Genomic DNA, 137,684 nt, shown 5'->3' with positions numbered 1-137,684 from the left:
CCTGACGTACAAAGTGACATCGCATTGGCCAGCCAAGATTCCATTAATGATTTCCTATCATCACTAAGGCTGCTATTATGGATAAGCGTTGCAAAAAATAGCATACGCTATTCTGCGGGTCATTATAGCAACGACCCCGTATTATGAATGAAGCGTAGTAATAATTTTGTTCGGAATAGCAGCATGCTATTTCTTGCGCGAGCTATTTGGAAGCTCCGCCTCTTCCCGTATGAAAAACTTTCTGAACAGTTTGCGCAACCAATGAGGGAGAAGATATTTTATATATTTTTCTGTATTTTATGGAATATTGACTTGCAATCACAAATAATTGCTTCATTTGCATTTAAATATTATATTAAACCGTGGATTTATATAATATGCTTTGAAAATCTCGTTTAGGAAATCAGCTGATTGTTGTTGTTTTGATAATATCACAATGGCTTCAGACAGGTGGGTTAGGTCATAATTTTACTGTTATAATGATGATTTATCGGGCATAAATATTGAATCATTTACCTATATCCGATCGGTCCTTTACCGTGAGATATATGCTATGCGAAATAATCATTGAAAGCTAAATATGTTTGATTTTCTTCGTAAATGTGTTAGGCTTCGAAGTCTGTTTGTTGCATATCAGAATTAATATGTATCAACTTTTATTGTATTGCTCGTGACGATATCGTTTTACTGTATGAACTAGAAGCTTTCGTTTCTAATGTTATCTATATATTATATGACTCCCTAATTTCAGTGTTCATTCTCTGTTTAGGAAATGAAGTAGGTGGCAACGTCACAGCTGTGCTTTCATGTATTATGATGGAATAGTATCGATATTTCAGCTGCATATTTGGAAAAAGCAGAGGGAGGTGATGGTGAATTTGAGGATGGATGGAACAGCTGTGAAAAAGTGAATCTAGCAATAGTGAATCGTGTGGAAAGTGCTGTTGTGTCAGTTATCATTGTTTTCGTATCAGCTGATTTTATTATGTGCTCACTGAAATTTTTGATAGACCCTGAACTGTGCCGATAAACTGAAACTTAATTGTGTGAATAACTTACTTGTCTATAGAGGAAACAATTTGTATTCAATTCCACATGATATATATTGCATTAATGATGTAGTGCATGGATATTCCATTAAACGTTTGTGGTGAATCATATTTGTTCGGAAACTTTATTGGTGTTCGGAGAAATCCTTTGTTTTCAAGCAAGTAATTCAAGTCGACTGCCCGTGTTTATAATTTAGTAAATTTTTAGTTTTAATTGTAGAAGGCAGCGAATAGTGGGGAAAACAATTTCGACTCGTTGCATGTATTTGTATATACTGTCCAATTGAGGAAATGAACGGCTGATCAAAGTATATGGTATTATTATGGTAATATATGGTTTTCATTGAAAGCTATAACTATTAATATATTTGGCGAGTTAGTGTGTTAACACAAGCTTGAAATTTTTCAAGAATCGACCTGATAGCCTACATTGAGGATATTTTTAGTAGCAAGTCAAGTGATGAAATAAAATTATGAATTGTAAATATGAATAAAACACGTAAAATTTGGGCTAATGGTAGTAATTCTTTGCATTAATTGTTATTGTTTTCGTACTGTCGATGAAGCAAGCTTGTGCTTCATATATTAAGCTCGAATGTTAATTCCTAACCAAATCACTTAACTAGTTAAATATTCATCACTTATGCTACTATTATTTAATTAAAATAAAGCTGATATCATTTTATTTTTGGCTATTATTCCATTTTTCAATGCTTGATTAGGTTACTTTAACCTCAGAAAAACAATTCGACATCGCAATGCGCACGTTTTCTGGTTGCAATACCGAATTGCTCGGCATCGAAGACCGCGTAATATTATAGCAAGCCTACCGGTTGCAATTCGCCGTTCATAATAGTAAATAGCAACGGGCCTATGCTATTCTGAGAATTACGTCTTCCGGTGTAATAAAAACACGAATTGCAACCGTTCGTAATACCAAATAGCATAGGCGTTGCAATACGCTATATTATAGCAACATCGGTTGCAATAATGAAGAATAGCATGATGCTATTCCATCCATAATAGCAGCCTAAAAATGGATAAAATCTCAAGGGAAAAGTTGGAGAGGGAAACACGGGAGCAAACGCTCAATGCGACGTGGCAGGCGGAAAGGTGGAATAGGTTGACGGCCTCTTTCTTTGGCCGTATTTGCAATTTAAGGCCCACAGCATCTAGGGAGAAAGTGGCAGACGATATTTTGTTTCCTTCCTTCAGAGGAAACAAGGCTACAAATTGGGGAAATGCTAACGAAAAATCTGCCATCAGGGAATATGAGTCTTCAATCAAATATAAAGTTTTACCCGCAGGTCTCTTTGTTGATGACAAATTACCTTTTTTGGCTGCTAGTCCTGATGGGGTAGTATCTGATGGCGAAGGCTTGGTTGAAATCAAGTTCCCCTATAATTGTAAGTATATTACTCCTGAGGAAGGAGTTAAAAATAAAAGAGTTACCTTCATGGAAGTGAAAGAAGGAAGATAAAAGTTACGCAGGAGAAACAGATATTTTTATCAAGTGCAGGGACAGCAGAGGCGGATACAGATGAGGGGCGCAGGGGGCGCGCGCCCCCCCTTTGCGAGACCGCTCATATTAGTCGAACATTGTAGAATCACAGTTGGAACTTTTTTGTATCGTAATATATTGACTTATATACGCGTATAATGAGTTTAAATAAAACTTCGCACGTGGATTTATTAATTTCTTATTACGATAAAAGTAATGGTAGCTCAAGAAATCTTTTGCGCCCCCCCCTTGAGTATTTTCTGTATCCGCCACTGAGGGACAGCTGGAAATATGCGATAAAAATATATTGCGATTTTATTGTGTGGTCTCCTCATGGGATTTTAATTGATAGAATTCAAAGGGAAAAGCAGTTTTGGGCCACAGCAATGGTGGATAAATTAAAAGAGTTTTACTTGAAATTTATGTTGCCCAAAATATGCCAGAATACACCTGGTTACAATAAGTAATTGTACCGGAGTTGATGATTTTTTCTTAATTTTAATCAACACTTTCCCTCAACTATTTACCCTTCATTTCTCTTTGCACACCGGCCTCCTGGAGACTAAATATGGAAATATTTTATCCTTGTATATCGCGGTGCGGCCAACAGCAGCCTTCTGCCCCGGCCACTGGTTTTTCCTGGATTATCGCATATATATATATATATATATATATATATTATTACATGGCTGAGTAAGACGCATTTTTCTTTTCTCGGCCAATTTTATAAATTAATTAATATTGTAACAAATTTAAGTGCGACTTCCATTAGTGCTTACAATATGCTATACATCGAAATAACTAATAGATTTCAGCCGCGCGAACCACATTGTTTATCGAGTCACGCGCGCGTCAAAAGTTTCCGGCTTTAGCCTTAGAGATGGGATTCTTACAGGGTAATGAGATCGCAATACATGAAGTTACTAACTCCACCTATGAATAGGTACCTTCACCAATTGTGAACCGAGTCGAAATTTTTCTGTGCTGTGACGGGACATTAATTTTCTCCGGGCATTTTCAAACGAGTAAGATAAAAAAAATGAGGATATCATGGCTCCTCAGCTTCAGTGCCGATTACAGCGCAACAGACTTCAAAGTTAAGAAAAATTAATTTTGCACGATCCCAGGGGAGTTGAGATTTAATAACTGTGTATGAATTTTTATAAATGTAATCATAAACACGTATATGTATCATATGAAATAGACCACTTGTAAAAATTATCGAATTTTAAGACATACTTTCACCTTTCACACTTGGAGTTGAAGCTTTTGAAGTAGAGGTAATTTAGGATTCCTCGGAGCTGTACTAAAAATTATGCTGTCGCTGCAATCATAGGAAAAAATTATAATTGAAGTGCGCAATAATACGGAGTATTGAAGTAATATAAACGTGGATTTTGTGAAGGATTGCAACAACAAACGGTAGAGAGAAAATTGAAACTGCAATTAACGAAAGTGATACACGATTTCTCGCGTTCTCGTTTCGATCAATTATATTGTGCAATATTGGTTACCGGCGTGGAATAAATCTCGTCATGCGGTCTATTTTATAATTATATTATAAATTGTAAACAGCATTCTTATTTTCGATGCATTCACAGAAGTACAGGATGAATAGAAATGGGAGACCGTGAAGAAAGCGAGAGGAATTCAATGCGGGAATTATCCAGAGCAAAAGAGACCGACCGAAGCACAGTGGGCGGAAATCGGAAAAAGCCGGACAAAATTACAAAATGACTTTTCTTTGAGTTATAAAATTGAAACTTAGCAATTATGCTCAAAATTGATTGAAATTTATGGATATGTACTTCATTTGACATAGATCCCACCCGTTACTGAGATACAGAGGCTCAAACGTGAACAAATTTCCATGAAAGCTTCCGTCTTCAATTTTCTCTGAAAATCTTCCAAAGTAAGTAGATGGTGAAGTTATGTGTGGATTCTTGCGGAATAAAAAACCACATAATCTGTTGGCAAAGGGTTTTTTCTTTAATTTTCCGTAATCTTGAAGAATATCATCGATAAATTGTTACCGTGCAGTTACAAAATGGCGGACACTGTTTTTCGACAAAGTTTTACATTTAGGTAGAGTTTCAAATGGGTTTCCGGCAAAGTCACGCGGACTAACTTATATGAGAGAATTTTTTGAAGATTTCTTGATGTGCTCATGCAGTTATATTTTAAATGAGTTTGCGTCGGCGGAAATTACATCGATTTTTCGATCGCGCGGTAGGGTTCGTCTCCGCGCGTCGGTAGTTGGATTAGCCGCGACGCGGTGAGGTTATTGAAGCTTTATGGGTTTAAACGCTCAGCATTCACCTTTTTTATGTTTTGCTTCAAGACACCGATTCTCAAATGGTCTATGGTGAAGACAGTGGAGGTTTTTCATGCGATGTACTTGCACGTTTCATCGAAGTTCATTTCGTTATCTTTGGATACGATCGAAGACCATGCTTCTATTATAAGCGTTCAAATCTCGAAAAAGTGAGTTGTTTTCCTGGGACTCATACAAAATGACCTACCAGAAAGATACCAGCTGAGACTCTTATACTTTCTTTACTCTCCGATCCCTGACCCCCAGGGTTCTACTGCGAAAACGGTCGTTTTATGACACCGCGGAGCGGAGCCTTTGACCGTCTTAACGAGGTATTTCCTCGGCAACTTCCAGGTTTTTAAAATGTGTATCATACCCTCAGTTCTACTTTGACTGTGGTGAAGGAAAGTTAAGTTCTCTTAAGAGCGCAGAATTTGTGAAAGTGATTTGAATTGGTTTGTGGATCGTAGAAATTTCAAACTTCCAGGTGCCTGTAAGTACGTTTTTGAATCAATCCCTGAACATCTTTTTCAAAATAGTTATTGTAATTTATATTACTAATTTTAACAGAAAATTTATTATCATTCCTTTCTTAACAAATATAAATTTAAATTATCAAATGCCACTTATTAAATTCCAATCGATACGATATATCCAATATGCATTCAAAAAATCGTATGTGGCAGTGCAGCGTAGACAAACCAACAAAATATTTATCAATATCAGGTGTACCTACGATTATTTACATCTCCTAAGTTATGCATACCCCACGGTCTTGCTCCGCAGATTTAGCACCTCAAGATTCAGCTGTCCGTCGGTGTGTTGGAAACTAAACACAATCGTTTTTCTTGATTTCGATATGACTATACTTTCCTCTAGGATAATAAATTATATTGGCATTAAGATTAATAAAAAATTAGGCAAAAAAAGGTAAGCAATATAATTATTACCTTTCCGTTGATCATTGTCAGAGGTAAACATAACTTGATCGTGTAAATTCCAGATTTGAAATCATTAAGGTCATCCACCTGCCTTTCAATATCATGTCTTTCTGATGTTGTAACTTCTTTTGTCTCTTTTTTCACTTAAAGCGAATGGGATGACAAAATCGTGTCGACGACGGCCATGGATTTTTCCAGATAGTGTCACCTAAAATTGTAGCGCCTAGATGTGAGAAGTGCCTCCGACGCAAGTTAAATTCTTTATCAAAAGTTTATAGATAAATGTAATTAACCAAGAGAAAGTTGAAATAAAACTTCAGCCGTTACCTATAGCGCCGTTAATCAAACTAAGAGGTACAAGGGAACTCATGACTAGGAATGCGTCTGAAGCATCCACTTGTTGCAACATTTCCTTATATTGAGAGTGGCCCGAACTTCCATTAAAACCGTACTTAGATACTAATATGCATTTCACTACATATTTTAATTCTGAGTGGTGGAAGTGGTGACTAAGCAGGCTATTATTCCCGATATAGTGTGGTTCAGTAGTGTTTGAAGGTTTACTTCGCACTTGGTCTCAGTTATTTTAATTCCTTCGTTATAAGCTGCCTTTTTTGCTAGCGCTATTCTGTCATTGCTGGGATACAATTCGTGTCCATGGCTCAGAGCTGTCCTATGGAAAGTGGACCTTTTCACTCGTCCTCCACTTTGAAAGAACACTCTTAGCCCGAGTAGGGGTCGTAGTTGTTATTTATGAAATTGGCTGAGCTGCTGCAGTATCTCCCTTCTCTCTCAAACTCGCAGATGCCGCGAGAGCAAGCTCAGCAGTAGTAGCAGTAGTTCTAAAGTTTGAATTTTTCTTCTAAGTGATCTAACATATGTCGTGCGAAATGTTTTTTTGGCCGCCCGGGAGTGCCTGGCAAGTAAAATATGGATTTTGTAGCATAAAGCTGAAGGGGGAATTTTATATAATCAATCAATTTGAGAGGAATAGATTTTTACAAAAAGACAATACCAACCGGCTGTCGTTGAAGTATCGGCAAAGTAATGCATAAGAAATTCTGGAAAGGCTATGGATTCAAGGAGTCAATTTTTGTATCGAAACGAAAATCGTTCATTGTTTCGAGAACTCTCTGTCCATTTCTTAAAGTATGGCCATAAGATGAGTATTTAAAGGAAGGAAGTATAGTGAGGAAATCATTGAGAAATTTCAGAGCATCAGGGTCTTGTCTTAAATTCAGCCCCCGCGATAAATAATGCAGAATATTTTATTTCTGAGTGAATGATTTTTTCCCCAATTTAAATATTATTTTATAGATATCAAGTTGTGTAATAACGTGAGGAGGCATTTTCATATAAATGGCGGAAGGAGCCTAAGTACAATCGAAAAATAAACAATTAATTTGTAGAACCCATGGTTATCCAATGTCCTAATGAGTACACGGGGAAGAACGTGTGGTAAATATGTAACAGGCACTAGTAATCTATAAGTCAAAGTAGAACTGAGGGTATGATACACAATTTAAAAACCTAGAAGTTCCCGTGGAAATATCCCGTTAAGACGGTCAAAAGCTTCGCTCCAAGGTGTCATAAAACGACCGTTTTCGAAGTAGAATCCTGGGGGTCAGGGATCGGAGAGTGAAGAAAGTATAAGTATCTCAGCTGGTATCTTTCTGGTAGGTCTTTTAGTATGAGTCCCAGGAAAACAACTCACTTTTTCGAGATTTGAACGCTTATAATAGAAGCATGGTCTTCGATCGTATCCAAGGAAAACGAAATGAACTTCAATGAAACGTGCACTTACCTCGGCTGAAAAACCTCCAACGTCTTCACCATGGACCATTTGAGAATCGGTGTAAAACTTTGTCGAAAAACAGTGTCCGCCATTTTGTAACTGCACGGTAACAATTTATCGATGATATTCTTCAAGATTACGGAAAATTAAAGAAAAAACCCTTTGCCAACAGATTATGTGGTTTTTTATTCCGCAATAATCCACACATAACTTCACCATCTACTTACTTTGGAAGATTTTCAGAGAAAATTGAAGACGGAAGTTTTCATGGAAATTTGTTCACGTTTGAGCCTCTGTATCTCAGTAACGGGTGGGATCTATGTCAAATGAAGTACATATTCATATATTTAAATCATTTTTGAGTATAATAGCAAAGTTTCAAGTTTATAACAAAAAAAAAGCCATTTTGTAATTTTGTCCGGCTTTTTCCGATTTCCGCCCACTGTGCGAAGGGCTGATCAACTAACGTAACACAAAAAACACAAAACGAGTTTTTTGGGCCTCAAGAGTTTCTCTTCAACACAAACAACTCCTTGAGGTCTGCCAAAGTTATTCGAGATCCAGACCGCCAACGGACTGAAAAAAAAGGGACTGAGATCTCCTTCTGACACCGCAGAAGGAGATCTCAGTCCCTCTCCCCTACCATGAATTTTTCTTCGCTCTTGAGTCCCCCTTCCACCCAGTAAACTTCCCCTCCAATTCAAACTGCAGCGGTCGCTTTCGGAACTAAATGCCTGCGACCGTTTTCGTGGAGTTCTCCAGAAGTATCCTTTCCCCTTAATGACTGTATCTGCTTAAAGTTAAATTTTTAGTGTTAAAATAATGTAAAATGTATTTTCAGGCACGTCATTTTTCAAAAAATTTCCCGGACCCCTTTAACTGGGAAGGGGTCGCCACCCCAGGGCTTCCCATACCCCCCAAAGCAAATTGCTAGTTACGCCACTGATTCAGGGTGCACTAAAGATATGCCCCCATTTCAACGTTCCTTTCTTCAACAGGGCTTTGCGTTTAGTGAACTCAATTCGGCTTTGCACACTCCTGATAAGCTCTAGTGTGTTCACGGCGTGTTTTGTGAGTAATTAGCTCTTTCTGGTGAGCAGTGGAATTCTATAGAAAGCTGAAATTTCTCTTTCTAGAGTTGTCATCCTATCTTTGCACTCGAAATAACACTGCTGAAATACCTAAAAGACATCATGATGAAAACAAATTTTTCTCCTGACTATGCCTGCTGCAATCAAAATTAAATATTATCTTGTCGCCGAATGATGAAAACGAAGGCAGTAAAATGTAATGTCACGGCTGAGCCGTGATCCCTGGCCTCCGCGGTAAGGAGTAATGACCCTAACCACTACACCAACTGACGTAACTGTATCTTTACGTGATATCCAGATGGGTCCGTTGCAAAAATACGAGGAATTGAGCGATGCAAAACATGTAAGGGCCAAATAATAGTCGAAAAATGTAAGTATTTCGCATAATACGAAACAACGGCTGGATTAAAAAGGGAAGTGGTTTTCACTAATGCAAAACGCCTCATTTAAAAAAATAAAGTATCAAATTTCGCTAAAATAAAAAATTTCGCTGATGTTTGGCATTTTATTATTAGTAGGGTAGTTTCCTTCATCAAAGAAAACGAAAGGCATTGATTGTGATTCGTTACCCACCATTAGTGTATTCGTAATACACAAATTATTTGGTTTTTGAAATACCGGTTTAGAGAAATGGCAAGGGTCAAATTTTATCCTCATTTGAAAAAGGCCAGATTGGCGCCCATGCGATTCCACTCTGCATGACGTCACAGGGACCTAGTTTCTACACGAGAGGATAGGAGTTATACATCGTCTGAGGTTACCAATGCTTGCATGAGGCACAGAGCTCAGGGAAACATGTCTTAATAATCACCTATTAAAACTGGCTAAGTTCGGAAAGTTTTCTTCGTTTGATAAGGTGTTAATAAACCTTTTTTAAGCCAAGCGCTACCATCCAGCAAGGTACTCAGCTATCCGCTAGCATCCTGCGACGTATCAGCGCTAAGCCTCGCCTCAAGGTCACCTCACCGGGCGGGAGGGGGAACCAGAAATACGACGTACGGGTCGCGTTTTCGCGCGCTTGAAATTTTTCACTTTTCATTTAATCGCGAAAAATAGATGTTGTCATTTAAAAATCTAAAAGCGTGAAATACGTACTCCAGGAGTAATAATCTTTCGATTAAAAAAAAAATAATAGTAAACCACCCTATTATGGGTCAATGAGCCTTCCCCCGCTCGATTCAGACTTTTCAATCTCATTGCTCCATCGATGGCCTAAAGAAATTAGTAACAAGAAAACTAAATAAAATAAGTATTTTTAAATAATAGGTTACGATATTCTTTTGAGTCATAATTACAACGATCATAACTTCCCTTATCATTGGATCACCTCAAGTAATGCGATAGTTGTCTGTTTTTAGATTATTCCCACACAGGGGCGGTCTGGGGGGGATAGGGGGCCCTCAGCGGAGGCTTATGTACCCCCTCCCCTCCCCCCCCCCCCCACCCGAGGGTTCTCCCCCGGAAAATTTTAGGCACTACATGCCCGGAAATAGATTTTGACGCTTTTCTGGTTATTAAAAACTAGATAAATGTTAGTAAAATATAGAAATTTCGTAATAAAAAATACAATGAAAAGTGATAATTTCACAGCTTATAATATTTAATTATGTATTTCATATTGAATATTCTATTGTATATATAGCGAATTTTCTCCTTAAAACTGCAGTGAAATGTAAAAAAAAATCTTATATAGCCTTTTCGAATGACCCTTTAAAAAAACGTTAGGTTTTCTTTTATCTTCAGACACTTTTCTTTAATTATTTGTTTATAAAATATTTAATGTGTTGTTAATGAAGCAGCTAATAAAAAAGCAGAATTTTATAATAAGAAATAACCTTTGGCTCAAGTAATCTGAGCCTTTTTTTATTGCACCACTCATACACGCTTCACATGGATGCGAGTGAGTGTTATGGGGCCCCTCGGCCATTGCCGACCAGCCGACCTGGGGCCGTATTCTGTAACTCCAAACCGATCGGTGCGGCACCGATTCGTCGGGTGCGACGTCACACCGACTCCCGGTAAGAAGTCGTGCGATTCTGTACGAACCCGATTGGTGCGGCACCGACGTGAGGGCGAGAGATCGTCGGTAGCCTTGCCGACAGCAAAAAGGTGTCGGTACGGCCACCGACAAGTGGGTTTCATCCAAGGTGCCTATTATACGCACCTTGGGTTTCATCAACATTGGGTGCGCATTGTACGTTCTATTTTGTTTTTATCTCATCACCGAGTAAATAATGAGGTTTGCTGCAATGTTATCTTTTTCTGCCCCTTCGAATAGGCCACTATAATTCACTGTGTCATCATCTATATTGATTACCTTGACATAAATATAAGATATTGGTTAATAAACATGAGGTTTGCCACTATGTAATGACTTTCTCTCATTTATGTTACCACTTTCACTCGCTTGTAATAGGATTTCTTTCACTCTATCATCATTTATTTGCTCCTTTGACATAAAAAAGATATTTTTGATTAAATATGAGTTTTGCCGCAATGTTATCACTTTATCTCACTTTGAATAGGCAACTATTTTTCACTCGATCATCATTTGGCGTTTCTCTCGCCATATCATATCTTTTTATTTAAATATGAAGTTTGCAGTAACGGTATTAGTTTCTTTCATTTGTAATAGGCAACTATATTTCATTTTATCGTCAGCCATTGATTCCCTTGACGATAAAAGAAGATATTTGTTAATAAGTATGAGGTTTGCCGCTATATTATCATTTTCTCTAACTTGGAATGCGCTCTACTTATACATATGTATTTCACCCAATCACAATTTCTTTACTTCCTCGTCATTACACTTCTTTTAATTACACCCAGCTCCATATTTTTATAACAATGTCCTAACTTGTTCCTCTAATATAACATTTACATTTGCTTTTGAATCCTACGTTCACGTTCCATGGTATGTGATTTTCGTCTGCTACGGTGACAATGGCATAACCTTCCGTTGATAAAATTTAGACGGAACTTACTTAATGACAACTATATTACCAAATCATGAATAAATAGCAATATACGGAACCAATATTTAAAAGAAACTACGATCTCAAGGATAGTTTCAATAGGGTTGTTCAAGCCTATCAGAACGGTCTAAAAAAAACGAATGTATATCACTTCTGATGTAATTTCATTTTGATTGGGATGAATGACAGATGCGTTGAAAAAGTAATGATGGAATTATTAGCAATCAAAATTCGAACAATTTTAAACGCCGCCAAAAACGGTCGGCCATCTTGAAATAGAGGTGATGACGAAACAAGCCTGTACGGCTGGCCTGTACCCTCGATGCTAAGCTGAGCACTCTGCATGCCGACTGGACATTTGCCAAGGTTATTCCTTATTTTGAAATGGCCTATGTTGTGCATGAAGCTTCCGGATAGATCAAGGCGACATAAAATCCATTCTTCAAGTTAGGCAGGCAACGTATGTAGTGTAATTGTTGACAGGAATTGAAAGTTTTGTATAGCTGCATTTGCAAGGAAACTACCTACGTGCAGTGAAGTTTCATTTTGCCGCTAGTGCAAGTGAACAAAATTTGTGCCCTTAATGTACCCCTGAGTGAATTGATTGCATATAGACGATGAAGTAAAGAGTGAAGCGACGAGTGAAGTGAGTTGTGAATGTAACATCTTCGACGAAATTATTTATTCCTTCCATGCTGGTTCAATCAACCCTATACATTTCGATGTAAGGTATCTAACTATTGCGAAGGATATGTTTCATATTTGAGCTAGTTGTACTTAGAGGATACATCGAACGTATATTAATTTTCATTCGTTTGTTCGCCTCTAAGTTCTGTTTGATTTTAATACCTGTTGCCAATTCATTTGGAGCATTCGTCAGTGTTTACATTTCACGAATTTCGTTGCGCTGTTGTTTGTTTTGGTCATATTTTGGTTACGGTAATAGTGAAAGTGAAATTCGAAGTTTTTTGATGTTACAATAAGTGGTTTAGCTAATTTAATAATTTGTTTCAGCCTATTCATTTCATTGTCTTCGTAATGTCAATGTAAAATAACGTAAACTGATTCTAAGTCGTTAGTGATGAGTGGTAAGTGAGGTGTGGAGAATCCTTACGAACTTCAAGGAGTGCAAATTCTTTTGTGTGTGCAGAGTGATTGGAAAACCGATTGTCATGTTTTATTAGTGTTACATAATAGTGTTTTATATTTATTGTGAGCCAAGTTTTTTATTGAATCAGTTGATTTGGAATATACTGATTATACGTATCAAAAAGACAGCTCTTGAAATGTGTGCGTTGTAGTGCTATTTGTGATATGATGAGCAATAAATATGTACAAGTAAGGGTAATTTTGCTTATTATTACTCTTATTAAAGGATAAATTTGTATTTTCTTTAAACACTGATCTGGCGGCAGACGCTGGAGATCTTTAAAAAAAGTGGAATAACCCTGCTGAGCCACTTCAAACACTGCAGTAGGGCATCTACAGGCTTGTGACGTCACACATCAATTCAAGATGGAAGTAGGGCTTTTTGGCGTAACGTAAAATTTGTCACTGTTTAAAGCCTTCTCTAAACATGTACAATGAAGAAAATAGCGTAATATAATTGTCATTGCTCCTTCTGAAGCACGATCTTTCAATTTCTTAAATAAAAAAAATACGGTGAACAACCCTATTATTCATTCCAGCAACAACAATCTCCATCACATATACAAACTATTTGTGATGTTATTATATTGTTTCCTTCGATTCTGTAGGTACAGCATTACTACCACACATCATATAAGCATTGTTAACAACTTATCTAATATCGATTATCTTAATCTAGCAATAAGTCGTAATTTCCGCAAAAAAATTATTGAGAATGACGACAACAAACTGTGCCAATGAGTCTTCACTTGTTTTTACCCTTCTTTCATTGGTGGATACACGTTAGATGACTTCTAATGCCCCGTTTACACCACGATAGTCGCGACGTTGATCGCGACTACTGCACGTTTACACGTCTAAAAGTTACCATCGTAACTCAGTGCTGCCCTCGTTGTGGAATTGTGTCAGATAACAACTGACGACGACACTGCGTGAGAAAATTGAAATCCTGGAAATTAAGAAGCAAAAGAATATTAATGTTTTCATGTGCTAAAACTGAAGCTAGACCGAACTGTCGGTAAAACGTTAAACAATGTAGGTTTCATAATGGGAATCTGTCCAAAGTTTAGCAATATTCATGCGGTTAAGACAGTAGATATGTCTCCTTGCTACGTTCCAAATTGTAATATTTTGCTAACTGGTCACTTTATTATAATATCGACTCAATCCGGATTTAACGTGTCCAAAATAATTTTTTCAAATTAAATAATTACGATTTATTAATCTCTTTGTCTAATTACAACACTTCATATATTTTTTCCCTAGTTAATTTGAAAATTCTTGCACGACCAAGGATCCTCCAACAAAGGCATATTCCTCTACAAAATTATCAATTAATATTTAGATTGTTCCTATCTCCTTTATTAGTAACTTTTAATGGATCCCGTCATAGCTATATAAATCCCCACCTGCTTGTTTTTAATTACCATAGAGCAAATTATGCCTTCAACTCCCAGCTATGATGAGATAAAACTAAAACTAGTCATAACAGTCCGTGAAGCCTTTAAGAAACTAGATTCTTCGAGAGAATATGTCAAAACATTCGAGAATATTCACGCATTAAAGACAGTACATATTGCTGTTATAATTTAACTAGAAAAGGCTTTGATTTCGGCTTGATTCGGCACAAGTATTGATATCTCCACGTCCTCATCTAAATGTTATGGTTATTTCTGGCGAATTTTATTGTGAAATCCTTTATACAATGATTTAATTGGTTAACATTTTGTGCATATTTGTTATTTTCCATCATCTGTGAAGTATAATGAAAGGATACATGGGTATGGGTTAACCTGTAAATAAAGAAATGCATAAAACTGGTATAGTATAGAATATCCGATATCATTTGGTAAATAGAACATCAGAAAAAACTTTCCCATCACGTCCTTCCATTACCTGCTCAATAATGCCTTCATTCGTTGCCATATATCTTTGATATATTAGAGTTATTTATGAAATATCAATTACTGTATCAAGATTGCAACGGCGCGAAAGAATCGTATATGCATCGATCTTCATTTCGATCTCTTTTTTCTTGGCACACTAGCGCTAACCATCGTAAGTTCGGCAGTGTTAGGTACTAAGGCCTACGATGGTAACTCTGCGCGTCTACACGACGTTTTGAGGTTACGATCGTACGGATCAACGTCCCGACGATCGTTGTGTAAACGGGGCATTCACTGGCAGTACTGCTACTGCTGCTGCAAAACGGAACGGAAAACAGTACTGCCGTGATAATTTCGCGGGAAATGATGAATCGTGCAAATGCCACTTTCAAAGTAAATTCAATATATAAGTTGTAAGCATGAAACTTCGAAATTTATGTATTGCAGCCTTAAAGAAATATTTTTAAATATCCATTGCAATCGAGGAGAGTCACGTAAGACCTTTAAAATTAAAAGTACTTCAATCTCAGGTTGAAAAATGCCTTCAGCCGATGTCCCACGGTCAAATTTGCGTCAAAATATTTTGATCAAAATTTGATGCAACTGACGCGCACCCTGTCCCACGGTCAAAATTTTGTCCAACTGGCTTTTGGTCCTATCGTTTGTACAAATCACCGATTTGTACAAATGGATAGGACAGGTTCTAAATTTTCATCCAATTGGATGAAACCAACCAATCACAGGGCCTTTGACAAAAAAGCATCGCCAAGCGCTGACACACAGGCCAAATACGTTAAACTTATTTATCGTCTGCATGAGTATTTTAATTAATAATTATGTATATTATGGACACAAAAATAAACTTTGTTGTATTCCACACAGTATGCATTAAAAACCCAACCGGTTTCCACCTTTTCAGGTCGTTATCTTAATCGTAAACCTCTAGATAAGGACCTGAAAAAATCGAAACCGGTTGAGTTTTTTCATTAGTATTGTATGGAATACTAAAAGGTTTAGTTTTAAATTTATAATATCACCATACCACGAAGTGAATTCACAAAACATTATTTCAAATATATATATATATATATATATATATATATATATATATATATATATATATATATATATATATATATATATATATATATATATATACGTTCGTGATCGTCTATTTCGTCGCCTGGTGTGGCCCTAAAGGTAAATATGAGCAAAAATTTGTCTTAGTGATAGGCGATGGAAGCTCTCAACTAGGAAATCCGTAATAATCAGTTGATCTTAAATAGAAAGGAAGCGATCTTTAGAATCGCAATACCAGGAGGGATGTTTTGGAAATAATAAAAGATTTACTTAACCCACACAGCACATCGTTGCCAGAGGACGTCCGCTGCGCGTCCGTCGCGTCCTCTCAGTGTCCGCGGATTTTCAGGACAGCCAGAGGACATCCGCCGGCTGTCCTGGCCATCCGTCCGCACACTGTCCTATCTTGGATGTCCAGCGGACGTCCAGCTAGTGTCCCATTATGCAGGGTTTCGGAGTTTTGGTTTCCTCTTAAAACACTCACCTCCTCAAGGAGGAACTCCGAGAGAAAGTCTCGAGATCCTCCTCCGAGTAGGGAGTATAGGAGAAGGGAGAAAGAAAAAAAACTCTCTCTCGTTTCTGAAGCCAGAATACTTCCTCCCGATCGAGGAAGAGGAAATTTTTCGTGGAGGAAGAGTTATTTTGAGGATTATTTTAGGTAACCAAGTGTAATCCTCTTGTTGGAGTGTGGACTCTGGGAGGAAATTATAAACTATTTAACGAAAAAAAAAATTTGACATTTTTACCGCTTCTATAGTTTAAGAACAACAAATGTACGCTATTTTTAAGTTTTACATTGTTTATAACAATTAATTAAGTTTAAACAAAGTTAGCAACAATTTAAGTAACATTTACGAGCGTTAAAAATTTCTACATGCCTTACGGGTTAAACAACAACAATTGAACGAACTTATGACTCTCTACATTATTTATAACAATTTTTAAAGTTTTAACAAATTTAGCAACAATTTTAGCAATTTTCAAAAAATTAAAAATTTCCGCATGTTGTACGGTTGAGAAGCGTTGGATGAACAATAAACCCGTACTCTTTCATGATTATAAAAATTACTTAAATTTAGCAACTTTTACAAAAATTAACAACAGGAATAATGGAATTTATCGATTTTTACTGAAATTTTATATTATGTACCAATGTCCTGCCGACGTCGCGTAGCCGTCTCGGGGACATTCCATTCCTGCAGGTTAAATGAACTCTTTCAACTTATTGATTAATTAATATTTACTCTCTGGGGATTAAAAAATCTCAGAGGCGATTGATTGGAAAGTATTTTAATGAAACATAACGCTTTAAATTCATTTTAATTTTTAATGGTAAGAATTCTCCTAAAATTATCACGGCATCGATGGCCTCATTCCCAGATTAGACATTGTAATTGTCCAATTTAAGGATAGGCAATAGAAGGTAAGTACTGCCGTACCTTTACTTTATATTGAAATTCTAGATTTTTTGGTGGCGAACGAATTTTGAATCTACCGCTACTCCGCGATACAGATTCTCCCATGGTTCTCCACATTCCTCCGTTCCTCCTTTCCAACAGAGGAACCGGAATGGAACACCGGAGACAGCATGGTGGTTTGGCGGTTACAAAGATGCAGCTACTTGTATTCCAAGTAAGTTTGATGTGACATCCAAATAATTTTTTCTTGGCGTTCACTGTCGGCAGTATAGTGTTTCCGCATGCTCCTTATATTTCTTATAACTCAGCCTGTAACATCTCGAGGAAAAATATGGCTCTGCTTGGAACAACATGACCGTCTCGGTAAAACCGTTACTTGGCAACTAAAGGTAGCGTCTTTTTCCGTTGTTCATGGTGAAATTTTCGCTTTTGTTCCTTGTTTACATGATATAATTTAAAGTGGAAGTTCTTGTACTATAGTCTCTGTACGCGAGAACGTATAGGAAATAATGTAAGTGCTAGCGTATAAAATAGAACCTGTTGTTTTGATAACGTAGGCTACGGCTGAATTTGTTGTCCGAACGGTCCGTTTGGTTCCGTTCCTAAATCAAATCAAGTAGGGTTCTTGGCAATAAATATAACTAGGAATTGACCCACATCTCGTGATATTAAAATATATATATATATATAACTAGGAATTGTACTTACGTGTAACCGGGGGATTTTGCAACACGCATATATGATTAATAGGTTTCACGTAAATTATTAATTCTTTGAAATCGGAGTACACCGTGTGATTTCTTTTGATATGTATATTCACGCACGCATCGAAAAAGAACATTAATGTTATGATAGGATGTTAGAGCGTAGGTTTCCGCGGCGATGGTTTGATCTCTGCATTTCTCCAGGGTTTTCTTCCGCGTCAGATTGTTGGTTGACAACAGTTTCGCTGGCTATCCTGCCAGCGTCTTCAGGTCGAAGGGTTATGATAGGATATGGCGATTAAGGTTATGATAGGATAACCACCAATGTTTAGCCTTTTTACAAAAAGTTTTTATACTCTTTATCTGTTTGATGGAACTAGGTTAATAATTAAAGATTTTAGGTCCTAAATAAATAAATGATCTATTATGTCAGTAAAGATAAGGCTTAGGGATTAAAAAATTACAATGCCGACGTAACTTTTATAGCGTTTAATATATTTTTTCTGCCCAACTTTGCTAACCTACTAAATTATAAACTAATTTAACTACAAACTAAGTAACTGTGCTATTAGTCATCCATGCATTTAATTTAGTGGAAACTATAGGACGACTGTAAGAAACTTGGGATGAATCTAAACAAGGTCTAATTATAAGTGATATATTGTGTAAACAAACCTTACGGCTATGTTACATGGTTCATTTATTTGCTCAAACTGCTGCATGAAATCTTATACCCAGAAAATAGAACTTGTGCATCTTTTCGTACAGCCATCGGTACACATTTTGGTGTAGAGTATCGTGAACCTGATATATTTACCTGGAGGCATTTACTGACTATAGCTTTCATGTAGTGGAGTTGAATAAAAATACCTTATCTGTATTTTATTTAGTTCCTATTTCTATTTATAAGTTTGTATGTCTCTCTTCTTATAATTGTCTGTATACTTATTTGTCTTCATTCTTTACAGATGTTGCTCTGAACCAGGACGATACAGCCACCAATTCTAGTGTGGAAGTTACAGTGAAGAGTTGGCTGGAACATGCTAAAGCAAGGCATGAGAGAGAGGTGTAAGTATTCGTTTGATTATTATATAGGTTTGGGCAAGGAGGAATAATTTTGGTCTGGATACTTTTTTCGCAAGTTGCTCCTGTTAAGGGAGCTCATATAAAGTAAATTTAAATAATTATTGAACATCTTGTAATACAAGGTTCACCCTTCCATGCTAAAGGTAGAGAAAATAGTATTGTTATGTATTATTTTCAGATGCAGATTCCACTACCAAGTAATTCAAACATTTGAAAACAATTTTTGTTCTGCATATGGGAGGTATAATTACCAAAAACATGGTTGAAAAGGATCTCATGCTCTATAAAAGTTCGATGTATAACACCTATAGAACTTAAGAATGGGATAACTTATTCAACAGGGATGGTAGTTGCACAGTACTACAGAAGCTACTATTTTCTAGTAGCTCTAGCTAACTAAGATGTTTTGAAGTAGGTGTTGTTGTAGGAGCTATAGAAATTTCAGTAGCTCACAGCAGGCTTTAGCTGCTATTCACCTGTTATGTCTCTGTCGAAATGTGAATATTGCCAGTGAGCTAGGTTTTCACTTTTGCCTCGATACCAGACTACATTAGAAGATCTATTTTAATTATTAAGATTGGAAGAATTCGGAGATCTAAATCATGGAATGGCCTTAACTACAGCAAGTTTTTGCTAGTTTTTCAAAGTTTCTATTTTTTTAAGTTGCATCTCGGCCAATGCAGCTAAGTGGTTTGTGTGCCAAATCAGTGTGGCTGTTTTCACACTAATCCCAAGAGATCTAGTCCACTTAAACTTCCTCCTTTAAATTTTCTAGTTTCCTTTACTCTTATATCATATTCAGCTCCTCTGCATTAGTCTTCCTTAGCTCCAGCTTATGTAACACAATTCACTCTAGTGTAGTCATAATCTTCAAGCAGAGACCAATTGTTCAGAAATATTATCCTCCATTTGAATGCTTTTTCCAATATCTTTTTCGAGACCTCTACTTAGCTGTCTGGCAAGGATGGATCAAAGAATTTTTTTCTAGATGGTGCACCAGGGTCTAACAGGCAAACAGTCTTCTCATATTTGGGATTAAAATCTAGTTCAACAATTGTTCTATGAAAAATGTTCTTAATCATAATGTATACATTACTAACATATTAATATTTTTACTCAAAATCTTTTCTTATTTAAGAACAAGAAAAAGTTAAAGAAAAGTTTGTAAAATGTATTCAGCCTGTAATGGACAGGTTTCCTAATTTTGAAACCTTAAGAATGTTAAACACGTGACTAATAAGACTGTAGCGTCCTGTCTTATGTAATCTGCTTATTACGTACAAGATACAATTTCTTGCTACAATGAAATGTTTATATACTTCATTATTACAGGAGCAGTGCAGGAGAGCATGACCGCTGAAAAAGATGTGGAGGTTGCATCCAAAACTGGCTAAGGCACGCCAAGGAGCGGTTGCAGGGGAAGAAGAAAATTTAATAATATGTATGTAGTTTCTTGCATTGTATTATTTTAAGAAGCCAAATAAATATTGTGCATGGAATTGATGCCTTATTTATTTAAATTCTTGTCTGGACCTATTATTTATTTGTATCGAACAAAATGCAATCCTAACCTAAACGTGTCCTCAAGGTGTCCAGAGCGGACAATTTCAGGTCGTCCATTGGCCACCTTTTTTACTGACATGCGGACTTGCAGCGGACATCATTTTGTATGAATTCGGCTGTCCGTAGGATGTCCATAGGCCACTTGGCGGACAATCACCGGATGTCCGAAAGGTGTCCGTGTGCTGTGTGGGAAGGTATCGAGGCCGAATTTTACGCTTTATGGAAGGCATACAAAGCGAGCGAGCAGCTGGAGAAATGACTAATATGAACTGACGATTGTACCTGTGAAACACTACAGCTGCCCGTTTCTATTACTATGATTATAGGATAAGGACCTTATTTTAGAAACTGCTAGATTAGGAGAGAAAAATGTGATTTAAATGCACTCTTACAGCACTATTCATAACATCTCCTCAACCACAATGTCCATCATTTATTAATAACATTTTCCTCGCGGGAATAAACTGCCTCACGTTTGTATCCTGGCGTTTTATTCTGCCCTCAACCTTGCTGATAAGGGACATGAAAATATCCTGACTTGTCGTCAATTATTATCGATAATAAACGGGAACATCGGCGACCAACTCCTTCTCCAACATGTTTAGCATGCTTATTCCTACGCTTTCATACCCCTTTTCCAGCCAAGGCCAAGTTCAGCATTCCTTCTGTTTTCTTTTTTTCGCATCTTTAATGTTCAAGAGGCCTGTTCAAACAATTTCGCCTGCTTAAAAAGAAAGAATCCTCCACCTCCACAAGTTTCCTAGTTGTTTACATAAATATCGTCTTTCGTTTGTTTTTGATCAAAATGAGATGCATCGTGGGACACCCCCAGTCCAGTTGTATCAAAATATTTGCATCAAAATTTTTGGACAAAAATTTTGATCAAAATATTTTGACGCAAATTTGACCGTGGGACATCGGCTTTCCATTGTAAAGTTTTCAGTGCTTAAACATTATCAAGAACAATTTACAAGAAACCGATGCAGGATTTAATTAGCTGTCCCTCAATATTCATGATTGAAGACAATTTAAAGGAAATATACGCTTTACTACACATTATATTTCGTACTTCATGCACTGACGCAAAATAAGCGAGTATGCTGAAACTCAAGCAGACGAAAACATGGGTACAGTTGTAGGGTAGAAGAATGCCAAGGGAGACGAATTCCCAACATACAGTTAAAATTGCGTGTGCCACTACCTAGAATATGCTTACACATTAAACGGTATGGCATAGAACAAGAAAGTTGCATCGCATTGATGATAGAAATCAAGAAAGTTTATGCATACATTTCTGTAACACATGATACACATACATGCGTGGAAAACGTAATTTTAATTATAGTTTCTTACGTTGAGGTTTTCAGGGATTACTTCTTATCTACAACTGGAGTTAACGAGACATTATTCAATACACCATCGGTTAATCACACAAAATTAGCAAACCAAATATTTCATTTAGGTATACAGAAATTCATTCGCGCACAACACTGGCCATATTCACATCCAATATATTTTTATGAGTGGAATTTATTTTTCTCAGTTTACTTAAATATATTCTGAATTATGTCCGTTGTATTTCATTTACTTGCGTACTATACTACGTATAGCGTACTATTTTTATTGTATGTGTTTTACAAGGCGATTGTTGTGTTCCAAAAACAGGTGAACATCGGCTTCCGCCTGCTTACTGCCGCTGCTCCTGCCCACGGCAAGAGGCTTTTCTCGAGAGTATAGCACTTTCATTCTCGGGCAATTTTTTAGGAATTGTCAGCTAGATGTCACGATTTACTGTCGTTTTAACACTTTTTCACAAAAATCATATTCAATTTGGCTTTAAAGATTACTAGGAGTAATTTAAGACCTGAATTATCTTCGTCAGAAGTAAGACAACATCGTTATATTTCTATTTTCCAGAGTAAATAGAATGTATCCGGAAACGATGGAATACATTTTACTTTGACTGGACCAATAATTCAAAGAGAAGACGGCAAAGGAGCCTGATTTACCATCAGCCCCCAAAAAATCATCTTTATCGGTTGCTGAACACTTCACGAACCCTACTTTTAAAAAGCAGATATTCGAGCTTTTCAGTCACTCGAAGTAGATATTATACATGCATAAAACATTTTATTACCCTTTCCACTTATTCGTTAGTGGCAGTGAAGAGATAACTCAGGCATTTATTATAACTTGCATCTTCTCGCGCGCGCAATGACTATACGAAAACACACCACCAAGTTAAAATTTTACCGCCAATCGTCTGCTTACTGCCGCTACTGCTGCTCCCGGCTTGCAGTAGCCGCAGTAGAGTCCACCGTAGGGAACGTCATCAAACGACTGACGTCATCCGTTACTGCACCGTACTGCCAGTTGATTTCGGAACGGTTTGGCAGCACTGGCAGTACTGCCAGTGAATTTCGGAACGCGCCCAACTTCGGATATATTCGGATTTTCCCTGTTTGGGAAGGAGGGGGAACCGTACCGACGACCATACTGAATCGCTGAATTTGCCGTCGTCGGTATGGAAACCGTCGTCGCTACGGAATGTTGTGCTGTCGGTGGGCTGGGAAGGGAAACCGACCGGTGCGGTACCGACGAAATATAGAATACGGCCCCTGGGCAGACCCGTGGCGGATACAGATGAGGGGCGCCTCCCCCCCCCCCTCCTTGCGGAGACACTCGTATTGCTAAAAATTGCAGATTTATATCGTAAGATGTGTCTTGTATACGTGTATAACCACGTTGAATTAAAACTTTTGGGCTATGTCGCCGCGTCAGATTTTGGGTGGCCCCAACGTTTCCCGACCGATGCTGGTCGCTTTCTCAAGGGAATCTGAAGAGGTGGGATTTAAAATTGGTATATATAGGTATACGTGTCAGGTGGTGGGGGGAGGGGAGTGAGAGGTTGGAGGAGTAGGTTGTCGATTATTTTTGCCGATTACGGGTTGCCAAGTACGGCTGATTTTAAGGCCAGTGTCTCTGTTAAAGTTGTTTTTCTCCTCTTTAGATATTTCTATTGCTTCTCTTACGAGTCTCTGTTTAAAGCCTTTCACTCTTGCAACAATTTTTGCTTCCTTAAGGTCGATTGTGTGGCCCAGCGCTGCGTGTTCGGCTACTGCGGACTTCGTTGACTGCCCCAGTCGAATTGCTCTCTCGTGCTCCTCTAGACGTGTTTTAACCGATCTGCCTGTTTCGCCGATGTAGTTCTTCCCACAGGTCTGGCAAGGAATTCGGTATACCCCTTCGACTTGTAGTGGAGTTCTATCCTTGACGGTTTTCAATAGATGCTTTATCTGTACGTGAGGCGAGAATATTGTCCTTATCTGGAATTTGCGTAGGATATTTCCTATTCTGTCAGTCGTCCCCTTAATGTATGGCAGGAAGGCTTTCTTCTGGTCGCTGAGGTTATTAACAGAGGAGTTCGCTGCTTCTGCGGTGTTGATTTTGATCTCGTTGTTCTTTCTGACGAATTTTAAAGCGCGGGAAAAACTCCCTCACCCCCCAAGCCACTCGTAGCCACCGAGAGACAAGGCCTGAGCAACCAGCCGTGACGTCACGACGAGAAGGGTTAGATTATTGCCACTCGTCGTTCGCTTGAACGATCGCAACTGGAGTGAACGTAATTCTTTCTAATTAGAAAGTAGAATTCCTTCGCATTTACTTTGCTACGTTAAAATATTTACCACAAATATTTCAGGTTTAAATTATTCAGCTCTTAACGTCCTTATATATTTACGATTGCAAACTAAACCACCGAAAGTAAGCAAACGCAATGCTCGAACTTCTTCTTCAATAACACATTTTTGCTGCGGGGAATCCTTTGAAAAGCAACAGCTCATTAGTTTTCTCCAAATATATGATAAATTATTCCACGAGACGTTAATTAATACGTTTTAAAATCTGATCGGAATGAAGTAGCTGGCAAAGGCTTTAACCAAAATTCTCAGTATATCACTCCGGTAGCTTTAGACATCTCACTTACTTGACGTGCTCCTCTCCGAAATTGATTATCTGGATACCATGGACCTGTTTAAAAATAAAAGTCATAGGGGAGTGGAGGTGATGCATAAATAAGGATGTCAACAGTTGCGTATTAACATGTTTATTATTATCATCAAAACTCGAGTGTAATTGTACACATCACAGAGGATATTCTCAAATGCGGCTGCACACATTTCCCTGGTACTTTTAATTTTAAGCAGAAGTTGAGAGATAGAGAGAGAGAGAAGAATTGCACTAAATATCTACATATCTGTGGAATAGTCAGGCTTGTTAACAGATTTCAAGGACAGGTGTTCGCCAATAAAGTAATAACAGGGATCACTGTCTGCCATGACAGATTTTCAGTAATCAGAGGCAATGACTAAGGAGTCACTGCTATATCTACCACAAGAGGCAGATCAAAACATTTGGGAGAAATTCTCACCTCAGATTCCAACATTATAAACATTCTTGCGTAAGCTAAACTTCCCTAGTTTTAAAATTGGAACTTTTTCAAAATTAACACTAACATTGCGTGCCTAGTTTACCACAACAGAGAGCTAAATTCAAGGTATGGGGTTGAGGATAATGTGTTCGGAACAAGTATGCAGTCATGCTTATGAACCACTGTCCAAACATTTCACAAATCAAGAAACTGAACTTTTCTCCAAGATTCACTAAGCTTGAAATAATATTCTGTCGGTCGTATGTCTCCTTCACCCTAATGCTTTCCTCCACCGCCTCTTCCAATGCAGAAAATTCCTTCACCTTTCTTCGTTTGCCTGGGCTCTCCCGTATGCTTGCCTGAGAAGACAGGTAGATGGGGTAATAGGGAAGTTAGGATGTCACAGCGTCTCAGTCGTGACCATTTCAATGGTGCGGAAAGTAATCTCGCTGTCCTCTCATCATACTTCCCTAATTCACGAATTATGCGATGAGGAGCAAAATTCTCTTCACACACACCTGTAAAAGTAATGCAATTCACTATTTAGGTCTCAGTACAACAATCAAATTAAATATTTTACATATTTACGCTCATATAAAAAGTAATCCCTTACTTCCCATTACATGATATTTTGTATGACTATTAATTTATTTTAAAGCATTTTCAATTCTTTAGACTACTCTATCTTTCTATTCTACCCCTCATGCCTTTAATTTTTAACCTTGAGAAATCTGAGGCGTGTATAGGGACACCAATGACTACAATATTTATTACGGAGGCTTCCGCGGTGAGTTATTTGGTGATTGGTTTTCGGGTTCATTCAGCATTGACTCATATTTTGCAGACGACAGTTTCGGGCGCGTTCCAGCTCCCGTCTTCGGGTACAAATGATAATCAATGATAATGTCCAATCATTTGGAACCGAAGACGGGAGCTGGTACACGCCCGAAACTGCCGTCCTCAAAATATGAGACCACGCGGAATGAACCCGAAAAACAATCACCGACAACAAGATTTGTTTAACTATGAATAATCGAGAATTATGGCTTACAGGAATTAATAAGAATTGATTCACCAAATAGGAGTCATGAATAAATAAAATTTGACGAATTGCCCAAATTTTTAACTAGAAAGCAATAACTTTTCTATCGCTGCGATCAATACAATAAGCCTTCCAATGAAAAAAGCTATTAATAAATGCTACTTTTACCGGTTGGATTTTTTATACCACGGCCGTGCTTCTTTTATTTATTATTAATTAAGTAAGTACTTGAATATTTGGCCAGCAAGACTAAATTTACACTCTTTGACTCCACCAAACAATAAAATTAAAATAATTTACACACTTCCAAGTACAGGAAATCTTGGACTGCTGTCAATTAAATTAAAAGAAATTCTAATTTTTTTAAGTAGTAAGTGGATGGCGCTATTCAACTCCTCATCTCTTTAATTATAACCCACAAGATTAATTGTAAATATTTATATTAAATCATGAAAATATTTCATTCACATCAAACGGTGACATAAAAACAAAGATCTTTTATGCACTTGAGTAATTTCACTGTGCTACCTTTACTTATTACCATATTAAGAACCTTTCAGTAATAGCTTAAAGCAATATCAATCTGAATTAAATGATATACTTCGATCCACCGAATGGGATTCATGACTAAATTAAACATGCCGAATTACCTATTTAAAAATGAATAACTTTTCCACCACTGCAATCATTACCAAAAGACTTCCAATAACTAAGGCAGGAACGTTTAATAAATGTTTAATCACTCAGGAGACTTTAAAAGTATCCATCGATTCATGCCCTTCAAATTTAAACTCGGCAATTTCATCGAAATAATAAGTAGGCATCTTTAACAAAACCAAAAATTATTTTGAACACACTTTCATCAATACCTCTATAATTATACGATACGTACCTTATTTTTCTTTGCTGGCTCAAGTTCTTCTCTCATAATGGCACGAATGGATTTTTCTCAAATTCCTGGACGCTCGGGAAATTGAAAACAGACACCTTGGGCCCCGTTTTGTAATTTCCTCGGCAGTCAGAAACACTGCGGTAGTTAGACTAATTGCACAACCTTTTACACTTTAGTAGAACTTCAGTAACATCCACTGCTACCGTAGAACGAACCACTGCTAAAAACCTCTTTAATTTCTTCAAATTATAGTTTTATTTTCACGTCTCACTCATTGAAGCGACTTCTGTTTACCACTTCGACAATGCCACTATCCTTCCATCAACAACTCCCTAACAACATTTGTAACCCCACTTGTCCTGACGTCACCGACCTTCTCTGCTCGCTTGCGTAGGCCTTGTCTCTCGGTGGCTACGAGCACCTCTGTGGAGAGAATTTTGCTCCTCATGGCATAATTCGTGAATTAGGGAAGTATGATGAGAGGACAGCGAGATTACTTTCCGCACCATTGAAATGGTCACGACTGAGACGCTGTGACATCCTAACTTCCCTATTACCCCATCTACCTGTCTTCTCAGGCAAGCATACGGGAGAGCCCAGGCAAACGAAGAAAGGTGAAGGAATTTTCTGCATTGGAAGAGGCGGTGGAGGAAAGCATTAGGGTGAAGGAGACATACGACCGACAGAATATTATTTCAAGCTTAGTGAATCTTGGAGAAAAGTTCAGTTTCTTGATTTGTGAAATGTTTGGACAGTGGTTCATAAGCATGACTGCATACTTGTTCCGAACACATTATCCTCAACCCCATACCTTGAATTTAGCTCTCTGTTGTGGTAAACTAGGCACGCAATGTTAGTGTTAATTTTGAAAAAGTTCCAATTTTAAAACTAGGGAAGTTTAGCTTACGCAAGAATGTTTATAATGTTGGAATCTGAGGTGAGAATTTCTCCCAAATGTTTTGATCTGCCTCTTGTGGTAGATATAGCAGTGACTCCTTAGTCATTGCCTCTGATTACTGAAAATCTGTCATGGCAGACAGTGATCCCTGTTATTACTTTATTGGCGAACACCTGTCCTTGAAATCTGTTAACAAGCCTGACTATTCCACAGATATGTAGATATTTAGTGCAATTCTTCTCTCTCTCTCTATCTCTCAACTTCTGCTTAAAATTAAAAGTACCAGGGAAATGTGTGCAGCCGCATTTGAGAATATCCTCTGTGATGTGTACAATTACACTCGAGTTTTGATGATCATAATAAACATGTTAATACGCAACTGTTGACATCCTTATTTATGAATCACCTCCACTCCCCTATGACTTTTATTTTTAAACAGGTCCATGGTATCCGGATAATCAATTTCGGAGAGGAGCTCGTCAAGTAAGTGAGATGTCTAAAGCTACCGGAGTGATATACTGAGAATTTTGGTTAAAGCCTTTGCCAGCTACTTCATTCCGATCAGATTTTAAAACGTATTAATTAACGTCTCGTGGAATAATTTATCATATATTTGGAGAAAACTAATGAGCTGCTGCTTTTCAAAGGATTCCCCGCAGCAAAAATGTGTTATTGAAGAAGAAGTTTGAGCATTGCGTTTGCTTACTTTCGGTGGTTTAGTTTGCAATCTTAAATATATAAGGACGTTAAGAGCTGAATAAAGTAAACCTGAAATATTTGTGGTAACGTAGCAAAGTAAATGCGAAGGAATTCTACTATCTAATTAGAAAGAATTGCGTTCACTCCAGTTGCGATCGTTCAAGCGAACGACGAGTGGCAATAATCTAACCCTTCTCGTCGTGACGTCACGGCTGGTTGCTCAGGCCTTGTCTCTCGGTGGCTACGCTACGAGCCACTGCCGACGAAGCCTCGATGACGTCAAAGGTGCCTAAACATCACGCGAAGCTATTGTTGTGATTGTTTGTAATAGTTGCCAGCAGTTGTGAGAGCTTCGTTTGTTAGACGTGTTGATTATTTTCTATTTAAAGATAAATATCCGACGATAGAGGCTCGAAAGCCCTCATATTTTGCATTATTTATAATATTAATATCTGAGTAAGGGCATAAAATATAAAACTGGAGCAGTTAAACCAAAAATTTTACAATACCTAAATAACATCGTTGTAGGAGTCTGAGCCACGGCCGTTGGAAGGGGGATACGTTAATTGTAAGTTGATGTTATCGACGGCATATCATTCATTTAAGTATGTAATTAGAACGATTTTGATGTTTACTAATGTCCGCTATGCTTTTATATACAATAACCTCATCCGTTTATTCGTAGGTACCGGGGAATTCTTCGTTTAGGACTGTCTTTGCTTCTATTATGGGGTGAGTTACAGTCAATGCAACTTTTGCTCGCTGATTGGAGACATCTAGGAACATTTTTGTGCCAAAATAGTGTTATTTTCAACGTGACATCTCCCGTTAAGCTACTGCTAATAATCACAGTGCCAGTGGTTGGAATTGCACAAAGTTTGACAAGGTTGAAAAATATCGGCCAAGAGTTATCAGTGTTCCATCGTGATTGAATTGTGAAAAGTGCTATTACGCTATCGATAAATGTCTAACAGTAGTGTAAAAATTGTCAGTGGCGTGTTAACCTCCGTTGCTCACCGTAGATATGACATTTCACGATCAAGCTATTGAAATAAAAACTGTGTGAAGTTTGTTATTCTATTATTTCAACGAATATTTCCATCATAACGAGCGATTTGCCGCCGACGTATAGAAATAATTTGTCTTAACAAATTCTATGAGGGTCGTGGCATCAATTTTTGGTGTCCTAAAAAAAAAGCTGGTGTCCTAACACCCCATGCCACACGCCTTTTAGGCGGCATGCGGGGTATTATGTAGATGGATTTCAGGTGTACTATTCGAACGAGTGGCAACGTTATCATCAATTTTTCTGATAACTAAAACATACGAAGTGAAACGCTTGTACTTCATCATCCCGATGTCGCATTATTAATATCCCAAGTAATAATCGTGGCACAATAGCAATAGGAAAACTTGCCCAAGAATAACAGAACAAAATAAAGTGACGATGAGCGGCTAAATACTCCCTCAAAACAAATTTTACATCATGCGCTCAGCGTATTTCCCAACTCCCTACGGTTGTTTAGGCACCTATAACGTCACGCCTGGCCTCGGCAACGCTCGGGTGTCTTCGCGCAGTGGTCGGCTCAGAGAAATTTTTCTCGATTTTAAATGCAATTTTTTTATTTCTTTTGATGTTGAATGGAGAAACTGAAGGTATTTTTGCGAGCTAATATATCCATTTTACTCATTCAAAATAGTTTTTAGAGCAATCTACGACCCATGCAAGTTCCTCATTCATGAATTACCATAACATTTCTTTGAAAAATGAAGTACTTTTCGATTATGAAAAGTATTAAAATTGGTTTAAAACCCTCTACTTTGTACCCTGTTTCTGAAAAAATTTTAGCCCTGGTTTTGGATCCCTTCCGAACAAAATTCCTTGCTACCCCACACCCACTGGGTTGAGGAGAATGTTTCCTTCGCAGCCTGGGTTCCATTAGCCACAGTAACACGGTTATTAAGATTTTTTTCCAGGCTCGGATTACTATTGATGCTTAAAAGCCCTTGGTTGGCACGACGAAAAAGTTCTGGGCGTGATCGAGGTGTCATCTTCTATGCTGTCAGGGGATTGGGGCGATATGCAACGGTGGATCCAGGATTTTTTCCGGGGGGGCACAAGGGTCTGGCATGTTAATGGCAGTGGCGGATACAGAAAAAACTCAAGGGGGGGCGCAACATATCTTGAGTTGTCTTAACTTTTACGTTAATGGGTGCGGTCCAATGAATGCTACTTTCGCTACCAGACGCTACAGACGGAAGTGCTCCGGAGCTCCGGTCCATAGGCGCTACGTTCGCTACGAGAATTTCTTTTCGGACCGGTCAGGAGCGAAGTCAAGATGGCGGAAATGAACGAGGGCGAGCAAACTGGGATTATGAAATCGAATATATGGTTTTAATAGCGATTTGAGGTGATTATGGCAATTGAATATTAATAAATATATAAGAATATCATTTAAATGAATTATATTTTCCAATATCGAGGTTCCACTAAGTAAAGCAAGAAACTTTGGACCGTATTTCTCACAGCTACCCTCGCCTACCCCTTCTAAATGAAACTCATTACCCTAGAAAAGGAAAAAGTAGGTAATCTACCGTTTTCTCAGTTGAAACATGTCAACTTATTATGGCTAAGACTATTAAAAACACCCAGACGGCACAGAACCCTCCGTATCTAATTCGTATGTACATAGTACCCATTGACTAAGGGGATACTGTGCCGCTCCGTCGCTTTTCGTCAATGGATAATTTCCATTCGCGGCCTGTCGACGAAGCGCGTACGCAGCATGTGAATGTCCGCTACTAAGCACATACGATTGGATACGAAGCGCGCAGGAACACGGCACTCAGGCTAATCTCAATCGATTAGGTCGAAATTAGATATATCGTAACTCGCACGATCGAAAAATGTATCGAACGCAACACAATCGATAGCTACCGACCGTAGCGAGAACCTTGATACGAATCATTATGAATTGTAAGTTCTCAATAGGTAAATAACACCATATCATGAATTCTAATTACCATGAAAGACTCACGACCGACAAAGTTTTTGTCGGTTGTGAGTTTTTCATGGTAATTAGAATTCATGATATAGTATTATTTACCCATTGAGAACTTACAAAACTTATTCGGCCACTTAAATAATTGCGAAAAATGAGATTCTCAAGGCTAATTCACGCATCCCCAGTATCCAGCATTCTTAAGTGGCTCGTACTTACTTGGAAACCTTGAGATGTTAATAAGAGTAAATTCTTATTAATTTTGACACTAAATAAGACATCACATAGCCCACGAGCATTAAAAAGCTTACCCTAAAGCCTGACGAAATAAAATTATTAAATAAAAATTGCCGATGAAACAGGATTGCTGACACATCTGCTATTAGTATGATCGAATTCATCAAAATGCAAGCAAAAATTAACGTATAGTTCAGTCTCAGCTACTAAAACTTACCCATATCAGGCGCTAAAGTATTTGAAAAATTATTTGGGATGAGTAAAAGTCCCTAGGTCACTGCAGTAAATGTATCAACCTATTAAAAATATGAAAGTCCTGCCAAATCACCAGCATAAACACTTGTAAAATAAAACATGGCATCTCTTAGATCACACCTCCGATTTTATACTTACTTTGCATGAAGTCACCACCACAAGAAATTTTAAAGAGGCAGGAAAGAAAAAACCCACAGAAATACAATACATATATTATGTATTTTCTATTGTCAACCACAATAATATTTCCAATTTTCTCTTCTATCCCACATCTAATTTAGCGAAACAATTACTCTTATTCTCTTTCGAATAAAAAATTATTTAAAAGAGGATCGACTGGCCGATACATAAAAACTATCTTCAATACTTTCTCCGATGAACGTCCACTATCACAGCATCAACTTGCACAAATCAAATCCACATCCACAAATATGTCACTTCTGCCACAATGTCTGTCTTCTTGGCGACAGGTAACAGTGAAGCAATGGTACCTTCCTCCAATCTCGGCACCTTCAATTCAGCAAGAATTTTCTCCTCGTCTTCTCGTCCAAGGCCACAGATTACTTTCTGATATCACAATGGTGCGATGTGAAGCTCACACACCTAAAATTAATAAATAATAAAATACCATGTAACTTATTAGGTCAAATCATTTCCAATTTTTGGTATTTCTGCATGAGAAATCAAATTACTAGGCTCGTAAATATAGTAAATATTTGTATGCCTGATATTTTTATTGTTTTACACTATAGCATAAGATAATTTGAAATGATGAAAGCCGACGTGTAATACACCATAGGGCAAGCTAAGAAGCAATATTCGATCCTATAAACTTGGCAGCTTATTCCTAGTTTCTCCTTTTAACCACACGTTCACCGAATGAATTAATACAAAAAAGACAACTAAAATGCAAGAATTTTCAAAAGAATTGCTGCTACAATATTTTCAATCACCATTTTTAGTACTGAATAGTACTATAGTACTGAATAGTTCGGGATGTTGATGCATCAACATCCCGAAGCCACTTCTAACTTAAAATTACATCCAAATAATTACAGCGAGAAAGAGTGCATACCTCACAGCTTTTGTAGGGGTGAAATGTTTTCTTCTTATCGCCCAAATGCACTTCTTCTTCAACTCAGGATCTTTTGGAAAGCTAAAACCTTGAACCATGTCCCGGAGTTTCCATTACGTCATCCCGACAATAAACACACGAAAGGCATTTTTAACAAAAATATCTCACAAACACGTTTCTGAAGCCCAGTGAATGAAATTAAAGAACAAGGGAAACTTCACTATTACCAGACACTCTATTTTTCACAAACTTAACCACAAAAATCCCTGAAATGTGGTAAGACGTTACGTAAACGACGCGATCTCCAACGGCTTGTGCTAGCCGGTGCTAGCTTGTGAAGACATGTGATCTTTCTAGGAGGATATGGCACGATGGCACCAGATGGCACCACCCGCGAAAGAAAATAGTCCCAGACCGAATACAGTTTTATCGATGAGATACAATTTTATCGATGCATATGAATTTGCCAGTCCTCTTGCATCTTTTTTCGTCATTATAGGAAATAAAGAAACAAAACCTTTTTAGTAACTTCCTAAGCGCGATTTTTGTATCTTGATGGTCCACCCTCGTATTCAGGTACGAAAACTTCCTGTGCCGTCTGGGCATTAATCCATTTCATGTAAATCCTATTTTTCTTCAGATTTAAAGTTATGGCATGAGTTGATTTGTCGTTATGTGTTCTTACAATCCTTTCTTATATTACATGCCCCTTTTAATAATTTTATGTTGCCTTTTGTATGTTAAGGCTGCTTCCAGAGACATTAGAGTTCATTTTGGGGGAGATACGAGAATGTTTGCGGATAGATAGTTCTTGCTATATATTTATTTAAATCACGATTAAATTTACATCTATTTACTAAGTGCGTCTACTCCGTTACTTCGTAGTCACTTTTATAGGAGAAAAGCGTCCACATTCAGCGTCCAACATCTGCAACGTGAGTAAACTCTCCATTGCCTAAGTGCATTCCCTTCGAATTTCCGCCAAAAATTGACTCGCTCCTCCGCTGACCCAAGTTTTCAGGGGAGCGTCTGGAGCTGGTCTGGAGCGATGCGGGAAACGGGTGAACGGGTGTATGACGTTTGCCGTGACGTCACAGCCTAACCTGTAGCGCTCCGTAGCGAATAACGGACCGCTTGGTGGCGCTCCGAAGCATTGGTAGCGTTCAACGGACCGCACCCAATAAGAGATGATCAAGTCACAGGCAAAGTATATGAAAATTTAATTTAAAGTGATTATAAAACGTAAAAGACAATGCCATCTTATGATATAAAAAAGTTACAATTGTGGTTTTGCAATGTTCGGCAATACAGCCGGACCCGCAAGGGGGGGGGGGGGGGGGCGCGCCCCATGCGCCCCCCATCTGTATCCGCTACTGGTTAATGGTCTTCTCATATTTGAGATTAAAAACAATATACAACAATTTCTACGCTAAATATTATCTTTATCTAAACATCTTATTTAATAATATAAAATTAAATTATTGAGGCTCCATAATACATAAAACAAAACGAATGTAATGATAACCTTTTTAAAATCTTATCTATGTTTTAATCTCGTCTATGTTGGGAGAGGGGTGGACGTACCCCATATGTCCCTCCCCCCCTAAATACACCTATGGCGATAGAAGTACTAGCTTGTGCATTTGATGTGAATGCGTCCCAAAAGTCGCCAATAACCAGGAGAGCCGACTTATAAAAAGTATTGGGGGGCCCATACCGGAGGTCTTGACCCGGGAAATTTTATAAATAGTGAGTTTTAAAGTTTTTTTAAGCGTTTTAGAAGAGGTATATGATTAACATGAGAACCCTGAAAATTAGACTCGACACTCCGGGGAAAATCGATAAGCCTAACTCATTTTTTCCTCTTTTTCCTGGCACATTCTTTCCATTTTTCCCTCCCCATAAATTTTTTAAAAGAGGGCTCGGGCTCTCTTAGGCCCCATGGAGTCGGCGCCACTGCCAATAACTGATTCCCCTTCGGATTTCTCATCTGCTTTTACGTAGTGGACGACGCCGGAAAAGATCGGAGTGTTCAATTTAGTTGAAGAACGTCTCGCATGCGTTAAATGTATGGATAATATGGGGTGCTTTCCAATCACGTATCTGCGCTGATCTGTTTGAAACTGTTTAGCTCAGAGCGTGTTCCAATCGCACCTGTGACGTCATCTGCGCTAAACAGATGGGAACACATCCTGCACCGTTGTTCGTCTGCGCTAGCAGACAAAACTAATGATGGCGGGAAAATATATTGCTGACGGAAAATGAATTCCACCATCTCAAAGATAAGTATGATGATCATTTGAGAATAATAAACTATAATTTGATCTGTATATGTCTTACATAAGTTTAATTAAGCTCGTAATTTGGGAAATATAATATTATCTTCGTCAAACGTAATGATTGATATAACATGAGCAAAGGACGATAGCAAGAGGAGGCTAGTCGATTTTCTAGAGAAATTGTCCTTATCAAAAAAATTAGAAATGGAGAATGTAAGCTATTAAACTAAAATGTTATATTGCTTAGATTCTAAGCAGATTTATTTCATTAGCTTACATGGGTAGCGGACGTATTACCTATATACCAAATTTCCTTTAACGTTCATGTGGCGTTAATTCTATTCCATTAATTGTAATTCAGTACCGCAAAATAACTATAGAATCGGCAGATTTATAATGCAGTGTTAACATTTTTTACGGCTTTACCTGCGTGATATGGATTATTAATTATTATTGTATGTGTATCTCAATCCAGAAATGCGAAATGAAGTATAACTGGTATAACTGCCGGCACAGTAGCGGTTCGGGAGAGGTAATTATTAAGTAGCGATAGTTCCATTATTTTATTTCAATTAATACTTACTAGTGCTTATATAAATACAAAATGATATAGACGAACATTTATCATCCTTCTTGATTGATCATGTGGCGAAGGTCAGTTCAAAAGCTACAGGTCATTTGAACATTCAACTTTTGCCGCCGATCGGTCCACCATTTGTAAACACATCAGCGCAGATGCGTTCCAATCGTCTGTTTCTTTGTGCGCTAATGTGTTTCAATCTGTTGCGATGTGAGCTAATCTGCGCAAGGTGATTGGAAAGCACCCATGATTAATTGGTTCAGCTACTTGTATTTCTGGTATTTCCTTTTGAAATGTGGGGACGTATAGTCACATGCCTAGTAGCGCTTCGAGTGGCGACTTTTTAATACTAAATATAATGCGCGCCAAGCGACATCAATTCCAGCGGCGATGATGGGAATCATGTAACGTCATTTTCGTGGTTCAAATTTAAATTTTCCTGCCGGTAGCTTGTGTAATGATATGATGGATATGATTCACGTTGTTGAGAGTTTTTTTCTTCTTACCGTCTGTTTTCGGGAGTTGACTTCATGTGCTATCGGTGAAACATGTATTTCACCAATTCATTTCTAAACAGCATTCTAATTATTGGCTTCACTCGATGCGCAAAAGAGTTGTTTATCGTTGAGTACGTTTCGTGTATGAGTGGCCTTAGCATTCTTGTAGTGATGTGCATTCACCTTTTTTAAATTAATTTAATGGATCACTAATGACTTTTTTCAGGAAATTTCAATGCCGTGTTCCGGATTGGATGATGAAGAGAAAATTCAGGCACAGAAGACACCAGCTCAACTCGTCAATGATGAAGACTTGAATACTTCCATTCATTCTACCGTTTTGTCTCAAGATGAATCATTTCTACAAGAGGTAAATGTTGAATTCGTAGAGAAGGAGTATTGGACGGGAAAGACAAAGAAGGCTAAGTTGGAGTGTGATGTATCTTTGCGTGGCTGCTCATCCCCGGAATTGTTTGAAGATGATGACTTGAAGGATTTCCATTGCAGTAATTCGTTTGTAGTCGATGGAGAAGTGTATTGTGAGGGTCAGTCGAAAAAGAATACTTTCAAACCGCAGGATAACACAGATTGGCCTGCAAATGACAAAACGCCGGTGACGGACGAGAACATAAATAAGGGAGAAATGAAAACTCCGAGTTTGTCTGCGAGTCATAAGCTCAAGGATCTCAATCAGCCACCATTGTCTATGAAAGATAAAATTAAATTAGCGCTCCTCAATAATGCTCGTAAAGGATGCAAAAATGTGGAAGCTGATAACGAACTGAATATCGCCCAGAATCATTTCAGTGTTCCTACGAGTTCTAATGAAGAAGCTGTATATTTTGAAGTTGGCCCCTTTTATGGGCTTCCATCTAAAGTTGAAGAGCTCATTCAAAAATCGAAGGGTATCAAGGAACTCTATTGTAAGTACTTGCGTTGATTATATTTAATGCATGTTTCTGTCCAGCAGTTTGCACAGCTGCACGGACTATGTAAAGGAAAGCTCGTAATTGCATGCTATATCCTATTTTTTTTTCTGTGAATAGCTTGGCAAGAGGAGTGCTTAAGCTTGACTGCGGTGAGGGAGAGGAAAAATCTAGTCTACTCACTCCCTACTAGCGGAGGAAAAACTCTTGTTTCCGAAATCTTAATGCTCCGTGAACTGCTCCTTAGAAGAAAGAATGTAATCTTTGTTCTTCCGTATGTCTCCATAGTTCAGGAAAAGGTATGTCGTCTTGGCCTAGTACGAATTCGTTGATCCAAACCATGAGTTTTTATTGCATTTTAATACTTATTATTTGGCTTGTGTCTCCGTGGTGACAATTACCCGTTTCATTTCGATATTTCAGGTGCGGTCTTTGGCTCCGTTTGGAGTGGATTTGGGATTCCTGGTGGAGGAATATGCTGCTGGCAAAGGAACATATCCACCTCGTAAAAGGCGGCGTAAACAGGTGCTCTTCATTGCTACTATTGAAAAGGCCCATGGTCTACTTAACAGTTTGATAGAAGAAGGGCGGCTTTCGGAATTAGGTCTAGTGGTAGTGGACGAATTGCATCTGGTTGGTGAAGCAGGGGGACGCGGAGCTGTACTCGAATCATTTTTGACGAAAATATTATTTTCCAAAGGTACCAATCAGAAACTCCTTCCACTTGTGGATGTGTGTGTTTTTTGTTGCACGTTTTGAGTGGCATTCCATGTTTAGACATTCTAGCAAACATCTAGGGAATCCTAATCATTGTGATAAGTTGCCTCCCCCAAATCCAAGGGGAAAAGTATTTGGGAGGTGATGCCCTCTCTTTGTTGTGGGTTGTAGGATAAAGAGGTGTGCTACTTACAAGGAAAGAGTGTGCTAATTATATTTAGTTATTCTCCACTTGATTACATCAACTTCTATTTTTTGTGAAGCTTTTGCATACACCTTTACCTGGAAGTCGTCTTCTTTTTCCATAAATTGAAATCATTCGAGAGTATTTCACATTTGCCATACATTATTTCTCAAACGCTTAACCCTTAGGTTTATGGTGATAAAATCAACTCAATTACATTGAATGCATAATGTAAGTACTTATAATGCATCAACATTGATTAGCAATCCTAACATTGGTTAGTTGCAGCTCTCTGCTCTATTATTAAGAGTATTTTTAATTCTTGAGAGTATTTACAAATGAGACTGCTGTTGGCTTCCTAGTATAAGTGTATATTTATTTTGTTAGAATTTATCATTCCTTTCAGTGTTGAATGAGAGTTTCCCCACATCTGATGATTTTTATGTTCACTTACTTAGAGAACTCAGAATTTATATCTTCTAGAAAAACTCGAGGAATTCTGCAATTGTCTTCGAAAAACTGGTTTTTGGTGCTTGTAACATCATGCGAGGAGTTGCCCTAAGCATTTAATTTATGCAATGCACCCAAAGCAAAGCAAAAATAAGTAATTTTTATGAAATTTTTTCTTAATATTCCCAAAATTCTTAAGCCCTTAAATGTAAGGTCCTAACCCATTAACTTTCCATGGAAAGACTGTTGTTATGGTAGTTACTTACTTGATATTCTTCACTTACATACAGCTCATATTGGAAAATAGTTGGCGGATCTGTTTGTGGCCAGGACGTCAGTTCTAAGTCTCTATAGTTTTTTTCCCGGGTATTTCGTGTTGTTGAATACGCTCTCATGTTCAGAATAATTAAGGTAGGCATTATTTGGAGGAGGATGAAGGAGTGCCTGCCATCGAATTATTGTATTATATGGAAAGGTCAGGATAATGTGATAATACTTTCTCTATATATTTTACACTAGCCAAGCATGAGAGCTTGAGTTCTAATAGAATACATAGACAGGTAATTGAGACTCATCTAATTGGGATGATTTGCATGCAAGCAGAAGTTTCTATCACCTCAACACGTTACACAGAACAATGAATTAATTTGACTACTAAAATAATGAAATAAAAAATTAAAATTATGTATTCCTGCAGTTATTAATTTCTACCATTGAGAAATGTGTAGCTAAAAATTGTGATGTTAAGTACTGGATAAGACACCTGGAAAACAGATTTCTCCATGTTTATTTTTAATTCAACTCAGTAGACACCCTCTTTTGGTAATTCAACCATTTAATATAGTGAACTTCCCTCAGTACTTAAAGTGCTGAAATGTGATTTATTGTTTTGTGGCTCCATCAACACATAGTTTGTTCCTTTGCTTTGTTACAGCATTCTTTCCTGTTCTCACCATCAGGCCCAACTGCATACCTGATAATCCATTTTAACTCCAATTTTGATTTACGTATCATTCTGTATTACAGAAATCTACTGCAGTTCATTTAGTGCTCCTATTTTTGTAAAATGTTTTTGTGGAATTCCTTTGGTTTCAGAAAGTATTCATGTTGTTGGAATGAGTGCTACAATTGGAAATCTCAATGAAATTGCAGCCTTTCTGAAAGCTGAAATATTTTGCAATGATTTTCGGCCCGTAGAATTGAAGGAATATGTTAAATATGAAGATGCCCTGTGGGCTGTTAATAGACGTGCTAAGTGCCCTGAAGAAGAGTTCCAGTTAGTGCGTAAAGTTCAGTACAATGTGAGTTCTCCATTTTCATTTTCTGCGTGTGTGGATGTGTCCAATAGGTAGTCCTGTAGCATGCTCAAATTAATGTTTTGCAATGAAATAATCTTTCCTTGTAGTACACTCCTCAAATGCTGGCATCAGATCCAGACCAGCTCAGTGGACTTGTGGCAGAGGTTATTCCAAGTAATTCCTGTCTTATTTTTTGTCCTACAAAGAAGAATTGTGAAAATGTTGCTGTGCTTGTATGCAGATTCTTGCCGGGGTAAAAATATTCTCTTATTCTAAACTTAAGGTTAATTAAGCAGTAATAGGTATTGCAGTGGTTAACACCAATTATTCTTACTATCTGCTCCTACAAGTAATGTGATCTGTTTTTGGCAGTGTTTCTGTTTTATCTAGAGTTAAATGTTCAATTAATATTACCTTATTATTATTTAGTTTCACCTTCTTTTTAGTTTTCTCTGGAATCTTTACTGGATGAAATATTGAAATTAGAGGTTTTGTTGCCAATATGTCAAGCTATGACATCGAATTCTCAATTCACTGGTTAAAATTCCATCACATGTACTTAAGAATACAGCTAATATTTCAGTACTTCATATTTAGCTCATATGCCACATGTAAAAATGCTTGATATTACAGACAATTTGATAATGGTGACCTATGAAAATTGTCATCACTGTCATAGCCTTTGTCTTGTCCGTCTATAATTTTCACCCAGCTGATCCCTTGCTCTCTGAGTTGAAAGATGTTTTTCATTTGTGCATTGATTCATAAAGAAACATTGAAATCAGTAGTAGATGCAAGGCAGGGGCTAAGTAAGGGTTACCTCCCAGCAGTAGTGGGGGTCTGAACGAAATTATCATTCTATCTAGAGTAAATTGGATACCCAATTGGGGGCTATAGTCCCGCAGCCCCTTTCTGGATTTTCCACTGGATTGTAAAAGATCAAAAGTATGTAAAACAGACCCTAAGTTTAGAGCTATTTTTGTATTTCAATTTGTTAAAGTAGGTAAATATATCAGAAATATATCTAAATACTTTAGTACAATGCGGCAACCTCCAAAAATTTTGATTTCATCTAGTGCATGTTTCAACCCAATGGGGGGCTACAGCCCATAGATTCGCCACAGATTGAAATAAGATATTTTCTGATGTCTATCTCAGTTCATTAATGTAAATTAGGACATTATCATTGTCTCATTAGCGAATGAAATTTTAAGTAATGGCAGTTTACTCTATCTTCCAATCATCAGCAAGTCATTCATTTATTATGTTTTACATCTTTTAGTTCTATGGATTCCGCATTTGTATGATTAAGGCTACTCTTGGGGTCAAGAAGTATGATAAGGTGATGAATATAGAATTAAGAAATGTCTAACATTAAATGTTTTTACTGGATGACATCGTGCATTGTTATTCTGTCATTGCTCGTCTTCTATTTGAGTCTTTTTCTCTGCTGGAAATTATTGATGATGGTAAAATTTAAAAAAAATATATTTCGATATTGGTTCTAAATCTTGTCATCTATCATTGTAAATCTAGATGTCGCTGTGATAATATTTAATCATTGTGAGATAGATTTTTTTTCTTATAACACTTTCAGGAATCTACTGAATCATAAAGTTGCTGAGAAGCTAAGTCTTTACAAAGCATTGGTGAATGAGGGAAATGGATCAATCTGCCCTGTTCTCAAAAAGATTCTTCCATTTGGATTGGCATACCATCACTCGGGACTCACAGGAGATGAGCGGCGTTTAATTGAAGAAGCATACAGGGTAGGCACTCTCTGTTGCATTTGCTGCACTTCAACCCTGGCTGCTGGTGTTAACCTTCCCGCGAAACGAGTGAGTACATCAACAGCTCAAGAATCACTGAGTACTATGAAAAATTTAGGGACACATTGCATTTCAAACTAATTTCTCCTCCAAAAAAGTAATGTGTGCTTTCAGACATGCATTTAACAATATGTGTGTAGTACAGAAATGATCAAAATGATATTGTCTCTCTACATATAAAGTTAATTTGTGTTGGTTCTGGCATTCCCAATCAGAATGGTGTTATATATTTTTTTCTAGGTCATCCTTCGGTCACCATACATTGGAAATCAATTGATTAATTTGAGTCGCTACAAGCAAATGATTGGTCGTGCTGGGCGGGCAGGATTTGATAGCCATGGAGAAAGTATCCTTATTTGCCAATCCAACGACAGGGAGAAGGTAATCAACATTAGAGTGAACCTGTTTAACATGTAATATTCTGTTGCTCATGTAGATTTCCTCAGATTCATATTGTTCGCTAAAGTGTTAATGGAAAATTTTCAGTCTCTGATGAATGGAATATGGAGAGAACTCACATGCAATGACCTCCAGAGACATGAAATGTATCACTTAGGTATTCAATTGAAGAATATTCTATAGTTTTCATGAAAAGTATTTAAAGGCCTATTCTGGAGTGCCCTGAGAATTAGCAATCTCTCAGGATGATATTTTCCTCTAATCACCTAGTAGTATTGATGATGTGTACTAAAAGTATTTTGGTCTTCAAGAAATACTGTGAGAAAGATTAATGATAACTACACTGTAATAAGACTTTTCCCATGAAGAAATCATTTGACTGGAATGACAGTTAAACCCTTATCCTGTGGTGGCACTAAAAGCATACATATCTGGTCAATCTCTTTAGAAATTCACTCTCGCTTTTTGACGGCTTGGTCATGTAACTGGTAGAAATCCGGAACCAAATACTGAGAGATCCAATTTTGTCTTCAGTAATGCCTTCTTTTGGCATTTATATCTTTGTACCCAGGCTCTTGTGTTCTAAGTTGAGCATTAATGCAGTGCTTCTCTTGTTTAAGGGTTACCTAGAAAGGTTTATTCCTCCAACACGTTTAGTTACCATGAACCTATCTGCTCTGATGCAATGTGGTGTGGTGGTGAATTTTAACAGCCAGTTATGTTATCTCCCTCAGCTATTCGCTTATAAGAATGTTCACTAGATTTTGTTACCTTAAACATGCCGAAAATGGAATAACTGAGAGAGCTGCATTCAAATCTCTGTCAAGTCAAATGATTTTTCTTACAAATATTTTCCTAATGCATGTATAGTAGAGGACAGCAAAACTCACTTTTTTATGTCTTGGAAATCCCTTAGAAATCATGGAGAACCCGTCCAACCATGCTTGGCCGTGTAGCAAAAGTGGAATGAATATTTCTAGACTCTTTAATGAATTTGGATGAATGGATTAATTAAATAGTTTTGAATTTTTCAACATTTTGAATATATTTTGAACTACCCCATGAGGGTTCCTTATTTTACTTTCCATGAAAAAACATTCCTAGATGTAGATGTAATTTTATTCTTTGTCATAGTTATAAATATGAAGTGATTTTCTACGAATCATGAATCCTTTCAAGGTATGATATTCATGCCTGAAATTTTACCCAAGTTTCTATTGGTCCTCTCACAGAACCAGCATGAAGGTGCATTCTGTGTTCAGGAAAACATGGTACATATGTTTGTATTTATTCGGAAACCATTATAGGGATCCAAATTCAGGGAAGTTTTACAGTAAATAACATTTAATAATATAAAAGAAAAAATATTAAAAGCTCATGATGCTTCATAAAACTTAGTAAAATAATAAACAACAGATAAAATGGGAATTCTTCTGAAAGTGTTGCTTTCCATTGGTGATTTATCCAAAATGTTCTCCTGGGATCTTTCCATCCCCTCATCATTTGGGTGACAGTTAAACGCACAGGGTTTGCAATTGCTGAAAATATAGGTACAAGCTTTCATTTTATTTTTGCTCATTTTTTAAAAATTTCTTGAATAGTTAGGTATTTCAGTTATCATTTAACAACTTGACATCTACTTAAAATGAAACTCACCTTGTTTAAACGGTCCACTTGTTGTGATTTGATAATGTAGAACTTTGATCTTGGCAGTCGGGGCAACTGACATGGACGAATTTTGTGATTGGTTGCTGCTTTGGTTTTTGAACTCTGCAAGAAGTTCCACATGGGGCAATAGAGCTGAATCAAGGCAACTCTTGAAAGCTACACTTCTCTCAACTGAGGGATCAAATTTTGATGCCTCTTGCTTCAGCTTCTCTGCCTGCTACAAAAAGTTTTTGGCTTGAGTGGTACTTGGCATGGGGTTTGCAGGCTTCAAGTCTTCTGCATCATTGTCCTCGTTTTCTCTAGCATATTCATGTGGTCCTTCAGACCCAAGTTCTTCTTCTTGGTATCCCAAAAATTCTTCAAAGGCACTTTCAACCAGCTCCTCAAAACCCTCTCCTCCAATTAACCTGGCAATGTCAATAATTTCTCTTACATCTTCCTTATTATCAGGAAACACTAAATGGTTGTGAATAATATCAGGCCAAAGGTTTTTCCAGCAATGATTCACCGTTTCACTTTTAACTTCATCCCATGATTCCTTCATAAAATCAATGGCTTTTAAAATATTAAATCTTTTCCTGCAGTCTCTGACTGAAAGGAATGGATATGCCTCCCTTAGAGAAAGAATGTTGGCTAAACTTTTGCAGGTATAGTACAACTGAAATCCAGCGATGACACCCTGATCCAAGGGCTGGATAAGGGAACTGTTCTGTGGCAAAAACTCCACCTTAACTTCACTGTGGCCCTCTGTAATCGATTTAGCGTGGCAAGGTGCATTATCCACCAGGAGGATCACTGTAAATGGCAAATTTTTATCCTCCAAGTACTTCTCCGCATCAGGAACAAAGGTATTTTCAAACCAGTCCTCAAAGAGTTCTGTGGTGACATGGCCTTTGCTGTTGCTGCTCCAAAGCAAAGGCAGTGATGCATTCGTTTGGCCTTTCAGTGCCCTCGGATTTTCTGCTTTGTACACCAGCATTGGTTTGCTTTTAAAGTCTTCAGTAGGATTGATGCAGAAAACAAGAGAGACCCAGTCGCTAGCTGTTTTGAACTCTGGTTCAGGCAGTTGGTCTTTGGTGAGCCACGCTTGCTGTGGTATTTTCCAAGAGAGACTAGTTTTCTTAGCATTAAATACTTGCTCAGGACAAAAATCATGCCTCTCAACTAGTTCCTGTAGGAGATTTGGAAACTCAGAACCTTTTTCATCATCAGTCGATGCAAATTCTCCAGCAATCTGCATCATATGGAGCTGAAATCGTTTTTTAAATTTGTCGAGCCACCCTCGGCTGTCTTTGAAAGACCTCCCTTCCTGCTCTTTGTGTCCATCTTGTGCTTTCAAACCCTTGTAAATTTCAAATGCCTTACGTCTGATAATGGGTCCATCCTGATGAACATGTTGCACCTGATCTTCTATCCAAATGTCCGATTGTTTTACCATTTTCTCAACCCATGAATCACGTCTGCTGACGTACAAGGAGATAGGGAACGCACCCAATAATACTCAACATATCACTAATTTTTGCTTCATATGCTCTCATCTCACTTTGATCTATTTATTTCTTACTTGAGAGAGAAAAGTGAACCTATCAGTTTCAGTGAATTCCTACTGTCTCTTCACACTGCACAGTATAATGCCTGCAAAAACAAGTTTTGCTCTTTCATTTGTTAATGAAATGGTTTATTAAATGGGAAACATTTTTCTAGTTGTTACTTCTTTTCAATAAAGTGAATAATAATTGTAATAATTTTGTTTTCAGGTAAAAGAAGTGCTAAAATCAAAAATGGATGAAGCCAACAGTGGACTGTGTGAATCAGATGGCAAAGCGGCTGAAAACCTTGTGCTCAGTGCCATTGGCTTAGGTTTAGCCAACACTAGGATTGGCTTGCAGAATCTCTTCAATCACTCTTTATTGAATGTCCAAGCAAAAAGGCTTGGAACCGAAGCAAACACTGTCGTGGACAAGGCTATTGCCAGACTTTTGAAGATAAAAATGCTTTCTCCTGTTAGTCAAAGTCCAGCATCAAATGCTAGATCTAAAACCGTGGTGATTGGAAGGGACACTAAATTGACCGTGAGCAAGCTGGGAAAGGCCGCAATCAAAGGCAAGTACTGAAGTTTTACCTTACCTCGCCATTATTATCCCTTGGTCTCGTAGGGAGTGGGCTACCTGCATGCTAGTTTCTTCTTCTGTAGCAACATTTGTTGTGGACAGGTTTTTATAGATTTTCATTTGATGAACTGCAATTTGGTGTGGTCAATGGAATAGGGAAATGGCACTTTTTCCACAAATATATTGATTAGTGTACGATGCATTTTGACTGTTAGATCATTTTCAAGTGCACTATGAATTTTTTAAAATTTGGAGCTGTATGCTTACAGTTCTGATGAGTGGGGGTGGGAAGGGTAAGGTAGAGGGAAAGGGGAGGGAGATGTGTCGTTGGGTGGTGCAACTATGGAATGGGATAGCAAGGAGTGGGGAGTGGCCCATGAATTTTTGTTTGTTCATTTAGGAAGTGCGTACTTCTGGCCATTTAATTTTGAGTACAGATTTTTAATTCCATTAACACATTTAATGCGGGCCCGATTTTCATGAACGTCGTCAGAATCGGCCAATAAAATAAGAAAGAAAAGTAGAGAGTGGTTTTCATGCCACAACTTCCGTTCAAACAGTGCTAATTACAAGTGGCGCACACGTGCCGAAAGAGGGAAGCTTGCTGAAGGCCATGCACACAATCGGAAGACTTGGAAGTGGATATTAGTCACGTACATACGGAGGAGGAGAAAGGGCTCCCGTCTGACCGGCAGAGCACGCCAACTGACTTGCTCCGTACCTCGGCTTGGATGGGGCCATGTCAATTGACGTGCTCCACGCTGAATGTGTTAAAACAACTTTTAAGTAATGTAACATATAGGTAAAGTTAAGTTGATATAATCTCTATAGTCACATGCTCAACTTTGTGGAAGTTCATTTCAATGAATAAAAACAAACAAACTTTGTATTAATCCACCATTTTATTTACGTGGTACGACTAGTTTCAATGCAGCGGCGTCATCCTCAGGTACAAAGGTTATAAGCAATCAAACATCCTTATATATCATGTGGTATCTGTGGGTGAGGAAGAAGGTAGGTAGGTACAGCCACCCCTTCCACCTACCTTCTTCCTCCCCCACAGATACCACATGATATATAAGGATGTTTGATTGCTTGTAACCTTTGTACCTGAGGATGACGCCGCTGCAGCGAAACTAGTCCTACCGCATAAATAAATTGGTGGATTGATACAAAGTTTGTTCGTTTTCATTCGTTTTAAGTTGATATCATTTGCTGTTGGTTGGTAGTAATTACCATTTTTTTAAGATTTTAAATTGTCAGCACTCAAGCATCAATTTTAAGTTAGAGAGTGATGAAAGTGGAAAACTGATTTTTTTTTAATTGTAGGATATCCTTGAATGATGGAAATTGCAAATTCGGAGTGTACAGGAAAAAGTGCTTTGATGATACATTACTTCCAATGGACTCAGTATGATAATCAATGATGCACAAACTTGTATCATTTCACTCCTTAATTCATAGTCTGGTGTCCCTGCCCCTGTAACCGAACGAATGGGGAACTCTTAAAAGAACTTGAGTATAATCAAGCACTAGTTCTAGCTAATGGCTACAGTGACAGACTATTAAATAAAAAACAACACGATGTCGCTATGAAAAATGTGTGTGCTCCTATACTGCCCCCACTCTAAACCAAAACTTGCCAAGCCTAGTCAAAATTTCTTTTATACCTTGATCTGTAGTCACCAGCCAATTAGCTGTCTTCTAGGTGTTAGGTGGGAAAGGGAATATGGGAATGGATTGGGGCTCATTTATGGGCTCTGTGTTGGGTTCAATGGGTAAATCATAGTTCCAAAGATTCGTTGAAAGTTCGGTATTAGTTTTTTGAAAGGAATTTTTTTAATTATTTAATGTGGACGTCAGGGTTATAAGAACTTGTTTTTACAATCTAGCGACTTTGGAAAAATGCTACGCCTAACGAAAGATGCCCCCCCTTTAAAAATCAGGCTTAGGTAAACTATAATGCAAGGATTGCGAAAAAGTGTACATCAGACGGACAGGCCAGAGCTTTGCCATCTGGATGAAGGAGCTCAGGAAATGTGGCAAAACATCTCATTGGAGAATCGAATGGTAGGAGAGAGAGGTTTGACCTGGAGATTGTGCATGTGGAGAGGAAAGGCCAAAGACACGACACAGTGGAAAAATTGGATAGTGTGCAAGGAGGAGGAATTTCCTCAATGAAAAAGCAAACGCTCTTGGGCAAATGCCCACTCCTTGCCATGCCATTCCACTAGTGCTCTAACCAACGACACATCTCCTTCCCCTTCCTCTTCCCTCCATCTCTCACCCAAACAGTATACATGCATCTCCAGATTTTAACTATTTCATGGTGCACTTGAAAATGACCTAAGAGTCAAAACGCATTGCACATTAATCAATAAATTTGTGGAAAAAGAGCATCTCTCTTTTTCATTAACTGAGGATGTCATTTCACTATACTCCTTCCCTGCCTTAGTACTTTTAACTGTATGTGGACTTTCATGGAAAGCGATCGATGTGGTTGTAATTATCTGCTGAATCCATAGTTGGTGAAACTTTATATCAGCACTTTTTTATTTATTTATTTTCTTAACCCCGAAAACAACACTAATTGGCCTTTACATCGGTGGGATAGAATACATATAATAGCGATAGATGATAACTGACATCCATGCTCTGGATAGGAGTAATCTACCTAGGCGAGACTCGAACCCACGACCTTCAGCTTGGCAGGCGAGGACTCTAACCTGCCACCACTGAGGCCGGCAGTCCTTTTTAACACGTTGCGTAAGGATGGCGAGAATTCTCATCATTTTCTACCCAAACGTTCCGGTAGGATGACGAAGATTCTCGTCATTTAGGCGCGTCAACCTAAACAATTTTAAAGCGTACAATACGTATTCGTTAGTACCTTTTCAGTTGTTGTTCGTTATTCATAATGAATTGATGCATCATAACGTTTGATGGGGTAAAGTTATATTCTAAACATTAGCTTTTTAACCATGTTTAAACCAAAGGCATTACGCCCTAATAGGCACATATTTCCAATCTCAACACCTCCACCCAGAATCGGCGTTCCTAGGAATTTAAATACCCCGCTACGCAACGTGTTAAGCCGGCTTTAAGTGGAAAACTTGATAGATTTTGTACATTTTTAGTTGTATTCATATGGATGCTAATATGTTATTTTAAAGAGGGTATATGAACATTGCTATGGTAAAATAGTATTTAGGAATGAAAAAACTGCTTTTTATTAGATAAAATCAAATTGCAGTCAAATAACGCTTCTGTCATGGAGAATGGCCTTCCTCATTATTTTTATTTTTACTTAAAATAAGTAAAATAAAAAATAAATAAAATTGCTGTCAAATAATGCTTCTGTCATGGAGAATGGCCTTCCTCATAATGTTAATTAATCGTTTTAGGGAAAGTCTGCCATTAATTAATGTCCTAAAATTATCTTTTATACATTAGGTTCCATTGATATAGGCCTTGCAGATGAGCTGTATAAAGATTTAAGGCAAGCTCAGAGTGGATTGGTTCTCCTCAGTGACCTACATCTCCTCTACGTCGTGACTCCTTATGACATAGCCTCTTCAATCAAGCCAATACCTAACATCTACTACAATGTTGTGAGTGTACATTTTTCATTAGATATTTTACCTAATTGTAACAACATCAATGATGATTAGTCATCTGTGGTTGTTGTTACTAAGTTTGGAATTTTACTGCTTTGCTTTTGCCTTGGAAGTGAACCTCTGTGTAACCACTCCATCATGTGGTGGCATTTTCAGCCACTATTATTTATATTTTATTGAATTCTGATTGCTAATATAATATGTACCTACTGCAAGATGGAACATATTGTAGATTTTTGAAAATCTAATTTCTATGAAATATTTTTTAAATCTAAATTTATGTACATAACGTTATATGCATTTGGAAAACAAAAGATGGAACTCCTGATGAAATGATGGATGGAATTTTTGTGAGTGTTGATATTATTTGGTGTTTTTGTTCCCTCATCCTACAGTCTATTTGTTTTTTGGAGCATATAAAAAACTGCTTACATATTTGTAATGTAACTCAGTGTCAATTTAAGGATGACCTTATGATGACCTATTTGTTAAGTGCATTTTTGTTATATCCGTTGACTTGTAATGGACAGGGCAATACAATGAAAGAGTGAAAAATGAATCGCTTTCACAAAGTCACGCATCAAAACATCAACAAAAAAAAAAGTTTTATTTTTTTAAATCATAATGTTGTTCCGTCACAACTCATCTGAAACAGTTGAATATATTTGGAAGGTGTTGTTTTACTGATACTGCATCCTACAGGTTTTTAAAAATTTGTATGGTTGCAATTATTCTCGCCAAAAATCTTAAATTACCTGTTAATGAATGCATATTCATTGCCTTTTGATGCTTTTATTCTTTATGAAGGTGATCATGAATTGGTCTGGATTGTTTGGCGATCTTGGAAAGTGACAATTGAAATTAGAAATTCTTGGTTGGTGAAATGGGTTACTTAATATCCACTCTTCAAAATTCACCACTTGGGTCAGCATACCATGTAACTCTCAGAAAGTAAAGTGAAGAACAAGAAGTCGAATTGCATAAAAATTGTGTATTTTTTATTTATAAAACTTTTCAAGATAGCTGAAGAATTTCGGGTTGCATATTCAGTCTAATCATGAAAATTTAGCCAGTGGAAATGGGCAATGAGAGGGAACTTACTTAGAGAGGGTGGGATATTTGGCTACTTTGTGGTGTGCGTTAGATACTAGTTTGGATTGACTTTTTCACTTGCTACTCCCATGGATAGATAACTATACATATAGTGGTCCACCGTGCGCCTCTCATCAAATATTTTTCATATTATTAGAGGTACAGAATTTTATGAATAGGTTCACGTCAATTCTTCTCCATGAAGATGATTGCCTAGATACATAATTGAGATAATACATATGTAATTGGATATGGGAATACATAATTGAGAAACTGGTGTTGGAGATATTTTTTCCAAATTCAGTTGGCTTTTGCTTATAATTTATGATTCTGGCACAGGTCCCTTAGTTGTAACTTAGCAAAAAAAACTTGATTATCATGAACTATGTACGTATGTAAAATAACTATGCTTATCAAGACGTTCACTGCATTGTGACCCACAGGTGGATCACACCTGACTTCCTCCCTGTGCAATGGCAAAGTTTTTCTTTATTTTGTAGCTGCCTCCATATAGCGAAATGAGAAGTTAAAGACAAAACTTGGTGTGCCTATATGTACTATACATGGTAACCTATGTGGTGAGACTGGAAATTAAGTGTGACCCACGGCTGGATGATGCTGCCCAGGAAGAAACTCACTCAACACAAGGGTGTGAGTGATCCACCAGTGGATGAAGTTTACCATTAGACTCAAGTATTGACCCACCAGTAGATCTCAGTCTGAAACAAGGAAGGGAGGTTCAGCTGTACCGATTGTGTGTTAGGTGGGCAACTTTAGCTTTGGGTTTGGAGTAGATCCTGAATTGGAAAAATCATTATTCTCATGAGTGGTCGTCAGGATTGTATTTCATGTTTGTAAAACAGTTTTTCTTGATTCAACTGCATGCTGTGACTCACTGGCTTAGTTTTTTGGAGATGGGTGCCAAGGTTTTGAGTTGTTTTGTGAATAGTGTTTAGGTTAGTTGTGATGATTTTTCATAATCCATGTCTCACCTTTTCTATTTATGTGTGTGTTTACTGAATTGAGATTTGTGTACTCTTTCTTGTAGTACATGAAACTTAATCCAGAGGACCTTCAAACAGCATATGTCTTGGGCATAAGTGAGGCTTGCATGATAGGATTGATGACTGGAAAAAATACTAAGGTAAGCTTCATACAAGAAGTGTAAAGAATGTGTTAGGGTTATTTTTTGTTGGATATGTATTTTTTTGTTATCTAAGCTCAGTATGATTTGTTTAAAGGTTATCATAAGTTCCCTTAGGGCCTCCATGCACTGGCAACTTTATAGATACCTCCACTACACAATTGCCCACCAAATCAAATTCGCTCATCTAGGAGCCATACACGAATGCACTCAGGTGGTAGTAGCTGGAGTATAAAAGCTCTCCTCCAATTCTCCCAGCTTCGGAGGTGAGCGTTTGTGCTCTGACTATTGCCAGCTGAATGTATGCATATCGCTGGGCTCCTAGATGACCGGATTTGATTTGGTGAGTGATTGTTGAGGGCTTGTGCAGTGGAGGTATCTATATCGAGTCCAGTAAAATGAGAAGCCACATGAATAATTAACCTATTAAAGGATATGGAGGAAAAGTAAAGTAAATGTATGATAGAGCTACAGCATTACATAGGTAGTTTTATTGTTGATAATAAATTTTTATTATTACTATGAATGAAGTCTATACATTAGTCATGTGATTCTAAAGTGAAGGACTTTTTTATTTTACACAAATATAATTTTATTGGTAGAAAAGGGCAAAAAGTTTAATTTTAACAAGATATCTAACATCCACAAAGTGAAATCACCAACCTTTAATTTTGTCTCGAAATTTTTTAGGAAGCATGAAATTGTGTGGACTATTGCTTATATGTGTGCACTTCATTATAGATTTGGTAAATATGGTTCAAATTGTCACTGGGAGGAGGAATGAGTTGGAAACACCATAATCACTCATTCTATATCCCTCTGTCATGGAGAATGTGAATTTGCAAGGCCTTTTAGGTACTGAGTAGTATGCATAATATATTATTGAAATTCATGACATTACATATTCTTCTGCTCTTTCTTTCCATTTTCATGTATTGTATTACATACATATATTTTGGTCTTACACTCTTGGTCTCGAGAAGTTCCCATTCATTTCTCTCATTATCTTTCCTTTCCCTATTCCATTCTATTATCACTTATAACTTCTTATCATTTGTAAGTTTATTAAATTTTCATTAGGCACAGGACCTTAATGCACCACCTTTTCTTTGGCTTTTCAGCTTTCCTCACACTTAAGTTCTTCAAACTCTTGTAACATGAGTTTAAGGCATAAAATAATTTGGGAGAGTATGACCTACAATGAAAAATACTGATTGAATGGTAATCATCAATCAGTCTAACCTATTGGCCAATAGTCAATCATGTCGGTGGGACACGCTGCCTGAAATTTCACTTGCATATTTGTATAAAAGAAATCAATTTTCATATCATTGTCTGATTTGAATGTTCATGTGCGAGAGAATTTAGTAGAGCATTTTGAATCTGCTCATAATGACTTGTACTTAGCCTCTGTTATTGAGGCCAGTTGCATTCGGGACAAATGAGAATCCTCGCCTGCTTGGATGGTGAAAGAAAAGATGATATTTCTCTCATCTTCCTTTTAAGTTTGACCTCATTAATATGCCATCAGATTGCAGATCAGATTTTTTTGCATAGCAATGGTGGTGGCACAGTTTACGTTAGGATGCTTTTTCCTCGTCATGTATACATTTACCCTTTGATGTATGCAGGTTTTAAGCATTTCACGGACACATTACATTTACGTTCAAATATTGTGTTACTGAATTGCAGAAGAGGGTTTATAGTCAGTTCATGAGAATGATGGTGTTCCACTTTTGTATTCCAATATTTTGTGTTTACCTAATTATGTCGGAATGTTAATGGTCAAAGAAAAGGTCTCCAACAGCCATGAAATTTGGCACCACTTGTCAAACGAAAACCAGAAAACCCTCCTGTGGTAGTTTACGGGAATGTCTCCTCTTCCCCAGGGACTACCAAGGCCCCATAGTAACCAATCGAATGGAAACCTTTGCAAGTCTGTTGGGGCCTCGCTGAGGTAACCTGGGTTAAAACTTGTTGTCCATCGCAGAGCTAGTGGGACCCTACTAATGACATCAAGTTATAACCACAGTCACAAGCACTCAAACCTTGCTCAAAGCTCACTCACAATGGGGCACAAATTTCCAGAGTTACTCAGAGAGAGCGTGGTCAGTAATTACACAAACACACAATACAAGTGAACATCGGTGAGCATCAGATACATGCATTTCAATTGCAAGCTCAATGGATATAATTCACTTGCAGCACGAGGTTTTTAGTGAATTTAATGTCTTGAATGGGAACAGTCATCAGGTTGAAAACATATTTTGTAAGTTGAAAATTTACTATGTCACTGATTTCATTTCAGGGAGTGTCCAAGGCAGTTCTTAATCGGTTTTATGTAACATTGATGCTTAGAGATCTTTGGAACCAGATGTCAGTATGGGAAGTGTCCAGAAAATTTGACACCAACAGGGGAATTGTGCAATCCTTGATGAATAGAGCTGCTTCTTTTTCATCCAATGTATTACATTTCTGTCAAGTAAGGATTGTTTTATTAGATTGATGCACATATGCTTATTTGTCACTGATATCAAATAATCACATAATTTTTGGTGTGTTTCCTGTTTCAGGAATTTGAAGAGTTTTGGGCTTTCCGTGACATGCTTGTAAATTTCTCCAAGCGTCTTTCACATTGTTGTCATGCTGAACTGCTTCCTTTGATGGATTTGCCGGCTGTTAAAAGAGTAATTTACTTTCTAATACCTTAATATTGAAGGAAATAAAGTGAAATTATTTTATCTCAGTGTAAAGGTTCTAATACACTAGAAAATATGTCTAGCTGAAGTATTCATGGTGAAGCAAAAACACAGTACTATTCCACAAAATTTATTTAAGCTGTCTACTAGTTTCAACATTTACACCGTCATTATCAAGACTGTGTTTTTGCTTCACCATGAATATTTCATCGTTCCACCAAGTAGCGCCCAAATCAGTTGATTTTATTCTATCTGAAGTATTTTTGATTAAAGGTTGTGAATGGTTAATTCTATAATAGCTGCTTTGGCATTGCATGTTTTTTATTCCAGATACACCATTTAATGTTTTTAAATGCACTAAGGTGACTTCAAATAATTATATATGTATTATTATGTTTGCTCATGATTGGTAATGAGTGTGTTAAATGTCATGTAGTAAAGGGAAGTTACTCCCTCCTCTTATATCCAAGGATCTTACCAAAGCTTTGCCAAAATACCAATTTTTTTCAACACAAGTGCTGGCCACCTGAGGGTTAAATCGATTGATGTAGTTGAAATATTACTATTCCTCCTCACAATTTTTACATGATGGCTATTCCTTGAGAATTAACTGGTGGCGATTCCCAAGTATGTTAACTAGTATGTAGTTGATTAACTAATAATTTTAAACTTGTAATTGAAAATTCTATGGGCTGTAAAACAGTTAAGTATTTTCCAATGGCAAAGCATCCTGTCATCTCTGGATTTTCCAATGACTAAATTAAAATGAAAAATATTTATAAGACTTCCAAGAAAGAAAAGGTCAAAAAATGATATAAAGTTAGGTTTAATTGTTTGTTGCTGAAGAAATAACGTAAAAACGTCGAGAACAAACCATAGATTTGCTCGTTTTGAAGTATTTCTGTTGATAGCAATTCCTCCCTCAGGGCTCACCCTTGCCTATACCCTCGGAAAGGAGATGGTTATGACGTTGAGGTAGGCTAGTCATCTCACTGGCAAACAAATTCCTGCTCATTTGGCTTCTCTTGGTCATGCTCATCAGGATGGGGGAGCAAAGCTTGAGGGTAACCTACTCTTCCCACTTACAGCAGACTCCAGATTATCCGGATGCGGTTTATCCGGGTTGCGGAATATCTGTGCATGATTTTCACTCTCGCTCAATTTTTTCCGTGATCTTTGTAAAACAAAAAGTTGGACGCAAAATCATCGGAATTACTGCATTAATGCTGGGATACACTGGGCTTATTATTGCCGTTAGAATCCCCTTTGTAAAACGGAAGTGATAGCGAGCTAGCTGCGTTCATGGGAGCACCATGTTTCTGTTTTCCAAGCTTCGCAGTGCACAACGATGCTCTGTGATCATGAATATACTGTATTTCTCCGAATATAGTCCCCCCCCCCTAATTTTGAGGTTTCAGTTTCAGGAAAAGTTAAAATAATGTGTTTGAATATTGTCCCCCCCTTTACTTTTAATTTGGACATTTTTGGAAAAAAGTGGGGGACTATATTCAGACATATACGGTATGTCCCGCAGCAGTTGCAACCCGGGCAACTTGCTCTAGACGCGACTGCGTGGTGTGGTGCCTGACAGTTTAGTTTCCCGACGTCGAGCAGTGGTTTTGAAGCATTCGTGCGAACCACTTTTCTGTGTCTGTGATCACACAGCCACAGATGTGTGGTTTTCGAGACCAGGCCTTACATGGAGCATTAATATGTAATACGAGTACAACCATGTTATTGCCTCTATAAAGATCGCGAACTGGCGAAGAAAGCTCTCATTGAGTCCGGGAAGCACTCTAAAATAACGGAATAACTGCATAAATAATATTATATATTTTGTTTTAGGTAAATTATGAACATTGCAAGACATTTAAGTGCAAGTTTGGGTTGTCCTTGTTTTTCGATTATTCGTGCCGTCCCTCCCCATCATTAGCCCCGATAATCGGGAGTGTACTGTATATCCATAATTGTGTTGTCGATATCTTGTATTGTTGTAAATAGCAGTCATGATCATAGAGATGTATCAGTGTTTCTATGGGATTTCAACTATTCATTTTTATGGTAACTTTTTTAGGGTAATATCTTGCTCTTTAATTGATTTTGTGGTTCCAGTAATGTCAGACTGTTACTATAGTAAGCAATGAGGCATAGAGCTGAATCAACAAGAAAAGCAATCATTGCAATGAGAATTATGCAGATTGAAAATGATGCAATGATAGCCATTCATGGCATATAATGACCATTGTATATGTATCATCAGTGTAGGAAAGGTATTTATGGTGAATGACAAATGATCAAAAAATTTACTTGACTTGCATCAAATAACATTAGGAATTCTTGGATGCCCATGCGTAGACGCAGCCCATACAATGCATCCACAGCGAATTCATGGTTTTCCCAGACACAACAAAAGATGAAGGTTTTACGGTATATTCATAAGTAGTAAAATATTTTCAGACTACTTGATAGTTGTGATTGAATGAAATAACTCCTGTTTATGGTTGATATTTTTGGTACCAGAAATACTGTCCACATGAAATTTTAGTGGTTAGTGTTTCTACTGTACCTACAGTACCAAATAAGCTTTATTTCCTACATAAAATCTGAAATCTTGATTTAATGTCTCTATGAAGCTTACATGCTTTTCCAATACTTGTATTGGCTGAGCAAAGTGGACTCTTACTACTTGGTACATGAGCAGAGCACATCCTTTCCCTTGAGGACAGTGTTTAAGAATGTACCTAAATTAATTTTCATCACTGAATTTTTGTGAGTTGCCTTTGATGAGTGATTTGCTGACAGTGTTGAAATACACTTCCTATGAAATAATTTCCTTGATAATCAAATTTGGATATTTCTGTTGCATCTTGAGTTTCCATTTGTTGGATTCAGATAGAGTGTATTTGTCCTATGGAGGTTTTAAATTCTGCGTTATGTAAAACTTAGTACAAATGCTTTTTGGATTAGTCTGTCTTGCTTCATTCTTATTATAACAGGGGAGCCTTCTGATATCAGCAGTAACTGGAAAGCTAGATAGTATAGCTGCAGTGGCATTAATATTAAATTATATGGATTACCTTTTCCAGTGAAATTGATCAGAAATATCTTGGGTATATCAAAAAATACCTGGTTTTTTAATACTTTTATTAAAAATCAATGGTAACTTATCTCACAGATTTAATTATGTACATACTTGACTTACCAAGGATTTGGTGCCTATCCGGGTGCCAACACATTGCTTGGTCTACACATTATATTTATGAGCAAAGTAAAAATCCATCTAACATTTTGACATAGATATAAAAAAGTCTTAATCTTAATTAAGCCTAATATGCTTACGTAGTTTTTATCTTTGTTTCATTAATGACAGCAATATTGTGAATCGTAAGGAATAAAGTGACACTTTTTAAACCTCATGTTCTGCTGTAATTCTTATTTGTCTCTCCCATAAAGAGAGTCCTATCTAAAGCCAGTACCACTCAATTACAAAGTACATAAATATGCATGTTTTACTTGGGGAAAGCTTATTTTTAAATATAAAATCCAAGTTTTATCTTTACAATTTAAGATTTTCTTTTTTCATGCGTGTGTGCCTTGCTAACCCCTGATACCACCACCTAGGATGCAATTTAAAACCTGATTTTTCACATTACTTACGAGATATAATTATGAGAAATGAATATGGTGTATGATTATCTTTGGGTTCATACCATATCTTGCTCTGAGCAACATCTTGTTAAAGCTGTTGTTGGTCACTCCTTTTAGGGGAGGCTTAGATTACCTTGTGGATCACGTGTAATTTTGGACCTTGATTTCCTGTGAAATAGCTTCAGGAATCAAGCATTTCTATTGGTGTGCACATTTCCATGAGGTTTTTCCCAGTGCCACTAGATTATTTTAATGGTAGTCGTCTTTGCCATCACTGCTAATGTGTCACTGCTACATTAGCAGTGATGGCAAATTTTATATTTATTATTACATTTCTAGAATTGTCATGGTGATATGAAAAATATGACATATTTAATGCATATTTTCACCTGATCAGATTTGTATAATATGACAAAATTATTAGATTGCATCGAAAAAACTTTTGTTTGTATGGATTTTGTGAGATTTATTCTTATTAGTTTTTTGAATTGATTTGTTGATGGCTATTTTATTGCCTTTTAATGATATAAAATTATTCCATACCATCTCATTTTTTCACTTGTATTTATGTAGCTATTGCTTCGGTATGTTCAGTAGATATGTATGTATTTTTCATTCAAGGATGTTTCTATGGTTTCTTACTTTTTCTAGGGAAGAGCTAGACAGTTGTACAATGCTGGATTCAAGACTCTTCAAGATGTGGCTAACAGTACTCCTCAACAGCTGGTAGAATCAATTGACCATCTGCCAGTTAAAGTTGCTCGACAAATCATTGCTGCTGCCAAGGTTTGCTATTTATCTTATTTTGAATTTTATGAATTGCATTTCAGCAAGATGGAAGCTTAATAATGTTTACAGAGCATATCATATTAATTGGGGAAGCAGGCAATACACATGCCTCGAACATGTTTACATATTTCAAATCAGAGGAATCATCAACGGGCTTTTCGGTATAACTTTTCCATTCCACGAAAAGGCATAAATTGTCATACATTATTATAATCATGTAATTGGTATCATGAGTCACAGCACCTTGTTTGCAAGCACTTGATAGATTCCTGAGAAACTATCTATAAATTCCAGATGAGAAAAAGTAATGAAGACCTTAAGATGTCTATCACAGCTGCAAGTAACATTTTTATCTCATAGTGTAAGCATAGGAAAGGAGCAGAAATGGGAAGATTACTTTTTGACTAAGTATCAGAAGTAAATTTCTAAATAGTTCCTGTCTCTAGAATTTCTAAAAATGTATACTAGTTCCATTTCTATTGCACATTGAAGATCATTTGTCTCGAAAGATTGATGCAAAAATGTATTTCAGCATTTTAATGACTTGGGTAAACAAATGAAAATGTAGTCCTTAAAATGGACCACGAAAGAGGAAAATGTGTTTGGGACCCAGCAAACACTTCTTTCTTTGGGTAGACTGTACTCTTCAGCTATGCCAAAGGACTTGCCCAAAGTATTCTCCTTTGAACTAACCAAGTTGAAATAGCCCATAAATCGCCCATATTACCTCTAAAACCATATACAGTAAAACCTCTATGTAGTGAACCTCTTTACATCGTAAACCTCCATACTTCGTACCAACCCGCCAGTCCCGTCAGATTTATATGTAAACTCGCTGCGCTGCGCGCGCTCGTTAAGGGGCTCCGCCCCTTAAAACCCCGGTTCCGGCTTCGCCGTCTACATTTGTGGTCGTTCGAAGACTTTTGTAGTTCGAATAATCTCAACTCGGCTAGGGGCCGGCTTCGCCGGCCAGGGGGTAGGGAGGTTCCCCACTCATTCCTCGGAACGGCTTCGCCGTTCCTCGTTGAAGGGCGGCTTCGCCGCCCGGGGGTTTAGTGTGCCAGAGGGCGAGGGCATTTCGGAACTGTTTCACCGTCATTCGTTTAAGGGGCGGCTTCGCCGCCCAGAGGTGGGGGGAGTCCACAGCGGTTGCGCCGCTTGAACATCGGGGCGGCTTCGCTGCCCGGGGGTTACTGAAGCTCCCCCTCGCCTATGCCAGTTCCTCGTTGTGGGGCGGCTTCGCCGCCTTGGGGTTGAGGAGCCCCCCGCGGCTGCTCCGCCTAGTCCTCATAAATGGTCTTCCCCACCGAGAGGGGTGCCCAGGGGGATTCGGGGATTTTAATGTGTTACGCATGCGGTCACCAAAAGTCCACAGTGATCATGTAGCGATGATTGTAAAAGGTAGTGCAATGCGGATTAATAGTGGCGACAAGTACCCATAAAAGAAGACTTAATGGCAAGTTTTTCTTTTTTTTTCGGGGGGTTCCTACGGAATACCGGGGGTTTTATACTTGTGTTAAACCAGTGGACACAAATCGTTCTCATAAATTCCGTGCCGATAAGTCCTAGGGGACCGGAAGAGTGGTCTGACGATTCTTTTACCTGGAGAGGCTATTTATTAGAAATTTTTTGTGAGGTTTCACGGGGTTATCGGGGGTTTTAATAAGTGGTAGGGGCACCGGTTAAATTGTGTCGAAAACTATTCGGAGAGGCAAGTTTAAATTTGTTTTATTTTTTTTCGGCGATGTTCCAGGAGGTAATCGGGGGTTTTCTGGTATTTTTTTCCCGCATGGTTTACGGTGGCTCGCCCTCACCAAATATTCCGGATCTAGAGCTCAGAGGGGACGGGTAGTGCGGCGTAATGTTTGCGAGAAGTTCCCAAATAGGAGACTAAATGACACATTTGGGGGGGATTTCACGGGGATACCGGGGGTTTAAATTTGTGTACTCCTGGCGGTCACCATCCATTCACATAAATTTCGGGGGGATGAGTCGTTGGGGGCGGTGGAATAGTCACGAAAAGTACCGAAAAAGTAGACTTATTTGAAAATTATTTTTTTTGGGGGGGGGGGTGTATGTGGGTTTACCGGGGGTTTATAGGTTTTTACTGCCAGCGGTCATCAATCGTCCACATTAATTCCATAGCGATGAGTGGTAAGTATTGGAAAAGCGGCGGAATTGTGACGAAAAGAACCCGAAAAGGCTACTTATATGCAAATTTTAATTTTTTAGGGGGTTTCGGGGGGTTAAAAGATGACGGTACTATATGGTCACATTCATTTACTGTCATGTCTAAAAGAATTGTGCCCTATGACATCCATATTTCGAAAGTAATACAATTAAAAGCAAACCAGTCCCTGAAAAAAGTGAGCAGTGCCCGCCATTTTTATTTTTTCGCGGTTTAAACCATTGAATCATTTATAAAATGTTTATGTTTTTTGAAAGGCAATGCATAGCTGTATGTAACTACAAAGTTTGAAATTAATCGGTTGGGTTTAAATTGACAAAACCTTGTGTTAATCTTTTGGAAATCGTAATTTTCGATGATTTTCGGAATACTTTAATTTTTTTCTGAGTAACCAAGGACGACGAAAGAAAATTGTTTCCTAGATTTCATAGAAGATGTTATAAGCATATATAATAATCATTTTCGTTATCCTACACCTTAAATTAAGTCGAGGGGAGGGGAAGGTATGAAATTTGTTTCGAAAAATCAATTTTTGGAACCCATTTTGGCTGCCATTTTCTCAAATAGAAACTAATAAATGTATTTAATTACGTGCCCACGTTCATCAGCTTTCAAAAGATGCATTAACGACCCGTGTGGCATGCACAGTTCGCGCGCAGTAAAATTAAAACCGAAAGAGGGTTCCCGGAAAGAGCGCGATTTCGGCCATTTTGTCGTCCTAGCGACGACACGTGGCGGAAACTTCCGGTTTTCGGATTTTTCCTCCGGATCATTTCCCGCACGCGTGCCAAATTTCAGCTCTCCAGCACTTCTAGAAGTGGTCGGGAATTTGTATCCATGAGTGAGTCAGTCACCACAAGGGCTGTATATAGATAGGATTTATAGGCGAACCTCTATATAGTGAACCTCTTTATCTCGTAAAACCTCCATATATCGTACCAACAAGACACCCCGAGACGGCCTAACTACCTCCGCAAATCGTACCGAGACAACTAGAGACCATTAATGCAGCCGCGATTACCTACATGGAATGACATTTTCAGCGATAAATGTTTCACGCTTATTTTTTTCTTATACACCTTTAATAATGTTCACGTTAACCATTAGTTAGGGCATCCAACTATCCTAATAATTTTAAGTGATGGTAAATGAAGACAGAACACATCATTTTCTCTCGAATCACGGTCAAAATCGCGCGATAGCACTCACTTTCTTTTACTGATGGCATTATTTTCTCGTAAGTGCCTACAGACTATGTTCAATTAATAAAAGAGGCGATCAGCGCAGCCTTTAATGACTTGCTGACGGAAATATTTCAACTAACTTCACTCCCATCCATGGAGACAGAATTACTCGACCGCATTGCTACTTCCGCTTCTAAAATTAAAATATTTCAAGAATTTTCCGCGACTTGAAATAAATCAAATAGAGTTTCGCAATTATTTTATTCCCATATTTCCCGGTGTAGTACTTTCTTACTACTGCCTTGGTAATTTTTTCGATGCTATCGTGAACAATCGTAGTTTAAAATTTATTGCGCTTAGCGACAGTCTTATGTCTTGCCTGCGTATTTATGCCATGAAATCTGACTTCCATCGGGAGTCCGGGACGTCAATTTCTAGCAATACTGAGCAAACATCAATCCATGCGCGGCAGTTTTAGGTGAAGGAGGCAGCTAATTAGCTGATACGCGGTAGGGCAATGAAATTTTTACCGTCGCCTCCGCATTCGGAAGTAGTTCGCCCAGCATTCTCACCGGGAAATCATGTCCTTTATAGACCTAGCGTTTCTGTGTGCCCTCAACAGAGTTTTTCTTCGGAACGCTACGTGCATTGTATTTTGGAGAGAGGGAATTCAACAAAATTTTCAAAATTACGCTCAATTTTTTGTCTATTTTTTGCTGTAGTCACGTGTTTATTTTTTTAATAATCTTTAACAAGTCACATGTTATAAGAATGATAAATCAATTCTAAAAGATATAATAAGGAGTATTTTCTAGAGATGTGCGAATAGTATCCGCGAATACTCGAATACCTCGAATAATAGAAAGTATTCGATATTCGAGATCTCGAATAGTTATGCCAAAGGTACCGTCTCGAATACCTCGAATACTTTGAATTTCGCGTCATACACTGTCGCTCGCACGTCGTTGGTAGTTGACTCGGAAAAATGAGAACTCTAGTCGTCTAGTGCATGCAGCGCCGTTTTAGGCAAGCTGACGAAATACATCAAATTCACGGGTTCGAACGGTGAAAAGAGTTCGACGTGGGGAACCGAAATTGATCGGATGAAAAAAATCCGAAAATCCCAGGTGTCCCCTATCAGGAGAACCTCAGTTCCGTGGGATAGCAACATTGGCGCATTTCCCACGATCCGCTATCCCCATCCATTCAGCGTTCGCCCCACCCCTTCAGACGATTTCCTCTTCCCCGAAAACAAAAAAAAGGTCCCGGCTCGTGCAGGGATCGTATTACGAAGACCTCAGCTTTGAAAAAAATATCAAGTTACCGGAAAATAATAGAATCGTGTTTCACCCTTCCCTCTTTCTCCCCACTGACCATTTTCCCGCATCCATCTTTTGATAAAATGAGAGGAGGTGTTTGCCGTGTGTCCTTTGTGGCTAATAATGACAGGCACTTATTTTGAATCATCCCCAGGAGATGAAACTACCATAGGGAGGAACTCAGTGCCGTGGGATAGTGACATTGGCGCATTTCCCACGATCTGCTATCCCCCTCCATTCAGCATTCGCCTCACCCACTCTTGACGATTTCCTCTTCTCCGAAATCAAACAAAAGATTGTATTACAAAAACCTTAGCTTCAAAAAATATCAAGTTACGCGAGAAAAATAAAAACGTGTCTCGCACCCACCCCCTTTTCTCACCCACTGACCTTTTTCTACCTACCTGCTTCGAATTTCCCCCGTTCTCGAGGTCAACTGCTGCATGAGTCATCTACTAGCCCGAAAGGTGTCTAACAATGACTTTCGGCAATTGTTATTACACCTTTATTGGATTGAAATATTAGTAATGTGCGCGTAATTTAAAAAAGAATAAGAACAAACACGACATATTTCTGACTTTATTTAAGCATTTTGCGCAGGAAAATAAATACCGGGAAGAAGAAGAAATACGACGGAGGCGTTATGCTCAAATAGGGTGGTTTCCTATTATTTTTTATTGCCTAAATCGAAATATTAATACTCCTGAAGTACGTATTTAAGCTTTTAGAGTTTTATAAGACGATATCTATTTTTCGCGATTAAATTAAAAGTGAAAATTTTCAAGCGCGCGAAAACGCGACGGGTAAGTATGAATGCCGGGAAAAACTCCGCGTGACGTCGTTCTGGTTCCCGCTGCCGCAAATGAGGTGACCTTGGGGCGAGGCTCTGAGCGCTATTACGACGCAGGATGCTAGCAGGTAGCCGAGTACCATGCTAGCTGGTAGCGCTTGGCTTAAATAAGGATTATTAATACCTTATCAAACAGACTGTGTGATTATTAAGACATGTTTCCCTGAGCTCTGTGCCTCATGCATGCATTGGTAACCTCAGACGATGTAAAACTCCGATCCTCTCGTGTAGAAACTAGGTCCCTGTGATGTCTCGTGGAGTGGCATCGCATAGGCGCCAATCTGGCCTTTTTCAAATGAGGTAAAATTGAACATTGCCATTAGTCTAAACCGGTATTTCTAGAACGAAATAATTTGTATATTATGAATACACTAATGGTGGGTAACGAATCACAATCAATACCTTTCGTTTTCTTTAATGAAGGAAACTACCCTATTGTTTACATAAAATTAAAATATTCCATTAATCAGCTAAATTCCTGTTTGAATCCTTTAAAGGCAATCACAATTACTCGCCAAAATCTTGGGTTTCCTGCTGCATAGGCGACCTAGTCAAACATTTTCACATTCATCGTTTAGTATTCGAGGTATTCGAAATTCGAGGTATTCGAATATTCGAGCAATGATTTAATATTCGAATTCGATATTCGAATTCGAGAAATCTACTATTCGACCCATCCCTAGTATTTTCAATTATTTGCCATAAAATATGAAAATTACTTAATCAATCCATCATCATAATCTGATGATGGATTCGAGAAATAAAAGAAGGCGACTGCTTGACATTACCACATAATGAGCAATTTTCCTAGCCATCAACGAGGACAGGCAGAAGGCAGTGACCTTTGGAATACCATCATTCACCCTCACATCTATTTTAAACAATCGAGGAAAAACAGAAGAAACTGGCTAGGCTGCACAAATAAAAAAACTCAGTTAAATACGAGGATGAAGAAATTATGTTTAGAAATATAAAACTATTGTTCTTTCCTCCGAACACTATTAGTAAATTACAACCCTTAGACCAGGGAATTATTTCTTAGGTCAAACGGCATTAACGAAAACAGCTAGTGATTTATTTACAGTGAAAATGACATTTAAAAGTGCTCGTGGAATTGAAAACATTATTTCGAAAAAGTTTGAAAAAAATTTTAAGCAAACCCATTAACTAATTTATTTTCTAAAAAGGCCTCTTGAACAATTTACTTTTACCTTTGTGTAATCATTAAATTGTAAATACAGTAAAACCTCTTTATATTGTAACGGTGGGGACCAAAATTTGGGCATTTTGATGTATGGAGGTTCACTATAGAGAGGTTTAAGTGATAGGCACCATTTTTTCATATCATTCAGAAAGGAAAGGCACTACTGTCACTAAAACCATTATATGTATGTGTTTAAACAAACATGCATGGATTAGTGAACATATATTTATTACCTATATACATAATAATTACAGAAAGCGTGTGCTATCACATGATTTTTACTACGATTTGAGAGAAAATTATGAGATCTCTCTTAATTCAACAGTCATTTAAAATGATTAGGATAGTTAGATAGCTTTGTTCTTATTTACTGTTAGGTATGCTCTCATATGGAACAAAATGGCCACAACTAATGATTAACGTGAAAATTACAGCATATTAAAGGTATATAAGAAAAAAATAATAAGGGTGAAACATTTATCACTGAAAATGCCATTCCATGTACATAATCGCGGCTGCATTAACCCCTCAAGCGCGGCAGGCATTTAATTAAATCCCATCTCAGCGGCCGGATGAGATTTAAAAATCTTCACCTTTTTGGTATACTATCATTCAATAATTTATATCATTAATAATATACGATCAGTATCGTTGAAAATTTTTGCAAACTTGCGTATTATAATGCGCTACAACATAATTATTTTTCGAGCGATTGGAAAAAATATTTATTGCTTTATGTATCTCTTTTTATGAACTAATGAATAAATTTTCAATTTTGAAAGATTTTTATTTGGTTTCGAATAAGCTACGAGATCTCTAACATTCCATGCATTTAAAAAATACAATTACATGATGTAATTTAGTTATTTGGGGTTGAAAATTTCATAACAGATTGGATACTTTCGATAGGATTACCTGTTTCGCCTACTTGAAAATTTACCACTCCGCCCACTTCTCTGACTTTGTTCCATTATTACTGTATCATTTCATATAGGTAATCACATGCTATTGTTTCAAACGTCAATATCCAAATATTCAAATGATAAACCTTAGAAAATCCGCTCTGATATGATTTGAAGCAATCCAAACATAAACCCACTGCACGCAAACTCTTCATTTCCCATGTTACGCACAAACTGCACACCTCCTTTGAGACTCTGATTTCTTCCCAGCTGCAGGAATTGTCTGTAGGAAGTCAATTTTTGTGAGTCTTGGTACTAAATTGTGTAATGAGTCACGGCCAAGTCCAAACAGTTCGTATGACGTTGGATATTTCAAAAATATTATCTCGCCCAATGGCACGCGAAATGATAAGTCAAATTTTTATACATGTTTTTCCTGTGAACAACATATGAATTTAGGACTGCCTCATTCAATAGTCTCCTAAATAACTTCATACATCACTTGTAATGGCGTTTTCTTTCCATTACGTACGCATGCAATAACAGGTCCTTGAAATTCACCCCTCCAATGATTTTACTATAGCCTAACACACAAACAGACTTCCGAGTCTCTTTTTTGCCTTTCAATACTATTCCCATTTCGTAGGATCCCCAATTATAAAAAAATACCACGCACAGGAAGTACACCCGATGAGAATTTCAGCTCACTGCCTGAACGAACACCACACAGCATGAATGACTCTGGTGGACTGGGTGGACTGAAGCTCGTGGTTTAGAAGCTCCCTCAAGAGACGAGAAAATATCTCGAAGGGGCCCTGGTATACGCTGACTGATTAGATGGAATCTTATCTTCGTTCATTACTGTCCAGAAAAAAAAATAAAAAAATAAATGCAGAGCGAAGCACATGGCCCCATCGCTTAGGATGCTTAGGACTAACGAGGCGGACCAAACACACTTGGGGCTCGAGGTGACGACAAACAAGGAGAAGACGGAGAGATGGCATTGAGCTTAGAAGATACCGTATCACAAGCTAAAGTAGCTGACCCTTCTAGATGTCTCTCAAGCAGAATAGGCGGAAGTTTTCATGATAGAACAGCTGAAATAAGGCGATGAGTTTTTGGACCGAAGTCGTCAAGGCGCTGGTTTAAAACGGAATTTTATCGAAGCATTTTTAAAAAATCTTGAAGGCATAAAACCGCTATGAATATTTTATTGGAAAGGAAAAAAATTTCTTCAAAAGATAGAGTAATTAGTTTTAATTTAACATACAATATCTGGCGGAGAAAAAATATTATAAACAGTAGGTCAGGAAGCGTACTGGGTACGCATGACGGAGGCATACGAAATTTAAAGGGTGCGTACTGGGTACACATGACGGCGTTGAGGGGTCAATGGTGTCTAGTTGTCTCGGTTTGATTTTGAAGAGGTAGTTAGGCCGTCTCGGGGGTATCTCCTTGGTATGATAAGTGGAGGTTTTACGATATAAAGAGGTTCACTACAAAGAGGTTTGCCTATAAATTTACATGTAAATCTGACGGGACCATAGGGATGGTATGATGTATGGAGGTTTATGATGTAAAGAGGTTCACTACATAGAGGTTTTACTGTATATGTTCACTTATGCATACCTATATATTTAAATATATTAATATAATGGCTTAAAAGACAGTAGCACCTTTCATTTCCCAAGGATATGAAAAAATGGTGCCTACCACTATAACCTCTCTTTAGTGAACCTCCATACATCAAATTGCCTAAATTTTGGTCCCCTCCATTACGATGTAAAGAGGTTTTACTGTACTAACGAGGAAGCAGTTGTGCTGCTTGTGAAACCCAAGTTCACTAAGTACCAGTACATAAGAATTAGGCTTGAATATAATATTAAGAGTGGATCTAGCTACATTTTTCTGTGCATTGAGGTGTTGACAGTGTTATCAGTGGACAACTATCTTTCAAAGGTAGATATGAGGGCTAAATAAAGATATACTGAATCATAAGTGCAAGATCTCAAGGCTCCATAAATAAGCAGAAAGTGAAATTTTATAATGTTTTCCCTGATATATTGTCTATTGGTAGAGAATCATCGCTTATGGTATTAAATGAGCACAAGGATAGCTGTGTGTGGAATGAATTTAAACATTATGAAACATCTGAGAAGTCTCCCAGTGATTTTATCTATGTTTCGTATTTTTCTCTGTGCCCCCACCTCTCTACTGTAACGGTTCAAACCGCAAGAGCCGCCCGCTCGCCTCCCGTTCGATATCTCCTTGTACATGTGATTGTTAACTCTCCACTCCCCCAAAATAGAAAATTGCCCCAACGGAGACTTACCGTTTCCGGGCTTAAAATCAAGTTCCCCAATTGTTCGTGCCTGCACGCACACTCACTTACAACAGTATTTAAGGAAATTGTGGCAATAGCAAAACAAATAACTTCAATGACATCCCTTTTACAATTGATTTTTAATAACTGAACTACCATAGGTTCCAAAATTTACACTGACACTAAAGTATTCCCCAAACACACACAATAAATCCCCGTTCCAAAATCCATCGGCGTCACCTCCAACATGAAATATGCACCTTCGGCTTCTCCTTCAAAATTACAATAGCACTTTCTCAATGATTATGAAAAAATGATGTTTCCAACAACAAAATATACCCACGCTCTTCGGCGAATGAGCAACGTAAAAAATAGTGACATCAAACTTACACAAAAAAAACTTTCCGTGCAAAGCAAGTATAAATTGGGCGTTAGTCTGTTCAAGTGGCCACCCGTCTTGAAGTCGGGCTCAATGATCCGCCAAGTGACACTAACATTCAGATATTATGCTCAAACTTCACCACGTGCCGCACTTAAGTCTTGCAGGGCCGTGACTAAGACCAGCTAACAGTAAATTCACTAGGGCCTTATTGTGGGGAGCACACTTGGGACTTTCAAAGGGGGGAACAATCTGGACACAAAAGGATCTATTCGGGCTTTGGTAATTTCCAAGCTTACTTCCTTTATCCGATGTTCTCGCCACCCCTGACGAGCTGTCCTCGTATCTGCCTCCTCCACGTGCCGTAACTTGGCTGCTGCTGCTTGTCACTGAACACCACTATTTGACTTATCTCGTGTCAGACCGTAGGAGAGAGAGAGAGCTATACTTCTCGTCTCTCCCTTTTATCACCTCAGTACTACCCACAATCACCTCTGGTGCACCACAACGCCCTCTTTTTCCCCGGCCGAAAGGCGGGTTTTCAAACGCATTCCGGGAGAGAACCACTGCGTCGCCTCTCCCGGAAATTCACTCTCACACAATTTCACTCAACTTCACGTACATAAAGAAAATATTCTACAATAAACAAAAATAATAAACCCTTTACATAAATCTAGTATAGAACTCCGTGAAAAAAATGCTAAAATTGTGAGTGTGCACGCAGACGTAACCCCCCCAGCCGCGATGTTTTAAAATGATGCGTCGGGCCGGCTCCGGTCCTTACCGCTACACTACCTAACATAGTTAGAAGGGAACAAAAGGACAATGCTATTGCAATCTCCGAGGCAGTCATCTATAAATGTCTGCCACTAGTACATCAAGTCTACAAGTCTCCTAAGTTCTAACTTATGGCATAGCTAAGGACATTTAGGCACTAAAAATTTTAAAATAGGCACATGAAATAGCCACTTAAAAATATTTCTTCTTAGACAATTCTGTTGTTTTTCTCAAGTTGTTTAGAGACTAGTCAAACAGAATGTGACATACATAAATGCCGTGGGTAATTAAGTACCCACCGTGGAGCTAAATGAACCTATAATCACAAGATTAGCAGGCTAAGGCCTAACCTCATCACTGCTGTTGTCAGCTATAAGTATTGTGCTGCTTAAAGCTGAACAAATATGTTTCCCCCATAGAATGTGTTCAACCTCACCAATGTATCCCCATCCAAGGTATCTCTGCATGACTCCTTAATTCTTGAGCACTTGATTTCTCATATTACTTGGTACATACATGAATAGGTAACCCTCCAAAGTTCGTATTTCCTCTGCAGCCGTTACAATGAGTTATTCTATTGCTCCAGCGATGGCATGATACATATATGGAAGTCATCCCAAGTTGCACCTGACAGTGGCACAGCGAGGGGGGGGGGGAGGTTTGGGGGATAAAACCCCCTCTCAGAGCTCAGAGAAATTTTTAAATTTAATCCATTTTACTTAATTGGATCACTATTACTTATAGCAAGGTGTTAGGATTAATCAAATACCCCTCAGAAAGCCATAAAACTCGCCATTTTGAACCATTATTCTTAAATTTTTCTGGAGGCCCCCCGCTTCTCCTGCTTACCCTGGCGGGTATGCAATACCCCCACACGCCGAAGTATCACTTGCGCCTAAAACCCCCCCGAGCCTTAATTCTTAGCGGCACCTGATAAATTTGTGATCTGCATCAACATGGAGATTCAGCTATGTATATGAGAATACAGTTTGCTTCTTCTCAATCCAGATATTTCATTGCATGTAGAAAACCTACTTGTGCACGATAATGGCTTAGTTATCTTATAACCAGAATTGGTACATAATATAGAAGAAGAGCGAAATTAATTGCAAAATTGTACCTTTTAGTGAGTGAAAGATGGAACTGATGGATCAGAGGGGCACATCATCATTTCATATTTCAAGTATTTTATTAATTTTACCTGCAGAGTAGGTATACAGTGTCATGTACATACATATGTATTCTTTTATTGGAAAGCATTGGAATGGTTTTGATTTATTAAGCTGATAGTGGTTTTTTGGAGTGCTGAATTCAAGGGGATGCACTCAAAATTTAATGCCACAATATCACAAAAAATGCCATAACTTTTTAGCTTTTCATTTATCAATCAAAATCTACCACATTTTAAGATATGGATTATCAATAGAACAGGAAAAAACATATAATAGCCTACAAATGTTGTCCTTGTTCTCCATCACTATTTGAAAATTGGCATGTTTCGTCGGTGGCCACAAAAATTGATAATTTGAGGAGTAAGTTAACAAGCCTGCTATGGATATGTTTTTTCAGTTTTGTTGATTGATTCCAATGCATTTTGCACTGCTAACCGAGAAAATGGTCAATTTCTTCATCACAACTCAATACGACATGCAGCCATTTTCACTTTTGGAGCTCACATTTTCAGGAAAGTAGTCATACTTCCTCAAACTCGTATGTGCTGTTGGAATGATTTGCTTTTTCAGAAAAGTTTTCATCCCTCAAGGAATGATCCCTCAAGGAATGATGGAAAAAGGAGCAGTGATTCAGAAAATGATGGTTTGAGCAATCAATTCCTTGGCCCCTGAAAAGTCAAGGTCCAAGATTGCTCGATCGGAGAATTTCGTCATTAAACCTTAAAAATCACTCAATCTTAATTGTAGAACTACAATAGGGTGGTTTCCTATAATTTTTCATTGCCTAAATCGAAATATTATTACTCCTGGAGTACGCATTTCACGCTTTTAGATTTTTTAAGGACGATATCTATTTTTCGCAATTAAATGAAAAGTGAAAATTTTATATTGCGCAAAAATGCGACAGCTAAGTAGGAATGATGGGAAAACTCCGTGTGATGTCATTCTGGTTCCCACTGCAGCAAGTGAGGTGACCTTGGGGCGAAGCTTTGAGCGCTGATACGACGCAGGTTGCTAGCAGGTAGCCGAGTATGTACCATGCTGGCTGGTAGCACTTGGCTTAAATAAGGATTATTAATACCTTATGAAACTAAGGAAACTTTCCGACCTTAGGCAGTTTTAATAGGTGATTATTAAGACATGTTTCCCTGAGCTCTGTGCCTCATGCATGCATTGGTAATCTCAGACAATGTAAAACTCCTATGTACTCGTATAGAAACTAGGTCACTGTGACATCACGCGGAGTGGAATCGCATGGGCGCCAATCTGGACTTTTTCAAATGCAGTTAAAATTGGCCATTGCCATTCGTCTAAACCTGTATTTCTAAAACCAAATAATTTGTATATTATGAATATACTAATGGTGGGTAATGAATCGCAATCAATGCCTTTCGTTTTCTTTGATGAAGGAAACTACCCTATTGACAGTTTGTGAGAAAAATCGATATGTTGATCATGTTTCAAGGGCAGTCACTTGTAGACTCTGTCCATGCATTAATCTTCACACGTATACATAATTGAAGTGCAATTATTGTTCCGTGTGTCATGATGACACATTGACCTTAAGTCTGTGATTGGAAGACTGGTAACCCTGGTGGAAAATCAGACACTTCTCCACTTCCCTGCCACCCTGCTCTATCCATTTTCCCACTTGCAACCTTAGGCTGGCTCTAATTTTGCTTAATATAGGTGATGTCATGAGAAATAGCACTTTCATTGCTGCGTTTGTATTCACATTGCCTGTGAGGTTTGTTAAATTTTTAAGTAACGTGCCGGCAGTGATCAATATTTCTGCCTAAATTGGCTTATCAACAGACCGTGAATTTTACGACATTTAGACCGTAAAAAACTGGAAAAAACTGTGACTTTTATAATTTCGTTAGCTTGGGAAACGAGAGAAGATTGAAAAAAAAACCTTTCCTCGCCACTGCCCACCTCTGCAATAAAATTCTCAATGGAAGCTTCGCCAGCTAATGATGGGCTGGAGTTGCAAACAACTTCCTTCCTGCTCTGCTCTTTGCATTCCCAATAAGCCATGAAAACTTAAGTGATGGAGTATGGTCTGATGATCATAAGTTTTTCTTCTTCAAGTGTACTTTTGAACCTCTTTTACACACCTTACAGTAATGCCTTAGCTTAAGGCCTGCTAAAGCTCAGGCCAGTGACATTAGCTTTCTCTTTAAGCTCTCGCTGTAGGCACCTGACAGTTGACGGTAAATACCCAAGGTTCATTCTCTTGTACTCCTGCGGGATGTTTAGGGTCACCGTAACTGGTTTAACCACCAGTAATGAGGTTATCTCAATGTTTAGGTATGAGTCCTCAAAACACCACAAACTGGAAAAAAAATGGAGCTTGTATTGATTCAAAAAGGATTATAACACATTTTTACTCATGTATTTCTTTTTACCATCGGTATTTTTATGTTTTAAAGTATATCAAATCTGATTCTAAGAGGGATAAAGTCATTTAACATGACTATTTCCTCACCCCAATGTATTCATTCAAAAATTTTACCTTGGAGCGAGTAAAGTTTTTGTCCATTATGAGCTAGTAATTATTACAACGAAATTAAACTCTTTCACCGCCAGGAGTAAATTACAAATAAAAATTGAACTTTGTTAAAAGTAATTGTTACAAGTGCAAATTACCGCTAAAGTAATCGTAAATCAGATTGCTTTTACTTGAGTATTTTACTGTGTATTAAATATTTCTGAGTACTTAACCACTCTGAAAATATTAATGACCTGTCTAAAATCATAAGGAATTATTGTGCTGAAAAAATTGGGATTCATTCTTAAGGAGTGTCTATGACATGCCTTGCCTTTAACAGTGTGATATCCAAAGGTCTATCTATCTTACTGCAAATTTTCAAAGCAATACTAAAAGATGTAGCATGTTAGCATTAAACTTCATTGTTAACTGGAAATTTCTACCAAGCAAAATTGTAGCTGATGTGCCATGTAAGTCTGTAACAAGTGTTGAAAAAGTAAAAAAAACTATTCTTTAAGTTAGGGTTTGAAGCAGGGATACCCTCAAGCTTTTGGTTTGTGCCACCTCTTGCATCTTGGAAGTATGTTGCAAGAACAGGTGGCTGAAGTGGTTATTGTAGACAGTAAAGGCATGAAGGCATGGGATATCTTTGTGGTGAAAGTCAAACCTATGCAAACTTACATGGTATCTGGTGCTAACTTGTAGCTGGCTAGCGTATCATAAAAATAAAGGAAGTCTTCTGTTGTGATTGGTGCAACTTTAGAGAAAATTACATTACAGAGTACCTTGTAGCTATTTTGTCTGCAAGATGGTTACAGAAGCTTTCCTGATGTTGTGTGCAACGAAAATTTTATCTTTTCTTTTGATTGAAGGAGAATTTTATCGTTTTAATATTTTATATTTCAGTTAATTTTGCTTGAAAAAGTGGAAACTTTGAGAGAAGAGGCAGAAGATGTTATGGATGGGCTGCAATCAGTGTAATATGTTAGGTACAAATTATCACCAATAGGTAAGATGGCATAAAAGGCTGTGATTGTTTTGTTTTTTTCATTTGGAAATTCTTGAAAATACTGTCACATTCTGAGCTGATACAATCGAAAAATCAACTCCTATTACCATTGTGAAAAATTAATGTGAAGCAATTGTATTGCATTTTGACTTATTATTGTGTACTGCTGTGATTAAAATGATATCATGTAATGTAAATCGAGTATGACTTGTAATGGATTTAGTGACATCATTATAAGGATAAGTTATTCCCTGACATTGTGTTATATTTAGTCGGAAATGACCTCAGTCATGATTTTGATTTGATATTTATTATATATTACGAGTGTTGTAATTATCAAGTGTAGGTGGGAGAAAGCTGAAGTTGGCAAACAAATCACAGTAAAATATTTGGCCCTAATATAGTTACTTCAATTCTTTTACATGTATGTATATTTAATTTATTAAATATGTCTGTGTACCTCAAAAGATTATGACAGTTTTTTTGTAAATCTACTTATACCAACACATTTTGAAGTTTGTTGAATGAATGAAATGAATAAAATTTTGTGTTACTTTTATGAGATAACATGTTGTAGTTCACCATTATGTTGATGTAGATCTTAAATTGAATGGTTGATTTAGGTATGGTTTATTTACATGGCTTGTATTTGGAGAGATCAGATTTATAAATCATGTAATGTTGTGTACATATTATGTTATTTGACTGTGCTAGTCATTGGTAATTATTGATCAGCAAGTTGCTGCTATGTATGCCAATTTTAAGGTATAAATTATTTTCATAACAACCCCGATACAGATTATTTACCTATTTAATAGACCTTGGTGTACTTAAATTCATTACTATCTTTATTCTGACTAATAAGATCCGGAATTATTTGTCAGTTCAACAGATTTCGAATGTTTCTTACCCGAGATAAAATGAAGTTTGAATTATTTCCTTAACACCGACATTTTGAGAGACTAATGAAAAATATGCTTAAATTTGTCTTAAAGTTGACGAAATTCAAGGTCATCGTGATACCGGGAAGCCCGACTTATTTACAAAACTTAGCATCCTATTACAAAGTTTGTCCTTGGATTAAAGCCAAGGGCTAGCACGCAGCTTGACGTCGAGGAACCCATCTAAAGGATCTAATAATTTATACGGCACACCGTTAGCCTGTATCGCTTATCAGGAACATCGCGCACTATCTAGACTAGGCTTAAATCAAATTTAAGTAAGTTACGCCTGACGGTGTTTTCTACGTTAAATTCTCAAGGGTAACTAGAATTCACAAGTCTTCTGTGTAATTGTTTCAAAATGTGACAAATGTTAATACCGACAACTTTGACGGGAATAGCTGTGAAAATCTGTACATGTATTTGGTACTTCAAATTAACTCTCGAATTCTGATTTTGCTATATAGAAGTACTTTACAGTGTGTACGAGCAGATTAAGGCGCAGAAGCGCGGCTTAAGAGAAATTAAGTGCGTCTGGAGTGCGTAATTTGTTTGCTTAGCCAGCCCAGCCGCTCGTGAGGTGGAGTAGGTGGCGCTGGAACGTAACAGCCAGATCGAAAGAGTGATAATTAAACGAGAAAACAGTATTCAATCATTCACTTTTGTGTATAGGTAATCTTTCTCAGAGTTCTTGAATCTCTAATCTTGAACAAAAATCTCAAAATTATGCGAATTATCCGCGCAAGGCTTACTATTAGCAGTACTTATTCATCTTTCTCTATGGTGCCCGTGTTGTCGTGTGTAGATTGTTTAATAACTTTCGATCCTAATTAACGTTAATAAATGTAAAGATATCATAAGATAATAATGTGTTAGGATGGTTTGTTTGTGAGCATCACGGATTAGCGTCACCTGATAAATTTTATCTCTTTGGAGTTGCGACAATGAAGTGAACGAACTGTTGTTCTGTGATATTTTTGTCAGTTGATGTTAACCAATGTAACTTATGACTTTCCAGATATAGTGTGCGATGCTCATCACCTGTAAATGCCTCAACGTATCAATCTGTATCAATGGATCAAACATATCAGAAATAGATGTCGCACAGTTGGGTCTGTCTTCAACAGAATTAAATGATGCTTTCTTCAAAGAGGTATTGAGAATCATTTGTTTTGATTTCCTCATCTCTTGGTCTGTTCATATCGGGAGTGCTTGATACTACTATCGTATTTTCAAGGATGTCGGCAAAGTTGAAGTGGACCGAATATCCAAGGAACAAGCCTCCTTGATTCATCTTAGAAATGCAGGGACCTGGATTATTCACCAATGTCTAAATTGCTCCATGAATACCCATGCTATTCATAGAGAGAAAGGTGCTAGTTACGTCATTGTGAACAAAAGATTGATGGTAAATATTGTTTACCTCGATTTTGATTTGTGGTGTTGTTTTGTGTTTGGATTGATAATAGCCATCCATGACTTTCGTTGCAGTCGGATGCAAAGGAAATCATAGCAGCTAAAAACAGTGATAAATATTCAACCGTCTTCAGGATAGTTGTTGATGGTTCAGAGGAACCGGTTCCTGCTTCCATTCAATCGCCAAGTAAATTTTCAGGTAAGTCTGAACGACAAGGAAGTCATAGGTGTTATTTTCGCGGTGAATCAGTCATTGATTTAGTGTAGTTATCACCTATTAACATCTGGCGTGTACCGTCTATTGATATATGATGAAGTTTTTGTGCATTCATGTGTAATTGAAGCCATCCTCGGGGAGGTGAAGGAAGCAGTACAAATTTAAATAAAATTAAAATAACTTATGTGAGAGAGTAAAAAAATATTTTATTCGTCTCCATGTTAAAGTTGTGTTGAAAATTTAATGAATTGGAACTGGGTGGAAATCCCTTGATTCTAAGTCAATTGTGTCTGAATTAATTTTTAAAAAGTGTCGCAGAAATTTCATAGTTCAGTGTATTTCAATTTTTAGAAGTCAATTTAGTGTCAGCAAAATCAACTTCATGTCACTGTTTATGGCTGAAGCCGCTCCTTGGCAATAAATTCATCAAGTTTCAACTTTATATTAAATGTAAATATTTTGCATGGATCTATGTGTTGATGACTGCACAATCATCATTCAATAGCATTAATCTAAATGCCATGTTTTCATCACTGATTGCTTGGTTGTTTGTCAAACAGAAGGGAAATAAGAGTAATTGTGACATTCATCCCCTTTCCTGTAAGCCTCGGGGAAAGATATTCCCCTCGTTCCTCATCCGTAGAAATCAGGTAATGGGGTGAATTTTTTGACAGTTCATATGGCTTTAGGGTGACAGTGTGGTCAAGCAGGCGTTATAAAGTAGTTGCTGAGGAGGGGGACTGTCAATAGAAATCACTAATGAGAAGGGGTTAGACTGGAAATATGTTTGGTACAGGTGGAAAATTGAAGTTTCCCTTATCTTCCACTTAATATGTCATGTCTACTGTTGCTTCATGAGAACTGAACTTTGACTTCCAAGTGGCTGCATCAAAACTCAACTACTCAAAGTATTTGTCTATGCACTCATTTCTTTGCAAATCCTTAACATCACATTTTTTTATTCATGCTAGTAAATACCAGTAGGGAGGATAGCAAATGATGAATTTAGCAAAAATTCTCAAGTGACACTAAAAATTGAATTTTTTGCTGTAAAATATAACGTTGAATAATTCACAGGCTCCCATGCATGTTAGACTGTCCATCTTTGCCAATACAGCTCACAGCTCATTCTTTGCATGACCAGTAAAGATGGGCAACCTAATCCATTTGGAAGACCAAGTATTAAAGTAAATTAAAATGGAAGAATACAATTTACATGCTTGTGTTATACTGAATGTGTCGTGACAGGTCGACAACTGCTACCAAAATGTCGTGATGGGATGACTTCTACCTACTTAGTGCTTAGGGGATAAGGTTGCCGAAGGGAGAGCGAATCAAATACTCTTTGGGAGTTACTATACTCAGCTTTTATTGGTGTTTGCTCTTCAGTCCTTACACTTGCCGTGAGGGGGGGGGGGATTTGTGACTGGCGCGCATGGAGGTTGGAGTCTGGGGTATCAAACTTGCGTGGCGGCGAGTTGGGAGAGGCAGTGCTGATGGTCGGGGTCCTGGTCTTACCCGGTTCAAGTTCCACTTTAGTCGTTGTTTGAGGTCTACCGTAGCTCCCGCATCAAGGCCCCAAAGGAGAATCGCAGAAGTCCCCGAACGACGAACTTGTTCCATGGGGCAGAAATTGTCCCAGCGAGTGGGACAATTTCTGCCCCATGTGTCTAGTTCCTGGGGGTGCAGGTGGCAGGAAGGGGGTAGAAGAGGGGGGGGTGTAGAGAGTACCCCAGTGCATGGTCTGAATTCTCAGAAATGCTCCTTGGACCCACGCATCCCAGGGTGGGAAAAGTAGCGTCACGCCTCCTTTCCCGCCACGCAGAGTATCTTCCGATCACCACATATATATACCATTTCTATGGTCCTTTTCTATTTTGTACATTCATCATTCAATATCACCATTCTGGTATGCTACTTTTTCCTGATTTATTATAATTATCTTAATTTCCCTGAGATCTTGTACATTAAATAATGTCCCAGATATAAGGCATGTCAAGTCATACAATATATACACATAGATACCAACATAACAAACAGTATATTACCCTATACACATACATATTTACATTAAAGTGTTAAAGAGCATCATCTAGATATTCCTCAACTGAATATGTAATACATTTTTCTTAATAATAGTTTTTGCAACTTATTTTTAAACAAAATGTCATCATAGCATACTTATTTGTCAAACAGAATTATAAAAATGCAGGAGCCATATATAGAGCGAGGGTAGTGGAGGAGGAGGGGAGTAGAGTGTTTTGAGAAGAGTAGAAGGTTGGGAAAGATGGTTGAGGAATCATTGGGGGGGGCAGGGGGGTAGATGAGAAGAAAGAGAAGGCTAGTGGTAATGACATCAGAAAGGTGGGTTTGTGGAAAAGAATCTGTGTTTCAAAACAGTCATGATAAAGGGGAATATTCAATTTTGAAATAACTAGATTCTTATCTTTGAGTATTACATTGTTAAACGACATGAAAACATTTAATTTCCTCCTTTTTCATAGCTGCTTATAAATTTGGATTCTTTTTTTTCTAGTCCATCCCTCTGATTTTGTTACCACTGACCATTGGTCCTCTCCCTATTCCCTTCCCCCTTCCTGCAATTACTCAACAATGCTTCCCAGCTTTCACTCATCCCAAAACCTGTCCTCATTATTCCTTGGTGTACGAATGATTCGTACATTTTTATTACATATTGTGTGTTTGCTCTTGATAATGACGCCATATACGTTGAAACTGGTTGGCTATATTAAAAGTCTTATGGAATGGTAAGAAGTGTTTTAATAATTTTTCTTACATTGCCATTCCTCTAACAAGGAGACATCACCAAAGTGATGTTCGGGATCTGCATGCAGATGATATTTTCTGAAACTACATAGATATGGTAAAAAAAGGGTCTCAGCTTTCTTCCACATTGGCCCGGATTAGAGAGATATTCGCGTGGTAAGGCACAATTCGGAGTTTCGTTTAAAATCCATAAATTGATATAAAATTAGAAAAATCACGAAGTAACTAAATAAAACGAATGTGGATAAAATGTAACTTTGATTTAAAAAATTAGAAGAGAGAAAAAATACTGCCGACACTCGGACTTGAACTCGGGACACCGACTCCAGGTTAGAGGACTGACGCCCTAAATCACACCGCCACGACCGTAGATACGAGGCAACGATTACTCAATGGATGTGATGCTGTGCGAAATCCTTACAAGCTAATATCTCTCGAACCTGGGCCTATGTGGAAGAAAGCCGTGACACTTTTTCTACCTTAACTATATATGTAGTTTAACAAAATAACATCCGCATCCAGATCCCAAACATCATTTTGGTGATGTCTCCTTGTAAGTTATTTGTGAATCCTTCACATAGATTACTTGTAATTACTTTCTTTTTGTAGAATGATTGCCAACCTTCTATGCAACATGAAGGGTGCATCCTTGCACAAAACTAGTCTTACAGGATTAATTGAAGTGATGACAGTGCACACTTTGTTAGGGCATTCAGGATTGGGAAAATGGTACCAGATGTAATTGGTAGGGACGTAGTACTCAAACTCAACATGGTGGATGGAAGAAGATTGGCCAGTCAAAAAATACTTGACTGTAATAGCTGGCCGTTAAATACCAGCAAAAGCTCTGCTCTTTAGTAGTCAAGGATGCATTCTCCCAGGCTGGTTTAAACTGTTACATATTCAGGGAAGTGGGCCTACACAGTGAAATTCCTGGAAATTACTCACCTGAAACTTCACACAATTGCAGAACCTTCTACTAACAATTTTCTAAGAGAAAGAAGTTTAGTTGGAGGATAAAATAGTTGGAGAGGTCTTAGCATTTCATGAGGGGTGAAGGAATAGTGTTCCTTAGAAGAAAGAAACTCTATATAAGTTTCCAATCGTGTATATTTTCTTCATGCTTCTAGTTATGGTCATACTTCCAAGTGCATGGTGTATTCTGCGTTCTTTAGTTTAGAAAAATTCAGTCGGCAATGCTACATATTCTGTTTGCATTTCAACAATATCAACTATGTGGCCAGGAAATTGCAGAAAGCCCTCTGTTGTGCTGTCACCATCTTGAAACTTACATGGCATGGCAACGCACTGAAGCAAGTGCTAGCAGCTGAAGTAGTCATTTACGAAACACTGCCATTGATGAATGTGATTGGAAACTTGTGAACATGGTTTTTTTAATATTACGTCCTCCACACCCTGTACGTGTACCATTATTTTAACACATTGCGTAGCGGGGTATTTAAATTCCTAGGAACGCCGATTCTGGGTGGAGGTGTTGAGATTGGAAATATGTGCATATTAGGGTGTAATGCCTTTGGTTTAAACATGGTTAAAAAGCTAATGGTTAGAATATTACTTCACCCAATCAAACTGTATGATGCATCAATTCATTATGAATAACGAACAACAACTGAAAACGTACTAACGAATACGTGTTGTACACATTAAAATTGTTTAGGTTGACACGCCTAAATGACGAGAATCTTTGTCATCCGTCCGGAACGTTCGGGAAAAAAATGATGAGAATTCTCGCCATCTGTAAGCAACGTGTTCAGAAACAATTAGCTTTGAACTAGTTTAAAGTGTACCGGGACTAGCTGCGGTGATAACTTTTACGGGAGTCACCCGCAATGCACATTCGTGCGAAAGATCCACAGAGAAAAAATCATTCGCCTTGACCGGGATTCGAACCCAGATCCCCCGATTTCCGGTCGAGTGCTTTAGCCAGTTAAGCTACCGAGGCGTCATTCTTCCCTGTGGATATTTTCGGATATCCGCAGGGAAGAATCCGTCCGGTAGTGTCCCAAAATATCCACAGGGAAGAATGACGCCTCGGCAGCTTAACTGGCTAAAGCACTCGATCGGAAATCGGGGGATCCGGGTTCGAATCCCGGTCAAGGCGAATGATTCTTTCTCTGTGGATTTTTCGCACGAATTAGCTTTGAAATTGAGTCCATTATTTCGAATCAGACGCATCCAATAGTGAAACATTAATGAACACTTTTCCGCAAAATTAAAAAAAAAAAAACTTTGTACGTGAAAATCATATTATTGAATAAATTTCTTTTCTTGTTTTCTCTAACCACTGATAATTGCTCATTTTAAATTATATTCATTTATGTAAAAGTTGCTGCCATTGTCAAACCTGTTTGTACTGTGCATATTCTTATGTATTTGCTTGACCTGTGTCTACTATTGTAGGAAGCAGAGGAACTCAGCACACAGCATTGCAACAGCAGTTGGCTGAAGCAATACAACGGGAAACCTTGTTGACTGAGGAACGAGTGCGTGTTTACAGTGAGCAGGAGTATGCTGCTCTGGAAAGGTTTCGGGAGCAGGCTAATCATGAGCACCGAATTCTTTCTAGGTATAGTTGGCTGTTTTATCTGTACAATTTCATTGAGTTCGTATATTCCATAAATTTTCAGGTGCATGCCACAAGGCTTTGATTTTGTCTATTGCATGTGTTCAATGTGTTTGTTGATATACTTTCCATTCTACCTGTGATTGGGAGAAATGTTTTATAATGCCTTTTAAGACCTTATTCTTTTGCTCCGTAGCCAATTGCCCCGCTGGTGATCCATTGACGATGAGCCAATCATTGGCAGAATTCATTCAATAGAATTCTAGTGATAACTGATGCACTTGTTAATCTCTTAACTGTAGAAAGTCGTTTTCAAATGTTGAATCTAGTTTTTTTTTATTGTTTTCTATTTAAAATCTTAAGTGTTGATTGGGTTCAGATTTGCATGACATGTGAAGTGAATTGGACTTACTATGTTTTATGGCATGGGGAAATGTTTGTGTGGAAGTTTTACTTTGCTGTCTGAGATGCATGTCAGTTTGTGGAAAATCTTGGGATTAAAAAAAATTGTTTCTATTCTAAAAATTGTATTAATGTATTTTTTTACATTTTTAATATCTTTGAAATAACATTTGTGATGTCTGAGGCATTTTTGTAATGTTTATCATTACATATTTTTTGGTCCAATAAAATCAATGTTCACAGTAAGTATTTTGTCTTTTAACTACCCTTGGCAGTGCTGTATATTTTCTGTGAAATTGCCATTCGTTTTCTTTTCTAATATGCCTCTATGAAAATCTATTAGAACTTCTTACACTAACATCTTGTGGGTTTATTAAGCATATCCCTTCAGTCTATTGTGATTATGTATTTATTATTAAATTATCATATTACCTGATATTCTTATAAATATCAAGTCGACTCTCCTTTTTGCATACTGAATAACTGTAAGTTAATGAGTATTTTTTGTGTTCATGAGTATTTTCTTTGCATGCGATATTGGTGTGGGGAAATATTTATTTTTTTGCAATAAATATGTAGTGTGTGTCTAGGCTTATTCTATCTGATTTCCTATGGAAATAGCTCTTGTTATCTCCTGGATGTGTTGTTCAAAAGGTAATCACTTTAAAGTCAAGTTGCTCTTACCATGTTCATGATGTAAAAAAGAAACCTTTCGATAACCTTTGCTAGAGTGATGCATTATCGGTAAAGAGAGCAACTGCTTGTCTTGTCTGTCCTCTGCTTTCATTTGCCTATTGCAATCAAATATTAAATTAGGCTTGGCAACTGATTCCTTTGTTTTGACAAAAGACTTGGCAGTGTCTGATTTTTAGATCTTTGTGGTGAGTTGAGAGAACATGGACTTCCTTCTTGTCCCTCCATTTGAATGCAGCTATCCCATGACCGAGCAAAATCTTGGCATCACTATTCTTCAAAGCCATTCTTTGAAAATCCGTAGGCATCGGATACTTCGGATTCAGACAAACTGTTTCTACAGCATTCTCCTGTTTTATATTTGGTTTTTTGTACGAGTGCTGGTGATGTGTACCAGAGTGTGCCAAAGTTTATCCCAAGCAGAATTACGCTTTCATTAGCTATAGCTAGAGGTCCATGAATTTCGCAAAACGTGAAATCGCGAAATAAAACGAAATAACGCGAAATCGGTAAATAAAAACAAAATTTCGCGTTTTTTGCAATTTTCAGTGAGTTAGCGAAAATATCACATCTAATGAGTCATAAAAGCCTAAGCCTTCACTGTTTAACACTGCCAACGTTCATTTGCTCTATCTCATTACGATTCCAAGGTCAATTGGCTCGTTTAGTCTCGCGCATAATGCATCCGCGTATTATCGCTCACCGTAGTGATTTCTCCGCCAGAATTTGCCGATAAATTTATCACAGCCTCTCTCTTCGATTCCCACGCATCAATCCTTAAATATTCAGAATGAGGTGCTTTCTCACCTGAAGAATTAGATATTATGAATTAAAAATGAGCGGAAAGAAATTTAATGCGGCCGCGGAAGAGCGAAAATACAAGCTCACGCACCCGGCACACATCAATGCCGAGCAGTAATTCCAGTGACTCGCCGTGATGCTTTAAACAGCGTTATTGGATAACTTGTAGCAGGAAAACCATGAGTGTGGGTCTAATGTGTTAATTTCGTTGACTTAAACACGGCCGCTGGCTAGGACCGGGCCGCCGTTCACGGCACGGCCCACAGCGTGGCAGAGAGTCGTCTCGTCTGAAAGTGGCCTCAATGTAGCACTGCCTGTATTTCACGCCGTAGACAGCGCACCGCCGGCCCGGATTAAAATGGGCGCCGGCAGTGACCACGGCGGCCGTCAACGGCGCCGTGCGGTCAACTGCGCGATTCGATTCGTTTGAAGACATCCATAGACACGTATGGTTATTTGGAAGCACGAAGCGCTAGCAGCGGGGAAGGAAGGAACAGAAAGGATAGGAGGAGAGGGGGTTCTCCTTATTAGCAGACGGATCGTCAGATAATCGGCTCTCCACTGAGCTAAAATGCAAAAAAAAAATCATTTCGACATTGGCCAAATGTAATATCTAATTCTTCAGGTGAGGAAGCGCCTCATTCTAGATGTTTCAGGATCGATAAATGGGAAAGAATTTTTCAAGTTTCTAAAGGGGACCCGCAAAACAGCACCTATCACTTGAACACACAGTCACTCAGTCAAAGAAAGCAAAGGAGGAGCTTGTTGTTGCTACTACAGAAGCATTTTTAAAGGCTTTATTTAGTGCAGAAAACTTGACAATCCAAAAATTCTGGAATGGCTCTCGAAGTATACACATACGAGGTAGTGGGAATTTGCCATTTGCCAATGGTATTCACCAAGACTACATACCGTATAAGCGTGTGTAAGAGGCGCACCCCTATTTTGAGCATCGGAGCTATGAAGAAAAAAATTTTGCTGCATTTCTTTTTACACTATCACGCGGTGTTGCAGACGTACGCCTGGAATTTCGACAGTTATCGAACTTTCCTCTTTCAATTAATATTGAAAAAGGAAATTTTGATAACTGCGGCGGTAATAGCGGCATAAGAGGGAGTAGAAAGAGTTCCGATCCTTTCTTCGCATACGCCGTTGCTCTACGATGCTTGTCCTATTCACGAAGAATTTTGTTTAAATGCTCTCGCAGGAGTATTGCAATAGAATTGCAGCCGTGGAAAATTTTAAGGCAAAACACGACAGGCACATAGCAAGAACCTTCCCAAGAGCTTGGACAACAATCGGGGCAATCTCAGCGCTGTAGGATAATAACCACGTCGTAGATTTAACGGAACCACACTCGACCCTCCATCAGCCAATGCCTCTGCCGTTTTTTTTCCTTTCCGAGACCCCAAAGGAAAATAGGAAAACATCAAGTTACAGGGGAACAATGGAAACGTGTTTCATCCCTACCCCGTCTCACCAACTGACCTTGATCGATCTCCCAGTTTATGGAGGCCAAATGCTAGGTGAGTCATCTCCTGACCCCGAAGATATCTCGATAGCTTTCAATAATTGTATGACACTCACGAGGTTCAAAAAAAGAAAGAGATCTAACGCGACGCATATCTGACAGAATTTAAGTTTTTTCAGCTCTAATTATTTGACACAAAGATGTATAGTTACAACAAGGCTACTAAGTTTCAAAATAGTCCAAACAGGACAATTTCGGAAGAAACAAGCGTAGCATAAGCGCATTCAAACAAGACGAGACGGACCGGAAACTTTAGGCAACGCAAACTGCGTATATCACATTGCTGCGCCTTCGCCCCTTCGCTTTGAAGGCAACTACGACGTCACATGCAAGATCGGATGTGTTCTTCCCGTTCTCCTTCGCTCATAGCCTCGTAGCTTGAAATACGGAGGGGAGGGAGCGTGCTCCTTCCCCTCTGTTTTTCGTTGCTTGCTTCGAAGATGGAGGGATCGCGCTCCTTCCCCTGGACCTCTCCTTCCGCGCTTCACTTATAAGCATTTCTGATTTCTTCCATCCACAATTTAGTCCAACAATGAACACTCTCGTTCGAATTTGTTAAAGCGCAGGTTTTGATACCAATATAATTTTCAGTTGCAATAATCCTAATATTAGCATCTGAAGATGATTTTTGGAAAATCAGGTCCTCAGCGTAATGGAAATTACTCGGCAAGACAGATATTGACTATTGACCAGGAATATCATTCAAAAATACGCGTTTCTCTACGTTTGATAACCGATTACTATATGCAGTATAAATGCCGCGGGATGCCCACTGGTGGCAGTAAATTTAGCGCGCCCTCCGGAGCGAAAAACCCCCGCGCGATCTTTTCCATGTTCACATAAGGGGTACCGACGTGACGGCGCGATGCTTACAAGAAAAGCAAACAGGAGCATTTTAAAAATACGTCGCTAAGGGAGAAACTCCCCTGCCTGCCGCTTATTTTTGACCTAGGATTACAGATGACTGACTCACACTGAAAACCAAGGCCACTCAGTTCCCCTTAGACTTGCGACCGGTGAAGGGGAGGGGGAAGATAAGAAGTTTGTGTAAGAGGCGCACCCTCATTTTCGGCTGCAATTTCTGGGGAAAAAGGTGCGCCTCATACACGCGCTTATACGGTATTTGAACCATTCGTATACCTTGAACCAGTATAAGTTGAACCATTTCTTTCATTTAGTTTTTTCATAAATTTTGTACAATCGAAATTGTGTTAAATGTTGTGTAAAATGCTTAATAAAAGTATAAGTACAGTAAAACTTTGATTTTACACAGTTGGAGGGACCGAAATATGGGCACTGTGTAAAATCAAAGTGTGTAAAATCAAGATTCGGTATTGAGGAGAAGTATACTTTTGAGGATAACACATGCACTTTATTATAATGTCACAAGGACATATAATTTTAAAAAGCTCTTATTTATGGAGAAACATTAATTACAATTTCTTTTTTTGTGAAATCACTCATTTAGGGTGAAAATAATCTTGGATTTTGCTTTGTTGCAAACCCTTCTCAAATATTTTATTCACTAATGCCTCTAATGCATTAATATTTTCAATATGACCTTCACTAATTTCTGAATGTGCATAGCAAAAATTATGCAAATGTCTGAAGGCTTCTTTAATATCACTACGGGAAGGATGAACAGGCACTGCATCACTGTCGTCCATTACATCACTCTCTTCTTCAAGCTCCATTGCTGGGGTGTAGTTCAGTTCTGCACTCACTGTTTCTTCATTTGTTGCCAAGTCTTCATCTATCTCATTGTAGGCAATTGATGAAACACTTGAGTTGATTGGGCAAACTTGGTTGAACTGTTCAAGTTCGTTAGCAAGTAGATCCTGCAATGAAGGAGGGGTAGATATTGTCTCCTCAGCCACATTATCTTCTACATCCCCGTAACCTGCTGATCTCCAGCAGTTTTTAATAGTTTCCTTTGAAACATTGTTCCATGCTCGAGCTATGCTTCTGACAGCATGCAGTAGAGTCCAAGGAGCAGCCTCTGATATATTTGCGCCGTTATCTAAATGAAATGATGTGAAAAAGTGCATGATCTACATATTTAAAAGAAAATAATGTGCCATAGTATTTTATTATCTTACCTATGTTGCGTATAAAATGTTGGAGAAGGTAGCTGCGATACATAATTTTAAAGTTTTGTATGATTCCCTTGTCCAAAGGCTGTGTCTTGCTTGTGGTGTTTGGTTCCAGAAATAACAATTTAACATTCTTTAGCTCAAGGCCATCCACTTTATGAACAGGAGCATTGTCAATAATTAAAAGAACATTTCTATTCTCTCCGGCACACTTCCGCTCAAGATACAGAACTTGTTGCCTAAAAAGCTCCACAGACATCCATGCATGCTTATTTGCATGATATTTTACAGGCAGAGAAAATTTTCCAATATTTTTAAAGCATCTCGGCTTAAGAGCTTTACCAATGACAACAGGTTTCAATTTGTCGCTACCATCCTGGTTTGTGGTGAGAACCACTGTCAGGCGCTCCTTGCTTCTTTGGGCTCCGTGACATTTCTTTCCTTTGTGATGCATAGTTCTGTCAGGAAGAGCTTTCCAGAATAGGCCTGTTTCATCCATATTGTATCTATCTCTTGGTGCAAACGATTCGATGATTGAGTCATTAATTTGATGCCACTTGCTAACCAAGTTATCATCTACTTTTCCTTCTTCTCCACATTCACGCTGGTAGCTAATGTTGTACCTCTTTTTAAAATTGTCCAACCATCCCGTAGAGCACTTGAAATCTTGATGCCCTAGTGTGAGGGCCAAATTTCTTGCCTTCTCTTTCAAAATAGCACCATCAACTGGGAGTTTATTTTGCCGACAATCACTAAAAAATGAAAACAATGTATCTTCAAGTTCAGCATACTTTCCAGAGGACACATATGATGACTTTGTATGGCAAGATGCAGAAAATAACTTCTCCTTTGATGCCAAAATTGTTTTCAACGTTGACAATGAAATCCCATTCAACTTGGCAATTTCTGTTTTGGAAAGGGACTTATTGCGTTCCATGTCATTTATTATTTTAATTTTCTTCTCAATGGAAAGAGTTTTTCGTGTTCTTTTTACTTTAGAAGGCTCCATACTTATGCCTTAGTTTTGCCAAGAATAAATATTGTCCTTAACCAAATTTCCTCCTCCTTTTGCCAATCAATCAAGAAAATGCGCCAGCAACACAGGAATATGAACCTGAGGACAGCCAACCGCTTCGATTATAATTACTAATATGGGTTTTCAGGCATAAAAATCGAGGCACAAATAAAAAAAATGCAAGACAATTGCAATACCAAACTGTTCAGGCACAAAACTCAAGTTTTCTCCTATGCTTGCATTCGATTTGCGACAATAATCAGTGATCGATGACTCGCGTTGCGGCTGCGTCTTCGATCTGTAATAGTCGTCTATCGGTAGAGCTGAGCTATGAGGAAAGTAAAACAAAGAAAGCGCAAAAAGTGCTACCATTGTTATGTGGGCCTTTCGTGATTATATTTTCATCTCCGGCGATCGTCAAATTAATCAAAAGTAGTTACGCATGGAAGGCGAATGCCGTATCTTTGTGGTTTCGAAATCCTGTTACGACTTATTTAAACCAAGAGCGATATTCGCGTATGTAAAGGAGGCTGAAAAAGTACTGAGCGGCCGCATGGGGTTAGTCATAATTAAAGTCGCGATGTTTTCAGTTTCACGTTCCTACTGCAGGACGTAATTTCAAACATTCCTGTGTTCATTTTTGCAACTCATTGACATGAATAAAGAACATTACTACAGTCAGGATTTTTCAACCCTGAGCATATACACGGTTTATGGCCGAATCATTCCCTAGGCACTCCCGGCGAAGGACGAAAGTTGAGCAGCATTGCCCCGGAAGCTTCTTACATCATTACCATCTAGCGGAGACGATATAAACTATTGCGTGGCCCCGAGGCTTCGATGACCTTGGAGCCCCGGCGCAATCATAGGCGATACGGGCGATACCTTCGCTGAGCATATGAAGTAATTACGTGGGAATATGATTTGGAGGAACATGGTTTATAAAAGGATAGCAGCGTCGCTGTTGTCAGGCTATCTTTGTTCGACGTACATTGTAATGCATTACCTACATTTTGATTCAGTCGAATGCACCCGACTGTAGGTATGCATAATTCCTTGAGAAACTTGACGATGCATAGATGAAAGTAAGATCAGAATTATCTTCAATACTGAGGTTGTTCTGCGCGAAGTCTAAAGACAACTGCGTAAAATCAAAATTAGCGGGTTCCTTGGGACTGAGATTATGCTGCGCAAATTCGAAAAACTGCGTAAAATCAAGAAAAGATGTAAAATCGAAGTTTCATCATTGCAATTCCCTATGCTTTCCGGCCGGACTTGAGTGTCGCTGCGTAAAAACAAGACTCGATGTAAAATCAAAGTGCGTAAAATCGAAGTTTTACTGTATTCATGAAATGTGTACCATAAAATAATAAAATGCCTATAAATGTGGGAAAATTGTAGCATTATAATAACACCGCCAAGATTTTCTATAACACCAAAATCACATGGTTTTAAAACAAATTTTATCAAAAAATAAAACCACTTTCATGAACCTCTAGCTATAGCACTATCGCTCCACTAGATGGAACTTCACTTGGTGACAATATCATGAGTAATTTTCACAAATTTTATAAAACTTTATACCAAATTTAACTCTTTCACGTGGATTATACTGTCTAAAACTAAGTTCTCCTCAAAACTTAATTAGGCTCTCATCTACAGCAAGATCTTGTGAAGGTCAATGTGTATACTGAAATTTTTGGTCATATTTTGAATGGTTGGAGAAATCTTTCTTAGCCTGTCCTTTTCATCAAGAGTTGCATTGTTAGTGAAATGTAAAATTTTAGATGGCAATAGAAAGCATCAGTAAGCCATTACTTTACCAAAGAAAGGAGTTGGTGTCCGCTTGTAGGCTTCAATATTTTTTAATTTTATTTTTTTTCGCCTGAGCCATCAAAACACACAAGGCAAAATATGCTTCTATCTCTTCAGCTGTGGCTGGAAACCATTCGTTTGTCAAACTACTTTTGCAGTTTGTCGCTGCATTCAATAACGTTTCAGCAAATCAGTTGGTCTCGTCTCAGTAATTGCCCGAATCTCTGAGGGCGGAGCTTCGACAGCTCCCGCCTCTAGGCTTCGACCTAGGAATGGCTCTAGGTACAACAGAGCCTCGTGAGTGGATTGTGCGACCCCCTTTCAAAGAATCTTTTTTCACTATGACAATTTCGTGTAATTTCACAGTTCTTATTTTGGGAATGTAGCATTACGTTGGGGTTTTGTGTTGGTAAGTGCTGTCCTTTATCACCTCCATTTTTTATGTCTGCAAGTTCTCCATATGTCGTTTGTTAATATGAAATAATGTCTATGGCAGATGATCATTGGAGAGTGCCTAGATATATGTGCATATGTAGTACCAGGGCATTAAGCCACCCACCAAATTAGAGTATAGGACAAACATGAATGTGGGAAGGAATGAAAGATTTTATCCTAAAGACTGTGGTAACAATGAAGAACGTACATTTAGGGATGAATCGAGTCTAGGAAAAAATTTTAACCTCCCATGCCTAAACCGTATTCTTAAAAATCTATGTAAAGCCAATTTTAAGAGGTTAATCTTTCTTACGGAACTGTGTAATGGAAGAACATAGTTTTGAGTAACTTGGTCACAAAGATGGCACTTTTCTGCTTTCCACATTTGTTAAAGAAGGCAACTGTGAATGTAACAAATGGTATGTATTGTTGTGGACATAATGAAATGCATCAATACAGGCAGCTTGCATGTAAAAGCCTGAGTTAGGAATATAAGGCATGGTCTCAGGCGTTACTTTGTGGAATTGCTTCATTATATAATAAAATAAAATTACTGTGAATGAATGTGTAATGAAAATTGTGGAAAGTAATTAAGTGCGTGAGCTGAATTGAAAAATAGAAAAAGGAAAATAACTTAGTGTGAGAGTTAAAATATCTCTTGAAGAATTGTTAATAAATTCTCATTTTCAGATCCTACCAGTTTTTCTTTCCCTTCTATGTACCAAATATATTATGAATTACGATCTTGGGTCTAAGTGAAAGATCTCATTATGTTTGAATTAAAAGGTACGTAGTACTTTTATCCATGGATTTTCAAATGTATGTTTTATCACAAGTATGTGTATCGTAGGAGTATAATTTGAAATATCACTATGAGCAGTGCCCATTTTGTTAAAGTGAGCAGTATTAATGTTAACCTTCAAAATTATTTTATACTTGTCCTAGAATCAAGTGGGAAATATATAACATCTCTTTAGTTCATGAATAAATGTTGACTCATTCTTTTTTATGCAATACATACATACTCAAACAACATGCATATTAAATGTGATCATGTACATAAACTTAGTAATATTCGGACAGGAGGAGGAATTTTTTGAATTCTTCACCAGTTTGAAATGCGGTGAGACTTTATTAACCTAATTTTCATGTTTTGATTATTTGGTTTGATTCTCTTGAGCGCAGTGAAAGCATTAATCCTAGAAAAATAGCCCTTTTAAAGTCTTCTAGGAGAAATGCAAGTGGATGTTGTTGATTCCACCAGATCTATTCGACGTAGATTTTTTGTTCCCAACTTAACAGAAATAGGATAATGTTTTGGCAAATCTCATAATCCTTATCACTTCACTGTGGCCTAATACTCCTTTCAAGGTGGCCGTAGTTGATGGGTGTATGGCAAAAATCAGTAATAGTCTTGTTGGCACTCACAACATTAAGCATTTAGGAAAATTAGAGAAACAATAAAAATCGGGAAATAATCCAGAAGCTTAGCAAAATGGTGAAGATAGTTGAATGCACAGAGCGTCGCAGAGTTTGAGCGGCAAGGTAGGCGTTGCAATTTGTTTTCATTTGGAAAATCAGTGGTGAGAAATTTGACTGACATTAGAAGAAGTCGGCCACTGAGGAGGCTGCGGAAATACTTGCAATAAATGATCAGACTGTGGCAATGATGGCTAGCTTAGTATAAGGTTCATGTTTTAATTAATTGTTTGATTTTTTCATGAATAGTATCATTTATGTAAGAATAAGAGAGTAGTGAGATAATTGTATGGTGAAAATGATTATTAATCTGGGCCAAAGGGGCATGTTCTATAAGGGTTCCCACTCAACCATGGAAACCTTAAAACCATGAATGAGCCGTGAATTCCGTCTACCGTGAAAAAACTTGGAAATTGGTGTGAAATTCGTCGTAAAACCTCTCAAACTTGATTGCAGATAGACGATTGACGGATCAAAAGAAAAATCGATTTGTCGATCATATTTCAAGGTCTGTCACTCGCAGACACTGCCCTTGCATTTATCTGCACACGCATATATTCGAAGCGCAATCATTGGTCCGTGTGTCATGACGAGACACAGACCTCAAGGCTGTGATTGAAAGACCTTTAACCAAAGTGATCATTAACCCTGGCGAGAAATCAGACACCTCTTCACTTCCCTGTCACCCTCCATTTTCCCACTCACAACCTTCAGCCGGCCCTAAATTTTGCTAACGATAGGCGACGTCATAAGAGATGGCATTTTCATTGTTGCGTTAGCATTATCAGTGTTTAATGCGTTTGCTATGCTTTTAGTCAACGTGCCTGTGATTGTTATGGGATCAATATTTCCTCCTAAAATGGCTCATCAACAGACCGTGAATTTGACGCAATTTAGAGCGTGAAAACCGTGAATTTTATAATTTAGTTAGAGTGGGAGCCCTGTCTTTTCTGGAATAAAATTTTCTGGTTTCCGGATAATTCTCATCTCTTAATCTCCAGATGGTGGAAGAGGCAGACTTCACCTATGGTTTTAGCACAAATGAGCTTCTCTTCAGATGTCTGTGAAGGTAGAAAACTTCATCTTAATTTGTGCAAGTAGGGTACAATTTTGTTCTTTAAGTTCTCTACGGTGGCTTTTAAATAGCCTTCAAAATTAAATTTCCTTCTGAGTCTTAATCAGATCCAGGATCTTCTAGACTCTGTTCATTTTATCTTTGTGGGTGAGTTGTTGTGGCTGAAGGGAGTGGGGGTGAGGAGAAAGAAAGTTTCCAGGGTTCCCACTCAACCGAGGAAACCTTAAAACCGTGAATAAGCCGTGAATTTCGTCTACCGTGGAAAAACCTGGAAACAGCCGTGAATTTCATCATAAAATCTTAAAAATCTCTCAAACATATAGAAGAAGAACTACAATGGACAGATCAAAAGAAAAAATGATATTTCAATCATGTTTCAAGGCCGAGCCACATACAGACACTGTCCACCCATTTATCTCCACACGTATATTCGAAGTGCAATTATTGGTGCCTTGTGCCATGGCGACACATTGATCTTGAGCCTGTGATTGGAAGACCGGCATACAAAGAATTCATTAACCCTGACGAAAAATCAGACACTTCTTTACTTCCCTACCTCACTGCTCCCTCCATTTTTACCACTCACAGCCTTAACCTTCACCTAAATTTTGATTTCGATAGGTGACGTCATGAGAAATAGCACTTTGATTGCTACATTTGAATTCACGGCACGTGTTGCAGTTGATAAATTTTTAGTTAACGTGTGGGGGGTTATTGTTACGTCATCAACATTTCTGCCTAAAATGGCTTATCTACAGACGGTGAATTTGATGACATTTAGACCGTGAAAACCTGGAAAAAACCGTGAATTTTATAGTTTAGTTAGAATGGGAACCCTGGTTTCTCGTCACATGACTTTCCCTTTGACAATCAGCAGAGAGCAGGCGTGCCCTAATGCTCTGGAAATTCACTCAATCTCAGACTTCTGTCGCATTAACATCGTGAATCTGCCCGTGGAGCAGTGTTGTCAAACCTTATGCATTCTCCTAATATGTCTTCAAGCATATCTTTCACCAACAGTGCTGCATTCAGCATAGTAGCTGACAATTTCATGGGTTTCTGTGAGGGGATTATCCTCTATACCTTCCGAATGAGTAGGTATATTATCTCTGCGCCAGGGCCAAAATACCTGTGGCCATCCATGACTCACATGTTTTCAGTGACAAAATAGGGCGGCTATGTACATTTGGCAATATTGTGTTCGCTCCTCTCTCTCTCTCTCTCTCTCTCTCTCTCGGTACTACCCCTCAGCGAAGCCTTCCGAGAGCATCAGGGCTCTCATGAAAACTCACCTGCAATTATAAAGTGAACAGGTTATAATAATAATTGTCTATCCAAATTTTAGAACTATTGGAGCCTTGCAGCTGTGGTTGGAACTATTTCATGCTCAGGACCATTTTCCAATTCATCAATTCAATCATGTTCTAGTTTTAACACTATGGGAATATAATTTTCATGCATGAATAAATAATTGGCTCGAAGTAAATACTACAACGGTTGTCAATTGGCCTTCTCCAACTTATTATATTAACGTATTTGGATTTCTCTTTGAGGGAGGAAAACACACACTCTATTTGAGATGAATTTTGGAGTACTATTTCCATTTATGGTCATAGTTTGTTTTTCCCTCTATATTATTATCATCTCCATTTTTCAGTATTATTAACTATTTCAGTGATTTTATTAATCATTCAACATCTCTAATCATCTTTAATTCAAGTTTTACTCTGATAAAAAATTAGATTGGTTCTCCTGTCCATTGTCCTGTATTTAATTGTTCATTTTTACTCGGTGATCCTCCATGATTTTTGGGAAAAAAAGAGGTTTTTGGTGATGGTTGCTGCTGCTTCAAATCAAATGCTCCTTCATGAGCTACAGGAGAGAGAAGTATCACCTAGTGAAACATGATCCACGAATCTCTCGACCATTTCCTGGAAGATAGAGGGTCGATTGATGCTTCGTCCCATGTGAGTTTCTCTTTAATGATTGGATTTTCATGTTCGCACGATGGTGGTGGTGTTGTTGAATGTGGCCGTTGTAAGGTAAATGAAAATGTGCTGTGATTATATGTCATGATAACTAACGCATGGTGAAATGTCTTGAAGTGAGCTCCATCCAATGAGGAATTGATGTGATCATTGCAGGTTGTTGTACAAATCTGAGGACATGAGTGGGGATTCGAGTGCTAAGGTGATTAGTGCGAGTGGCTTCCCCCCCAAGCCCCTCATCCTGTCTCCGAACAAGCCTCCCGTGAACCCAGCCGCTCGCCTTCCCCCCTTGCCAGTGGCCAACGCCGCTGCCGTGGCCCAAAATCCTCCGTCGCCCGGCTCCAATCCTCAGCGGACTGGCGTTGGCTTAGTGTCTCCCAAGAGGACACCTCTTAGTGCTGTGAACGTGGGCCCCCAGAAGGTCCAAGGGGGTGGAGAGACCCCTGGCATTGGCAGCCGGCTTAACGCTCAGCTGCAGCAAGTGCAGAAGCTGGGCCCCAAGGTGGCGGGAGGGGTGGGCGGAGCTCCGAGGTCAGTGGCGAGGCGGTTGCCATTGTCGGCAGCCTCCAATCGGCGGAGCACACCCTCCGATTCGTACGACTCGGAAGGACTCTTTGATCTCGAGGGAATGGACGAGAATCCTGGGGAGGCATTCCAGTCTGGAGAGGAGAGTGACACTGATGGTAAGTATTTCCTTTGCATTTATCAGTGGCTGCAGTGGATCAGGGTAGAATCAAAAACTAGCTTTGTTATATTTCTCACAGTATTTATTAAATACTCTACCAGTTTCAACCTTGTTTAGGCCATTATCAAGAGGTAACAGAATGCTAAAAACGTGACGTGAAAAGGTCCAAAGCAGTAGAGTTTTTAAAAAATACTGTGAGGAATATAACAAAGTTTGTTTTTGATTCTATCATGCCACCATTCTATGCAGTGAACTTGTGAACCATTGATTTATGTGGAGCAGTTGTTGGTACTCTTGGTAGCCTCATGTTGTCATGTCTCAGGGTCTGCAAGCTGTTGTTAAATCTGATGATTATCTCCGAGGAAATGTTGAGATTTATCTTGAATAGTCCACTGTCATGTAAATGTTCAAAGTGAATAACTTTAATGTGAAATATCATATTCTTAACTCAAAGCAGTAAGGGTTATTCCATGTGAAGTGGTCTAGGGTGTTTGAGACATCCATCTTAGGTTTTGATGAATTCCACCTCAAAGTGAGGAATAATTCAAATGAAAATGGAAGGACTCGTACGGTAAACTCTCGCTAGGTATTACAAAGTTATTGAGACCAAAAATTCGGAGGTTTGCAGTGACCATCTTAGTAAGAGCTTTTCTTTCAGGAATCATCGCAAAATAAACATATCTTGCCAATTCCTGGTCTCTTCAGTCTCCCATGCATATATTGGCATTGCGGAATAGCTTCAGAGTATGATTTACTCAATTGAATCATGTACATATACAGTTAGTTTTTAACATACAAAGAAGATGCATTATGAGAGCTTGTTCGTAAGTTAAATAAACCTAAGAAAGGCATCGAAAAAATGTAGTTATCCTGCAGGATACAGCTCTGCATTACAATTTTGAATTAACTCACGCTTGTGACAAACTGATCTAGCTGTACGTGCGATGCAGCCGGAGCCAAAGAAAATGTGCCATCCATGGGAAGGAAGAATGGGTGAAACACTGGACAATTACAGACTTCACAACAGATTTAATTCACAATGTTCAGACTGTGTCAAAAGAGTGAGTTCCTCTATGCCACACTGCGTCATGTTGGGCAACTCCAAAGGTGCCATATTTGAAATTTGGGGCATGCTTTAATTTTTCGAATGTTTATACCTCTGAAAGTTCATAAATCAAATGTTCGTGAGAAGAGTACATACTGATCGTAATTTACAAGCAGCTATTAGTGGGTCACCATGATTCCTCAGGAATAAAGCGTATTATATGATGTTGCGTGCATACTGAAGTATATATCTCCTTCTGAAAAAAGAACCATAATTGACGCTCTTTGGCACTGTGCAAGAGTACGAATTTGGAAATAACCTTTCTTTTACTATCGATTGGATTAGCCTTTTTGTCAGGGCCAATGATTTCCTTCATAAAAATGAGAACTTCGTAATGACATTGTTCGTAGTAACGATAGTCTACTGTATGTTTTTTGGTGAAATGTGACATAACCACACTTAAGATAGGGGTGTGGATACTCAAATTTACCTAATTTTCTGACTCTTGACTCTGGGTCCTCGAGGTGAATTGCATGTTTTCATGAGTTTTTTTTTTAAGGAATTATCAGTGATAGAATTTTAAGTTTTGGAATATACATATGTGGTGTTCGAATTACGATTAATTTTATTACATATTCCACAAGATAAAGTAATGTGTATGAGTTATATTGCTATAATTACAATAATATAGATTTTAGGTTTTACACTATCCATATTCATCTCTGGAGTATTTTTAAGCATTTATGGGTGTACAAATTTTTACGTAAAATTGTCCAATAGGTAGTGCCTTTCTGCCACTGTTGCCCATACATAAGATGTTAATGATGGGAGTTAGGCTCATCCATTATGTTTATTTCTGCAATGTCATGATTCATAATCATGTAAGATTTTTTGAGTAGAATAGCCCAGGCAAAGAGAGCATTCCACCAAAAAAGATGTATGTATTTGCAGTGATACATTTAAGCTCAGAAATAAGGAAACAATTTGTAATAACATACGTTTGGAGTGTGCTTCTCTGTAGAAGTGAGGAACGGGCAGTGATAGCAGTTGATGAATCAAGGAAGGAGGCTTTCAGTCAGTATGATGCTTCAGAAGAATAATGAGGATCAAATACATTGAGTGAGTAAGTACATAATTAGAAGTGTAGACGACAAGAGAAGTCTAGTGAAATCGATAACAAGAAGAAATCACCTAATAGGGTAGTTTCCTTCATCAAAGAAAACAAAAGGCATTGATTGTGATTTGTTACCCACCATTAGTGTATTCATAATATGCAAATTATTTGATTTTATAAATACCAGTTCAGACGAATGCCAATGGCCAATTTTAACTGCATTTGAAAAAGGCCAGATTGGCGCCCATGCGATGCCACTCCACGTGACGTCACAGGGACCTAGTTTCTATACGAGTAGATAGAAGTTTTACATCATCTGAGATTACCAATGCATGCATGTGGCGCAAAGCTTAGGGAAAAATTTCTTAATGATCACCTATTAAAACTGCCTAACGTCGGAAAGTTTCCTTCATTTGATAGGGTATTAATAATCCTTATTTAAGCCAAGCGCTACCAGCCAGCATGGTACTCGGCTACCTGCTAGCATTTCTTATCAATATATTTCTTCCAGCACTCCAAGTTACAGAATTGCAGCCTGATTCAAATGTCACCCTGGCTTGTGCTTTAGAAATGGTGATGGAACATATTTTTACCCATGGCTTAAATCTTCAGTTTTATCTTAATGCCCAAATTGAGCTCTAATTACGTGTGAAGTTTAGTAAACGTTTCAATTGCATGCTTGTGATATGTAATTTCATTGCACCTTTGGTCTGGCTCCTGTACTTCTACCTGTCTGCCTTCTATGGGTGACTCGGCTACAGATTATTTGCATTTGTTTGGTTATTCCTGCTCTATTGGTTATTAGAAATTTTGAGTCTTTTCGCTTTGAAAAAGTTTTAGCCCAAAATTAAGGATTTTAATACTGTACTTATTATTTTTTTAGAACACTGATGTCCTGTAAGGAATTATTGTATGTTGTGGTACTCATTTAATTTCGTTTACAACATTTTTTGTGAATAATTCCATTTTATGCTTGTCAAGTAATTTTTTACCATTTCAGGCATTCCATTATTTTTTATTTTTACATGCTTAGTAAAATGCTCCTCTGAATGGAAGCATTATTTCTGCCTTATAAATTTTCATTATGAGAATTTTATTTTGCTAATACAAATTATATTAGTTTTTGTCTGATTCCTTGATAAACATTTCAGGTCTGATTTCAATGGGGGTGTGTAGCTTCACAGTGAAAAATCGGGAAAATTTAACTCCTGCCTCCAGGGAGCCCAAAATGGACCGTAGGAAAAGTTAGTTACCTAATGAAATATTGAGTATGTGCCTGATATCCAGAGACTTAAATATGCTGAATGCTTAAATATGATCCTTGCATAAAATATTTTTATGTCCACTGACTAGTCAATAAAAGGCTACGAATACTTAATATTTCACCTCAATATTTCTTGGGCTTCTTTTGAAATGCCATGTGATGTTCCTTGATATTTCAGTTTTTAGTCCTTATTGGGAAACTCTGTAAGTGCTGTTTTTTTTATATCATCAGTTGTTTGAAAAATGATTCACCCTTACGCTTTACAAAGCACTTGGAAATAATTAACTGTGATCAAGTACATGGGATGAAAAGTATAAACTTTTTTCTCATAAATCAGACAAGCAACTTCTTTTTTTTATCTGTCATAAAGAGGCTTTACTTTCTTATTCTCTTATTACTTACAATAATTCCTTACCTCTTGGGTATTGTTATGACTTTCTTTTCAACCTGATATAGCCTATCAATGTGTAGGAATATGTCTGATGCTCAGTATAATAATCTTCTCTGTAAGTTTCTGGGAATTCATCTCATTCTTAGTCTTTTAAGCAAAGCCTATAGAGAAAATATTGGTCACTACAGAGTATCGCATGATGCTTTATGTATTTCCTTGGTCATTTTATTTTAAATGATTTTTTTCCTCTAGCCCACACTTTCATTGTGCTAGTTTTATTTGCACAAGTGTGTCCACCTCAACACAATACTAATTTGTAGAGAATCACCTGTACGTCCTCTTCACTGAAAGTGAAAAACATTGATGAAATTATAAAAATCGATTAAGCAGTCCATTTCCCCGTTTCCATAATAACATATTTACCAGAGGGCTTCTATCTGCAAAATATGTATGAGGGAAAACATAGAAATGGCTACTACAAAAACTCATCTGACTAGCTGTGAGTGCACTAGTTTTAATATAGTAGTGTTAGCAACAGGCCTGTCGCTAGCTGATATGGTGCCCTGGGCAAACTGGGATCGTAAATAATTGAAAACTTGTCTTTCAATTGAAAAAATCAACTTCTCACTTCTGGGGGATATTACCATTTATGCAGGATGAAATTTATCGCTAAGAAAAAACTTTTGCCGACCGCGTAAGACACGAGCCGATGTTGTGTGTGTCTGGATTTTGCAACATGAAGGAGACTTGAAGCTCTTTCATTTTGTTGAAGAGAGCTGAGAGCGCCACGCAGCGAATAACGTTGTTAGTCAAAATTTTTTAAATGATTTTATTCGGCGAGCACGGTGCGTCCCCAACTTGCTGCGCCCAGGGCAAAATGCCCTGCTTGCCCCGCCCTCGCGATGGGCCTGGCTAGCAAGTTACTTGAGGGACTTATGTATATGCTGTTGGAATGCAAATTCCTATTTTCTATGTTTTCACCCATCATCATAGCTAGTTGTAATTTGGTTTGGGAATTGAGATTGAAAGTCTTCAAATGCAAGGTTTCTGTCTTCAGGTGATTGAGGTCCCCAAAATTTTGATTTTTGAAATCTGAATAAATTTTCTTTTAAATAATCTTGCCTGTAATAAAATTAATTCCATTTGCATGATCATTTAATTAACAAAAAATCATCCCAGAGAAACCGGTTATGAAGTTACTGTCCATTTTTAAGCACTTTAATGCACTAAATAAACTATTGTTTGAGTTGATTTGTGTACCTGAATGTCAATCTTAGTGGCGCAGCGAGGGGGGGGGGCTTTGGGGGATAAACCCCCCCAGAGCTCAGAGAAATTTTTAATTTTGATCCATTTTATTTAATTGGTATTACTAATAGAATTGTGTAAGGATTTATAAAATATCCCTCAGAAAGCCATAAAATTCACCATTTTGAACCATTTATCTTAAATTTCCGCAATTTATTTATCTCGCACCTACTGCTTATCTGAGTGGGTATTCCATACCCCCACACACCACGGTATTAGATGCACCTAAGCCTCCCCGAGCCTTAATTCCTAGCTGTGCTCCTAGTCAATTTTGCCTATGATACAATCTATTTCATTTAGTTGATCAACTAATTAGGAAAATATCATCCTCAAGACACCAGTTCTAAGCTCCCCATCCTTTTTTGGCACTTATATACGCTAAATAATGAATTGCTTAAGGAGGAGTTTTTGTAGCTCCTGTTCTGGTTATGGTCTCAATAGCAGGTGGAACCAAGGCTGAAGAACCTATCCTACCCATCCCTACTTAACACGTTGCGTACAGATGACGAAGATTCTCGTCATTTAGGTGCGTGAACCTAAACAATTTTAAAGCGTACAATACGTATTCATTAGTACGTTTTCAGATGTTGTTCGTTATTCACAATGAATTGATGCATCATAATGTTTGATTGGGTAAAGTTATATTATAAACATTAGCTTTTTAACCATGTTTAAACCAAAGGCATTACACCCTAATAGGCACATATTTCCAATCTCAACACCTCCACCTAGAATCGGTGTTCCTAGGAATTTATATACCCCGGTACACAACGTGTTAAGATATTGTCAAACAAGTTGATATGACACCTCTGAATTTTTAACTACAATGATAAAATAAACCTCAAATTTTATTTGCATTAGTTCCCCATTTTGTGTGTTTCATCATTGTTGAAAAACTGTGTCTTCAGTTTCAGATTCTGGCAGTCACGATGAAGGTATTCACATCCCTAGGCAACGGGTGGTACCTCAGGTCGCCAAGTCCGTCCCAATGAACGTTCCCATGTATGTGCCCAACAATAGAGGTGGGGACGAGAGTGAAGAGGACAGGGTAAGTCCCCTTAATTATAGCACATAAATTGCTAATGATTGATTTCATTGAAGTTCCACTATTCCCCTTGCTCTTTTCATTAAAAGTGAGTGAAAAAGAAGTAAAATTTGCCAGCTTCTGTTTTGATTTTTTGTCCTTGAATTTTTTTTTAGCTTATGTTATCAATCCCCAGAAAGTTGCTTGTTACATTGCAAACTCATTACTGCTGAAGTTCGTCAGAAGTACCTCATTTGTCATTTAAGTGCCGCAAATGTTGGAGAAAAAAAATAGAGCATTCAGTGCTAGATTCAGTGCGTCGACCATTGCATGTTACATGTGGAGTGAACTAGGATATACCATCAACTGATGAGGCTAAGATAATTGCAGAAGAAAGCAGATATTTTCCAGGATGGTTAGAGTAGCCATAGAAATCATCAAAACAGCTATGTTATTCAATGGAGAAGACTAATATCCAATGCACAAGACTTGGAAGAGTATTTTCTTGAAGAAAAACATGGCAATCTCTCATTAGAAGAGAAATAATTCTTTCAATGAAGAATGTTAAGTGCACCATACAAGAAGTCCCAAAGAAACTAATCAACATTTTTACATGGGACATTTGCAGGATAGCTGGTAAAAATGTTGCTCATTGCTTGCAACTTATGTAGTTGTATCCTGAATAATGTATTCATCGTCATCATCGACACAACACTTGCAAACCTGCAGGCAAACATCCGTCAATTTTTCACTAAAAAACCTATTCCCGTTTATTTTATTCCTAAATCTTACTTGCTCTTACTCTAATTACTCCCATGGCCATTTATACCCTAGATGGTATGTAGTCCTCACCAAAATCTATCATCAGCACTTAAAATCCTCTTCCCAGACTAGAATAACACACAAACTCCCACTCCGTTTCCTTAGCAAACCCTCACCAACTCAATTGTTGACCCTTCCTGTGTTTGTCAGTCTCTAGCAGTTTTCTTCTGCATCTAGTGCTATATTACACGAGTGATGTAGATGGTTTTACGATATTGATCACAATGGAAAACAGTAAAAGAAGAAGAAAAGTGTTAAGCTTTAATATGTAATTGGAAATTTTCAAGACACAGATGATGTCGAATGTCACAAAAAAGCACAAGTTTTCACTCGGTAGTAAGCCAAGTGGAATAAAAAATTGAGAGAAAATTGAAAAATCTATTTCTGGTGTGACTTTTGGAGCCTCTCCAAAAAATCCGCCTCGATAGACATGGGGATATTGACGATCCTATGTTTAAGTCACCCCTAATTAAAGAAATTCCCAATGTCTAAAATCCTGCTTCCTATTGCCTTACATCAGCTTTTTGTTTCTTTCCCTGAAATCCAAGGCAGTGTTGACTTTTCCTTTGACAGCGCTCTTCCTTCTCTCTGTGCTACATACCGTATATGTCTGAATATAGTCCCCCCTTTTTTTTCCAAAAATGCCCAAGGTAAAAGTAAAGGGGGGGGGACAATGTTCAAAGGCATTTTTTTTTAACTTTTCCCGAAACTGAAGCCTCTAAATTAGGGGGTGGACTATATTCGGAGAAATACGGTAAGTGATCCATCTCCTGTTTCACTCCCATAACCTAGTGTAAGCTAGTGCCTTCTTCCCCTCCTTCACTTCTGGAAATTGCCAAAATAAATAAAGTTTAGTGACATGCAGGGTTCCCACTCAACCGTGAAAACCTTAAAACCGTGAATTTTGTCTACCGTGAAAAAACCTGGAAATAGCCGTGAATTTCGTCATAAAACCTTAGAAATCTCTCAAACTTGATTGTAGATCTACGATAGACAGATTAAAAGAAAAATTTATGTATCGATCATGTTTGAAGGCCGAGTCAAGTGTAGATACTGTCCACGCATTAACCTGCACGCGTGTATTCGAAGCGCAACTATTAATTGGTCCGTGTGCCATGACAGCACATTGACCTTAAGCCTGCGATTGGAAGACATTAACCCAGGCTGGAAATTCAGGCACTTCTTCACTTCCCTGCAACCCTGCTCTCTCCATTTTCCCACTCACACCCATTAGCCGGACCTGAATTTTGCTAGCTATAGGTGACGTCATGAGAGATATAAGACTTTCATTGCTGCGTTTGCATTCAAGGCATCTGTTGCGTTTGTTACATTTTTAGTTAACGTGTGGCCGATGATTGTTACGTGATCAATATTTCTGCCTAAAATGCCTTATCTACAAACCGTGAATTTGATGACATTTAGGCCGTGAAAACCTGGAAAAAACAGTGAATTTTATAATGTAGTTAAGAGTGGGAACCCTGATATGGCTTTGTGGTGGCTAGTGTCAATGATGATGATTCAAATGTGATGTGTGGTTTATATAACAGTTGTGCACGATTACTTGAGCAGAAATCTATCCTCAGTACCTGAATTCCTCTTCTCAGACTATAAGAACATTCAAACTCCCACCCCTGTCATGCACTTAGCTATGCTTTTGTGCACCATGGATGGCTTTACATACTTATTTTCTCTACTTTTAAAATTTTTGAGAGAATGTCATTATCTTAAGCTGGAGGATAGTGGATCGTATTGTCCACTACCCCATAAATACGTAATATCGTGGCTGGGAAGTTCACGTTTCATTAGTCTCCTGCACTTCAATATTGGCTTAACAATTACTTTTTTCCACAGGAATTTTTGCAAGAAGCTGAACTCTTTTGTTCTAAGAAATATGGTATTTGTATAATAATTCAATTTAAAAGTCTAACCAGCCATAAATTTTAATTGTATTAAAACATCCTCCTATCTACATGTGCGCATTTCTTTTAAAAACCACTGCCTTTGTTCACGGGACTCAAGTTTGTTAAGAGTAGACGTCGAGTTTTTTCTTGAATTTGACTCAATTTGAATTTAAAGTTTCGTACGCTTACCTAGTGGTATTGATCACTATGGAATGGTGTCTTATTTTCTGGTGATTAATCCTTCTCTTGGTATCTTCCTCTAGCCTGTCCAGGATCCAATGGATATTGCAGCATCCATTAAAGCACTTGCCAAGAGCCTCCACGGTGATGCCAATGTGTTTGGAGATCTACCTAGGCCACGCTTCAGCACCCAACTTTGACCTAATTTTGTTGGTCGTGTTTTTGAAGACCCTGGCTTAATGCCTATGTCTTACCAATCATGAATAGATACACTGATATGATCTGACCAGAAGCTTGGTGTGCCAATTTGAATGCATTAATGTAGGACTTTTGACAACATTTCTAAGTACGACCAAAGTGTTTGTTATGATAATGGTGTTAAATGATTATCCCAAATGAGAATTCATTAATGATTTGAATCAACTTGTGTATGGATTTGTATCAAGTGGCATTCAAATGCAGAAAAAAAATGATTGTTTCTGCCTTCCCCCTATTTGTATCCTTAGATTACCTGACTAAGAAGGAATCTTTTAGGATAGATGAGACCATTTGCTACTTGCTTTTATTTTGTCCTTGCTCTTGGCTTTGTGAGCTATTGTACACTGCCTAAATAAAGGATGCATTGAAAAAGTTACTCTTTAGATTATCTATTTAATTAGCCTAAGTGTATTAGCAATGCATGTTTGCATGAGCTCATTTGTGCTGTGACTTGAATTTCCTTGAATGCTCAAAACGTATTGTCCGAGCTCATCATTCAATGATTTACATCCCATTCGATTGGTTTTATTAGTGGTTTATTGGAAGTAACGTATTGTCTAGAGAGCATAGCTGTTCACGTGGTCATGTTTTTCGAGAGGCAGAGCATGTTATTCACATGTTCACTGTAAATGGTGTAGTATAAATTGTAAGTGGAGAAGATTATTGCAGATGCAACCATGTGACACTTTCCACATCTTAAGTGTCGTCAACTGGATTCAGTGATCTTTTGGTAATTGTTACCATTTTAATTGTTAAGCTAGGAGTATTTTTATAATTTATAAATAATATTTTAAAACTAATTTACTGTCCACAATTTTTAATTTAATTCTGCATCTCTGCAATATTTGACACACCGGTGTCATCATTAGTATAAAATTTGACCTAATAATAATCGGGCTCGCTACGTGGACCCCGACTCTTGACGAAATGACATCAAGTGATTAATGTGTGGAGTTGTTAAGGAATTGAACCCCCCTCCCCCTCGTGTGTTCTAGAAACTTACCACTCCTGCGCCATTCTTCTCTGAAAAGCACACACACACCGGCTGTCAAAAGTGCAGTCATTCCACACCATTAGCACAGTACAGGCATGATGGAATATTCCATAGACCAAAAAAAAAGGTGAATAACACGGACCTGGTCGGATAGAATAATGGCTAGGGATCATACAAAGAGGATGTATAGATTGGGAATTAAATTGCCCAGAACAATAGCCACCCATCAAACAAAGAGTGTGCACACAATGAGAATTCAATCGCCCAGAACAATAGCCACGCATCAAAAAAACATTGAGAATTTAATCGGCTAGAAAAATATGTTGGGATATAACAATATAGTTTTATCAATGTTCCCTTTTCCTGTTTCAAATTCATTTTTTATGTGGCTTAGTAAACATATAGCATGAAAAATAAATTCTCGGTACAGTGAGGGGGGTCGCCTGGGTCAGCAACAAAGAAATTCTCAAAATAAGGGAAATAACCAAATAACAAAAGCTTGCTGGTCCGCAGCTTAGAGGATGCTGTTGTAAGGGTAGATTTGTGATATTCTTGATGTCACCAAAACTCTCAAGGAGAGTTTGGTTGGTTGGAGGTAAGTGGAATTTGATGATGGGGGCAGGACAATTGTGACAACCCAGCTGAATGAGTTTGAGGAGGGGATAGGAGAACTGAATGGGAAGGCTTAAGCCCCCTATTATTGCTGGGCCTAGCCATGGATGGAGTTATCGAACAAGTTCAGTGACATTTTGGTCATAATGAATAAAGAATGAGTCACTTTTTTGGCCTCTCATAGCACACTGTTGGTCATAGCTACTTCGGTGCCTAATTAACAACGTGACCGACGCAACACACATTGCAGAATGCACATGAAAACTCGTAAGGAAAGCATTCAAGAATCAAAGCGAGAGGAAAGCAATTTGGTACTATGTGTGAAATTGTTTAAAAATCTGAGGCAGGGAACGTGTTGTTTGGAAAATGGACAAAAATTCCATCAAGGATAAAGAATTTGCTTTGACAGATATTTGAACCTTGATCCGTTCCATCTGGGAAGTTTGACCACTCGGAATATTTTTCCCCAGAGAGGTTTTGCAGACTTTGGAGGATAAGGAGGTTGGTAAATTCACCCCCTGAGTAGTGATACTCATAAGAAATGCCTAAATGTAACACTAAAAAAATTCTCTAATGTAATTTTTGGTACATCAAATTGGTGGTTTATTTTACTCCCATAATGGTAATTATTAGCTGAGTATTTCATCTTGATTTTTATTCTAACGTTTAGTTGATGTACAGTTATTAATTTGATCTATTACATACCGATATTTATTTGGCTCATGACACTTTTTCGCTGAGAGGCAAAAGCTGGTATATTGGCCCACAGCACTTTTTAAGAAGGTTAAGTGGCGGAGCATCTGTTGCAAATTTTGGGAAATAAAGATCGAATCATAGTCACGGTGAGTTGATTATTCCTCATTCATTTTCCACATATGGATCCATAAAAGTGTGTTTGAATATTTTCATATAAAATTATTACATAAAAACCATGGATACCCTGACCTTCGAACTGACTGTAAAAAGATTATGAGGATTATCTTGATAACAGTATAAAAGAATGCACATATTGTATAAGTAGGTACGTAGTATCACAAACTTTAGTGAGAGAAAAGCGGATTTGGTTGATAGTCGAAACAAAAATCGCTTAATTGACACTATCATAAATTTCAGTTACTTAGAATCACAGATTCATGAGGTAATTAACTCTCCTCAAGGGAATTTCCCATGGTCATTCACTAAAAGCATGTCTTTCAATTACCATTTGATCCATATCAAATACGAATCGGCTGCTTATTTCTCACCAACATGGTGATCATCAGTATCGGATCAAGTAGTTATACATATATTTCCACAGCAATTTTCTTGGCCATTACTTCGACCCGTGACTACAGTATGGGCCAGTGCTTATTTGATGTTCACCTCTCTATATCACATTTATGTACAAAACTTCACTCTTCGAAATGGATTAATTCGTCAGCCATTTATTTATTCTTATTTAAATTAAATAAAGTACCTATTATACACAATTAATAATACAAATTTATGATACAGCACCGTTTTACCAACCTTCCAGTGAGCGATGGCGTTTAAATATTTTTTACTGTTGGCGCCCATGAAAGTGACGATAGATATCTATATGCACGAGCTCCTAACGATTCCTTCCCGTTTTACGTTTAATTTATTGGTATTGCAATGGAACGCGGAAAGGTTTCTACGCAGGAGCGACTCAGGTACGTAAATTTTATAACTACAAAGAATAGTCGCAAAATTATCATCCTTTTGGCTCATGTAACTTTTTTTTCTCTGGCTGAATTACGTTGTTACGGTTTTGCCAGTGTGTCTTTGGACCATCGAAGAAAAATAATTACTATTCCGTTGTGTTTGGGCGCAGATTTTCATCTCTAAACGGGGGAATAATTTACAAATCTTTTATGCACGGTCAGTTGCCTTCGGCCTTTTTTATCTTTTCATCGATCGTTGTTTTCGACGACAGTCGCTATCCCAGGGCGATGATGTTGCCAAGTTTATGAGTATGAACTCTGATTGGTTCATGAAGTGGCGGTAGTTTTTCAAACACTTCAATTACATGGACTGACTTCTTATAGAATTTTTTGAAGGAAAATTTATCTAAATTGGAACAATTTATGCAGAAATTAATTCATACATAACGGAGAAGATTTTTAAATTAAATTGATTATTGGATATTGATATTGAATTCTGGAAGGAAAGAGCCGCAGAAATTGACTGATTAAGGCCTCAGAATGAACGTATTCAATGTGAGTGATGCGAAAATGTTTAATAGCTAGAAGTATGCATTTTTTCTGATGAAATACCTTGTGTACAAATAATTTTTAAGATCAATAAAATTTATGTTATTGGCATTTGCTTTGGATTGTGGTAATAAGGCAAATATATAAGCCACGGTAGCATGTATAATTATTAATAGAGCAGATGTAATGTCAAGATGATGAGGTGTCCAACTTACATGTGTACACCTGCCGAAAGCAGAGTTTCTCAAGGACCTTTTAAGATGAGTTAGGTTATTTTTTAAAAGCCTCGTAATAACTCTGCTGTGTGGATTCATTCAACTTAAAATTGAGGGTGCTGCCATATGTAAACCACCACATGACATATTTCGCCATGCACGGTTTATAGTCAGTGCCGCATCCAGAATAGGGACAAAGGGGGCCTGGAGGGTAATTTCCCAGCAGTAGTGTGGGTCTGAACAAAATTACTATTTTTAGTGTAAATTGGATACCCAAGGGACAGACCATATATAGTCCACCCTAGCCCCTCTTTGGATCCACCACTTTTATAGTCATCATATTGTAATTATCATTATCCGTCATCCATTTTGCAACCTGAAGATTGGGTTCTTTCCTTTGCGAACTGAAGAGCAGGTTCACAAGTCTAAGCAAAAATATTTGGCCCTATTCTCTTAACCTTTAATTGCCTAGGATATCGGTACAGGCAAGGGAAAAAAGTTTTGGTGTGACTGTGCGTGCATACTATGTTCAGAGTTGGAATTGAATCCAGTGATGAAGTGGGAGCACTTTCGACCTCTGCCCAGTGAGAAATGGGTGGTAGCATCTATGTGGAATCCACGTTGACTTGTGGATATATGGTGGTGGTGGTGGATATTGAGTGACTGGACCAGTGGCGCAGCAAGGGAGGGGTTTTGGGGGATAACCCCCCCAGAGCTCAGAGAAATTTTTAAGTTTAGTCCATTTTACTTATTTGGATCAGTATTACTTATAGAATAGTGTTAGAATTTATCAAATATCCCTCATAAAGCCGTAAAACTTACCATTTTGAACCATTATTCTTCAAATTTCTCTAGAGGAGGGTCACCGCGACTCCTGCTTACCCTGGTGGGTGTGCAATACCCCCACACCCTTAAGTTGCTCCTAAACCCCCCCCCCCTAGCCTTAATTCCTAGCTGCGCCCCTGGACTGGACCAACATGGAATTCACATTGACTTCAAGTGGATCTATTTATTTAAATATTTTATATTGTTATAAAATATTTAATGGAAATTTTAATTCATGGAACATAACTCTTTGGTGACATTTTGTCATTTATCATCCTGAAACTATGCTAGTTATTGAAAAGGCATCGCGCATTTTATTTCTAATTTATGTAATTCGTGGAAAGGCAGCCCCGAGAGCAGACAAAAAATTGTAGACTTATAAAATCTCTATATCGAGTCTACAGGTAACTTAAACTGATGGAAGTGCAATGTATATGTACTATGAATACACACAATGGCCATTTTAATCCATGAAAGGTTGAAATTTTACTTATTTTATTCCTAAACCATCAATCACAGTTCATATTGGCCTTTTATATCGGGGTATTCATCAAATTATCGATTACACATACATGAAAATATTACCCTGGATATGGAAAACCTACTCAGGCGAGACTCGAACCCTCGACCTCTTGTTTGGCGAGGCAGGGCAAGGCATTTACCCTGCTGCCACTGAGACCGGCAATCTCTCCCTATAAAAAATAATGATCATGTTCCTTCTGATATGTCTCTTGACCACAGACATATGTAGTAGATGCTCACAAAGTTGACTTTTGCCCCTCATTCTTATATTTTCAAATAATAGGGTAGTTTCCTTCCTCAAAGAAAACTAAAGGCATTGATTGTGATTCGTTACCAACTTTACCACACTTGTACATTGTGTGACATTAGTGTATTCATAATACAGTAGAACCTCGGTTATACGACCCTCAGTTATGCGATGACCTCACTTATACGCCGATTTGTTTTGGTCCGGTGAATAACCCCATATGAACCCATGTATTTCCAACCTCAGTTATGAAACTCTTCACCTATACGACGACCTCGGTTATGAAACGTATTTTTCCAGTCCAATGTGATAAAATACCTCACTTGTACGACTTGTCAGAGAACTGATCTACGAGAAGAATGCGGTAGGCCGATTTTAGTCACAGGAGCGGGGGTAGTGAGCGCTCATGACATAGATATGTCAATGAAGAATAATAAGTTTTAATAATGAGTGATGCTGTTTATTATATATTAATTTTAACTGCAGTAGATGATCGTTAATCCGGAATATCTATCTCTAACGGAAGATTGTCTAGAATTTTCCAAGGTTATGCTTCCCGTCGCCCAGCGAAATAACACCTGAATGAGCCGTTAAAAATCCTCGCATACCAAAATTTTGGCTTCCAAGGCCATTCAAAAAAGATTATCGTATTTGTAGTATGGACGTAAGCCGTTGGTGATTCAACACGATGGCAAAAACAGCATGCGTGGACTCATTCCGCGGGCTAATCCCTCATCCGCGGGACGAATTGAGCCGGAGGAAAGTTGCTTACGCGGCGCGCAGATCAAAACTGACCCAACTTGTATCTGCGGGTTTAAATGAAATATAGTTTGACCTTGACTGCCTGGTGGCAAGCGTGTATTTTTTAACTGAACGAGAGTTAGTACGAATGCCCTCGGAGAATAACTCGCGTCGTCAGTTAGTAACGTAATCATTAAAGTCAAATTCAAAACGCGAGAGATAAGGCAGTTCCTTTCGACTCAGGAATGACTTATAACCATTATATCGAAGAACAAAAACGGTCTGGTGTTGTTTTCAGATATGGGGAAGCAAAATATTACGTGAAGATGAGTCACACGGCTTGTGAGTCGAAGTTCCCGGCGCTGAATTCGCGGAAGAATGCCGGCAGAGAAGCTATACCCGGTAGATTCAATCTATTATTACTATAATGTCATGGGAAAATTCTTTTTTAGTACGTAAACATTATTGAGAGGGGAGATTTTTCCGGGCTCTTAATCTATTTTTGTCCATTCATCACTGACAGCAGTTGCGCGATTATGTATTTCAAATGCTCACTTAAAAGTCTTCTAAGCACCGGAAAAGTGAACTTAGTCACGGAATATCCGGGGTACCAGTGGCGTAACTATAGGAATATGCTTTGGGGGTGACGGTAGTACCTGGGGGGCGGCTTCACCACCCACCCCTCCGAGGCAATGGGGATTCCCGTAAAATTTAAAAAAATGGCATGCCTGTTAATATGTTCTACATCATTTTGGCACATAAAATTTAACTTTTAGTAGATGCAGTAGCTGTTTATCAAAGCTAGACTTGTGTTTAAAATTTTTTAAAATTTTTCTGAGGCTTTGGAGAGGGATCCATCCCCTCATCCCCCAACCATAATTACGCCACTGCCAGGTGCTCCATATTATCTATGGCATGGTATTTAGAGGGAGAAAACCGACAGCTGGGGTCATTTGCGCCATGAGGTAAGAGAGGGAGTATAGAAACCCTGTGTTGGAATTAGCCAGGTTGTAACGATAGGCTTAACCAGGGCTTAATGTCCCATCTGCCGGACAGTGTGTTGCACTGGAAGTTCCGTCCACACTACTCTCAAGCAGGGATAGAGCCATCTCTGAAAACTTTCTGCCTCTGCCATTAACCCGGGTCCATAGGGTGTGAAGCCTTCGTGATGCATTAGTGAAATTTTGCTCCCTATAAAAAATTACATGGTTAATTTGGATGACTTTCCTCAGGTATTTCATTTCTTCAATCTCCAATCTGGGGTTTGCCTATAGGTGGTATAATGAATTTCCTGAAAACCGCTTTTAATGAGTCAACTTTTTTAAAAAATTGGCTTCTCTGGGGACATTTAGTGTCATCATTCCGAAATCTCTCCAGTGTGATAGCCTTGCAGCTTAGTACCAGAAATGCTAGTCGTTCAACCGTCGGTAAAGTTGTTCAGGAATGTAAAATTATATTTCTCTTAAAGTAATACATCATCTGGGGAGTTACTTTTGATAAAATAAGATCATTAGGCTTCAATTTCTTGCCTCCAAATGAGTAATTGCATCCTGGAAACAAACCAGCCCCTCTAGCAAAGGATTTCATGCTAAATACCAAAAAACCTCACATATGAAACTTCCTCACTTATGAAACTTTTTTTGGTTTTCCGCTGAAAGTTTCATAAGTGAGGTTCTACTGTATACAAATTATTAGGATTTAGAAATACCGGTTTAGACGAATGGCAATGGTCAATTTTTATCCTCATTTGAAAAAGGCCAGATTCATGGCGACCATGCGATGCCACTCCACGTCACAGGGACCTAGGTGCTATACAAGTAGTCAGGAGTTTTACATCGTCTGAGATTACTGATGCATGCATGAGGCACAGAGCTCAGGGAAACATGTCTTAATAATCACTTATTAAAACTGGCTAAGGTAGGAAAGTTTTCTTTGTTTGATAAGGTGTTAATAATCCTTATTTAAGCCATACGCTACCAGCTAACACGGTACTCTGCTACCTGCTAGCATCCTATGTCGTATCAGCACTCAAAGCCTCGCCCCGAGGTCACCTCACTTGCGGTAGCAGGAACCAGAACGACGTCACACGGAGTTTTCCCAGCATTCATACTCAGCCGTCGTGTTTTTGCACGCTTGAAATTTTTCACTTTTCATTTAACCGCAAAAAATAGATATGGTCATTTAAAAATCTAAAAGCGTGAAATATGTACTCCAGGAGTAATAATCTTTCGATTTAGGCAATATAAAAATAATAGGAAACCACCCTATTGTTGTCAACGATTTTCGAGAACTGCTCCTGAAAGCCGTTAACAACAATGCATCTCGCTGCGAAAGCCTACATTCCAAGCTCTCAAATTATATCGCGGCTGTGAGATTGATCTTAGTAAAAGGTGTGCCCCCATTGGTCAAAAGGGTTAGGATCTATTGGATTGGAGCAAAAGTTGTTCACTTTCATTACTGTCTTTTTATTATAGGGATCCAAAAACATCTGTTGGCCAAATGGAGAAAATGCTCCAGTTTATGATGGAAAATCCAGAATTTGCCCATGGAAAACTTGGTGGTCGCACATTGGGGCAAAGCCTTTGGGAAGAACTAGCTGACATTTTGAATTCTGACAAGAGTGGACCAATGAAGCCAATCCACAAATGGCAGAAGGTTAGTTTTTTTTAATAGTTCTATTTAATGTAAATATTCAAGTGGTGAATATATGTACATATATTGAATGCCTTTGTACCATCAAATTTTTATCAGAGTTGGGTCGACTGGAAGTGTAACACAAAGCGTAAATATGCCAGAATGAAAAGTCATCGGGTGGAGAATGATGAAGAACATGCTAACCTCGTATCAATCAACAAATTAGAAGAGAAGCTGTTGGCCTTCATTTTGCCTGAAAGTGTTAATGATCATGATTTTATCAGCAGGGAAGCTGATCCACAGCCTATGAATGTAAGTTTAAGTTGAAACTTACTTCAGGTAAATAAAATATAAATTTTTAAATTTACACTATAGCATTTTTATGCATAAATAATATATGGAAGGCAATCTTGTCATCCCTTTTGGATTTTCATTTTTACAAATCTTGCATGGATTGTAAATAATTGCCCATTAATATTTTGTATTTATTACAAATTGAATCATAGTAATGAAAAAATTGTGTTTTTTATTTAATTTTTTATGTAGAGATGTGCTACTTTCATCCTTTCCATTACTCTCATCATGACTATTGTGTATATACCGGCAGACTAGCAGTGGCGCAGCGAGGGTGGGGTTTTGGGTGATAAACCCCTCCCCAGAGCTCAGAGAAATTTTTAAGTTTAATTCATTTTACTTAATTGGATTGATATTACTAATAGAATACTGTAAGGATTAATAAATTATCCCTCAGAAAGCCGTAAAACTTGCCATTCTGAATCATTTATCTTATAATTCCACATAATTTATTGATCTCGCACCTACCGCTTATCCTGGTGGGTATTCCATACCTCCACACACCCTGGTATTAGTTGCACCTAAACCTCCCCCCAGCCATAATTCCTAGCTGCGCCCCTGTGCTTTTTGAATGTTTTTTCAGATTTTTTGTCATTATATCTCTCCTACATTGATAGCATGTCTTTTCACTGTTCCCTCTCACTCATCATGAAGAACATATCATTGACCAAAATTTAATTGACCCAGAAAAGACAAGGTGGACAAGCAAAAACCCTGAAAACACCCATGAGTCATAGAGGGAGAAAAGAGGCAGAATTTTAAGTTATCTCTTTAAGTTCTTCTGGCGTGTAGGCATTGGGTGCTCAAGTGCAAAAAAACTCATATATAGCAGAACCCTGTTGTTGCCTTTGGAGAACAACCAGAAATTGGAATAAAGAATGTTTCTTAACATTGCATGAATTTGTTGAGTATTTAAAACAATATGGAAACAAATTTGAAAAATTCAGAAAAGGATTTTTATTGGCAGGACTGGTTTCACCCATTAGGTTATCTTCAGATGCCTAATTAGAGAAACTACCATTCAAGTATGCCCATGGAAATTGTTTTGTCGATTTCATTAAATGTTTTTCTTGTTTTTATATTATTGTGAAGATAAACTTCCTCAATATTGCTTCTGAGACTGATGTGTATGTAAACCCTGCTTTCTTTCATCAGGAGCTGCCTAGCACATCATACGCTTTCACCGAGGAATTCATATTGCCTCCGAGTGACCCTGTACTAGACGCAGGTGCCCCAGTTGAGGAGAAGACGCAGAAGCCTGGAGTGGGACGGGAGGTGGTGAAAGGACTGTTGTCATCACAAAGGAAAAGACTGAAGATTGAGGAGAAGAAACTCATAATGGATGCAAAGAGGTTCAGGCTAGAGGAAAGGGGTCAACTGTTGAAGGAAAGAATGTTTGAGGAGTACAAGAAACGTAACAAGATATTGGAGGAGACTCTAGTAGAAGAAAAGAGACGGACAGATATTATGCAAAGTGTAGCCATATCATTGATTCAATTCTTGGATAAAAATAAATTACAGTGAAAATATTTGGTTTATTTGTTTGTTTTTAAAAGAAGTGCATGGAGTAGATATTGTTTGTGAAGTAGGCATTTTCTTGTTTACAGTTGCACTTTCCAGCTTAACCCTTTGAGTGCGGATGGCATAGCATTGATGCCCAGCGTAGGTCCTGCCAACGGGCAGGTGGCATCACATTGATGCCACGCCGGTCTATGTCCTTCAATCGCTCCCTACGCTCCTCCGCTCTGTTCTGTCTACTCTCATGGTTTCCGGCACACGCACTGGATTAGGCTACCTGGATATGCCTTCCGTTTTTGAAAAATATTTCATATTTTTTTAGTACTTTTTTTTACATTTATGGAGTACTTTTTAATTTGTACGATTTTTCGCCATTATAAAAAAAATTAAATGTGGCATATACTATACTTTTCTGAATATTTGTACTAAATATTGCCACATTTGAAGGTTATTATTCCCGTTTTTGTCCTATTAATTTTTTTGCAAACATTATTTAGTCATAATCTTCCTTCCATCTCATCAACGAAAAATATTTTCGTATTTCAAAATACGGTCACTATACACACGCTAAACAGAATAGAATAATCTGTTTCTGTTTTTATTATTGTTTAAAATTAATATTTACATAATTCCGTTATAACTCATAACATTCTTCCATAATATATTTGCAACTCATTTTCTGAAGATCCGATCCTTTCAATAGGGATCCTCTCGTTTTTGACTATATTGGTTACAGAAAAAGAAATAGATTTTTCGGCTTTTTCTCATTTATTTCGTATGAGTTTGTTAAAAGTTACTAGGTGGGAATAATTACGATCACCAATTCGTTATTCAAGGGAAATAATGAAGGTTCCAGGAAAACTTTTATATTTTTTTTCATTTTGAATTAGAAATCAGAATTGGGGAAATCTTTGGGGAAAGAATGATCAAATTTCCGGGCTCAAATAAAAGAGTCGTTTTACGTCACCGCGGAATAGACTGCAAGTCGCTCTGTGTCGCCTATTATCTCTATCTTTGGAAATATTTTTGCCGTTATTATGAGAAATGCATGCAAGTATTCTGTTGTGTGCATGTCGTGGAGAAGGTCAGCTCTTCCTTCTCAGTTTTTGCGACTCTCGCCATTAGTACAGTCTCTCCTTCGGACATCTTTCGATTACGTGCATTTTCACTCCTCTATAGAGATTTTATTTTTTCTAATATTACCGTATGGCCTTTTCCTATTGGACATTTCAGTATTTTACATATATTTAGCCACTTACGTGGAATATGGGAGAAACCTTTAATTTTAATTTTATTCCTATTTTCAAACCCCAAGGACCGTTTATTTATCAGCCTTTGATGAGCTAGGCTTAGAATATCTCCTCGCAATAAAACTACCTCTGGCACAGTTTACTCAAGTGCATACATGGAACACTGCATTGGGTCTTCGCCGCGAAGGTTTTTTTTTAACTTTGAAGCAATTTACATATTTTACTTTTTAACTTTATTAAGACTGTCACAATTATTAGTTAATTTTTGCAGCATTAACGTAAAACAAAATGTCAAAAATATAAAATAACTTTCGTATGTTTGCATGCAAATCTAAGTTACTAGTAAATTTAAAAATTTAGAATTGTGAAAATTAAAATTCGAAAACTTTTATTTACCCAAAATTTGATGCATGGAAATTGGATGATATCTGAAAAAATATTTATCTTATTTTATAATTCATTTCCGCCATCTTTTCAGAAATTATTTCAAGCTTCTTAGTTGCTACGTAAAAATATGCTGTCCGTCGTTCCTAATTTTTGTGTAACGGGTTGCATAAATATCCGGAGCATTTATCACATGGGTGCGGATGGCATCACTGTGATGCCATAAACAAATTGTTTCATAAATAGTCAAATGAATATAAAAATCCTTTTTTTATTGAAATTGTTTTCATATTTTCGAAAAACAAAGTGAATGCAGTGAAAAAATATTCTCCGCCAATGTGAAACAACTCTAAGAAAATGTTACGCAATGAAAGGGTTAAGTATTTGAGAATAGGAGAATATGGCCTTTGTGGAATTCTGTCCACTTTAGTGTGGCTGATGTTCAGAAGTTCAACTGTTGTTCCTTGCTTTATCGTAACACTTTGCCAATATAAAAAATAATGACTGTTGCTGACTCTCAATTAACTTGGGCTATCTCCTGTTTGATTGTGCTGAGTGAACAGATGCTCATTGATGTTCCCTGACAATAGGCTGACCAAGGGCAAAGCTTAATAAAGTAGCAGCAATGGTTATTCTATGGCATTGGTTCTGCAGGGAAAAAATATCTGAGTTGGAGACAATCACTTGGTTAAAATCAATCCATTTAAATGGTGGGGAGGAAGCAAATGAAAGCACAGAATTTGATAATCTTTTGTTTATTCCACAGATTTTGGAATAAACAAATTATAAAATGCAATACTAAAATTTTCCACCATGTGATGCCTGAAGGTGTTTCTTTCTTACTCTTTAACACGTTCACTGTAGGAGCTGAATCTTCTTTCCTGGGTTTGGACTGCCATGGGACCTACCACAGGGTCACAGGTTGGTTCATCTTGTTCTACTGCCTCATGGTGGTGCTGCATTTGGTGATCTCCTGCCAATGTGAGTGGATGGAAGGGAAGTGGATCCAGATAGCAAGGCGAGCTGAAATAAAGCTTAATTCCCACTTGACCTTACAGGTCAGTCAGGCTTGAATCAAGTTTGACCATTCAAGCCAAAAAACTGGATTCAAGCTTGAATCATATGGACAAGGCTTCACCATGCAAGCTTGCCATAAGCTGGGCACAAAGCTTGAATCAAGCTTGACAGTATGCTAGAATCAAGCCAACCATTTCTAGCCTATGTATTATTCACATCGATATTTTACTGTATGAAAATAGGGGTCTTTTACTGAAAATGAGGTACCTACTAGTGATCAGTCAGTTCATACTGAGGGTGGCCACCGAATTCGTCACAGAAGAGCAAAGCAGACCACCTCTAACTGGCCACCGGAGTGCAGAACAGAGTTTTATATTTCACTTGACTTGAGGGAAGCTGCAGAGGCCTGGCTACTCTTGCTGGATTGGTAAACTTGATTCAATTTTGAATCAACCTTGCCAATGTGGCTTGGGTCATGCTTGCCAATAGGGTGGTTTCCTATTATTTTTTATTGCCTAAATCGAAAGATTATTACTACCTGGAGTTTGCATTTCACGCATTTAGATTTTTTAATGACTATATATTTTTCGCGATGAAATGAAAAGTGAAAATTTTCAAGTGCGTGAAAACACGACGGCTGAGTATGAATGATGGGAAAACTCCGTGTGACGTCGTTCTGGTTCCTGCTACCGCAAGTGAGGTGACCTCGGGGCGAGGCTTTGAGCGCTGATACGACATAGGATGCTAGCAGGTAGCAGAGTACCGTTTTAGCTGGTAGCGTATGGCTTAAATAAGGATTATTAACACCTTATCAAACAAAGAAAACTTTCCTACCTTAGCCAGTTTTAATAAGTGATTATTAAGACATGTTTCCCTGAGCTCTGTGCCTCATGCATGCATTGGTAATCTCAGACGATGTAAAACTCCTATCTACTCGTATAGAAACTAGGTCCCTGTGACGTCACGTGGAGTGGAATCGCATGGGCACCAATCTGGCCTTTTCAAATGAGGTTAGAATTGACCATTGCCATTCGTCTAAACCCGTATTTCTAAAACCAAATAATTTGTATATTTATGAATGCACTAATGGTGAGTAACGAATCGCAATCAATACCTTTTGTTTCTTTGATGAAGAAAACTACCCTATTCAAACTTGAATCAAGCAAGCCAATGCCACAGTGTTTTTTTACGTGACATCATCACATATGTCTATATACGGACTACCTTTCATCTGGCTTCCACCCTTCGACTTTTATATATATATATATATATAGGTGACCCTACTGGGAATAAGGAGGATTTATCCTACCAGTGAAGCTCCAGGGAGCCTTTCCAATGCAGCAAGATAGAACTCCAGTTCCGATCGCTTCCAATAACCAACGTGAGTTAAATCTGTGGTACTTAAATGTTCCACGATAGGTGCTTTCCATTCATGCGACTCACAAGTCGACTAGTGTCGATTCACGGAAACTCGTTTTAACTCTCAAATTCCTGCGCGTTATCTTTTGTCATAACAATGGGCGACACACATAGAATGGAACCAGTGGCGGATACAGAAAAAAACTCAAGGGGGGGGCGCAACATATCTTGAATTGTCTTTAATTTTATCGTAATAAAATATGATCAAGTCACAGGCAGAGTATATGAAAATTTTATTTAAAGTGATGATAAACATGTAAAAGACAATGCCATCTTATGATATAAAAAAGTTACAATTGTGGTTTTGCAATGTTCGGCAATACATGCGGATCCGCAAGGGGGGGGCGCGCGCCCCCTGCGCCCCCCATCTGTATCCGCCACTGAATGGAACACGAAAACCGCGACACTAGTCGACGTGTGTCGATGAATGGAAAGCACCCGATGTGGTGTTTTGCCGTTCTAAAAACAATAAAATTTGCAAATAAAATTATTATTCATTAAATTTTGATACTTTATTTTTATAAGATTATTTATGACACAAATACCTAATGGTTTACCGTGAAAAAATATGATAAAATTATGCAATGCTATTTCATTTCGGCGCACGAAAGTTTAATATTCCCGCTGCGGTTGAGACTCCATTGGCTTTAGTGCTCCGCCAATGAAATGCTAAGTTGACAAGGCATGTGATTGACGAACGTCGACCAATTTGGAGTAGCCAACATATGAAAAATTCTCTCAAATTGCGGCTGCTTCCGCTTGCTCTTCATTGTTGGTAGATGCGGCCGTATCCTGTCGGGTTTCCTAAACTGTAATGAAATTTTTCGTTGACCATTTTCACTCGTTAGCGAACAGCTTGGAAGTTGATAATTTCCATAATTGCGTGAAGTTTGTAGTGATTTGATATGTAGCAATGGCGATAGCGAGGATACCATCAATTTTATTATAAGGCTGAACCCCTCCGGAGAAGTTAGTATTCTTTTTGCGACCATCATATACCTTAATTTTCTTTGTTTACAATTATCTGACATTCGGTTAACTCTGGTGGTCCGTTAACTATCTGTATATTTCGGATACTCATGGAATTTAAGATGTTAAAGTATAACACTGGCTGTAGTGCCTGCTATATTTTTGTTATTCGACTCTAATTTCAGGGACAGCATCATTTTATTCCAACTCTTTTTAGCCTGCCACTATGTCAATAAGGGGGCGTAAGTTTGGAAATGTGACATTGGACGTGGTTAAAAAGAGTTGCTTTGACACTTTTGATGTTATAGCCTGTGTGAGAACAAGTCTTTTATTAGTTGCTGTGATAATAACTTTGGTCCTAGTCATTATAAAAATAGTGAAATATCACATTCAGCGATATCCACAAGTTCATCACTATGCTATATTTTACGTCTCAGCTGTGGAATGCATTGTTTGGTGAGCGAAAAAATGAACTTGAAGTCCGTCTTGTGATTTTATAGTCTACGATATGCTCTACCTTTTTATCGTATACTTATTTAAGAACGAGATCAATTACTTGTCCTCCCTAATGCAGAGTTTTTGCCGTTACTTTTTCAGTGGTACAACCTTTATGATCGGCAGCAAATATCCGCAGTTGGAATTCACAGCGACATATCTCCGACTACTTCAGCTTGTAGTAATATGTCATTTCCACTGGTCATTGTCGGCCCGTCTCTTTCACCGAGAGATGCTTGTACAGCATGTTATTAATCCTGTAATTTGTTTGTATATTCTTTATTGTACCACTGTTGCCCTAATGGGAATGGTGGATGTCTCAGGAAGTTGGACTGAATGTTTACGTAAGTGCAGTTGTCATAATTTTTATATTTTGTGTTTTACGATATATTGTGCAGTTAATTATTTTCACAATTGTTTCGTTATTTCATGTAAGTTGTTAAATTGAGAATCGCGTTGATTTTCAGGGCCCTATTGGCTGATGCTGTCTTCAGCAGATTTCCTAGTTGTTCAGCTTTTCATGGTAGCTGGAATATATATTACTAAGAGACTGAAGTCTGTTTCACCAATTGAGAATGTGAAAATGACTGCTCATAAAAGGGATTTTTGGATTATTGTGGCCGCTTACGAACTTTCTGCTATTGTTGCAGTCATATATGATGCCGTCATGAAAATCGGTGAGATTATTTCTCAGTTATTATCTTTCGACTAATGCTTTTATGTTCTACCAGGAATTCCGACTGAAGCATAATGCCGTGCGTAAAACAAAATTTTTGTATATCTACAAAAATATTTTATTCCTATGTACTGAAAAATAGTACATAGTCTGATGGAAGTTTAGCAGATGACCAACCTGGAAGAATTTCCAGTTGAATAAAATGGTTCTGAGGCTGTTAAAAATATATAGCCACATTTTAAATGTCCTTTCTCAATGACATTTTTGAATAGCTTTTTCAGGATTTATCATTATTTACAAGTTTAAATCTAAGGTATTTCCAGCTTTGTCTGGATTATTTGAATGACCCTACTTTGAAATGTAAGTAGGTCTCCAATTAATGTTTAATACCTCAGAAATGATAGCAGTATCATTCCTTAGTGGTTCTCTCAGCTGCTGTTGATTTAGATTTTTGGTCTTGGCTTCCACTTATTACTCCGGCTTCATTTTATTATCCAATCGTTTCTATTCCAGAGTGTATCTCATGAGTATTTCCTCATTTTACCATAGGTCTCTTTATTTATTACCAAAAGTACATAAATTATAAAAAAATGAAATATAAAGAAAATAAATTATTCATTCTGCTCCCTAGTACTCATTTATAGAATAGTATAGGTTTTCAAGTAGAAAATCCTTTACTTTTCTTCTACAAATGATATTAGATTGGTTTTCCTTCAATCCAGAGGGCAATCTATTGTGCAATTTTATATCTGTACATTCTGGACCAGAGGAAACCCCCTTTGGTTCTAACAAGTGGTGTATGGAAATTACCCTGTCCTCTGGTCCAATGATTTTGAATATTTGAGTTTTCAACAGAAGTAAAATCGTTGTATTTTACACAGTTAATTAAAGCCGATGTCCCACGGTCAAATTTGCATCAAAATGTTTGTCCAAATATTTTGATGCAAATATTTTGATACAACTGGACTGGGGGTGTCCCACGATGCATCTCATTTTGATCAAAAACAAACGAAAGACGATATTTATGTAAACAATTAGGAAACTTGTGGAGGTGGAGGATTCTTTCTTTTTTAGCAGGCGAAATTGTCTGAACAGACCTCTTGAACATTAAAGAGGCGAAAAAAGAAAACAGAAAGAATGCTGAACTTGGCCTTGGCTGGAAAGGGGGTATGAAAGCGTTGGAATAAGCATGCTAAACATGTTGGAGAAGGAGTTGGTCGCCGATGTTCCCGTTTATTATCGATAATAATTGACGACAAGTGAGGATATTTTCATGTCCCTTATCAGAAAGGTTGAGGGTAGAATAAAACGCCAGGATACAAACGTGAGGCAGTTTATTCCCGCGAGGAAAATGTTTTTAATAAATGATGGACATTGTGGTTGAGGAGATGTTATGAATAGTGCTGTAAGCGTGCATTTAAATCACATTTTTCTCTCCTAATCTAGCATTTGCTAAAATAAGGTCCTTATCCTATAATCATAGTAATAGAGACAGGCAGCTGTAGTGTTCCACAGGTACAATTGTCAGTTCATATTAGTCATTTCTCCAGCTGCTCGCTCGCATTGTATGCCTTCCACAAAGCGTAAAATTCGGCCTCGATACCTTAAGTAAATCTTTTATTATTTCCAAAACATCCCTCCTGGTATTGCGATTCTAAAGATCGCTTCCTTTCTATTAAAGATCAACTAATTATTACGAATTTCCTAGTTGAGAGCTTCCATCGCCTATCACTAAGACAAATTTTTGCTCATATTTACCTTTAGGGCCACACCAGGCGATGAAATAGACAATCACGAACGTATATATATATTTGAAATAATGTTTTGTGAATTCACTTCGTGGTATGGTGATATTATAAATTTAAAACTAAACCTTTTAGTATTCCATACAATACTAATGGAAAAACTCAACCGGTTTCGATCTTTTCAGGTGTTTACCTAGAGGTTTACGAATAAGATAACGACCTGAAAAGGTGGAAACCGGTTGGGTTTTTAATGCATACTGTGTGGAATACAACAAAGTTTATTTTTGTGTCCATAATATACATAATTATTAATTAAAATACTCATGCAGACGATAAATAAGTTTAACCTATTTGGCCTGTGTGTAAGCGCTTGGCGATGTTTTTTTGTCAAAGGCCCTGTGATTGGTTGGTTTCATCCAATTGGATGAAAAATTAGAACCTGTCCTATCCATTTGTACAAATCGGTGATTTGTACAAACGATAGGACCAAAAGCCAGTTGGACATAATTTTGACCGTGGGGCAGGGTGCGCGTCAGTTGCATCAAATTTTGATGCAAATATTTTGACGCAAATTTGACCGTGGGACATCGGCTTAAGGCTAGTACATACACACATGGAAGAGGGAGCATACCAAGCCTTTTGAATATTGGGCCACAGTGAGACCTATAGTGTTCTTTACCAATTAAACACACAATTCTTACTGGGAGGTCTGGCATATAGGTATAACTCTGGCGTAATTCTATGATGATGGTTGATATGATTTAGGAACCCAATCATGTGTTGTGCTGAATGGCATTTCTCATGAATTTAAAACCAGAAATTAGCTTCATTTCTTCCCTGCAATGGCTCATAAATACAAGTCTTTAACCCTTAGGGTGCCAGCCTATTTTTCATAGTATACTGAAGAATTCAACCAGGATTTTTAGGTGAATTTGTGAGGTTGCACTTTATAATAAATTTATAAAGAGCCTAATGTGCAGTTGCTGACGTTAATTTTTTTAAATGCGCTATAAATAATAATGTGTGAAGAGAAAAATTTCATTGTTCATTTCATTACATTCCATCTCTTCTATGCATCGAGGAAAATAAATTTATTTGAACACTTAAAAAAAAAAATAATCGGATTAGAAAATTTGTTATTAAAAGCTTTTTGACAAAATGAGGTTTTACCTTAATCTATTAGATCATATACTAATTTTATGCTTTTGCCAGTGGTTTATTTTAAAAATATTTCTTATAGTTTAACAACTGTTTCAATGGCGTACCCAGGATTATAACTGGGGGGTTATAAGGTTATTTCCTTGAAAAAGTAGTTTTATTGTAGTTACATATCTCTTACTAATGCATATCATTTTTCGTGGGTTTAAAGAAAATTTGTTGAATATTTTTGTTTCAATTCAGTACTGATTTTGCTTAAAGAATTTTGCGATTTTTGCTTTTGGGGGGGCAGCTGCCCCTCGCTGAGTACGCCCATGAATTGTTTATAAAGTCCCATGTGCAAACCTTTGTGCTGAAAACGTGCCTTAATATTGTTCCTCACTGGTTGTTCAAAAACTGATGCACGTCCAATTTGTTGATAATGCATAATGTGAGTTAATATAAAAATAAGCAAAAGGCAATAGCAACAATATATGGTAGACCCATAGCCAAAAATGACATAAATACAAAGGTCATCAATGTATGCACTTAGAGTTGGGATAGGGTGCACTGTAAAGACCATTTAGGAGCATGTTGTATGCCTTCTTTTTTGCTTTACCTTCCCTGATTCATACATTTTGCTGTACACACAACAATCCTCCTTTTTTCCAGGTAATGTTTTGAATGGCTTCTTGTTTTCCCTTACATATTCCTCTAAATTCTCATATTTGTTATCTTACTGTATGTGATATTAAAAGTTAAGACTCAATCATAAACCCTGGATATTGCCTGCATCATTCATGTCGGTTTTATTTGCAATGCAGTGTGCAAAGCAGGTAGTTTGCCTTATTGTAGGCTTCTTTGATTTCTTCATGTGAAGGAATTGTTCATTTGTGGAGAAGCATGTGTATATCGCACAAATTTTTATTTACTGCACTTCATCACAGGATAGACCACATATTAAAATTATCAGATAAAAATTGCAATTGTGATCCAGGGTGCTGAAGTTAAAAGGTCTATGTGCTAAGTATTAGTGAGATGTGCGCATAATGATGGCTTTTTCTCTATTCTTGCAGTTGGAACTGAAGAGACTGGATGTAGTGCAGTGTTTGCTCATGCGCAGTTCTTCTATTCGTCAGTTTTTACAGTTTTTGTTCTCATTAAGTTTCTTGTTCCTACCTGGACTGTGTTGTGGATTTTCCGTCCAATGGAAGAAGGATGTCCTCACAATGCAGAAAATGCCCTCTCCTCTCCATCATATGATGCTGTAAGTGTGCACAGGTTCTTAGTGCCTAGCATAGCTTTTTAGCCAATTTGGTTTTAAATACATGTTTCCTGAGTATTCAGTACTTTTAAAATAACAGCACATTATCTACTGTATCCAAGTGAGTTAGTCTTAAATTGTAAGGCATAGCGAACTCCTTATTATCTGGACTAATGATGGGGAGAGGCAGCACGAATAATCCTAACTTTCACTTTAATTTCTTGTAATGTTAATTATTTACGTAAATCAAATTATGCACACATTTATGTTAGAGTGCCTCCCAGACTCATTGAGAGCTTTCTTCACCCAATCGCAATCTAAGCAGCGATAACATGATTGTACTTGTACTCTACTACTCCTTATAGGACCTGGTTTCCAAGAACCGCGCATCCGTGGTTGTGTGATGCATGGTGAAATCTGATCACAGATTCAGAAAAATAGTTCTCATAAGTGCATGAAAACCACTGCGCAACGTCGGAAAGTACACTGTCAGGTATCCCATAGTGAAGTTATGTCTCGCACAAGTAGCGCGAGAGGCAACTGAGGCAGAACATAGGCCTGAGATAACACACCATGATGCGTGGGAAACCAGAACACGATGCTCCCATGAAGGCAACTGGTATGCGATGACACCATTGCGCATTAGCGGTTCTAGGAAACCAGGATTTAAGGCAAACTGTCCATGCCATGCATGAGTCACAGCCAGCTATATATGTACAAGCTGGTTTTAAAAAGTGCCTTCGACGCGAAGATCAGGAAGTCGTTGGACACTAATGTTCCTCTGCTTTAAATATTTCAAAACCTTTGGAGAATAAATCACTAAGTCCAAATAATAGCCCGTTTTGGCAATAAACAGTGACAAATATAGCATTAAAGGTTGTATTGACAAATTTTAAAGTTTATCTAAAGAATTTTATGGTTTTGCAATGAGTGAGAATGATCAACAAATGTTGAGTGTATGCATCCCGCGTGCCACCAAAGCTGTCTGCCTCTGCGCTCACTCTTGGGCCCGTATCTCGGGAACCACTGGTCACAATTGGAAAATATTTTAGGAGCAGCATGCCAAATGTTCATTGTATCGTTAGCTACCATAGAAAATCAGTTGAAAAATACCAGCGCCTTCTTATCGCCATTCATATCCGAAAAACGGCCGAAAATACCAAAATTTCTCAACTTTGAGTGCTATGTGGCACGTTTTCCTGTTATCCAATTGCTATAATATTTTACAGCATATGTTTTTAAACCATTTGGCATAAAATGAGTGGTTGGGTCCAAGCACGCACCAGATAAAATCTAAATTTTCAGATGTTACTACTTTGTAGTAAAGTATTTAGCTACATTTTCCGGTAAATTTATCAACTATAACGAGTCAAAATACAAATTAGTTTTAACATTAGGTCCTATTAAACTCTTTGGTACTAATAAAATGACCTACTACGCGTGCATAGTAGTGCCTTTTTTTATGAAAGAAGTAGTCTAAAACAGTCATTTTTGAGTCTGGAAAATCCTAAATTTCAAAATCTCCGAACCCCCCTTCGGCTAGGGGGAATTCCCCTGATTGTGCAGTTATTCACGTAGCTAAACCCCCTCACCCTCACCTAGTTGGTGCGGATCTAGATCCCTCACTGCTGGATGTTAAACTCTTGGTGTTCATCAAGGATATCAACGCGGGGGAAGGACTTCAATGAAGCCACAATCCAAGACTAGAACTAGGGCTTTGCGGGGGGGCGTGTGCGCAGATTTCAGGGAGGGGAGCAGAAAATTTTGAAACATTTATTAAAAAAGTTATTCAATTTTTATAATTAAGTTAGTTAGCAATAATAATTAATTTCTAAATATTAAAAAGTAATATTAATTAAAGTTCTTTATAGCAAACATACGGTGAGTAATTTCAACTAACGCACCACAAAAAAATGGCATATGGAGGCATTATATTTTAGGGGTGGAGTAGGGGAGGGGATCACAACCATTTCACAACTGGTTAAGAGCCCCAAACCTGCGCTAAAGATGCGCATGGTGGTATGTCCGCCGTTTGATTCCCGGTTCAGGGGATTTTTTTCTCATTGCAATTCATGTATATTTCTTACGTTTTGGTTAGTGAGTAATAATTTTCATCACGAAATGTTTTGCAATCGGCCCCAAAATCAATCACTTAAGGACTAATTTTCTCGAGATCTCGTTAAAATAAATATCCGCGCTTTTTCTCATACTTCAGTATTTTCCCCTGCCAAACACCCAAGAGTCTTTCTGGGTATTAGGTAGGATTATGCGAATGATATCAGTAATTTTTGCAGATTCTGTGCACCAGTGGGTTACTCAGTAAAGGCACACTAATGACTTATCCATGGTTATTTCTAGAGATGGGTCGAATAGCAGATTTCTCGAATTCGAATATCGAATTCGAATATTAAATCATTGCTCGAATATTCGAATACCTCGAATTTCGAATACCTCGAATACTAAATGATGAATGCTGGTATGTTTGACTCGGTTGCCTATGCAGCAGGCAACACAAGATTTTGGGGAGTAATTTTGATTTCCTTTAAATGATTCGAACAGGAATTTAGCTGATTAATGAATATTTTCATTTTATGGAAACAATTGGGCATATAATTAATTCAACTAACATCGCTTTACCCTCACTCCTGCTGCCAAGTGCTAGCTGACAATCTGAGGCATTTTGTAAAATACAAGCTCTTCTCCACCAGATTTTCTTCAATTATTTTCAGTCCATCTTTGGGAGTTCTCACGAGATAAGAAGATGAATTGGAATTGCTATCAGGGAGAAACCAAATATTCTGAGAAAATATCCCTTTTTCTGGGACTGTAACAATAAAGATTTATAGCACCACTCATAAATTATAACTTGATATATGTTTTCGGAAAAAAATACCGCATCAACTTCCGAGAAGCTCTATTGCTCATATCGAGTTTCGCCAGAATGCGTCTCCGTCGTATTTTGACATTTATTTCTTTGCGTAAAATGCTTAAATAAACTCAGAAATACGTCGTGTTTGGTCTTATTCTTTTTGAAATTACGCGCACATTACTAATATTTCAATTCAATAAAGGTGTAACATCAATAGGGATCTTGCATATATTTCAGATATAATCAATAGCCCCAAAATTATATAAAAATATATGTTTGCATACCTCGGTGAAAGTTTTTTTATTATTTTATGACGTGGTTTACGATATTTAATGCATCAAAGTTCACGAGAATTTTCAAATGCAAGTGAGAAGCGAAAACGCCCGATGATTGGCTGGTAGAAAAGTGACGTCATAGTTCAGTACGAGGCACGGCGGCACGGCCATAGTATAGGTTGCATACTTGAATACATGCGACGGCGTGGTTATGATTCATTTATTGAATTGCAGACTTATCGGAGTTGTTCATTGTGACTTCAGGACTATTATTTGATCTATTTCTCCTCCATTGAAAGCGATAGATTGCGTAAAGATGAAGGCATATGGTTATTCTTAGGCTGATCCTAGCAAGCGTCCTGTTACTGATTCCATCATGATAACAGGGTATTTTAGTGAAACTGTAGACTTCGTCGGCTCGGAAAGTCGATGCCGAGAAATGGAAAGGTAGCTGATGTGCATCTGTAATGTTTTATAGTTCATAACAAAGTGAGACTTGCGTATAATATTGGCGAAAGCGTATACTCATGTGAAATGTGTATTCTTTTGGCAGTCCGGTAGAGTCTTATGGTGAACTTATTTCCACCTCGAAGCTGTCGATGATACTTTCAACTTAAAAATACCTTGCCTGGAGGGCGACAGGAAGCTCTGAGGAAGCCAGACTATTAATGTTTCAATTTAGTAGCGATAATATAGACGAACTTCCAACACAATCTACCATCTTGTGACTCAAAAACCCTGAAGCCACTTCCTATTCTGCAGAAAGAATCGGTCAATCGCACTTCGATCAATATAATAAACACAACGTCTTCAGGTGTTAATAAGTTACTTTTGAAATGAAATACTTCCTAAATTAGCATTAAAATGTGCATGTTTTCCAAACAGTATTTAATACATTTTGGGAGCTTTTCTCACGATATATCTGACACCTTCTCTAAAGGCGAGCTCATCGTCATTGCGATCGGTTGTCACTTAAAAATTCCGTATCGGAAATCCTAGAGGGATGACTTTCGACGATGACTGTGATCACCTGCACTCTCACTATCACTGGATCCCGTGGTGAAAATATCATCCCAATCCAATATCTATTTGGTTTTAACTGGGGAAAGAGCAACATAGAACTGCACATTCTTTGGGCAACTTTGGGTTTGACTTTCTCTCAAACACACCATTTCCCCTGTGGTGCACATCAGTCCTATCTTTATACGATGGCCTGACAACCTTTAAATGGATCCTTGGTTTATCCTGACAACCAACTAAATGGAAATTGCTGATCCACACATGTCCATTCTTATCTCCATAATTTCCAAATCAAAGGCCGCGGAACATTCCTCTTGTGACTCAACTTTTTCTGAAAAGCAAGCCGGCGTAGAATAAAATCAAAGAATGCTGCGATTCATTTTTTGTGACCACCTCTGGATTCCATTCTTTTTCCATCTACAACTTCTTTATCTTTCGGGGTAAACTATGGGACAAGATAATGTTTAAGTATTTTCATTAATTTATAACAAAATATAAGTTCTAAAAATACCCAAAAGCCATTTTATTAATCCGCACTGATGAGTGTAAATTAATGTGGAAGATGAATGCTGTAGACGTAGTAGTTTTCCTTAGGTTGAGTTGCAAAGTTCATGAAGTTGACAAAACGGCTAATTTTTCGGTGCGCGGAGTCATTTATTGCACTGACCGTGTCTACATTTTTCAATTTTTTTGTAATAAAATAAATCAGAGTTTAGGATAAAATTTCATTTAAAATGACGTATAGTTCATTTTTATAGCATGTAGTGAAGCCAGGATATAAATTTGCAAAGTACAGCGGCACATCATTTTGACGCCGACAGTAGAAGAAAACGCTGTCTTCTTGGCTGGCACTCGAATGCATGAGGATCAACGTTGCTCTATATTTTCATATTTCCTCCCTTGATTTTAAACATCATGGAATTTTCTATGTCCTTCCGTAACTGAAATTGAACAAGTGCCTTAATAATTTGAGTCCATCGTAACCATCGAGAAACACCTATCTCGATTTTTGTTCGGAAGTTGAGTTTTTATTCTACGGCGGCCGAATCATCAAAAAATCTCAGTTTCAAGTTATTCAGTCAATGAAATATGGAAATATTATTTATATTAAAGTTATCTTCGCTCACATAGCACACGGGTTTATCATTCCGTTTATTATACTCTTATTTTTCCATAACGCTCATCCCGACAGACGGCTTGCATCGACGCTTTTCTTCTAATTTCCTCCGTGGGAATGCAGACGAAAATTTTTTCTGGGGTGTTATTGCACAGAGGAACAATGCACCACTTGTAATTTTTCCTTATTTCACCCACGTTCTCCTTTAAACGCAACGTGGCTCTTCCAAACCTGCAGTTACTGGGCTTGGATCTTGGACTCGTACTGAACTATGACGTCACAGCCAAAGATTAGTGGGGGCGGTATTTTTTAGCCCGCGAAACTCGGGCGACTTTTGGAAGTCATTTTCTAGGGTATAAACTGAATTTTAAGCGGAAAAAAGTATAATGCGGTACTAAGTGTTTACTGTAGTATATCAGCATACTGTTTATAAAAAGTATGCAATTTCCCTATTGACGAAAGTCATTCTTAGACACCTTTTGTGCTAATAGATGACTCATGCAGCGGTTGACCTCCAAAGAAATGGGGAACTTCGAAGCTGGTAGGAAAAAAAAAGGTCAGTGGGGGAGAAAAGGGAGGGCCCGAAACACGTTTCTATTGTTCTCGTGTAACTTGGTATTTTTTCGAAGCTAAGGTCTTCGTAATATGATCCCTGCGCGAGCTGTGACCTTTTTTTATTTCGAAGAAGAGGAAAGCCTCAGAGGGGGGGCTAGTGCTGAATGGAGAGGGATACCGGATCTTGGGAAATGCGCTAATGTAAGTATCCCACGGTACTCACACAGCTGTTGACCTCCAGAAATGGGGAACTTCGAAGCAGGTAGCTAGAAAAAGGTCAGTGGGTGAGAAAAGGGGGGAGGGCGTGAAACACGTTTTTATTGTTCTCGTAACTCGATATTTTTTTCGAAGCAGGGGTCTTCGTAATGCGATCCCTGCGCGAGCTGGGACCTTTTGTTTGATTTCGGGGAAGAGGAAAGCGTCAGAGGGGTGAGTCAAGTGCTGAATGGAGGGGGATAGCGGATCGTGGGAAATGCCCTAAGGTTGCTATCCCACGGCACTGAGGTTCTCCTGGTGGGGGGAATCGGGGATTTTCGGATTTTTTCACCCGACCATTTTCGGTTCCCCTCGTTGAACTCTTTTCACCGCTAAAATCCACTTATTTGATGTAATTCGTCAACTTGCGTAAAACGGCGCTGCGGGCACTAAATGACTACAGTTCTCTACATTTTTCCGAGTCAACTACCAACGACGTGCGTGCGACAGTGTATGACGCGAAATTCCAAGTATTCGAGGTATTCGAGGCGGTACTTTTCGCATAACTATTCGAAACCTCGAATATCGAATACTTTCTAATATTCGAGGTATTCGAGTATTCGCGGATACTATTCGCACATCTCTAGTTATTTCCTTTAATATTTTGTTGTAAAATCATCATGTTTATGTGACATTTAAAGGGTTTTGGATAAATCATGGAGTAAGCGATTTTGAAGTAGAAAACCTGAGTGAGTCATGTAATTCCTTCTCTCAAACATTGTAGACACCCTGTAAACCTATATTTACTGGTAGTAATCTACACCTACATACTACCCTGCGAGCTGCCTAAGAAGGCGTGTGGCATGGGGAATTAGGACACCAGCTGTGTAATTTTAAAAATCAGTAGTGATAAATGTTTCTGAGATATAATTTATTCCCGTTATTCCTCAGCAGGCTTGTCCATCGCCAGGGAATCAGCCGCCAATCAAAGGCTGTCATGCCTATCGACGTATGGCCTTGCCCGACAGCGTAGCCTCTCCTGATGTTATCGCAGATTCTGGAATTGGCGATCATGTTCGCCAACAGTCTGCTTACCATAATCCTCCTCTCATGTCCGACATTGGGGATGTCCCAGTGCCTGGGGGTAAACTTGCGAGGGGTTTGTCGACAATTTGTGAGGAGTCATCTCCGTCCATGGCAGAGGGTCATTTGCGGCCTGGAGAGAAGATAATGCTCATATCGAATGGGACTGAAGTGACTTGGCAAAGTGAACCAGACAAATGCTGACAGAGCACGGAAACCATGTAATGGAAACAGTACCAGTTTTATTCCTCATAAATTTTCAAAGACAGAGGATGTGTATGAATACTGCCATCTTTTTGACTTGTGATTTTTTTAAAGGAAGAGTGTATGGTGAGGATTAGGAAAGACATGGTGGCAATAGCAAACTGATGTGTTGAGAAGTGTGGGCGAATCTCAATTTTTTAAAGTTTTCCAATTGGTACTGATAAAATTAGGACATAAATGTAATCTCATTATTAATAAGTGATTATTGTGTACCGAAATGTGTATGTTGTATGTATCAAACTTCTACAACTTTGTGAGTCAAAATGGACGTGGTTTTTAAAGGATGAATTCAACTACTTCTTGAAAGTGTCTTTCAAATATTTTGTATTTCTGTGGAACAGTGTTATCTTGTGGTGAGAGTGTGTTTTAAAGTATGGTTGTTTTGTGTGAACTTTAATCTGGCATCTAGTATGATTATTTTAACTGATTTTTCTAATTTGGGAGTTATTGAACAGATATAGGTATATGTATGCATGCCCAACTTACTTTTAAAAACTTTTGGTAAGCTTGAGGAACCAGATAGCTACTGTCAAATGGATGCCTGTAGTTTGGATACCAACAAATGAGAGATATTAATGGACAAGCTGGAAAATGGCGTGCACAATTGGTCGTAATTGTTCATTGTTCTCCTTAAACTATTTTTCCTGTTTTGATATTTGTGTGCATGATTTTTGTTGTTGCCAAATTTGTTAATACATTATTTCTTTTCTATTGATTCCACCGTGTGGATTGAGAATACTCATTTATAATTCTCAACTGGGCAGTCTCAAAGCTAATTAGCAAGTGTACATTAATTTTATACAAGGTGATTGAGACAGCTTCAAATTCATGGTTATGTTGTTATTTTCCTTACATGATGAAGGTGGCTTTAATGTTTATGAAGTGGTGCAATATTAAAGTGCATTTATCCTGAAAATATTATGAGATGCTTCTTTTTTTAGGGCAAGTTCTTTTTCACAAATGCTACATATTCAGATTTTGTCATAGATTTATTTAACAAATTGTTCTTACCATTAAGTGTTATTGCCTCCGTAGAAATACTTCATACCCAGCCTCAGAGAAGCATGAGCTTCATCCAGATTATGTATCATAGAGTAAGCAAAAATTTAGAATGGATCGCATAAGTGAAGATGTTTTAGCTCCCAGTTATGTTGATTCTAATGCAATGACTTGAGCAAGGGGAAATTGCAAGAGAGAGGTCATACAAGAAAATATGATATATTTTCTGTAGCTCTCATTTTGTTCTGTTACAATATTACCATCACTTGGTTTTTTTGTGGGTTTGGAGTTATTAAGACTAAAGACAAAAATCCTAGTCAGCAAAAGAAAATAAATCAAGTAGAACAAAACCATTGCAAGCGGAGGACAAGTGGTTCAAAACACCAAAATGTTGGAGAGACCTAGCCTTAGGTTTATACTTGCCTTATGAGTATCCCTTGAAATGTTTTTCTGGCTATGGCCTTGAAATAGAACTGTACACAATTGCTAAATATCCATATGTGGACTATTGCCTTACAAGAAGGTGAATTGTGGACTGGAGGAGAAAGAGAATCGAGGCTTCTGCAAAATGGTGCTGCATTAGGTCACTTATATGATGTTGTGCAGAAAGCATTTCATACAAATATAAAGGCTCATTTTAGAGATTAAGCAAATCGATAATTGTTGAAGGAAATGGAAAATTGAGCTATTTTCGCTGGATGCATACTATGTCATGAGGGACTGGTAAAATGACTAGTGAGTGGCACTGCAGTTTATCCATAATCTATGTGTCTATTCTCTTATCATCCCTCCTCATCTCCTATTATGGGAAAAAAATGGGAGTCACTATGGTAAAGTCACTTGGTTCAGTTTTATGAGCTTTGAAACTATAAGTATAGTGTAGGAATTTCTTGTTTGGGTCAATATATTTCCATTTTCTCATGCTCAAACAGAAGAATGTAAGTGCATTACGTTATGTGATACAAAGACTAAAGATATGGACCCCCAAGTGCCATTTTGAACTATGCAGTACACTCTAAGGACTGTATCACCCATTCATTTCAGGGGGTGGTTTTGTGGGGATCAGATTGGTGTGGTAGCCAGAGTGTTGGATTCCCACTCTGAGGGCTCAGGTTCAAATCCAGCAGTGGCAGAGAATTGTCAGAGACTGCCTGATCCCTGCTTGAGTATTGTGTGGAGGACATTTCAAGCGTAACATTCTGTCCGTTGGATGGGACGTTGAGCCGTGGTCCCCTTGGCACTTTTCGTTGAGAGCGGCTAATTCTGACGCTGGGTTTCTCTCCACCCTTCCCTCATGGTGCATATGACCTCAGCTGTCGGTCGCCTTCTCCAAATACCATACCATTTAACCCATTGATCCCCCACTCCGTGAGGCTTTAGTTACAGTTGGAGCACAAAAGTTTTTCTACACCTGAAGTCTTCAGCTGTGGGAAACATTTAGTAGTTTACCAGTGACTACGGCATAGATGCTCAACAACATTAGACCATCTCTTCTCAATGTATCTCCCAGGCTCTTTTATCTTTAAGGCCCAAACCCTTTCATTCTTGTGCAATTAACAGGTTGCGTATCAGGGTATTTAAATTCCTAGGAACGCCGATTCTGGGTGGAGGTGTTGAGATTGGAAATATGCCTTTGGTTTAAACATGGTTAAAAAGCTAATGTTTAGAATATAACTTTAGCCAATCACACATTACGATGCATCAATTCATTATGAATAACGAGCAACAACTGAAAAGGTACTAACGAATATGTATTGTACACTTTGAAATTTTTTAGGTTGATGTGCCTAAATGACGAGAATTCTCGCCATCCGTACGCAACATGTTAACAGCCCTCTCTTCTTACCCAGACTTGTCCTCCCCTGGATTGCTGACAGTGGCATTCCATTCCATTGAGATCCTAGCCTATTCTTCCATTATCCTCTTAATGCACTTCAGAGGCTGGGTACAAGAAATTAAATGCATAGAAGAATTTTAACTGATGTGGGTAAAAAGCAACCGGTGTTTGG

The 137,684-nt window shown here is 38.0% G+C and overlaps 5 protein-coding genes across 10 annotated transcripts; 4 read left to right on the top strand and 1 right to left on the bottom strand.

The window, feature by feature from the left end:
- Nucleotides 1-36,353: 36,353 nt before the first annotated feature.
- LOC124162888 (helicase POLQ-like) lies at nucleotides 36,354-75,593 on the top strand. Its single transcript, XM_046539584.1, has 15 exons — nucleotides 36,354-36,568; nucleotides 36,664-37,360; nucleotides 37,484-37,662; nucleotides 37,787-38,063; nucleotides 39,810-40,015; nucleotides 40,120-40,265; nucleotides 41,610-41,850; nucleotides 42,082-42,222; nucleotides 45,666-46,011; nucleotides 49,473-49,630; nucleotides 51,777-51,872; nucleotides 54,181-54,354; nucleotides 54,446-54,559; nucleotides 58,871-59,005; nucleotides 74,704-75,593. Exons 2-15 carry the CDS (start codon nucleotides 36,673-36,675, stop codon nucleotides 74,776-74,778), a joined length of 2,976 nt encoding a protein of 991 aa, XP_046395540.1. The 5' UTR covers nucleotides 36,354-36,568; nucleotides 36,664-36,672; the 3' UTR covers nucleotides 74,779-75,593.
- Nucleotides 75,594-75,887: 294 nt separating this feature from the next.
- LOC124162890 lies at nucleotides 75,888-106,443 on the top strand. Of its 5 annotated transcripts, none has more exons than XM_046539587.1 (9): nucleotides 75,888-76,025; nucleotides 76,766-76,900; nucleotides 76,985-77,155; nucleotides 77,239-77,362; nucleotides 82,589-82,754; nucleotides 96,235-96,761; nucleotides 100,074-100,166; nucleotides 102,791-102,930; nucleotides 105,893-106,443. In XM_046539587.1, exons 2-9 carry the CDS (start codon nucleotides 76,778-76,780, stop codon nucleotides 106,007-106,009), a joined length of 1,461 nt encoding a protein of 486 aa, XP_046395543.1. In that variant the 5' UTR covers nucleotides 75,888-76,025; nucleotides 76,766-76,777; the 3' UTR covers nucleotides 106,010-106,443. The 5 variants fall into 5 exon arrangements, with proteins under 5 accessions (XP_046395543.1, XP_046395542.1, XP_046395547.1 ...); XM_046539586.1 differs by lacking the exon at nucleotides 75,888-76,025 and adding an exon at nucleotides 76,308-76,419; XM_046539589.1 differs by lacking the exon at nucleotides 75,888-76,025 and adding an exon at nucleotides 76,453-76,544.
- Nucleotides 87,467-89,409, bottom strand: LOC124162889 (tigger transposable element-derived protein 4-like). Its single transcript, XM_046539585.1, has 2 exons — nucleotides 88,278-89,409; nucleotides 87,467-88,198 (listed from the first exon to the last, which is right to left on the bottom strand). The coding sequence occupies exons 1-2, from the start codon at nucleotides 89,278-89,280 to the stop codon at nucleotides 87,639-87,641; spliced, it is 1,563 nt and encodes a 520-aa protein (XP_046395541.1). The 5' UTR covers nucleotides 89,281-89,409; the 3' UTR covers nucleotides 87,467-87,638.
- A 2,758-nt stretch (nucleotides 106,444-109,201) lies between the features above and the next one.
- LOC124162143 lies at nucleotides 109,202-116,953 on the top strand. Its single transcript, XM_046538566.1, has 4 exons — nucleotides 109,202-109,346; nucleotides 114,911-115,091; nucleotides 115,188-115,382; nucleotides 116,580-116,953. The coding sequence occupies exons 1-4, from the start codon at nucleotides 109,309-109,311 to the stop codon at nucleotides 116,946-116,948; spliced, it is 783 nt and encodes a 260-aa protein (XP_046394522.1). The 5' UTR covers nucleotides 109,202-109,308; the 3' UTR covers nucleotides 116,949-116,953.
- Nucleotides 116,954-121,764: 4,811 nt separating this feature from the next.
- LOC124162249 lies at nucleotides 121,765-135,592 on the top strand. 2 transcript variants are annotated; one of them, XM_046538716.1, is made up of 6 exons: nucleotides 121,765-121,981; nucleotides 122,167-122,437; nucleotides 122,579-122,820; nucleotides 122,944-123,153; nucleotides 127,111-127,301; nucleotides 134,281-135,592. In XM_046538716.1, exons 2-6 carry the CDS (start codon nucleotides 122,208-122,210, stop codon nucleotides 134,614-134,616), a joined length of 1,209 nt encoding a protein of 402 aa, XP_046394672.1. In that variant the 5' UTR covers nucleotides 121,765-121,981; nucleotides 122,167-122,207; the 3' UTR covers nucleotides 134,617-135,592. The 2 variants fall into 2 exon arrangements, with proteins under 2 accessions (XP_046394672.1, XP_046394673.1); XM_046538717.1 differs by having other exon boundaries at nucleotides 121,766-121,981; nucleotides 134,284-135,592.
- The last annotated feature ends 2,092 nt before the right edge of the window (nucleotides 135,593-137,684 follow it).

The sequence above is a fragment of the Ischnura elegans genome, chromosome 7, assembly GCF_921293095.1.
Source record: "Ischnura elegans chromosome 7, ioIscEleg1.1, whole genome shotgun sequence".
Lineage (NCBI taxonomy): Eukaryota > Metazoa > Arthropoda > Insecta > Odonata > Coenagrionidae > Ischnura > Ischnura elegans.
Note: the sequence above shows the minus strand (reverse complement) of the source record. Positions and strands in the feature narration are given on the sequence as shown.

Coding starts and splice junctions, on each gene's coding strand:
- LOC124162889 (XM_046539585.1), bottom strand. CDS start 89,280: ATGGAGCCTTCTAAAGTAAAAAGAACACGAAAAACTCTTTCCATTGAG. Junction 88,199..88,277: donor ACATTTTATACGCAACATAG/GTAAGATAATAA, acceptor CATTTCATTTAG/ATAACGGCGCAAATATATCA.
- LOC124162888 (XM_046539584.1), top strand. CDS start 36,673: ATGCCGTGTTCCGGATTGGATGATGAAGAGAAAATTCAGGCACAGAAG. Junction 37,361..37,483: donor GGGTATCAAGGAACTCTATT/GTAAGTACTTGC, acceptor TTCTGTGAATAG/CTTGGCAAGAGGAGTGCTTA. Junction 38,064..39,809: donor GAAAATATTATTTTCCAAAG/GTACCAATCAGA, acceptor CTTTGGTTTCAG/AAAGTATTCATGTTGTTGGA.
- LOC124162249 (XM_046538716.1), top strand. CDS start 122,208: ATGTCAATAAGGGGGCGTAAGTTTGGAAATGTGACATTGGACGTGGTT. Junction 122,438..122,578: donor GCTGTGGAATGCATTGTTTG/GTGAGCGAAAAA, acceptor TTACTTTTTCAG/TGGTACAACCTTTATGATCG. Junction 122,821..122,943: donor AAGTTGGACTGAATGTTTAC/GTAAGTGCAGTT, acceptor GTTGATTTTCAG/GGCCCTATTGGCTGATGCTG.
- LOC124162143 (XM_046538566.1), top strand. CDS start 109,309: ATGGAACGCGGAAAGGTTTCTACGCAGGAGCGACTCAG. Junction 109,347..114,910: donor TCTACGCAGGAGCGACTCAG/GTACGTAAATTT, acceptor TTTTTATTATAG/GGATCCAAAAACATCTGTTG. Junction 115,092..115,187: donor CAATCCACAAATGGCAGAAG/GTTAGTTTTTTT, acceptor AATTTTTATCAG/AGTTGGGTCGACTGGAAGTG.
- LOC124162890 (XM_046539587.1), top strand. CDS start 76,778: ATGCTCATCACCTGTAAATGCCTCAACGTATCAATCTGTATCAATGGA. Junction 77,156..77,238: donor TTGTGAACAAAAGATTGATG/GTAAATATTGTT, acceptor CTTTCGTTGCAG/TCGGATGCAAAGGAAATCAT. Junction 77,363..82,588: donor ATCGCCAAGTAAATTTTCAG/GTAAGTCTGAAC, acceptor CTACTATTGTAG/GAAGCAGAGGAACTCAGCAC.